Consider the following 129955-nt stretch of genomic DNA (forward strand, 5'->3'; position numbering starts at 1 on the left):
GGGCGCGGCCAATGGGCGCGCGGGGCGGGGCGGGGCTCCGGAGGACACGCCCACCCCGTGAGCGCAGGGCCAATGGGAGGGCGGGGCGGGGCCGGGCGGGGCGGGGCCAGGGCGCCGAGTAACAGATGCGGGCGGGGGGGGCACGTGGAGCGCGGGGGGGACGCGGGACCACCGGGACCGGCCGGACAGAGGGACAGGGGGACAGGGGGACAGGCAGCCCCGCGGGGACTGACAGGCGGACAGGGCACAGCCAGCCCCGGGAGGCGACAGGGGACATCCAGCCCTGGGCGGGACAGACAGACGGACGGACGAGGGACAGCCAGCTCTGGGAGGGGACAGGAGACAGACAGTCCCGGGGGGACAGACGGACAGCGGACAGTCAGCCCGGGGCGGGACAGACGGACAGGCGACAGCCAGCTCCGTGGGGGACGGCGGACAGAGGGCAGCTAGCCTCGGAGGGCACAGACAGACGGACAGGGGACAGCCAGTCCCAGGGAGGGACAGGAGGACAAGGACGGGCAGCTGGGGTCTTGGACAGGCAGTCGGGAGGACACGGGAACGGAGCCCAGCGCACGGACAGACGGACAAGGTGACGAGGGGGACGCTCACGCCCAGCGCCCCATCCCCGGAGCGGGGCTGCGCGGAGCCTCCCGCTGCGGCTCCTCCGCCCGGCCGCGCACCGGGAGCCCGGCGGGGCGGCTCGGCGGCTGCTCCGCCGCCTTCCCCGGCCGGGGATGCAGCCCGGAGCCGCGGGCAGCCGGCGATCGAGACTCCGGGACACGGCGGCCCGACACCCACCCGGGGCCGCGAGTCCCCGAAGGTAACGGGGGGACCGGGCAGGGGAGGAGCAGGTTGGAGAGAGGGGGGCTCCGGTGGCTGCGGGAGGGTTTATTCCCAGGGTTTTATTCCCAAGGGGCCTGGAGAGGGGGATCCCGCCGCAGGGATGTGTGGAGCCACTTGTGGTGACACGTTTGGCGGCGACAGGACGGTGACGACGCGACCTCTCCCTTTCTCCAGGGATTTGAAGCTGGGCCAAGCGATGGAAATGTCATTGTCGCGGCTCGGGGGCCCGGAGAAGTGAGTGGCTGGGACGCCGGGGCACTGGGCTCTGCTCTGCAGCCGGACACCAGGACGGTCCCGAAAAAACAGCACAGCCCTGGGCAGAGCCGGCTGCAAGTGGGGTTTGTCACAGACTGCAAGGGCACAGGGGGGCCAGGAGTCTTCCCACCACTCTCTTGGGGCTTGGGACATCAGCCTCTCGACCAGACTCTGGCACCCATCTGAGCCTGATGAGGAGCTGGGGCTGCGTGTGAACCTATGCAGACCAGGAAGAAATACATTTTCCTGACTTTCCTTGCCTCTTGGCTCCTGCTTTTCCTCTTTGGAGGGGACCAGCTGCGCCGTTTCTCTTTCTTTTCCGGGAAGAAAGCCGAAGCCCGGAGGAACTGGCCCCGCTGGACAGATCGGTCCCTCCTCAAAAGCTTTGCGGACGCCGAGGAGCTGCCGAGGGATGGGGATCCTTCCCTGCTGTCCCCCTGGGAGCGGCGGGCGGCGTGGCTGAGCGTCTACAAGAGCAGCAGATGCCGGATGGAAACCTGCTTCGACTTCTCCAGGTGCGAGAAGCACGGCTTCAAAGTGTTCACCTACCCCCAGGAGCGGGGCCAGCCCATCTCGGAGACCTATGGCAAAATCCTCAGCTCCATCGAGCGCTCCCGCTACCACACGGCGAACCCCGAGGAAGCCTGTCTGTTCATCCTCAGCATCGACACGCTGGACCGCGACCACCTCTCGGGCCAGTACGTCCAGAACGTGGATGAGAAAATCCGCAGCTTCCCGCTCTGGAATGGCGGCCGGAACCACCTCATCTTCAACCTCTACTCGGGCACCTGGCCCGACTACGCCGGCGACCTGGGCTTCGACATCGGCCAGGCCATCCTGGCCAAAGCCAGCTTCGACACCGAGAGCTTCCGGCCCGGCTTCGACATCTCCATCCCTCTCTTCTCCAAGGACCACCCGCAGCGTGGCGGGGACAGGGGGTGGTTGTACCAGGACTCGGTGCCCCCCAAAAAGAAATACCTGTTGGTGTTCAAGGGCAAGCGGTACCTGACCGGCATCGGCTCCGGCACCCGCAACGCGCTGCACCACATCCACAACGGGAAGGACATCATCTCCCTCACCACCTGCAAGCACGGCAAGGACTGGGAGAAGCACAAGGACACGCGCTGTGACAAGGATAACATCGACTATGAAAGGTGAGTCAGAGATGGGGCGGGAAAGGAGGGTCTGGGGCGGCGGGACACCCCACAAGTGTTCCTGCCTGTCTGCGGGGTGCAGCCGTGGCCGTCTGTGGTGGCTGGACCTCCAGAGAGGGGAGTTTTGGGCTCTCCTGAAATGGATGAGGGTTTCATTGCACGGTGAGGAGCGAGGCGCTGACTGCTCAGGGCTTTCCTGCTCTGTATTAAAGTTGGAGTAATCTGGCGAGGGCGGCTCTTATCTGCAATCGCTGCCACTGCCTCTAATACGATTTCCCTTTTTCCGAACGCTGATGAATGACGCTTTTCTTCTCCCCCCTCCCGCTCTCCCCCAACATAAACGTTTTTCTTGGAGATGAGCCCGAAACATCCCCCCCTGACTGGCTCCACTGAAAATCCCACAAAAGTGGCGGGTCTGTGGGCGTCCCAGTGTGGGTAGCCCTGAGCTTAATTGGTGGTGGTGGGTGGGGCTCCCCTTGTGTCCCCCATCACAAATGGGCACGGTTGCAGCAGCGTGTGATGGACACACTGGTGGAAAAATTGGGGGGACAAAGTTCTGTGAGTTTGGGGGTTCCATGCTGCAGGGACACACACCAGCTCCTCACCTCCCCATCCCGTTACTTGGGACCCATCACCAGCTGCCCAGTCCAGGGCTGGTAAACACAGACCCCATCCCACAGACAATGGGCAGGTCCCCATCCCACTGCCTGGGGACATCCCCCGGACACCCGGCTGGAGAGCAGATGGGGAGAGGCCACGTTGGGCATCATCCTCAAAGCGTCTTAGGAGGTGCCGGGAGGTAAAAGTGGAACTGGGGTGCTGGCACTGGGATTAGCCGGGGCTTTGGGATGGGTCAGGCACCACATGGCCCTGTCTGGAGGGTGCCACCAGCCCAGCAGGGTCAGCACTTGCAGCAAACGTCTTTTTGGGATGGCGTTGGCAGGACAGGGGGCCCAGGGTCAGCCCCACCCTGTGCCAAGGGGCAGCGGGATGAGAACTGCCCCCACCCGCCCACCCAGGTAATCCCCTAATGCTGTTTGCAAATACAGGGAGATTTACACCTCTCCCAGGACGGCTTTGGGCAGCGGATCGATGGGGAACACGTGGCACAGGGCAGCGTGCTCCTGTGTGACCCTGAGCCATCCTGCTCATCCCTGTGGGACACCGGGCAATAAAACACCATCATCTCCATCAGAGCCAGATCTGCCCGACCTCCTGCAGGGATCGATGCCCTCCTGCCCCGGGAGATGTTCCCAGACTTGGACAGGGGACAGGCCAGCGGAGAGGGGACGAAGTGAGACCCCAACCCCGTTCACCCGGTGTGTTGGTGCTGTCGCGGTGGCGGCAGCTCGGGGAGCAGAGGGAGGCCTTGCAGGGGGTTCCATCACCCTCCTCATGCCCGAGGGGCTGCCCCAAACAATCCGGTTCTGTGCTGGGATAAAGGGCGGCTTGTGGCAGCGCTGCGGAGCGGCCGTGCTGCCCCGCGTCCGGAGCAGCCAGAGCGGGCTGGGAGAGGCTCCGTGGAGCCGCCGGTGCCGGTGGCACCGTGCCTGCCCGGAGCCGCGGAGGGGCCGGGCGAAGGGAGCGCGGGCGGGCGCCCGTCCCGGCTCCTGACAAAACAAGGAAGCCCTGACGGCGATTGCCCGGAAACCGCAGCGCGTCAGGAGCGAAGTATTTCCATCGGGAGGCTTCGGCCCCGCAGCCCGGCCGGCGCCAGCCTCCCCACGGCTCCGCGGCTGAGGCGAGGGGAAGCTGCCCCCGGGACGCGTCCCGCTGCCCAGCCAGCCCCGGCAGGGTTCGGGGTCCCCGAGGAACGGTGGCAGCAGGGTCTGGCCGCGGGGATGTGGCTGTCGCTGCTGTGGTTTCATGAGAGGGGTCTGGGCACTGTCACCCCTCCCGTTGCCCGGCCAGGAGTTTGGGTGTTAACGAGTCAAGGGTTTTGGCATCCTTTGGAGACATTGGGGAGGTTCATCCAGAGGCGGATTTTATTGTAAAACTCTGTGCCTTGGCATCGGGGCTGATTTCCCACATTCCAGAGTGCTCCAGCACCCACGGAGGTGACATCCTCAATTCCCAGCCTGGCATCAGCACCACGTTCCCACCTCAGGGACACCCTTCCTCCTGGGGACCAACACATTTCAAGGGCGCTTTTTGGCCTCCCACCCACCCGGCTGAACCATGCGAGTCCCCCCGAGCCCATCCAGGCCCGGCTGCCCCTCCCCGCGGGCAGGAACAGACAGGGTCTGTCCCGACCTAAAGTCAATATTGGATTTTCCGGCGCGGCCGCAGGGACCCGGCAGCGGCCGAGCCTCTCCCCAGCGCGGCACAGAAGGGGCTTTGACAGCCCCACGGGCGAGCCCGGCCGGGGGCCCGCGCTGTCGGCACCCATTGATTCCTCCCCCGAACGCTGCCAGGGCAGGCAGGGCTGGTCCTGCCCAGCAAGTCTGGGCACGGCACAGGAGTCGCTGCAGTTTCGGGCTCGGGGGCGCGGGTGGTGGCCTTGCGTGGGGTGTCATTGCTGGAGGGTGGGAGGAGCTGGGTCGTGCCTTCTTTAAGGGGTGCCCGGGTACATCCCTTCATCACCCAGGAGATCTCTGCTCCCACAAAACCAGGGATGTTCAAAGCCAAACTCAGTCCAAACCGATCCTAACGCTGCTCTGGGCTGGCTCCACACCCGCCAGGCGCCAGCAGCATCCCCCAGATGTTCACAAGGGGGAGGGGGCCATGCCTGACCCCCACCCCATCTCCCACCCCAGGTTTGACTACCAGGAGCTGCTGCACAACTCCACCTTCTGCATCGTGCCCCGGGGCAGGCGCTTGGGCTCCTTCCGCTTCCTCGAGGCTCTGCAGGTACAGGGTGGGCAGGGGGACAGGGGACCCCCTCACTGGGGTCCGGGGGCTCTGTCCCAGCCTGTGGCGTCCCTCCACAGGCCGCCTGCATCCCGGTGCTGCTGAGTGATGGCTGGGAGCTGCCCTTTGCCGAGGTCATTGACTGGGGCAAAGCTGCTGTCGTGGGCAGTGAGAGGCTCCTGCTGCAGGTACCACGTCCAGATCCTGCCCCACACCAGGAACAAGACCCCCAATCCTAATGCCAGTGGAGCCCCCAGCCAAGTCTGGGGGTGAACCCCTCACAGCGAGCCTGGCAGTCCTCCTGGGGGCAGATCCAGCCTGGAATGGGGGTCCCGTTCCAGCTGCAGCCCTGGGCCACTGTTCACCTCGGGGGGAAGGTGGGGAGCATCCTTCCAGACACAAACCCTTGGGAATCCTGGGCCCGATCCTGCTCCAGGGAGAGGAGGTGAAGCACCACAGGGGGATGGTGGCACCACATCCTTGGGCAGGGGCCGTCCCTTGGGACAGCTGGGATAGTTGGAGGTGGCAGAGGCAAGGAGCCCTGCTGGGGGGCAGCTGAGTGAGGACCCCTCTGCTCCACCCCACACAGATCCCCTCTGCCGTGCGCTGCATCCACCCCGAGCGCGTGCTGGCTTTCCAGCAGCAGACCCAGTTCCTGTGGGATGCCTACTTCTCCTCCGTGGACAAGATCGTGCACACCACGCTGGAGGTGAGCCCCCCACCCCGAGCCCCCCTCCCCAGCTGCCAGGGTCACCGCCGGGGTGCTGGGAGCATCACTCGGGCCTCTGGCAGATCATCAAGGACCGGCTGTCTCCACACCGCTCCCGCTCCCGCTTCCTCTGGAACGCGCTGCCCGGGGGGCTCCTGGTCCTGCCTGACTTCTCCACCCACCTCGGGGATTTTCCCTTCTACTACCTGCAGCACGGTAGGATCCTGCCTGTCCCGGCTGAGCACGGCAGGCTCGGGGCGTGCCACAACCCTTGTCCTTTCCCACCCTCTTTTCAGGCTACAGCCCCTCCAAGAAGTTCACAGCTTTCATCCGGGCGGCCTCGCAAGCAGGATCCCTGTCCCAGCCCATCCTCAGGCTCATCCAAGCCGTCTCAGGATCCCAGTACTGTGCCCAGGTGGGAGGAGCTGAGTCCCGCGTCACTCAGGGCAGCTCCCAGGGATCCAGCGGGATAAATGGGGCCGAGCCCTGTGGATCAGGAAGGGGATGGGTGGGTTTAAGGATGAGAGGAGGTGGCTGACAGTGGAGTCAGTGGAGTGGGCAGAGCTGTGTCCCCAGCCCTTCGGGGTGGAGGTGGGACCACCTGGGGGTTTATCCTGGTCCACACTGCCATGAGATGGTTTTGGGATGGTCTGGGCTAGAGCAGGGAACCCAGAAAACCCCTCCGGACACACCTGTCCTCCCTCTTGCAGATCGTGGTGCTCTGGAGCTGCGAGAAGCCACCACCCCCGAGCGGGAAATGGCCCCAGACCACGGTGCCTCTGACCATCATCCAGGGCAGGAGGCAGGTGAGAGGGGCAGGCAGGGAGCTGGGGCACGGGCAGGGAGCCAGAGCAGCCACCCACGGCACAGCCCAACCTGTCTGTCCTCCCTGCATAGCTCAGCGACCGCTTCTTCCCCTTCGAGGCCATCCAGACGGACGCGGTGCTGAGCCTGGACGAGGACACCAGCCTCTCCACCAGCGAGGTGAGGCCATGCTCCCGGGTTCCTCGGGTGCTCAGTGGTCACCACAAGGCTGTCCCCATGTCCTGAATCCTCCAGGGGCAGCGGTGATCCTCTCCCGCAGCTCCCCGCGGGCGGTGACACCGCAGTGGGTGACACCGCAGAGGGTGACACCGCAGTGGGTGACACCGTGCCCATCCTGTGCCAGGTGGACTTTGCCTTCTTGGTGTGGCGCAGCTTCCCTGAGCGCATCGTGGGCTTCCCCACGCAGAGCCACTTCTGGGACCCCGAGCAGGGGCGTTGGGGCTACACCTCCAGATGGACCAACGAGCTCTCCATCGTCCTCACCGCTGCCGCCTTCTACCACCGGTACCCAGCCGGGGCGGGGCTGGTGGGGCCGGGGGGCTCAGCCACATCCTGCCCCTCACCCTGCTCTCCCCCCAGGTACTACCACAGCCTCTTCACCGAGTACCTGCCCGCGGGGCTGCGGGAGCTGGTGGACGGGCTGGCCGCCTGCGAGGACATCCTGATGAACGTCCTGGTGGCCGCTGTCACCAAGCTGCCACCCATCAAGGTGACCCAGCGGAAGCAGCACAAGGAGCTGGTGGCCCAGCAGGCAGAGTGCAGGGATGGGGCTGCGGGGACCCCCCCGCCCGGGCAGCGGAGCCCCTCAGCCCCGCACTCTGCTCCTGCCGAGGTGAGGGGCACGGCCGGCAGCCGGCGTTTCTCCCAGCGGCAGGACTGCCTCAACCAGTTGGCCGACTGGTTTGGCTACATGCCCCTGGTGTCCTCCCAGCTGCGCCTCGACCCCGTCCTCTTCAAGGACCAGGTCTCCGTCCTGCGCAAGAAATACCCAAGCTTGGAGAAGCCGTGAGGCTGCCGGGGTCGGGGCCGGCTCCGGGTGCCCCGTTCCCGGGGCACAGAGCCCTGCGGGAGCAGGCGGCCGCTGCTGACGGGGTTTTACTCGTTATTGGGTTTTACCAGTGCAATAAAGGAGGGTGGAGCGGTAGGATCCGGATGGTGGCTGTGGGATGTAGGGGGAGCACAGGGAGCACCAGCTTTTGGGTGCTCCAACACTTCTGCCATCGGCACGCTGGGAATAACCCGGGCAGGCTCCCCCAGCCCTGCGGGGAGGGCGAGTCCTTCACCTTCCCGAGGGCAAACAGAGCAGCGATAAGAGGTGTGTGTGACCTCCCTCCCTCGCTCCAGCTGGGTCCCCTGCAGTCCCTGGGCAGCCCAGCACCCCCTTGCCTCGCAGCGCTCCCCGCAGAAGGGAAGAGGGGTGTTTCAGCTGCCTTTCCTCCCAGCTGAATAGAAATAGGGAATATTAGGTGGTTGGCCTCCAACAGCCACTCTCAGGCTGCCACAGCCCCGGGTCTGCCCTTGGCTCCTGCAGATAGCGGAGATAACACCCAGACCCAACATCCCCCCACACACCCCGTGTGCTCTGCTTTATTTCCCACACATAAAAAGTCCCCCCGGGACGCGAGGGCGGGAGTCAGTCGCGGGGGGGCTGGCATTCCCGGCAGTCCCGCATCTCCTCGGAGTAGCTCTCCACCTGGATGGTGGTGGTGTGGAAGCGGAAGGCGCCCTGCAGCCGGGAGCTGGCCTCCTCCAGCACCTCCTGCGCGCTGGCAGCCGCGTCTGCGAGGAGAGAATTTGGGGATGTCGGGGTGCGGGGGAGCCCCGACCCTCCCCAACCAACATTGCACACTCACTGATGGCGATGTGCACCGAGAGCAGCGGCTGCGCCGCCGTCAGCGCCCAGATGTGGAGGCTGTGCACGGCCTCCACGCCCCGCACCGCCAGCAGCGTCTCCCGCACCGCGTTGAAATCCATCCCTTTGGGGGTCCCTGCGGAGGCAGAGCCGCGGGAGCTGCAGGGACAGGGCCCACGGCACCCACGGGTGACCCCGTGGCCCAGTCCCCCTCCCCGGTGGGTCCCTACCCTCCATGAGGACGAGGAGGACGTCGCGGAGGATGGTCAGCGTCGTCCCCAGCACCAGCGCGGAGAAGAGGAAGGTGCAGATGGGATCCACGTACTTGTACTCAGGCTGGAGGGGGTGGGAGGGGGTGAGGCCCCTCCAGCACCATCACCTCACCCCAAATCCCCATCGGGACCGGTAGGGCGGGCACACAGTCCTCTCTGTCTCCCTGTGCCTGGCCACGGCTGTCTGGAGCTGCTGTCCCCGTGTCCCCAGCACCTCCTTTGCCCCCAGCACCCCCTTTGCCCGCGGTACCACCCAGACCTTGAAGAAGATGATGTAGGAGGCGATGAGGACGCCGACGCTCTGCAGCAGGTCCCCCACGACGTGGACGAAGGCGGCGCGGACGCTGGCGTTGGGCTGCTCGCCGGCTGCCCCGTGGCTGTGCCCGTGCCCTGTCTGGTGCAGAGCCACCCCCATCCTGCGGGCAGGGCACTGGTGACACCCCAGGGGCCACCAGGCTCAGGGAGGGGACACCCTGGGAGGGCGAGAGCCACGTGGCCGTACGTACACGAGGTTGACGGCCACGGCGCAGGCGGAGGTGATGAGCATGACCCCACCCTCGATGTCGTAGTCCCCCGAGAGCAGGCGCTGGGCCCCCAGGTAGACCAGGACCCCTGTGACCACCCAGATGGAGAGCACGGAGAGCAGGGCCCCCAGGATCTCTGTGGAGAGACCCCACCCCACACTGCTGCCTCACTGCCGGGCCATTCTGAGCACCATTCCCGGCTCCCCGGCAGTGTTGGGACAGTGAGGACACCTGGCGCTCATTCCCAGGGATGCTCCTTGCACAGGGCTGGCAGCGCCTCTGCCTTGCCCTGCTCATGGTGCCAGGACTTTGCCAGAGCTCCCCGGGTCCCTCAGGGCACCCCAGAGCACCTGGTCCCCACGGGGAGGGCACCCCAGGGTGCTCCGATGGCATCCCCGGGCCGGTGCCACCGCGTTACCTGCCCGGTGCCACCCGAAGTTCATGGTTTTGGTGGGGGGACGTGAGGACACCCAGAGCGCAAAGAGGCTGATCATGATGCTGGCAAAGTCCGTCAGGAGGTGGGCAGCGTCCGTCAGGATGGCCAGACTGTGCGCCAGGTACCCGCCTGCGGACACAGGACATTGGGGGACATCGGGGGGCCTGCCCCGAGCTGGGCACAGATCAGCTCACCCCGCGCCACAGTGGGGTCCCACTGGGTGTTTTGAGCCACAGAAAGCCAACAGGGAGCTCTGGCCGCACCCACAGCAGGGAATCAGGACAAGAGGGGCTCTGGGCAGCCACTCGGGGTGACCCCACAGGGACCACCCCACTGGACCCTGCACCCAGCACTCACCCACGGCTTCCCCCACCATGAAGAAGAGGCAGATGCCAGCGGCCAGGTAGAGCTTCCTGCGCGCCCGCTGCTGCTGGCCGGGGTGGCCGTCGGCCCCCCGCGTGTGGCAGTGCTGGCCACGCCGCGTCCCCAGCTCCAGGGCGGGCGCCTGTCCCTGCACCGAGCTGTGCCCGTCCTTTTGCGCAGCCCCCACATAGAACCTGCCGGGCAAAGGGGTGGCTGGGGCTGGACTTTGGGGAGCGGGTTGGACCCTGAATGCTCCCCCCAGCCCCTTCCCCGGCCAGACCCCACTCGGGAGCCCCACGGCAAAGAGGGGACACGACATCCGCACCCCCCCGGGCACCCCCGTACCCGCCTGCGCCCTCGCTCAGGAGGTGCCGTTTCTCGTCGCCGGCTGCCATCCTCCTCCGGGTCGGGAGGTCGGCGTGGTGACCCCGGCGTGTGGCCGGCGCTGGTGGCAGCCGGTGGCCTCGGCTCGTGTGAAGAGCCGGGATTCGTGTGCAAATCCCGGCTGGAGGAGGGACGGCCAAGCCGGCTGCAAAGCGCCCGCGGAGCCTGCCCCGGGCTGGGCCCCCTCGCCCGCCACTCGGGGGGCTGCTGGTGTGGGGGGATTGCTCTGGGACCCCCCCATAGCGTCCCCAGGAGCTGCACACCCGGGCATGGCTGCAGCCCCCGCGGCAGAGGGGACGGAACATCCCAGTGTCCCCTCCAAAGGCACACGGTGACCGCCCCCCTCCCCGCCTTGGGGAGCCCTCGGAACCCCCCAGTTTAGATCCAGCCATGGGATGGATAAGCCTGGAGCCCGACCACCCTTCCACAGCCGGGACTCCTGCCCCCCGCCCTGGGTGAGCGGCGTTAATTGCCCTGGGGCTAATTGCGCTTGTGGCTCAGCTCTGGGTGCTGCCTCAGTTTCCCCCTTGGCCCCCGCTGAGCCGGACTTGTGTTTTTTGCAGGAGAAAAGCGTTTACGGGGTATTTTTGCATTTAGGATGTATTTTTTGCATTTATGGTGTGTTTTTGCATCCAAGGTGTATTTTTGAGCTCAGTCCGCAGCAAATCAGCAGCTCGATGCCAAGACCATCCCCATTTCGGGGGCTGGCCCAGCCTGGAGCATCCTCAGCCCCTCTGTGACACATCCCCAACCCCGAGCGGGCTCTGGACAGGGCATCCCCCCACCAGGAGACAAATCCTGCCCGGTGCCGACCTGTTACATCCCGGGCAGGCGGCCAGGAGTGGCTGCCAGCACTGCCAGAGGTGCTAATGAGGCTGGAAATTAAGAGTTGGACCGACCGGACTCTTGGACCGGCGCTGGCAGGGACACCGGTGATGGCACCAGCCTGGCAACCCCACTCTCACCCCCGTGCCCACCGCGGGGCTGGAAAGCCGAGAGCGAGAGGCGAGGAAGAAATAACCACTCAAAGCACCGGTTTTCTTTACAAAATACACAAATTTCAAATCCGTGACAATTATATACAAAACAAGGGAATTACAAAACGTGCGGAATTGTCCTATTTGCACCCGTATAGAAAAGTGTCCTGTGCTGGAGCAGGCGCCGGCTCGCCAGGCTGCCGGTCCCTGCCGTGTGTCCCCCCCATCCCAAATCCGTCGCCGGACATCCTGTGCCCGGGGGCGTTTCTCCCGCGCCGGCAACGTTGCTGTGGCTACAGGGAAGCTGCCGAGGGAGAGGATGGGGTGATCAAGGAGGGTCTAAGCCCGCAAAGCTCCCCCACGGGTGCTTGAGGGTCCTGGGGAGGTGGGTTCAGCCCTGCCCCTTACCCATCACTGTCCTCTCGGGCGCTGAGGTCTCTTCCACCTCTTCTTCCTCCCCATCAAAGTACTCCTCATCTTCCTCTGCTGCAACCAAGCGGCCAAAGGTCACCAGGAGCCACCAGGAACAGCAAATGGTGTCACCAGGTGGGTGGGAGTCGGTAAAGGGGCATTGGGGGCTGAATTACCGGGGTCGAAGTCCAAGGCATGGACGGCCTCGGTGAGGTGGTCCAGGCTCACGGAGAAGGCATCCATGCTCTCATATCCCTGCTCGATCTTGTCCAGGCGACCACCCTTGGAGGCCTCCACGATCCTGGGCAGGGAGAGCATGGATGTGTGTGTCCCTGTCCCCTCGCTGAGCGGGGGGAGCCTGGGGCACCAGGGCAGGGGGTCAGGGCATCCCCCCACTCGCCAAATCCTGCCCGTGGGGCTTGGATCATGGAGATTTCCCCAGTCTGAGCACTTACGTTTTGATGAGCTGCTTGGCATTCTGTGGAGAGGGAGAAGGGGAAGGAGGAGATGAGTGAAGCCGCACACAGTGTGACCCCCATGGGGGGTACCAGCGGGGAGGGGGAAGGTTTGGGGGTCTCACCATGAGGAAGGCGGCCCCTCCGGTCTCCTCGGCTGCCTGGATGGCTGTCTCCACCAGCCGGCTGGACTTCTCCAGCTGCTCCTTGTACTGGCAGATGAGGCTCTGGATGAAGGCGGTCTTGTCCGCCTGCTCCTGGGAGATGCGCTGCAGCAGCTCCGCCTTCTTCTCCTCCAGCAGCGCTGCCAGGGCGTCAAAGCGAGCACAGAGCTCCCGCTTGGCCGCCTCGCTGTTCTCCTGCGGGGACAAGGAACAAGGGATGCCACCTCTGTGTCCCTCCAGCACCTGCAACATCCCAAGGGCTTCCCATCTCCATGGGCTCTGCCCCACTCCCGGCCATCCCCCGCTAAGGTTTCACCCCCGGGTTTTTGTGGGGCTCCTTTTCCTCCTTTCCTCACCTCGGTGCTCTGGCAGGAGTCCTCCAGCTGGGAGATGATAGTCTGGATCCGGTCATTCCCCGCCACGAGCATGGAGATGCAGTTGTTCAGCTCAGTCTGGTGAGGGACAGATGGAAGAAATTTTAACTCCTGTGGAGAGGAGAACTTCTCCCATCCCAACGCAGGGACAGGCTGGGCATTGCTTGTCCCCAGCTCTGCTCCCCCACACCCCTCACCAGCCACAGCTGCTCTAAATATAGTCTGTCTCCTGGGCGAAGTCACCCGGGGGCTATTAATACCCCGTGAGCCAGTCCCGCTGTTATTTGTGACTGTCCTGGCTCAGCACATGGCCCCGGCCCAGCCGTGTCCCCCGCAGCCCCCCCGGGTCCCCCCCACGGCACCTTCTGTCCCTGGAAGACGGTTTGCAGCGGGGCCACCTCGCAGTCCTTGTGGGCACCGAACACTTTGCACATGGAGCAGGTGGGGACCTCGCAGGTGACGCAGTAGATGTTGATCCGCTCGTCCTCGTGCTCCTTGCACATGGGGTGCTCCCCCTTTTTCAGTGGCCTGCTGGAGAGGGTGGCATGGCCACGGTGATGTCCCTGTCACGGTGACATCCCCACCAGGGCGATGTCCCCGCTGCAGGGACACCCCTGCCACGATGGTGTCCCCACTGCGGCATCACCCCCAGCGTGGTGACACCCCCACTGATGCTGCACAGTCACCCCAAAATCAGGTCCCCAGGAAAGAGGCCAGATCCTGGCATAACCCCACAATTGCTCCTTGGGGAACCACCAACCTCTGTGCCTGTGTAAACCCCAGTAGGTCCCCGTTTAAACCACCGTGGTGCTGGGCATGGCAGCGGGTGGCGCTGGGGACGGGGGGGCTGCGGTCCAGAGGCGCTGCACCAGTGCCTAATTTTAGCCTCGTGCTGCCCGGATTTATCGTCACCCATCGTGTGACCGGGGTGGGGGCACCCAGAAACCCCCGGGGGGTCCCAGACGGGGGCTGCAGCTCCGTTGTCCCATCGACAGCAAGGAGGGACATGGGCACAAGCCAACCCTCTGAAGCAGGGACAGGGCTGGGCCCCCCGGACCCCCCGGCAGCCGCGGACACCTGCCACGTGCCATCGTCCCCGTCCCCATGGCTCTCACACAATATTTACAGTGGTTCAGGGAATTTGGCCGGGGCCACTGCTCTGTCTTGAGAGCCTCTGACCCCTCTGTCTCCCCCCAGCTCCATCCTTGTACCCACTGGGGCCCCCCCAAACTGTCCCTCTGCCCCTTATCAGCCTCAGTGCCTGTTGTCACGAGCAGAGCCTGGATTTGTTCCCCACACCTCTTATCTCCCACCGATTGTTCCAGCAAGAGCTTTTGGGGAGCAGCAGGACGTGCCCAGTTGCCACCACCCCCCCAGGGATCCGCCATCCCCCTGGGACAGCCAGAGGCACAAACTGCTCTGGACAGGAGGGAGAATTGGGTTGGGGGAGGAAGTTTTGGGCCCGGGGAGGAAGTTTTGAGTCACAGGAGGAAGATTTTGGCTGAGGGAGGAAGGTTTGAGTCAGGAAAAGATTTGAATCAGGGATCATTGAGCTAGCAGGAAGACCCCCAGGTGTAATCTCCTGGGGTCTCAGTGCTGGAGCTGGGGCACGGGAGGGGCGGCATCCCCACATCCCCATGTCCCCATATCCCCCTGTCCCCCCCAGCCCCGGCTGCCCGTGCCCACCTGGAGCACTCCTGCTTGTAGATGTCGATGATGTTCTCCACCAGCAGGTTCCTCTGCAGCCCGTAGACGCCGTGGCGGTCCAGCAGCACCTCGTGGCGGCACGAGGGGCACCGGAACCGGCCCCCCGAAATCAAACTGCCCCGGCTCTGCCAGTACGGGTTGGCGGCCTGGGAGGGGAAGACGAACATCAGGGGGTCCCTCAGTATCCCCACAAACATCCCAGTGCCCCCCAGCCCGGGCGTGGGGACGGAATGGGCGCGGGGACCCCGACTCACCTGGAAGACGTCGTTGGCGCACTTGCGGCAAAGGTTGTGCTGGCAGGGCAGGATCACCACGGGCTTGCTGAACATCTCCAGGCAGATGGGACAGATGAGCTGCTTCTCCAGGCTCTCCATGGGGCTGCCATCCTGCAGGATGCCGGCTTGGAAATCCATGGGCTCGTCGGGGCTCTCCTCTCACCGCTCTCGCTGCCAGCACCCCTCGCCCCGCTATTTATAAGGCGCTCGCTGGTCATGAGGATCTCAATCCCGACGCGGTGTCGGGTGTCCGGGGACAGCACCTGTCACACGGTGGACAGCCATCGGGAAGGGCCAGTAAACAAGATGGGCACAGCTTGTCCAGGAGGCCCTGCCCGCCCGTGCCGTGGACATGCCTAAACCGGAGCTGTGGGGTAAACAGGGCCACGCGCTGCCCCGTGGCCAAATGGCTGCACGCCCTGGGAGCAGCACAGCCTGGGGCTGGACCCCAAAACAGCATCAGAATGGGGACAAGGAGGGGCAAAAACCAGCCCCGTGGTCATTAGGACATTGCGATGGTTCCAGAAATCAGGCAGAGCTGGGCCAGCCACAGCAGGGGGTGGCTTATCCAGAGTTTGTCCTTTTCCCCACCCAAAATATGACCAGTTCTGGGGTGCAAACACACCTCGCCAGTGGCTCCCTGTGTGCTTGGAGGGGAGAGGCAGCTCTGGGGAGACGCAGCCCCCATCCCTGTCACAGGCAACAGAGTGCCCCCTCCCCAGGCAGGGGCTGGGGGTTCCTCTGTGTCCCCAAACACAGCGGGGGCTGCTCAGGCTGTTCCCCACACCGGTGTCACAGCCATGACCCAGCTGGCTCCGCTGCTGGGGTTCAAAACCTGACCCAGAAACACATGAGGGGGCAGAGGGTGAGCACAGCCCTCGCTGAAAACAGCCCCGGACACGATGCCCAGCCGGCTGGCCAAGGGTCAGTGCTGGCCAGAGGGAGAGCTGTCAGCACGGGCAGCTGCACCGCGAGGGTAACTCTACCCTTGCCACAGATGGGTCACGGCGGGGGGACAGGGTGGGGCCTGCTGCAGTGACCACAGCGACTGCGGGCAGGAGGGGGGCAGGGTGTGTGGGCACACAGGTGTAGGTGTGCAGGGATGCAGGGATGCAGGGGTCGGTGCATACAGGTGCATGGATACACGTGTGCGTGGATGCACAGGCACACGGTGTCGGGGTGCACTGACCCCCTCCTCTCCCCAGGCCTCCCCCCACAGCTGTTTCGGGGCTCCTTCCGCCCTGGCTCACGTGTGGAGCGAGTGACTGAGCCGGGACCTGCCAAGCACATCTTGCAAAATTGTTCCTGTTCTGGCCCCTGCGGCTCTGCCAGGCGCTGGCAGGGGAACAGGGCTGGCTGGGCACCGGGGAGGGCAGCGCAGGGGTCGGACACTGACCGGACCCAGACACGACCTGGCCCTGCCCAGGGTGACATTGATTAATTAATTGCTTCTGGACTCGATTAAGGGGATTCACAGGAATGGAGGGGTTGTAATGCCCTAAGCAGCTTTCCGAACCCACAAGGGGCTCATTGGCCCCTAATTGGCTTGGGACAGCTTAGGCAGGACCCAGGACACTAATCACCCCCGGGATCCTTCCCAATTAACCCTGGAGAGCCCACTCTCCAGGGAATGAATCTCCCTCTCCTTGGTCTTTGCAGGGCCCTGAGCAGTGGGTGGCCCTGGCTTCTCCCAAAATGTCCCTGAGAGCTTTGCAATGGTTGAGGAGACAGCAGGACCTGTGACAGGAGCCCTGTGCCCCCAGCTCCTGGACACGGGGGGCACTTCCAGCCCTGCAGCCTGGCGAGGAAAGGTGGCCATGGCACAGGACAGGGAACAGAGAGGGGCGGCAGCTCTTGTGTCACCGTCACACAAAGCTAGAGCACAACCAAGGGTGCGAGGGGCTGTAGTGATTTTTTTCTGGCCACCAAGCAATAAATCATAGAGTCCCGGAACCGTTTGTTTTGGAAGGACCTTAAAGCCCATCCCAACCCACCCCTGCCATGGGCAGCGACACCTTCCCCTATCCCAGGCTGCTCCAGCCTGGCCTTGGGCACTTCCAGGGACCCAGGGGCAGCCACAGCTTCTCCAGCCAACCTACGCCAGGGCCTCCTCGCCCTCGCAGGGAACAATTCCTTCCTAATTAACAACCAGAAATTTAGGCAATTAATTAATTGATCGATTGATGAATACCATTAAGCGCCCACCGCGCTCGCCCCGCCCCGCCGCCTCAGCTGACCAATCACAGGGCGCTGCGCCGGGGGCGTGGCCTCGCGGTGGGCGTGGCCGCGGCCGAGGGAGGCGGGCGGGCGGAGCGCAGCCCTAAGATGGCGGCCGGGCGGCGGCGGCGGCGGCGTTGAGGTAACGCGGCTTCTCCCGGCCCGGGGGCGGCCTCGCATTGCCCCCGGCGGGTTGTAGCGGGCCGGGATCCGCTCTGCAGGTTGGGGGGGCCCGGTGCGCACTGCGGCGGGCAGGGCCCAGCGGGCTGGCATCGTCTCCCCCGTCTGGGGCGAGCGGTGCGCCGGTGCTTCCCGTCACAACCGCAGGTGGGGGCCCGGTGCGGCCGCCCCGAGTAGGAGGGGGGCATTTGTATTATCTCTGTTATCTCTATTATTTATACATTTGTATTGTTCCATAATTGCCGCCGTTAAGGAGGCGGGCGGCGCTTCCCGGGCCCGCGGGAGCGAGCGGCGGCCCCGGCCCGGTGTCCGCTCGGCTGGGCCCGGCCCCGGGGCTCCCGCAGCGCCCGGGCAGCACCGCGGGCCGGGGCAGGGCCGGGGCAGGGCCGGGGGCGGCCCCGGGGCTCCCGCAGCACCGCGGGCCGGGGCAGGGCCGGGGGCGGCCCCGGGGCTCGGCGCGGTGACACGGCCGCGGGGACAGCCGGCCCCCGGCACGGGGGGACGTTCCGTGCCCGCTTGGAACCCGGTGTGCCCGTGTTTGAGTAACGCAGCGCAGTGTTTTCCTCCGGAGTTGTTCGGCCGCTGGTGAAATTACAGATCCTGCCCTTGTTGGCGCATCGGATCTCAATGTTCAGGCTCTGATCTGAAGTTGCGGCCCCGCTACATGTGCAGCCTCGGCCCATCCCGTGAGTGGATTCTCCTGGTAACGCGTTTCTCACACACGTCACATCTTGGTTCAAAACCTTACTGCAAATGTGTATCACACAGCTTTGCTGAAAGGTTGAAATATCTCTGTAGCATTGCCTGAGACTGATGATACCTTTTTTCTCTCTCTTTTTCTTTTTTTTTCTTTTTTTTTTTCTTAAAAAAAAAAAAATTGCCTAAAGCAGTGGAAATACTTGAAAGCTTCCTACTAATAACAGGCGTTTGTTTCAATGTGGCCCTTATTGCCTGGTTTACTGACATAAAGAAAATTACCTTTATCACTGGCTGTCTTAAAGCTATTGTAGTTCTGATCTACCAGTGTGATTTTATTTATTTATTTATTTACTTTTGGTTTTGCGTTTCATTCTGTTTGACCAGTGATCCTTGGCTAGCCAGGCTTTTTTTTTTTTTTTTTAATTTATTCCTGTCTCTAGTCAGTGTCCCGTTTTGGTTTGGTTGTGTGAAGGTGGTGCTGGTGTTTGGTTTGTAATCTTGTAGGGCAGCGTGCAGGGAGGGTCATAAATCTGCAGCAGGGTTTGGTGGCTTTTTTTTTTTTTTGTGTGTGTGTGTGTGTGTCTCTCTTTCTCTCTCTGTTTTACTTTCAGAGCAATAACTTAACTTTTGTCCTTGCTCTGCTGAGCAAAAGTGAAAGTTAGATGCTGGTTGCAAACTTCTGCAATCAGTTACCCTTTTTAACCTTTCATAGCTGTAGATTCCTCGTGCGGAGGAGACTTGGTGAAAAATCAGTCACCTCAAAAAAATAAACCGGGAGCGATTGAAGCTTTCTCTTCTCTGAGCAAAACAGCTTAATTATAACAGAAACATTTGCTCCTGCAGTCACCTCCACAAAAGGCAGTTAATTAAAATCTGTCACTGCCCAACCAGGGGCTTCAACTGGAACCTCCTGTGCTCTCCAGGCTGGATGGGGAGCATGACACCCTCCTGTTATTCCTGCAGATGCTCACGGAAGACACTGAGGGAGAGGAGCAGGAGCGTTCTCGATAGTCCTGTCTCGGCACGATACCAGTCTAGGTTTGAATTGTTGCCACCTTGAACGCACTGGGCTGTATTTGAAATTTTAATGAAAAGATGTAATTTCGCTTCCACCTGGCCCGTGGCAACAGGTGCAGGTTTATGGAGCAGCTTCTGGAATGTTCTAGCACTCAACCCCCATTAATGGCGGGGTCTGGGCAGGCCCAGCGCTGCCACGCCAGCCCCTAGAGGGGAAAATACAGCCCGGTTCCTGTGCCTAAGTTTTAGTTCTGTGGGTTTTTCCCCCTTCCCCAGAACCTTTGCTCTTGAAGATGGTGAGTAGCCAGCCTAAGTACGATCTAATTCGGGAGGTTGGTCGTGGCAGTTATGGTGTGGTGTACGAAGCGGTCGTCAGGAGGACCTGTGCCCGCGTGGCCGTGAAAAAGATCCGGTGCCACGCTCCGGAGAACGTGGAACTGGCTCTGCGCGAGTTCTGGGCCCTTAGCAGTATCAAGAGCCAGCACCCCAACGTCATTCACCTGGAGGAGTGCATCTTGCAGAAAGATGACATGGTGCAGAAGATGTCCCATGGCTCCAGCTCCTCCCTTTATTTACAGGTACACGAAGCCGAGGGAACGGGGTGGAAGGAATCGGTAACGATGCGGAGCTGGGGGGAAGGAGGTGGGGCAGCCAGGGTCGTGGTTTTGAGGTGTGCTCAGATAGGTGAGGGGATTGTTGGCATTGCTGGCACCCAGAATTTAATAGAGGTCTTTAAAAAAACTGAACAATCACCTGGATCTTGGGACTTGGAGCCGTGCTGCTCTAAAAGGCTCCAGAATTTGTATTTCATGCAAATCTGCTTTGATAATTTGCGGAAGCCCCACAGGTGAAGCCCAGGGGAGGTGCAGGCTGTGGAGTTCTTGGCAGCAGCCCTGCTGCAGGTTAAAGAGCACTCCTGTCCTGGGATAGAGCTTGGAGGAAATCCATCCTGGGTGTCCTTGGAAGAGGAAGTCACGGTCTTGATTTGTAGGAAGCCAACACTTAAAATTCTTTCAGAAACAAGAAGCAATTGGTAGCACATCATGAGCTGTTGCTTTTTTTCATAAATAACTATTAGGCTCTTCAAAGAGGGGTGAAGGTATGATAAATAAGGGAATAAATATCAGTCTGAAAGCATCCTTTAAGTTTGAAGATGTGTATTTTTGAAGAATAAGTAGCTCTGGGAAGACACTGAAAGATAATCTAATTAATTCCCTTGTCAAGAAGCAGCCCCAAGTATAAATCACCCCTTGGCAGAAATTTGTGTCCCTGGTTTAAAAAGCCAGCAGCCTGCTCAGTGTTTGCTGTGTTATCCCTAGTCAGCTCTCATCATTTCAGTTTTCATTGTCATTCCTGCTGTCTGCTGTGGGCCTTTTGTTGGTGAGCAGCCCTGCAGATCCCGTTGTGCCGGGTGCTGTCCGAGCCTGAGAACCAGGATCCTTGGCTTTGCCAGCTCCCTGTGGCTTGGGAGCCGTTCCTGACTTGTTTTCATGCAGGGATTAGGTTAAAATTATACTGGCCAGCTCATGGGGGAGAAGTCAGTGCCTTACCTTCCTGGTTTTAGTGGAGCTGCCAGGGATTGCTTCCAACTTGAGGGCAGATGTGCAGGGAGGAGCTTTGAAAGCCCCAGGGTGGAATTGTAAGGTGGGGGAAGAGCTTCCAGGTCACCCCCAGCGCTGGTTTGGATGGTGGTGCTGGAGAGCAGCTGGCACAGGGACCTGGCCCTGGCCAGGCACAAACACCACAGATGGTTGTGCTGCTCCAGAGGGAAGAGCAAAGGGCAGAGCTGAGCTGACTGGCAGGGTCACTTTCTGGTAGCCTGGGCTAAACTAAGGACAATCAGACACCCCTTGGCTCGGCCTCGCCTCTCCCAGGTGATGTCACAGAGCTGAGCTGCTGCTCTGTGTGAGGAGACTGAGGAAGGGCTGTCACCCTCTCCTGGGGCAGATTCTTAGTGCCAGCTGAACCAAATCTGTGGAGTTTGAGTCCTGAGTTAGCTTTGTCTGCTGGTGCTTTGCCACTGTCACAGATGTAGGGGGTGGATTTTGTTGTCTTAACTCACACAGCATCTGCAAGTTCAGCTCCCGTGACTCCATGGAGGGCAGAGCTGCGTTGGTGCCCTGTTGGCAGAGGAGACTCCCTGCTCTCCTGAGATACCTTAATCTCACTGTTCCTGACTACAAACCCTAAATAAGACATTTTTTAGCTCTAAAATAGATTTACTGTTTAAATTGGTCTGGGAAGATAGCTGTGAAGTACTACCATTTCTTTTCTTGAAAAGGTCCCTTTTTAAAAGCACTTCAAAATGCCTCTCTGAGTATTAACACACACCACAATTTTTGAAAGCCAGATCGATTTAGTATCCACTGGTTTACTACTAACAGAAATAATTGCAGGACTTTGCTTGCAGAGCTGCCTCAGAGGAGCTGAAGAGGCAAATGCAGTTGTGTAAACAGGATTGTGTGTAAACAGGATTAGTAAAAGTGATTGCAGGTTTTACTTTGCTTTCTGTGTGAAGCAGCTGTAAGAACTGGCTGCTCAGCTTGTGTTCCTGAAAATGCCATGCGGATAATGATGGTGGGAAGGGTGTTCCGTGCTCAGCTGTGCCTGTAGATCAGTGTTCTCCTGAGCTCAGGGGTCCTGTGTTAACTTGCTGGAATTCGTTAATGTGTCAGGAATGGAGAACAGGCTTTAAAAATCTCTCACGGATAAATACAGCTGCGTGGAGTTACTTGTGAGACTTTGTTTATCCCGAAAAGCTGTTGGCAAAGTGGGTGGGACAGGCTTTGTCAGGGTGGGACACTGTCCAGCTGGGACAGATGGGAGGGCAATGGCCACTGGGTATCTTTAAAAATTCTGTTATCAGGGTCGAGCTCCGCTTCTGGGCAGGAGCCTGAGCTTGATATGCTCCACACAAGTGAAGATAAGGAGGCTGGCAAATACATTGTGATTTTTTTTTTTTTTTCTTTTCCATAAAAACATTTGCATAATGTTTACTTTTCCCCGTTGCAATATCTTGCTCTCTGGATTGTTGAGAGGAGGATCAAACAATCCTAGAATGGTTTGGGTTGGAAGGGATCTTAAGCCCCATCTCATTCCCGTGGGCAGGGACACCTTCCACTATCCCAGGTTGCTCCAACCTGGCCTCGGACACTTCCAGGGGTTCAGGGGCAGCCACAGCTTCTCTGGGTAGCCTGTGCCAGGGCCTCAGCAGCCCCACAGGGAAGAAATCCGTCTGTATAATTAACCCAAATTTCCCCTCTCCGTGAAGATCCTGATTTCATTCATTTTTCCATCATATCCTTTCATTCTCATGTTCATCAGGTAGTTACGACATTTCTTTTCCCCTGTTGCAGCTTGTAGAAACCTCATTAAAAGGAGAAATAGCCTTTGACCCCAAAAGTGCTTATTACCTGTGGTTTGTGATGGATTTCTGTGATGGAGGAGACATGAACGAGTACCTGCTGTCCCGAAAGCCCAACCGCAAGACCAACACCAGCTTCATGCTGCAGCTCAGCAGCGCCCTGGCCTTCCTGCACAAAAACCAGATCATCCATCGGGACCTCAAGCCCGACAACATCCTCATCTCCCAGAGCAGGGTGGACGCCAGCGACCCGGAGCCCACCCTGAAGGTGGCGGATTTTGGGCTGAGCAAGGTGTGCTCGGCCTCCGGGCAGAACCCCGAGGAGCCGGTCAATGTCAATAAATGCTTCCTGTCCACTGCCTGCGGCACCGACTTCTACATGGCCCCCGAGGTGTGGGAGGGACACTACACGGCCAAGGCAGACATCTTCGCCCTGGGCATCATCATCTGGGCCATGCTGGAGAGGATCACCTTCATAGACACCGAGACCAAGAAGGAGCTGCTGGGCAGTTACGTGAAGCAGGGCACGGCCATCGTGCCCGTGGGCGAGGCGCTGCTGGAGAACCCCAAGATGGAGCTGCTCATCCCCGTGAAGAAGAAGTCCATGAACGCCCGGATGAAGCAGCTGATCAAGGAGATGCTGGCGGCCAACCCGCAGGACCGGCCCGACGCCTTCGAGCTGGAGCTGAGACTGGTCAACATCGCCTTCAAGGACAGCAGCTGGGACACGTGAAGGGGCTCGGCGGGAGCTGCCTGGCAGGCAGAGCCTGAGCTCACCTGCAGGGGGTGGTTTTCACCTCGCTGGAGTTTCCCGACAGGAATGTTGAGTTGGCCGTGGTGTAAAATCCCGGAGTGAGACGTGAGGGTGTTCCTTGGTGTGCACTGGCAGGGGGATGTTGAAAGAGCCAACACTACTTGATTTCCAGCACTCTGTCATGGAGTGTCTCATACATTCCAGTTTCCTATGTCAGTATTAGGAACTCTCATGGAAAAAAAAAAAAGAAAAAGAAAAAGGTTTGCATGCTGGCAGTGCAAATCTTGAGGCTTTGTAATGTAATCTGTGTATATATTTATGTACATGAGTGACTGGGAGCGTGTGGCACTTAAATTATTTGCTGTGGGTCTGGATGACTGGGGTCTGCTAGAAAACTGGGTGAGGAAGGTGGGTGAGAAACACTCCTTCTTCCCCAGGCCTGAATGACTTTATTATTTATTTTTGTTATCTGATTTCAGAGACTTGACTTTGTAAACAAAAAAAAGCAATGCAAGGGGATCAGCTGCTTTTGAAGTGCTAACGTGGCTGATCTTAGCACTCAGAGCTTAATGAGCTCATCACCGAGGGAGTCAAATTAAAAATGTACAGTCAGGTGCTGGCAGGGGGCTGGGTCATTGATCATTTGATTTTGCTTTTATTTATCGATTAATCTGCCTTTTCTCAACATGCTTTCTGCTCTGGTGTCTATAATCCAATAGCACCTTGAGGATTTATCACAGCAGAGTTCTGTGCCCTCAGCTGATGGAAACATGGATGAGGGAATCCCAGCAGCATGTTCTTAAAACCCTTCAAAATGCAGTGGCAGCACAGTTTTCCCACTAACTGGATCCTGCTGATAATCCTGGCCATGGCCTTTTCCTCTCTGGCACTGCCCCTGATCCAGTGGGGATGAGGGGACAGAGGTGGCTCTGTCCCGTGGCTCACACCTGGTGTCAGAGCTGGGAGAAGGCTCAGTGACAGGTATGTGAAGGGTGGCAGCCTGGGTTGATTTTTTTTTTATTTATTTATTTCTCCTCCTTTTAAAGAAGTGATCTTTATTTGAAAGCACAGATGGGAGGATGGGGAGCTTTGGAGCAGCTGGAGGCTGCTTATCCCCAGCTCTTGTTGCACAGAGCAGATTGAGGCTGGGAGAGGTTTTGCTGAGGCCACCTGACTCTGCAGGGCTGACAGAAGCTCTTTGTACCAGCACAACACTTTGTTCTTTTGGGTGCAGGACTGACCTTTTCCGTGCAGTTTGACCTGTTGGAACAAGCAGAGTTAAAATTGCCTTTAAAGCTGCAGGAAAGGCCAGTTTTCTTAATAAATTCAATTTAATTTTTTTACTCCACCCAAATCTTACTTGAAAATGGCTGCAAGTATTTCCATGTATAATTTTCTTTTGAATACTGTTCCCTCTTGGTGCTTGGGGAGCAGTTCTGGGCACTCAGTGTTTATTCTTTGAGTGTGAATAAACAAAATACCATTTTTTTGGTTTGTTTTTCCAAAAGCAGAAAAGATTCTGATTCCACCCAGCTGCTGAGGCTTTACAGGCCACAGGTGGTTCTTACCTGGTGCTGTGTGAGCTGCCTTAGTTTGTAATTCTTGTTATTTTCTTTCACTTCATCGTTTTAGGGAGTGATCCTCAGACAAACACACTTCACTTCTGTGCCAGCTCTGCCTCCCAGTTCTCACATCTCAGCAGGGTCACTGGATGAGTAAAGTTTGAAGGGGGGTTTATAATTCACCTTAAACTTGAGAGCTTTTTAAAAATAAGGGGGTGAGCATCCCCTTCTCTTAGCCAGCCAGAAGTCACAACCAGGGTGTGAACCTCCTGCAGAGTAACACTGCTCCCCTCTGAGGTGCTTTGTGACTCACCCGATTCCCCTCTGCAGGGTTCCACTGCCTGCAGGGCAGAAATGAGGGAATGGCACAGGGAAGTTTTGGGGTTTTTGACTCCCAAAGTGTTTCTTTGCACTGATTGCCACTTTATAGGTCGGGGGAGCCTGAAATCCCCCTCATGGTGCTTATCCTCGCTGTTGGGTGACACTGGTAGTCCTCGAGTTCTGTGTTCTCTTTGATTTTTATTGTCTGAGGTCTTTGTTTTGAGAAAACGAATCAAGTTTGTTGTAGCAGCTGCGGGGTCGTTCACCAGCGTGACACGAAGTCAAGACACTTTCCAGCACTTGGGAAAGATTTTTTTTTCCGTGTTTTTCTTTAAAAACTGTAAAATATATTTTATGGAGAATTTATAATGAGGAAAATTATTGTGTAATTTATTAAGTTCATGACTGTTTTTGAAATAAAATCTTGAATTTCAATGAAGTTTTAGGACTTTTTATGGGGAAGTGCTTTCGGTCAGTGCAGTGTCAGTGCTGCCCTCCAGCATCCTGCTGCTCCCACATGCCCTGAGAAACCTCAGGAATAAAGGTGAGGAAACTTCATTACTTATCCATGACAGGCAAGTGTAGGCCTCATTTGCATGTTTTAATTAGCAGTGCTCTGGACAGAGGGTTCTGCAGACTGGAAATGCTGTAAATGAGCTTCTCTTGGAATTTACCCACAACAAACCCGAGCCCAGTGCTCTCCCCTGTGCCTGCACCTGTGGATTCCTGGTGCCAGGAGTGGGCAGATTCCCACCTGGCAGAAGCCTTGTGCTTAAGTCAATGCAGTTTGGATTTAGATTCATTTTTTTTGGGGGGGTTAAGAATAAAGACCTTTAGTAAAGGAGAAAGTCCCACTTTTGGTTTAGTTCTAAGAGTGGTGATTTTAAATACAGACACAAGCTGAATTCCTTCCCCACAAAATGAAAAACAAACCATATATATATATAACCCATATATATATATATAAACTATATATATAATATATACTGTACTTTAAATATATTTAGCCCAGAGGGAGGGCAGGGAACTCTGCAGGGAAATGCCCTGGTGCAGAAATTAGATATAATTGAGCCCCATCTGGGCTGGGAGAACCCGAGCTCGGCTCTGCTTCCCTCGATCTGCAGAGTGCAGAGGCTTCAGGCTGCAGCTTGCCCGTTCCTGGGCTGGGGTTGGGAGCTCGCCTTGTTGGCATTTTTGCTTTGTTTTGGTTCAAGCAGACTTTCCCTCGGCACAACCCGCGGCGTGCTGGCAGCTGGGGCTTTGGGGGGAGATAAATCCCGCTCCAGGGAGCCCCAGCCTCCGCCTCACCCCTTGGAAAGGCCCTCCCTGCACGGAAACAACTTCCCCCCCACCCCACAGGCTCAGGTGGCCTTTGGACTGCGGGTGGCACAAACAGCCCCTGCTCTGTGTGGCTTTTCCCTTTGCTCCACCTCTTCCCCCGCACCGCGCCCTGTGAATCCTCCCGGGGGACAGCGGTGGTTCCGTGCTTCGGATCCTTCCTGGCGATTTGGGGATGGGAGGGTTTGGCCCAGGGAGAACTGGGAGCATCTGAACACCAACTCCAGGGGGTGGTGCTGGCCAGGGCTGCTCGGTTCCCCCTTTGGTTGGAGGGGCCGGTTCTGCAATTTCTGTGCTTCAGCACAAGAAAGGCAGAGGGACGTGCCTGGAATGCCACAAACCAGCCAGAGTGTTTGAGGGACACGGGGCAGGTGGGAATACCAGACTGAGCTGCTGCAGATGCTGTTGAGGAGCTCTGGAAGTGTTTTGGGGGAATCTGAAACCCCATTTTTAGGAGCAGGGTGATGTCAAGTGACCTGAGGATGGGCCAGGCAGCACCGCTGGAAGAGGAGCCTGGGCCATGTTCTTGCTCATTTCAGAGGCCCCTTTACTCTCAGGTTTGGGGTGGAACCAGATGCAGCAGTGGTGGGTTCAGCCCACCATCCTGACCCTGGGCTTGCTTCCCTCTGTCCTGGTAGCTCATTCCATCTCTGTCTTCCCTGGCTGTCCCTGTGGTCCCAGCACTGCCCAGCCCTCGCCTGCCATGGGGTTTGGAGCCCTTTTGAGGGGTTGGAACATCCACGGGAGCCTCTCCTGGGCCCGGCTGCTCCAGTTCCGACTCGCACCAACACGTGGGTGCCTGCCTCGGATTAGCTGCTGGTTTCACATTTATTCATGCCCGTTTGAACCCTTGATATTTTTAAACTTGTCTAACAAGCCTTCCACCCCTGCCCTCTCCTGAAGGAAAGCCTGAGCCCTCTCTGGCTCCTCCCCGGGCGGTGGCATTTGCATGGATCTAGGGCCCGAGGAGCTGCTGTGGGCTGTGAAAGTGAACCAGCCAGTAGAGACAGCTGGCCGGGCCACCAGGCGCTGCATTCCCAGCTGCACCCAAGTGAGTTTTGAAATTATGTTTTGAAAGGAGAAACGCATCTGGAAAGAGCTCAGCAGGACACGGTGGCTTCTGGTCACCTGGAGCGGTCGGAGCAGCGCTGGGAGCAGGGTTGGTTCATCAGGAGAGGAAAATGCTGTGGAAGGAGGATCTGTGCTCTGGGACTCGTGGCCTTTGGCGACCTTCTCAGCCTTTTCTCACCCTGGAAGTTTCCACAGCTGGCCCCAGCTGTGGCTGGGTTTCACCTGGGGTTGTTTTGCTTGCCCAGCTCTGTGCTCCCTTCCAGCCACATGGAAGAGCAGAGAGAGCTCTGAGTAACCTTAAATAAAACCAATGGACTTGAGCATCCACATGACTCCAAAAAGCCCCCCGGTGCATCCACAGGAGGCTGAAAATGGGGTAAATGCCTTCCTAGAAGTCACAGGGACAAAACCCTCATCACCAGGAAAAGCAGGAGCTGCCTGGGAGTTTGATGCCAGGAAGAGCCCCTCAAATCATCCCTTTTTTTAATCCCAAAGGGAATCTGCCTTATCCAAATATTCCAGTTCAACAGCAAGTGCTGGCAGGTGCTTCAAGGAGGGTGACCACTCGGGGACAGGCATTTGGGAAGAGCATCCCATAGGGACAGGCCGCATCCGCCAGGGAAAGGTGACTTCAAGGCCGCTCTTACTCACTTGTGGCCACAACAGCTTCCAGGATTCCAGCTTGGAAAATAAAACACTTCCTAATGAACAGTGACTCATGTTGCCTGGAGTTAAAATTAAGGTCCATGAGGGAATCCAGGGGCAGATACCAGAGCTGCCACGGGTTTCTCCATCACTTAGCCTGATCCTATTCCCTGTTTTCCACTGGATATTCTCCAGTGCTGCCGCATCCTGCACACAGAGCCCAAGTGTTGCCTGCTTTGCTCCTCTCCAGGTTTATTAGAATAAAAGAGGTGGTTTGCCCCTTCCTTGCTTTCACTGGGGATTTTTTCCAGTGCCTGCAGAGCTTGAACAAGGCCTGGCCCCTCTCATCCTGCCCAGCTTCCATTTTAGCCCCCGTTTTCGTCAGCACAGGAATCCTGGCCCCAGCCCCTTCCTGGTCCTGCTGCCATGGCTGGGAAGGTGCTGGATGCAGCCCCAGCCCCGTTCCCGGCACTGGCTCCGGAGCAGCCGCTCCTCAGGAAGGAACTGGGGTGGGGACAGAAGTGCTCGGGGACAGGTCCCCTCTCATCCCGAGATCTGGGGCCGAATGCCGTGGCTTTGTCCCCACTGGAGCCTCCCCAGTGCCTGTGACCAGCCTGGGCCGGGCTGTGCCCCAGCTCTCCATCCAAACTGGCTGCCAGAGGGGTGCAGGGAGCTGGTGGCTCCCCAGGGAGCCCTGGGGGCTTTCTCTGGCCCCGCTCCGAGGGTCTGGGAGCCCAGCTCGGGGTGCAGCAGGTCCTTCCCCCCCTGCTCCAGTGCCACGTTCGCAGCCCCCCGGGCTGGAGCTGGGGATGGAGGGGGCCGGGATTGTCCCTGTGGGAGCACTCGGTCCTCGGGGAAGGGAAGAGGGCAGCGGTAAAAATAACCTCTGGGCCAGCTCCAGCCCATTGTGGCTTCCTGCGATTTACAGCCCTTCCCGGGGGGAAGAGGCAGGCACCGGCCATCTCGGGGCTGGCTTTGACCCTTTCGCCGCCACCGGAGAAGGTGCCAGAAGGACCTTTCCTGCCTGGGCAGGATCCCGGGGAAGGGGATTGTGGTGGGCTCCTGCTCCTGAGCGGCCCCCAGCACCCTGGGGTGGGCGTGGAAGGAGAAGCTGCTGGAGTGGACATGGTTTCCCTGCCCCACTGCTGACCCGCCGTGTGCAGGGGGACGGAGAGACTCGGAGGCAAAAATCTCTGCTGCAGATCCCGAAATCCCGGCCGGGTTCCCGTAAGGAGGCGGAGGGAGGGGGGGAGCTGGCAGAGGTGAGCTGGAGCGGCAGGAGGAGGGGGGTGAATGCTGGGCAGGGCCTGGGGCAGGGCTGGGAAGGGGGGTCAGCAGGGGGTGGGCTCCTGCCGGCCGGGCTGAGCTGGGCTGGCAGGGGTTAATGGGCTGGCTCTTCCTCTTCCTCTTCCTCATCCTCTATATGAGGCTGCTGCCGGCTCTGGGCTCAGCTTGCCGCGGCAGCCAGAGGGGCAGGAGCTGCGTGAGACTGGAGCATCCCATCCCTGCATCCCATCCCTGCATCCCTGCGTGGGCTCAGGTGAGCGAGAGCATCCCCCACCTGCCTGGCACAGGTCCTGGCACAGGTCCTGGCCCTGGGGAGGGTGAGAGCTCAGCGGCACGGGCAGTCCCAGCCTGGGCACCTCGTGCTCATCCCTCGGGGCACAGGGCCAGACACCGCGTGCCTCAGTTTCCCCGTGTGTACTCCGGGGTGGGTGCAGTGTGGAGCCCGTGGGCTGCGTGTGGAGCTGCGTGTCAGAGGGTTCTGGGGGCTGTTTGCTCCCGTGAGCTCTGCTCTGCCCGGCTCCGTGTCCCTGCTGTCACCCAGGGCTGGTGATGGAGTGGCTCTTCAGGGCCGTTCAGGCCTTTTCTGCACAGTGGGACCATCCGCTTCGGGCATCTACAGCCCCAGCTCCAGACTCCTTCCCCCACCGCCGGATTCACACACGGGCGCTGGCGTGAGCTGAGCAAGGGCCAGAGCACCCCAGGGCTGCTGAAACCCCCTTGTTCTGTGCCCTCACACACGGAGAAAGGGAGAATCTTCCCTCCCAGCCCAGCCTGGCTGTGCGGGGCACGGCTCGGGGACCCCCAAACACCCCCAGCCGTGGGGCAGCTTGCCAGCTCTCCTGAGCGCAGCTTTGTTCTGCCGCTCGGGAAGACGAGGCGGCGGCCGGCTCCGGTATTTTTTCCTGTTGGAAGCCGCTCCAGGGATGCGGGTGAAGCCGGCGGATGCTCGGCGCTTCTCCCTTCCTGCCCGGGGGCTGTTCCTGCCTGGGCTGGCAGGACTCGCTGCCTGTGTGGCATTTGAGGGGACCCTCAGCTCTGCTTCGGCCCCATCCTCCTCCTCACCGCCGCACCCTCGGGGCTCACCCTGACTCTCCTCTCTCCTCCCAGGGCTGAATCCAGGCGCCGAGCGAAGCTTCAGGAGCCTCCCCAGCTGCCACACCGGACCTGCCCGGCCGCTCCGAGGGGAACAGAGCGATCAGCAGCGCCGTTCCGGGGCGATGGTGCCCTTGGGCAGCCCCAGCCTCGCCGTCTGCGCCTCCGGCAACCTGCGCCTCATGGCCCCCGGCCGCGGCTCCCCCCTGGCCTGGCTGAACCGGAGCCCCGAGTGCCCGCAGGGGCCGGGGGGCAGCGGGGGCCGCAGACCCAGCGCCGTGGAGCGGCTGGAGGCCGACAAGGCCAAGTACGTCAAGTCCCAGCAGGTGATCAACAGGCGGCAGGAGCCGGCGCTGCGGGGCTCGCCCCGGCTGTCCCCCCACGGCCGGCGCCTGCTCGCCCGCCAGCAGTGCAGCGAGCTGTGTCCGGGCTCGGAGCTGGGCCGGGAGGGGCCGCGGAAGCTGCCGTGCCCGCAGTCCCCCGTGTCGCGCCGCAGCGGCAGCCGGCGCCTGCTGAGACCCGACTCGCTCATCATCTACCGGCAGAAACGGGACTGCCTGGCCGGGGACAAGGAGAACACCAAGGGCTCGGGGCTGGTGCGGCGCCTCTTCCAGGGACCCCTCAGAGACAAACCCCCCAGCTCGCCCCCCGCCAGGGCGCTGGGCGAGGGACCGCCGGCCCCCCAGAGCCCCGAGACCCCCATGCTGTGGGCGCCGGCGGAGAAGGAGGAGGCGCGGACGCCGGGAGGCAGCAGCGGCGGTGACGGCGGTGGCACCTTCCCCGTGCCCGGCAGCCCCGCGGCGCAGCCCCCCGGAGCCCCCGGGAAGGAGCCGCTGGCTCTGCGAGTGTCGCTGCCGCTCTCGGAGCAGGAGCGCTTCTTCAACTACTGCGGGCTGGACCGGGCGCTGGTGGAGCTGCTGGGCCGGGAGCGCTTCGGGCCGGCGGGCTGGGACAACGCCTCGGCCCGGCCCCCCGGCTCCTGCGAGTCCGAGCCCGGGCGGGCCTCGGGGTGCAGCGAGGGGGACGCGGGGCCGGGCGAGGAGGAGCCGGACGTCCGGCTGGGCTCCGCCGTGTCGGTGGTGGAGCGCAACGCCCGTGTCATCAAGTGGCTCTACGGCTGCCAGAGAGCCTGGGCGGCTGCCAAGGAGTCCACGGTCTGAGCGGGGACGGCCTGGCCGCGACGAGGACACCCGTGTGGCTCCCGCTGGCTGGACGTGGCCCCTCGCCCTCGCTGGATGTGGCCCACGGGCTGGTGGCACCCATGGCGGTGGGGATGCTGCAGGCAGGGAGAACCACCATGTCCACAGGCTGAGTGTGGTGAGGGCACCCGAGGGGAGGGTGAGGAAGGGACACCCCCGGGTGAGTCTCTCCATGGCCTCAGGGCCGCAGGACGCTGTCTCCCCGCTGTCCCCCATCATCTCCATCCTCCCTGCCCAGGAGGGTGGGATGGGCCTGCAGCCCCCACTGACCACCCGTGTCCTGCTCCAGCTGCAGCCTGGGGGGTGGGCAGAGCCCGAGTCCCCTGTCGTGGGCAGTGCCCACCCCACAGCCCCCTCCTCCCCAGAACAGGGGCTGCTGGGGCCAGAGCAGCCCTCAATAAATCTGTTTGGGTTTTTTTTCTAGCCTGGCAGTGTGTGCAGCTCTGGGGGGGATGCTCCCCCTCCCCACCTTCGGGGTTGTGCTGCTTCAGGGGCCCTGGGGCTGTTGCGGGGGGGTGAGGGCAAGGAAAGCACCAGGCAGAGCTCAGGGAAAAGGGGCACCCTCGGGGTCTTTAGTGCAGATATGACACCCAAACCCACGGCAGAGCCCTCGGGCACGGGCAGGGCGCTGCCCACCAGCAGTGGGGGGCCGCAAGTAACTGCTGGAGAGTCTGGCTGGTGCATCCTCCTCTAGTTGCCCTTGGGGGCGTTTTTATTCCGGATTTCGGCCAGCTTGCCAGCCAGGAAGCCCCAGTGGAAGGCCCCTTCCTCTGGCTCCCGCAGGTCGCTGCCATCGTCACCCGGCGGCTCCCCAGGGCTCTCATCCGGCTCCGGGGGCGGCACCTTCTTGTCCGGCCCCGACGCCTGCTGCCACTTGGTAGCAAAGAGATCCCAAAATCCAGGTGCCTTCTCAGTGTGGGGCATCTCGGACGGCTCAGTGGCCAGCGGGCTGGGGAGAGAGTGGGGACGGAGATGTCGCTGCAGGGACTTTCTCCCCAAGCCCCACGATGCCCCCCCCCCATGCCGGCACGGGTGCAGGCCGGGTAGGGGGATGCCGGTGATGGGGTGGGGGCTGTGGGGGCTCGGCAGTTCCCAAGGGTTGGATCCGGGTTCTGGGGTCCCCCCCAGCGATCTGCAACTTACTGGTCTGGGCAGGGCTCCGGGCTGAGCAGCTGGTGCTCGTCCTCGCGGGTGAAGAGGGATGAAAGCGTCCGCCAGCCCCGGGCACCCACCCCCTGCACCTGCGGGAGGCAGCGCCGGGGTCACCGGGGACCTCCGGCTCCACGTGCCCCCCCTGCCCCCGCGCCCCCCAGCCCCCTCCTCACCTTCCTCGCCAGCTGGGACACGGGGCTGGCTCCCTCCTCCATCAGCGCAGGGGGCTCGGCCGTCTCCATCAGCTCGGGGGGGTCTCCCTGCAACGAAGCCCCCGGTGAGGGCAGGGGTGCAGGCAGGGGGAGGGCAGCGAGGTTGGCCACCCTCTTTTGGGGACCCCCCGCCCTACCTCGTCCTGCAGGGCCCCGTCCGGCCGCGGCCCCCCCAGGGTCTGCAGCACTTTGGCCTTGTAGAGCCGCCAGAAGCCCTGGGCCATGGCGAGGGGCTCAGCGGGGCCGGAGCCGGCGGGAGCCGCGGGCAGCGGGGCAAGGGGGGGGGGCCGAATGGGCGACCCGGCGATCCGGTGGCTTCATTAAAGTTTCAGCGGCCACTTGCACCGCACAAAAGGAATCTGAGCCCGGGCTGAGCCGGGGGCAGCGCGGGGGCGGCCGCTCTGGTCACCCCCAAAACCCATCCTGACCCCCCCGCCCCAGCCCCCGGTGCCCCTCGCCCACTTGGGACCCCCAGGGCAGGAACACCCCCGCCCACGGTGCAGAGGAGGCGCTGGAGCTCCGCGCTCCCCCCGCCGCGTGTCCCCATCTATAATTGATCACGGGCGAAACACGATCAGCGCCGGGACGCGGCGCTGAGCCCTGCCCGGCTCATCACAGCGGTGACCGGGGCAGCACGGGGGGCACGGGGGCACGGGGGGAGCGCGGCGGCAGCGCGGGGACGGCGGCAGCGGGGCTGGGGGAGCCCGGGGGACGCGGCCGTGCCCGGGGAGCGCTCCCGGTACCGGGGACACCGGGGGGCGGGGGGCGTGGCCTGTGGGCGGGGGCGTGGCCTGCGGGCGGGGGGCGTGGCTCCGCGCTGTGGGCGTGGCCGCGGCCTCGCTCTCGCGGTTTGTGGGCGGGGCCCGCAGTCCCCGCGCCTGCGCAGTGCGGCCCCGGCGCGGCGTGCGGCCGCCATGTCCCCGCGGAGCGGCCGCCGCACCGGAGCGCACCGGGCGCACTCGCTCGCCCGGCAGCTGAAGACGAAGCGGCGCCGGCGCGACCTGGACGAGATCCACGCGGACCTGAAGCCCGAGAACGCCGCGCGGCTGCTGCGGCAGGAGATCGACCCCGACCTGCCGGGCTGCGCCCAGTTCTACTGCCTGCACTGCGCGTGCGTGCGGCGGGGGGCTCCGGGGGGCTGCGGAGGGGGAGCTCCAGCCTTGGGGTGGGCTTGTCCTGGTCCTGGGGGGGGGGTCCGTGGTTCCCGGCGGAGGTGGGGGACTTGTCCTGGTCCCTGAGGTTCCTGGCCGCTGGCATGGGGTTATCCTGATGCTGGGGGTCAGTGGCCTCTGGGAGAGGGGTGCTCAGGTCCTGGGGGGTCTCTGCCCCCCTGGGGGGCTTGCCCTGGTCCCAGGGGTAGTCCCTGGCTCCTCGCGAGGGGGACTCCAACCCCTGGGGGAGTATCTTGTCCTGGTCTCGGGAGGGACCCTGGCCCTTGTGGAGAGCTTGTCCGGGTTTCAGGGTGAGCTCTGGCCCGTGGAGGGTTGTGGTGGGACCCTGTCCCCTGGGTAGGACCCCCCCCAGCTCTGCTTCAGTCTTGAGGTCCCCCTCACCCCCATCCTTTCATACCCCAGGCGCTACTTCGTGGACCTGAACAGCATGAAGGAGCACTTCAGATCCAAGGTGCACAAGAAGAGGTAAGAGGGGGCAGCCCCCCAAATTCTCTGGGGTGAGGGGGGTGGCAGGGGCAGTTGTGGGCTGGTCCTGCTCAGAGGAGCAGGTGGAAGCTTCGTCCCCTCTGTGCCCCCCAGGCTGAAGCAGCTGCGGGAGGCTCCGTACACGCAGGAGGAGGCCGAGCGTGCTGCCGGGATGGGCTCCTACATCCCCCCAAAGAAGGTGGAGGTGCAGACCCAGCCCCTCGAGGAGGTCACGGAGATGGAGACATCCGGCTGAGCGCAGGGACGGGGGACTGAGAGGCTGAGTGGCTCTGTAAGGACGTCTTTGTCCTCAGTTTTGTGAAAAAACGTCCCAGGACAGCCCGCCAGCAAAAACCACCCTGCTCCTCCCACAGCCCCCCTGGCCAGGGCACTAATGAGGAGAAGGAGCCAGCAAGACCCTGGGTGCCCTCACCGAGTGTCCTTCTTCTCCAGAAAGGGACAAGCTGCTTGTTCTCTGAGTGCTGGCAGGACTGTACACTTGTCTCTCTGCTTTTGGAGCAGTTTTAGGTCTCTGTCCTTGGGTCAGAGGTTATCCAGTGACGCACCCATTAAAATATGTCAACTAACAGTGTGGCGGCATTGAATGTGAGGGTGACGGTCCCCCAAGGGGTGGGGGGACACCTCAGGGTTGTGCTCTTCCCCATCACCCAAAGGTATCCGTGCCAAGAGCCTCATCCCAGAGCTCTTGCCTGGCAGGGTGCTAAAAGTCCCTCTGCCCTCCTGGCAGGGAGTTCCCAGGCAGCTTTTTTTGGGGGAATATGAGCTTGAGTGACCTCTTCATCAAGCACTTGGGTTTGCAGTGAGCAGCTGGTTTGGGCCTTGAGAGGCCAGTGCTAGTGTCCCCTTGGTGAGGACACTTTGAGGCTCCTGTCCCCAGAAACTCAACTGCAAGTGATTTCATGTTCCTGGAGGGCTGGGGCTTTGTGGCGTGATCAGCCTCCCTGCCTGGCGTCTGCCAGGGCTGGTGCCCCTTAAGGGGACATTGTGTGACAATGCCACCAAATTCCTGCGGAGCAGGTGTCCTCGATGCATCCCCTCCTGCCACACTGGGGACTGGGAATGCGCTGGGAACAGATGACAGAGCAGCGACACAGCTGTGCTGGGTAGGGAAGGGTTTATTTCCACGCAGCCTGCCCGGATTTGTCCCCCGGCCCGGGGCCATGGGGAGCTGCGGCTCCGCGGGGGGGCCGGGAAAGCTGCAGCCGCCAATCCCAGCGCCATCCCAGCGCCATCCCAGCGGGATGCGCCTGCCCGGGGGACGCGTCACCGGCCCCGTGTTCCCCCTGCCCCATTACCTAATGGCGCTGGCCTCATTCCAGTGGGGCTGCAGCCACAGCACATTCCCACGGGGACAGGGGGGCTCCGTGGCCACCGCTGGGGTCCCCTGGCCCCTCTGCTTCCCTGGGGACAGAGCTCCCGGCTCTGCCGTCCCTCTGTCTGTCCGTCCAGCCTCTGATCCGGTGGTTGGTCCCGATGTCTCCCCGTGGCTCGGGCAGGGGCTCAGCTCCGGAGCTGGAAGCGGCTCCTCCGTTCTCCATCCCGGCTGCCCAAGGCAGGGACAGGCAGGGACATCCCCCATCCCCATCCCCGCATCCCTCGCATGCCCAGGCGTGGCGGGAAGGGCTGGATGTGGCGCAGGTCAGCTGGAAAGTGGCCGCAGCTGCAGCTCCGCTCGGGCGGGGGCCAGCGGGTGGAGGGGGACCCCAACACCCCCCCGGGGACCGTCCCCACAGCCCCGCCAGCCCCCTGCTCACGGCTCCGGGGGGGCCTTGGCGGGGTCAGCCATTCTCCGGGCGCTGTACAGCGACAGGCAGAGTCCGGCGGCCGCCAGCAGCAGGGCCAGGGGGGTCAGCAGCCGCCCCCCCGGCTCAGCCCCACGTCCTGCTGCCAGCTGCATCTGTGGGGACACACAGGAGAGCAGAGGGGAGCGTTGGGGTACCCCCAAAGCCCGCGGTGACAGGGGCCTGGGGCCATGAATGTCCCCATCGCACTGGGTGGTGGAAGGGTGATGGGGGCAGCTTTGTGCCCCTCTGGGCATCTCAGGGGGGGTTTTAGGGTGCCCCATGCAGCACTTGTGGGGCTCCATCGGCAGCATCGTTGCTGCTACCGTGGAGCTGGGATACAGCCGGGAATGGCTCCCGCGGCCAGCAGGCCTGGTGGGCAGTGTGGACAGGATCCCGGGGGTCCCCATGGGCTCCCCCAACCCTGCTCGCCCCTTACCTGGAGCAGACGGAAGTACCCCGGGGTCAGGCGTCGGGGGCGGATGATCATGGCGTGATGGGGAGCAGCGGGATCGGGCCCCGTGGGGCGGCAGCAGCGGGGCTGGGACCCCCCGAGCCCCCGAGCACGGCGAGGGGCTCCGTGTCTGTCGGCGGCCCCGCGGCCCCTCGGGCAGGGCGCAGCACCGGGCGGGCGCGGAGCAGCAGCTGTCAGCCGCGATCAGCGCACGCTGCTCCCCGGAGCGGACACGCCGGGCGGGGGGGGCCAACGCCAGCTCAGGGTGGATTTGGGGAGGCTGAAGGGCTGGGCTCAACTATGGGCAAGTCCCTCCGCAGGCCTGTATGGGGCTGCCTCAGTTTTCCCCCCTGCGAAGGGGTGTGAGTTATGCTTTGGGCGGGGGTGACACCCCAAAAACTCGAGGGCTGAGCAGGGGCTTCCCTCAGGCTCTTCTGGGCTCTTTGTGGCCAAACTTTGCACCCACGGGGCACCTGGGGGTCTCCCACTGGTGCCACAAGTGCTGCCGGGCCTCAGCCCTCGCTGCGGGCAGCGTTTTGGGGGTGACACCGGCTGTCGTTTCCCGGGGCTTCCAGCGGCCGTGTGTCACCGTCCCGGCTGTGACTCACTGCGGCCTCGCCCCATGGATCGTCCTGGGCCGTCCTGGGCAGGCGGCCGCGGCGCTGAGCGGCACCCGGGCGCACCAATGGGGCTGCGGCTGCCGGCGCAGGTGGGACCGCGCCCGGCGCAGGTGAGAGCCGCGCCCGCCGCCGTTCCGGCCCCGCCGCCGCTCCGGCCCCGCCGCCATGGAGCCCGTGCGCTCCTGGGGCCCCGCGCAGGCGGCCGCCTGGCTCCGAGGTAAGACCCTGGCTGCCCCCCGGGCTCTGGGATGGCGTGTCCCCAGCTTGGGGACGTGTGGCTGCGCTGGTGTGGCTGGGGGTGACAGTACTTCCCGTCCCTCATCTCCTCCCTGGGAGGGGCATCCCCTGGATGGCAGGGGGGTGGAGGGGGGTCTGGCCGTCCCCAGCGTTTAGGTTGAGGCTGGGTGAACTCGTTGCATGGAGAGGACTCTCCCATCAGCCAGGGGTCACCCCTAGGGTCACCCGGCCAGGAGTCAGAGGGACATTGGCAGGGGGGACTGATCTGTGGCAGGGCTGGACACAGCGGTGCAGGGGTACCCCTTCGAGGCCTGGGGGCTATCGGGGCCTGACCTGCTGGGGCTGGACGCGGGGGTCCTGGAGTCACTGGGCGTGTGGCGCTTGGGCCACCAGGAGCTGCTGCTGGAGGCCGTGGAGCAGCTCCGTAACCTGGTGAGTGCTGGCATCCCGGGGGCTGTGGGATCCCAGGGAGGAAGGGGGGAGCAGGGGGACATGGGGGTTCCCTGGGCTGACAGAGGAAGATGTGGGATCACCCTGGGCTGTGTGGAAGGGGGCAGATGGGGACACAGGGGCACCCTGGACTCAGTGGAGGGGGGTTTTGAGGGGACCCTAAGCTGGACACAGGGAAGGACAGGGGGGCACCGTGGGCTGGGTGACAGTGGGGATGTGGAGGCACCCTGGAGACTGCCCCTCCCATCCATCCCCTGGCATCCCTGTCCCCCCCAGGACACAGGGCTGGTGAGCACCAGCCTGCGGACACTGACAGAGAGGCTGCAGGAGCTGGCACAGGGCATCCAGAGCCTGGTGCAGGAGGGACTGTCAGCAGGGGATGCCCCCCAGCCGCCCTCCCTCACCCTCCTGGCCCAAGTCATCGACCTGGTCGGGGCTGCCAAGGAACTCTTCTCCTGGCTCAACAGGTCTGGGGTGGGTGAGGGCACCCCTGGGTGCTGGGTGCCCCCCACTCGGGGGGCTGAGTTCTGTCTTCCCCCAGGTACCTCTTCTCCACCCTCAATGACTTTTCAGCCAGCCGGGACATCATCCTGCTCTGTGCCCAGCTGGCAGAGATGCTGCATGCGGTGAGTGCCCAGGGCTGGCTGCTCTCCTGACCCCCAAAGCTCTGCCGGCTGGAGGTGGGGGGAAAAGCTGGAGTGAGGGGAGATGGGATGCAGGGGGGTTCGCCCAGCTGGGATGGAGCCATCCCTTCATGCTCATTCCCACGTCTCGTCCCCTAGGACCTTCCGGCGGCTGAGAGGAACAGTGGGATCCTGCAGATTGTGAGTGCTGGGTGAGGAGGGGGTGGCAGGCCCGGGGGGCTGCCAGGGCTCCCCTCACCCCCCGCTGTCGCCCGCAGTGCCAGCACATCGTGGGCATCTGCGAGAGCATCGTGGGCTGCAGCCCCCCGGCGCTGCTGGACCGCAGGGCTGTACTGCAGTGCGTGGGGCTGGAGCTGCCCCCCGGCCCGCAGGGCAGCCCCCCGATGTCCCCCAGCACCCCAACGCTGCCCCTTGGCCTGTGGCAGCACCCCCTAACATCCCCTGACACGCCAACGCTGCCCCCCAGCCCATGGAGCAGCCCCCCAGGATCCCCTGGCACCCCAACACCGCCTTCTGATCTTCTGGGGAGCCCCCAGCCACTCCTCACCGCCCGACTGGTGAGTCCGCTCCACCCCAATGCCCCCTCTGCCTCGGGACGCCCCAGCCTCCTGCTCAAACCCCCATCTGGGCCCCCCCAGGGCTTTGAGATCACCTCCACCAGCTCCTGCCTGCACTTCGTGTCTGCGACCACCTCGGAGGTGAGTGAGGGGCTGCCCCTCCCTGTCTGTTACCCCCTGTCCCTCAGTCACCCTGTGGGGAATATCCCGCATCCATGGGATCCCGTGAACCTCTTAGGGCCCTATTCTGCCCTCCCCTGACCCAGAGCATGGGGGGCTGCCTGTGGCTGAGCCCATGCAACTCATGCCATGAGTGAGCACAGTCTGGGCATGGGGCAGCCCCCTCTTCACCCCAACCCCACCAGCAGCTCTGGCAGCTGCTGTGCAAAGTCGGGTTAATGGTTAACCCCCCTGGTTCTTCCTGTCCGGGAGAGTTCCTGAGTGGGATTAGCTTGGGAGGGAGGGAGAGAACCCAGGACTGGGCACCCCACTGTCCCCTTGCCTCTGCCCAGGCCCTGGCTGCCCATGGGGACCACATCCTGCCCGGAGATGAGATCGTGCAGGTCAACGAGCAGGTTGTGGTGAGTCAGGGGGATGGGGGCTCGAGGGTGCTGCTGGAACTGGCAGGGAGGACATGGACAGGGAGCTGCAGGGCTGGGGAGTACTGGGGCTGAGATAGGGAGGATTTGGGGGGATGCAGGAGTTATGACCAGCAAAAAGCAGGAGCCATGGCTGGGAAAGGTCTGAGGGACACGGAAGCCATTGCCAGGAGGATTTGGGGGATGTGGGATCTGTGGCTGGGGTGGGTTTGGGGGATGAAGCGTCCATGGGGCCGGGGCAGTAGCCCACAGCTCACCCAGGATGTGCAGGTGGGTTGGACACCCGTCAGCCTGGCAAGGAAGCTGCTGGAGAAGGGGAACACGGTGACTCTGGTGCTGAAGAAGATCCCCCTCGACCTGCCCGGCTCACCCCCCTCTCCCAGGCAGCAGGTGAGTGAGTGATCCCAGCGCTCCCAGTCCAGCCCAAGTGCCGCACTGGGCTGAGCTGGGAACCAGGCAGAGATGCTCAGAGCCAGGCATCTCCCATCACACTGGAGATCCCTAAAGCTTTGGGGTCCATGGTGGGGTGGGCCTGGCGCTGACACTCCATCCACAGCCCCCGGGAGCATTTTTGGATGCTGCAGATTCCCCTGGCACCAGGAGCGGTGAGAGCCCAGGCAGCCTCGTGTCCTTGACCTCCAGGTGAGCCCCATCCTGACACCCCAACACCCCCAATCTGGCCAGCAAGGAGATGTTTGGGTGCAGCCAGGGCCCTTTCCCTGCCCTTTTTTAGGGGGAGAGGTGCCAGCAGTGCAGCAGCTGCCTGTGAGCAGCCTGGGAAGCTGCCAGGAGTCTTAAGGAATGAAAAAACAGGGGTTTTGTAATTAATTCACTTGGTAATGTTTCAGTGGGGTTGGAACTATATTTAGACATGACCCTTCTCCTCTCCCGGAATGGAAAGGCGTGCGGAGAGCCAGCAGCAGCACGGGCAGCAGCCGAGCTGGGGAGGCCAGTGGGACTGAGCTGGAGCTCTGCCACCACGTCCCCTCCAGCCCCATTCCCAGGGCAGGGAGAGCCGTGGGTGCCCCAGCCAGAGGTTGAACAGCGCTCGGGGAGGTTTGGGGCTCAGAGGTCCCGTTTTTCTCCCAGCGTTGAGGTCGACTTGGACTCGGGACCAGACTCTGCCCCGGATCCGGTCACTGACGAGGAGGAGGAAGAGGTCGAGCCAGATCTGAGGCTGCCCGGGGCAGCTGTGGAGGAGCTGCCGGGACTGTCTGGACGGGGTAGGATGGGAGCAGAGGGTCCGGGGATGGAGCAGTTCCCCCCAGGCTATGAGGCTGAAGCCCTGCTCGCTGTTCACAGGTGCTGCAGAGGAGGAGGTGTGGGACAGTGGCAGCCCCCTGGGAACCCCCCTGGACACCCCCCTGGGCACCCCCCCGGGCACCCCTGCTGCCACCGGACCCTGTGCCACAGAGCTGAGCCCCGGGGCAGCCCCCGCCACGGGGACTGGGGGAGCAGAGCCCAGCCAGCTCCCTGGGGAGGTGAGAGCTGGGGAGGACACGCTGAGGGGTGTCAGAGGCTCCCCTCTGAGCCCCTGCTGTGGGTGTGCAATTTAGGTGTCCCTACAGGCTATGGTGCTGCTGGGGGGGCTCAGCAAACGCTGCCCCGCCCTCGCCTCCTGCACTGTCGCTAAAATCTCATCTCTGTCTCCCTGCCCAGGACAGCCCCCGCACAGGACGTAGACCAAAAGGTGAGCAGGACCCTGCCAGGCTGGGCTGAACAGGGCTCTGCTCGCCCTTCCCTCCCCTGACACCCCCAACGCTGTGGTGGCAGGAGTGGCGACCCGGCTGAGCCGCCGGCGGGTCTCGTGCCGGGACCTGGGCCAGGTGGACTGCGATGGGTGGCTCCTCAAGAAGAAGGACCACGTGGGCTTCATGGCCCAGAAGTGGAAGCGGTGCTGGTTTGTGCTCAAGGGCCACACGCTCTACTGGTACAACCACCCCAACGTGAGTGGGGGCACTGGGTGTGCCCACCCCCGGCCTGGGCAGCCGGGATGTTCGGGGTGGTGCCGGACACGGCTGTCCCTGTTCCCTCAGGATGAGAGGGCTGCAGGACTCATCAACGTGGCCACCTACAACCTGGAGAGCACGAGGGAGCAGAAGAAGAAATAGTGAGTGGGGTCTGTCTGATTTTCACCCCCAGCTGGTGGTGGAAGAGGGGGGATGCTGTCCCAAGGGCACGTGCTGATGAGTCCTGCTGGGAACCACCTGCATGTCCCTACGGGGCTGGTGAGGTCCCCGCAGGGCTGTCACCTTGTAGTACTCTGCCCATACTCTGAGCAAGGCCTACACTGTGTTACTGGTGTTATCTGGGATGAGGCTGAGGACCAGAGCATCTCCCATGGCAGGAAAAAGCCCAGATCCCTGGGCTGGCTTGGAGTGGGGGAGCTGCAGTGCTGGGGAGGAGGGGAGCGGCTTGAGGCTGGCCCTGTGTCACCAGAGCAGCACAGGCAGCCACCCCCTTGTCCTCAGCGTGTTCCAGCTGTGCCACCAGACATACAAGCCCTTTGTCTTCGCTGCTGAAACCTTAGCTGACCTGAGCATGTGAGTAATGGAACCAATGGTCAGCACTGGCCCTGCCATCCTGGGCTGGCCAGGACCCTCCTCCCCCTGTCTGTCCATCCTTTCCCTCCCCAGGTGGGTCAGTCGCCTCGTAACAGCCAAAACAAAGTACACGTTAGCCCACCAGGCAGTCCCAGACAAGGAAGAAGGTAATGGGGCCATCCTGGGGTGGGAGATGGGGTCGGTGGGAGATGGGGACGCTGCAGGGGGTCCTGATGGGGCAGCAGTGCCTGGTGCCACAGCCCTGGTGTGGGACCGCTGGGAGCTTAGCCCGTGATTTGGGGGAATGTGAGAGGGGGCCCCAATGATTCTCAGCCCTGGGAAGGAATTTTTGTCTTTTCCCATGGCCTCCAGACTGCTACAGTGAGACAGAAGCTGAGGACCCCGATGATGAGTCCCCCAGGCATGGATCCGACTCGGTGAGTGGTCCTGGGGGACATCCCGGGGACAGAGGGACAGAGGTTCCTTGTCTCACCTCCTGCCCCGTCTCTCCATCAGCCAAGGAAGAGGCTGCAGAACACCCCAGAGAAGGCGCAGCTCTCCCCAGCCAGCAGCGCAGCCAGCAGCCCCCAGGGCAGCCCCCGGCCCTGCTCCCCCACGGGTAGGTGCTGGGGGGGAGCCATGACCCCCTGTCACCTTGTGTCCCTCCCGTTTGCCTGGGGGTGTGCCGGGGGGTAACTCGAGTTGGGGCGTGTTTGAGTGGGAGGAAGAGAGCCTGCAGGAAAGATGGAGAAGGGATATTTTTTGAGGGCACGGAGAGACAGGGCAAGGGGGAAAGGATTTAGACTAAAAAGAGTAGGTTTAGACTGGATGTTAGAAGGATGGTCTTCCCTATGTGAGTGGTGAGGCCCTGGCACAGGGTGCCCAGAGCAGCTGTGGCTGCCCCATCCCTGGAAGTGCCCAAGGCCGGGTTGGATGGGGCTTGGAGCAACTTGGGACAGTGGAAGGTGTCCTTGTCCATGACAGGGGGTGGAGCAAGATGATCTTTAAGCTCCTTTCCAATCCTAACCACTCCGTGATCCCCTGCCTTCAGGGCAGGGTCATGCACAGGGGAGCCCTGCTGGGTCTTGGGGCTGCCCTTCTGCTCCAGTGACCCCTGTCCTTGCTCAGACCCGGCTGGGGAGGATCTGGAGAGCCTGATGCAGTGCCTGAGGCAGGGAGGGGTGTCCCTCATCGGGCAGCGGCGCTTCCTGACGCAGGAGCAGTGCCGAAAGTCCTTCCTGCGGCGCAACAAGAACCCCCACATCAACGAGAGGGTGCACGCGGTGCGGGCCCTGCAGAGCACGCTCAAGGTGGGACCCCGCAGCCCCCTGAACCCTACAAATGTCCCCTGCCCACGCGTGGCCCCCCCAAAACGTGCCCTTGCTCCGGGCAGGCGAAGCTGGCGGAGCTGCAGGCCCTGGAGCAGCTGCTGGGAGAGGCCGCGCTCACCTCGGACACGTTCAGGCGCTGGAAGGAGGAGCACCAGGAGCTGTACCAGGAGCTGCGGGAGGGCTGGGCAGGGCGGCAGCGTCAGGGCCACGACCAGGGGGATGCTGGGGACCAGCACGGCCCCCACGAAGAGGCAGCTGAACCCTGACATCCTGCCAGGACCTGGCGTGGACCGGTGCCGACAGGACCTGGAAAGCAGTGGGTGCTCTGTGCTGGGGGGGCCTGGAGACGTTCTGGAAGGTTCAGCCCCCAGCAGGGCCCTCCCGCAGGGGAAGTGGCTTCTGTGAGAGTCTTAATTTTTCCCAGTTCGTCTTGCCCTCGCTGCAGGTTGGCAAGGGGGGGGATTTTCCCGGGGAATGTGCCCCCGCTGTGGTGCTGCCAGCTGGCCCGGCCACGGGCTCTTCTGCTGTAAATAAATGCGTTGACAGGGGCTGGTCGTGCCGTGGTTTTCCTTGGCGCTGAAATCATCAAATCATGGAATTGTTTAGGCTGGAAAATACCTCCAAGATCATCGAGTCCAGCTGTAACCCAAGCACTGCGGTGTTCACCGCTAACCCTCGTCCCCAAGTGCCACATCCACGTGTTTTTGAACACTCCGAGGGATGGTGACTCAACTACCGCCCTGGGCAGCCTGTGCCAGTGCTTGACCACCTTTTCCACGAAGAAATTCCTCCTGACGTCCAACCTCAACCTCCCCCGGTGCAACTTGAGGCCGCTTCCCCTCGTCCTGTTGCTCCTCCCGTCAGGGAGTTGCGGAGAGCGGGAACCTCCCCCTGACCCCCCTTTCCTCCAGGCTGAGCTCCCTCAGCGCCCGCCCTACGGGTGCCGCCCGCGGCCACTCTTCCCCCGCCAGCACCCGCCGCTCCCCCGCACGGCGCCGCGGGGGCGGGGACGGCGTTCGGGTGAGCCAATGAGCGATGGGCATGGGCGGGGACAAGGCGTGCGATTGGCTGCGATGACGGAAAGCCACGCCCCCTTTTGCCCCGCCCTCCCGCCGGCGGAGGTAACGGTCGCGGCGCGCGGGGGTGGCGGGAGACGCGCGGCGGCCGCAGGTGAGGGACGGACCCCGACCCCAGCCCCGACCCCAGCCCCAGCCAACACCCACACGGTACCGGCACCGCCATCACCGCACCGGGACCGCCACCGGGCACCGGCAGCACCACTGCCACACCGGCACCGCACCCCGCGCCCTCAGAGACCGCACCCCCCAGCCCTTCAGGGACCGCTCTCTCAGCTCCTTATGGCCTTCCTCCCCCAGCCCCTCGGGGACCGGCTTCCTCTCCTCTTCAGGACCGGGGAACCGACCGACACCCCCTCCCCCGCCTTTTTTGGATCAGGTCGTGATGGACGGAGCCCCCAGACCCTCAGGGACCGGCCCCCCAGGGTCTGTCCCCCCACCCTACCCTTAGGGACCTCCAGCCCTTCAGAAATTTACCTAAAATTAGGTATATCTACCTAAATTAACTATACCTAAATTAACCATAATATGCACTACATTTATCTAGAAGTGTTTTATTTCTTTGCTGAGTGAAATGCTGTTTCTGATTCATTATCCTATCGTATTCCCAGTGCCTCTTCTATGTTGTAAAATCTGCGTATATGAATGTTTTCTAGGAATTACTGTTTTCTCTGAACTCTTCGAATCAGTTTAACAAAAATATGTAAGAGCTGCCGATTGAGGATTGAGTATGGGTTTGTAGACGCCTTGAATTTCTGCTGTGTAGATGTAAATTGCACTTGCATTTTCAAAGACAGGAAAGTCTGAAGCACTCAGAGAAATGGATAAATTAACCCAAAACTCTGGACAGATAAAGCTTGCTATTCATGGAACAGCAAGGCTGATTTTTGAAGGACTTTTTTCCTCATGTAGTTGCTCAGTGACCTCTACAGAGGGCAGAAATGATCTGGTTGAGAGTTAAGACTTTTAAAGAGAAATTTTTAGTCTCTGTAGACGCAAATTCAGTGTGTAGGAACCGTGGTGACAGGTGCTCTATAAATACCTGCCATGGGGTAACAGCTAAAAGGTGCTGCTGAGTACCTGGAGAATGGTGCAAACAGGAATTCTGTTTTCTCAGGCATTAAAAAAACCTACAAGGCTTTGTTTGTTTGGTTTGGTTTTTTTTTAAGTATTACCTCTGTTGCTACAGAGAAAAAAAAACAGGTATTTTTGTGAGGAGAAGCTAATTAAATACTAAATGCTGTGTTGCTCTGATGAGTAGCTGATGTGTGTGTACCCTTTGCTTGGTTAGTGGGAACAGGGTGGGGGATTATACTCACTGAAAATAAGGTTTTTATTCATTTATCCAATAATCTAGATAGATAAGATGGCTGCTGCTGAGAAAGATCCAGACCTGAGGCTCCTGCAGAACAATCCATCGGGTAAGGACAGTCCTTTCTCCAAAGCCCTGCTGCTGTCGGATCCTGTTTCAGTTTCTCTGAGGAGACACGTGGCCCTCAGAAGATTCTCTACCAGAAGCTTTTTGTTCACAAAAGTCTTACTCCTGAAAAAGCATGCAAGGGTAGAGAATCATTTGATAAGGAATTTCTCCCTCAAGTTGATAGCTGGTGAATCTGGGAGAGTTCTTTAGAGTTAATGCAGAAATACCTCTTTAACTTGCCCAGTTTTGTCGTGCTGCCGCTGCTCCTTTTAGTCAGAGCACCAGCTGGGTGTAACATGACCAAACTGATCAATGGGAATATAATTTACAACTTCTGCATTCTGACTTCCTTACCAAGATTGTTTTTCAGTCTCCTGTTGATATTATTTGACTTCCCTGTGCTTCCTGCCATTTCCTTTTGCAAAAGGTATTTTTTTAACAGGAACACGGGGAGTGAAGCAAGGATCAGTTTGGGTTTTGGAAGCACTGGTAATTACACATGGCTTAATTAGGTCTATTAAAAGGCTCTTTGTTGGCTAAAGCATAAATATCCCTGTTTTTTCCCTCCAGACCCCAGCACCTATCAGAAGAGCAAGTTCTTGGAGACTGACTGGAAGACACCGATGCTGTCCGTGAAGTCGCAGAGCCGCGTCAGCCGCTGTCCGAGCGCGGCCGAGAGCAGGGATGGGGGCATTGGCACCTCCTGCTCGGACAGCACCGAAGGTGATGGGCACCACTGGGTCAGAATGTAAAACCTGGAGGGCACAACCTGTCATAATGTCTGGAGACTGTTTCAAATCCAGGTGTCTGGAATGTAACCAAGTGAGGAAGGGACTGGCTGTTTCTCTGAGCTTGGTTATTGTCTCACTGCTGCGGTTTTAACTGACTAAGAACCACCAAGTCACCAAGGTGGCTTTTATTCACCAACAAATGATTTATCAGCAAGTCTGTTGTGTGAATTTTTTCAGGTTTTTTTTAAGAAATAATTTATAGGTGCCTTTGTGCAGAAGTGTTTGGCTCTGCAGTGTTAGAGCTGAGATCTCTGCAGCCTGGCCCTCAGCTGTGGCACGCTCTGTGGAATTTCCTGTCCCAGCAATCCTTTCCACCTGTATTTTCATCTTCATTGATTCTTTTTTCGGCGATGAGGACATTTGTGGTGTTCCTTAAAGCTCTTCACACATCCATGTGTTTCAGGGAGCCTTTGGAATGAGCTGCCAATCTCAGTAATGTGCCAGTGAAATGGAGGCTTTAGCAAGCCTGGCTGTTGGAAGCATTGCTAGAAATATTACGTGAGCACATGTTTAAGTGTTCCATCAGGCCTCTCTCAGGGTAGTAAAACACCCCTTTGGCAGGTGGGGGTGGGGGAGATGATTTCCCTTTGGGAAATGGCCCTTCTGAGCACTGGTGATGTCACAGCCTTGTTTGTAAGAGCCGAGGGTGACCTGCAGCCCTGGCTGCTGCTGAGGCACGCTGAGCTCAGTACATTAGTCAGAAATGTCATTGTGAGGACCCTCAGCACACTCAAGGAACTGATTGCAGAACCCACACGTGACGTGCTGGCCAGGGAACTCGGGTTCCTGACAGTGACACCAGGGGTTAAATTTAGGGGCTGTAAAATGAAATGGAGCTGCCTCCTCTTTGCCAAGGTGAACGTGCTCGCTGCTGCCCGGTAGCATGGTGTTCTCTGGAGTCCCCAGGCACAGCCAAGCAGGGGCTCGGAGATTTTCTGCCCTCACTGCTCATTTTTGATGAAAGGGTCGAATGCCTTTATTGTGACAGCTCTGTAGTGTGATTTCAGTCTTTGCAGAGTCTGATATGGGTTGTATTCAAATTGCAGTGTTTATTCGTTGTTGTAGCAATTCTTAGAGGGTGCAAACAGGTGGGAGGGTGACTTGTTGGAGCATCATGTGGGGATGGGCCTTTGGCCAGAGCCCTGAGGAAATCAAGTATGTGTTCCTGGGAGAAACCTGGAATTACTGCGACACAGAACGTATCAGGACAAGGAGTGGGAACGGGAACTTCGCTGTTTGCCTTTCTCAGCCCTTGCTGTTGCTGTATTGAAATCTGAGAGTTGCTAAGAATAACCCCGAGTTCCCTGCAGCCAGGTTTGGTGTCCTGCTGGCAGGACAGGAGCTCTGTCTCACTTCCTGTGGCAATAGGTGAGAGCCATTGCTCCAGCTCTAGGACAGGCTCTTGCTCTTGTCCTGGAGGAGCTGGAAGGTCAGATCCTCGGGGTCAGCGATGTTGGAGCCTCATCATGGGCTCAGGGAAGGCTCCTGTTAGCTCTGCTCACGCTTCGGAGTCGCTGAGCTGTGGGACGAGCAGAGCAGGATCACGGGCTCAGTGTTCAGCTCAGTAAGTTTCAGCCTTTTTATTCAGTATCAAGGACTTGATTTCTAAACCTAGAGAAAGATAACATTATTGATTCAAGATTATACTAGAGTAGCTTAAAAACAAGGATTAAAAATATGGATTAAACTTGGATTCTTCCTGTCGTGGTAGGAAAAGGCCAGCAGGTTCCTGAAACTTGTAGTGAGGGGGAACACAGGTGTGCCTGGGTCATGCTGCTGCTGCTTAGGAGGACATGTTCAGTGGGAAAGGAACTGGTTTTAAAAGTATTTTGGAAAGCTCACTGCAGGATTGTGTTTTCAGGACTGTAATTAGAGTATCACTCTTCTTGTTCCCTAGACTTTTGCAATTCCAGTAGCGGTTCCTCATTCCATCCCATCAAAACCCAGGTGACCATTCCAACAGCCCACGTTATGCCTTCCACGCTGGGTGCCTCACCCTCCAAGCTGTGCTCTGCAGGGGACCAGGGCTGTTCCCAGAGCTCTCCAAAGCCTGCTGTGCCAGGCTCTGCCCCTGACCGCCCAGGGCTCGCGAGGAACGGGGACTTTAACGCCGGGAAGTCCTCTCAGGTGCCACCCAGGGACCTCCTGCGTCTCTACGGGGCTTCGGGGCAAAATGGCTGTGAGCACTCCTGGCCTCCTGCTGCTGATCACACGAGGACAGAGGACACCTGGAAGTTTGAGACTCCTACCATCGAGCACACCCTCAACCAGTCTGTCTTCCTGGACAGTCTGTGCACTGACCCTCTGCACAGGTGCCAGAAGTTCAACCCAAGCTCTGAGGCAGGGAAGGACCATTATAAGGTGCTGCCAGAGAGCAAACAGACACTGGGGGCCAACGGAGCCTGCGAGCCCCGGGACGGGACATGGCCCAGCGGGAGCAGGCTGATGCCAGCGGGACTCCAGGCCAACAGCTTCTTTCCAAAACCTGTAGTAACTCCCCCATCCCGAGCGTGGCTGCAGGAAGGCTGCACACTGCACCCCCACCAGGGAGTCTGCGAGCTCAGTGCCTGGAAGCAGCAGCTGGACAAAGTGCGGCTGCAGGTGGAGCAGATGCAGGTAGGCAGCTGCCGTGGGACTGCGTGAATTTGAAACCCTTCCTGTCTCTGTAGTCGGGAGTCATTGTCCCAGATGTAGGAAGCAAGGGGGAAAATGTCTCATGCTTCTCCCTGAGTGACACCAGAAGTCTCCTAATGGTCTGTTTTTACAGCTTGTGGTGTCACAGGTATCGTTTGACGCGCTGCGTGTGCAGAGCAGCCCTGGATTATGTTACAGTGCTGCACCATCTGCCAGATCGAGAGCTGAAATGCCCTGTCTGATAGAAACTGTGAAGAAAAAGCATACCAAGAGGTTTTAAACAGTAACTAGAATAGCTTTGTTCTGTATCTAGGGTTAAGAAAGACTTTTTTTGAAAAAATGCATGAAACTGCAGTTTATTAGGTGGAAAGGGTTTGTTTACCACCTCCCATCAGCTGTACCCTAATGGAGACAAACTGTTTCCAGCGAGCTAGCACAGTGATCTAAAATTATTTGTTAATCTCCAGTTGTGCTTGGGCAAAGTTTCTTGTTCTTGGACATCAACAGAGACTGAAATAGCCGTGCCCTGGCATGCAGATGAGCACACAGTGTGCAAAATAGCTCCAGCAGTGTTGCAATTACCCCTGTGGGGCACAGACCTCTCCCTCCTTGCTTTGTCTCCTCTTGCAGTTACAAAACGGAGGCACCTGCCCCCATTCCTCGATGTATTCCCCATCCCTGCCTACACCTGACCCAGCTCAGTGGATCAATATCCTGAACTCCAACGAAAACCTGCTCAAGGAGAAAGAGCTCCTCATTGACAGGTGAGGCTTTGGTACTGATGTGTGGTTTAAAGACTCCAGTGCATTTCCATTTGGAAAGGAAAAGTTTGGAAAGTACCAAGGAAAGCTCGTTTCTCAGAGTCTCTTTTTCCCAATTGATCTTGTTCTGTTGCAAAGAACAATATAAGGACCTTAGAGAACAACCTGAACTCTTCTCTCCTTGAAATTAGGATGATGATCCTGAAGGGCTTAAATAAATTCATTTTAGTTATGGTTTTCTGTGCTTTATAAGGGATAAAGATTTCTGTTCACGTCATGATTATCTGGAATGTCAAAACTACTGCCTCTTTTGCTTAAGGGCTTTCTGGGAGCTCTTTGAGACCTTTATTTTAAATTTGGGTTTTGTGAGTTTGGGCTGGCAAACAACATTTCTCTTAGATAAGGCCAGTGGTCCACTTACTTTTTTGAAAAAGTAAGTCCTAATGAAAAGTACCTTCAGCATTTGGACTTTTTCTTCCTTATTTTGAGCCATCTTCTGTCTGTTCATTTCATTCCTAAGCTCCAGAGCCAAGCTGGATCCTCCAAAACATGCGAGGCTTGTGTGGTTTATCTGTAATCATTGTTGGGGGAAAGGTTTTGCAGGGAGGGGAGGGAAGAAAATTTAATAACAGTTGTAAAAAAGTCTAAATGTTTACCTTTCAGATGATTTCTCTGCAGGTGAGCTCTGAGTTGCAGAATTCTGCTTCTTCTTTGCTAGTCTCTGTGTGGAGCAGCAGTCGTGGTGGCACTGTTTGTGTTGTGCTGCTCTCTATGTTTGAGAACAGTGAATTGCCTCTTCTGTTACAGACAAAGGCAGCACATTTCCCAGCTGGAGCAGAAGGTCCGGGAGAGTGAACTGCAGGTTCACAGTGCCCTGCTGGGCTGCCCAGCATCCTATGGAGATGTCTACATGCTGAGGATGCAGGTACAGCAGGTGTCAGTGAGAAATAAGTGTTGACTCCAATGGGCCCTGCCACTCCTGCTGAGGTGTTTGCTGAGCAGGACTGTGCAGAGTCAAATTATCCCTTGTGTGGAGTTACCATCACCTCTGTGCCCCCTGAGATTTCCAGCCCTGAGGTCATTTGGTTGGATTAAAGCTGGGCTGGTGATGCAAACACCTGGCAGCACTGGCAGGTGCTATTTCAGAGCGTGTCAGATGGGATGAGGACACAGCCCTGGGACTGCCGAGGGCCAGTTTGTAACTCCCCAAATTCAGGGGCTGTCTCTGCCTGCAGGAGCTGCAGCGGGAGAACAGCTTCCTCCGAGCACAGTTCACAGAGAAGACCGAGTCCCTCAGTAAGGAGAACATCGAGCTGGAGAGGAAACTGGCTGCTGCAGAGGTGGATGTGAAGCTGGTCCGGGAGTCGCTGAAGGAAACGGTGCAGAAACATGCAGAGGAGTTAAAGAAGCAGGAAGAAAGGGTATGATCCTGATGCTCTAGAGAGGGGAAGGTGTGTTTTCTTTGTCAGTGTAGTGCTGAGGTGAAACTTTTCTGTAATTGCAGGTGTTCTCTCATCTACTTGTAGACTATGGGTTACAAGCAAAAGCCTTTCCTCCTGCAGTTAGAAGCATTTCAGTACCTCTTCTTTTGACCAAAAAAAGTCTGTCTTTAGCTAAATGAGCAGAAATGAGTTAAGGTGATCTTGTATTTTGGTGTTGTGTGGTGTGCAAAAAGCTAAATGAGTGGGCTTACAGAAGACTGAAGAATAGATGAAAAATTATATAAACTAAACCTGTCTGTAACTGTCCCTGCAGGTAAAGGGAAGAGACAAACACATTAATAACCTTAAAAAGAAATGCCAGAAGGAATCTGAACAAAACAAAGAGAGACAGCAGAGAATCGAGACCCTGGAACGATACCTGGCTGATCTTCCAACCCTTGAGGACCACCAGAAACAGAGTCAGAAGGTAAAACTTCCCCTGAGTTGCAGTGGCAGCTCTTCACATACTTGCTCAGGTGACTTTTCTATGGTTACAATTACTCCCCTTTTGTTGCAGCTGAAGGAATCTGAACTGAAGACTACTGCCCTGCAGGAAACAGTGCTGGCACTGGAAACAGAGCTTGGAGACGTCCAGGCTGCTTTCAGGGAGCAAGAGCTGCAGCTGGAAACCCAAAAACACAAGGAGATGGAGCTTCTGTCCACTGTGTGCAGGTAGGAATCAGGAATCGGCTTCATCTTGGCACTGCAGGAATTGCTGCACAAGAAAGGTGATGCACAGTTTGTGGGCTGGGATGCAAACAGGACAACACTGGCATCTGATATGAAATTAATTGCACTCCTCCTGTTGTTTCCCTCCTTAAAGTAAGGGAGACACCGTAAATAAAGCTGTGTTCTGCTAATTGCAGCTTGCAGGACAAGTTGCAGCAGTATGCGAAGAATGCAGAGAGAGGACCCCCTGCCCAGGATGGGGAGAGGCAGAAAATGGAACATGACTCTCTGAAGAAAGAGTGTGATTGCCTCAGGAAGGTAAGGGGCTGTCCCAGCTGGGAATCCCACATTTTTCCTTCCACTGAGTCACACCAGGCACTCGGATGAAATCAGGCACTTTTACAGACACAATTGCACTGAAGCAGCAGTTCTGGAATTCCAGACTGCAGGGTTCTAAAAGCTCTTCTTGATGTCATAACCACACACTTCTCCAGTAATGCTGGGGAGAAGTTGCAGAATGCAGAAGAGGGGAGAGGGAAACCACAGGAATAGAATGTCTGTGGTCTGTTTTTAGCTGATAAATCTAATGGTGCCTTTTAGCCAAGTCCACTTGTAAGAGCATCTGTGATTAGAGCAGTAAATGGACAGGAAAGAGGAGAGAGGATGCTGTCCTACAGAAGGAGAATTCCTGGTGGCATTACTGGATCTGTGTGGCCAGTTCTGATGCCGCTGCTTTTGATTCCAGATGGTGGACAAAAAGCAGAAGAAGATGGAGCAGTTATCCTTGCAAGTCAAGGTGAGAGGTGATGGGGAGGGACCCAGGACTTGAGAATATGCTGTGAAGTGAGTTAAGACTTACTGTGTTCCCATGTTCTGTTCCAGAACCTGGAAGAACAGGTGGCCCAGGAAGAGGGGACAAGCCAAGCTCTGAAAGAAGAGGCGATGAGAAGGGAAAATGCTCTGCAGCAGCTCCGGGCTGCTGTGAAAGAGGTCAGGGGATGTTCGGAGTGCCTGAGCAGCACTGTATGAACAATGGATTGTCTTTTAGCAAGGCCCTGAATTCAGTCAGCAGCTCAATCTCTCCTGTTTCCTGCTAGTCAGTTGTCCTGTCAGGGCTGTGAAAGGAGCTATGGCCTGCTGGAAAGCAGGAGAAAGCAGCTTGTGCCTCGGGAACTTCACGGGGATGGGGTGGAGGAGGCCGAGCTTGCCAGCTGAGGGCAGCAGAACAGGAGTCCAGGCACAGCCTTGGCTGAGGGGCCGGGCAGAGCCCAAGCACAGCGGCAGCCCTCGAGGCGAGGGATGGCCAGTGCTGGCGTGCACAACCTCCTGGAAGCTTTTGTTGCACAGGGACAGTGCAGTTTCACGGGGCAATTCCCGTTTGATCCAGTCCCCGTGTGGGAGTGACATTCGCTCCTCCAGCCACGGCCTGGAGGGCCGGATGCAAACCAGCCCCTGCCCTCAGTGCTCCCACCATGGAGCAGTTGCAGTGAGTGTGGCAGTGGTGCCCCGAGTGCCCACTAACGTGCCGTGTCCGTGTGTCCAGCTGTCCGTGCAGAACCAGGACCTGATCGAGAAGAATCTGACGCTGCAGGAGCGGCTCCGGCAGGCCCAGCTGACGGCCCAGGCCCTGCCTGCTGACACAGCCCGCCTGGCCCAGGAGCTGCACAGGGAGCTGGCCAGCTGCCTGCAGGATTTACAGTCTGTCTACAGCATTGTCACCCAGAGGGCTCAGGGCAAGGACCCCAACCTCTCTCTGCTCCTGGGCATTCACTGTAAGTACAGAGCGATGGCAGCACAAACCCTTCCACTCCTGTGCTGTGGCAGAATCAAGTAACTCACTCAGAGCATGGAAAGTTCTCTTTCTGGGCTTCTGAACGCTCTTTCTGTGGTTGGCTTGCTTCAAAGGTGCATGTTGTAATAACTGAATGTTAAGTAGAACCTCTTTTGCAAATGTGAGTTGGTTTTTCTGGCTGACTTGCAAATGTTTGTGATCCTTGGTGAGAACTGCATGTGAGGAAACTCCCTTCTCTGACCCCACAGCTGTGCAGTACCCTGTGAAGGAGAAGGATGATTTGCTGAGCCCTGATGGACTGGCCAAGAAACTGGTGGAGGTAAAACAGCTTCACAAAGAGGTGGAGGACTTGAGGACTGCAATATCTGACAGATACGCTCAGGACATGGGAGACAACTGCATCACCCAGTAAAGAACTCCCAAAGTAAGACAGGAAATGAAGACTTGAAACTCTCAGGAGTCTTATGCTCCTACAACACTAAACCTATTCAGCACTTTACCATCCCTCTGCTCGGGTACAGGACGTGTGACTTTATCTGATCTGTGGGGAATCAGGGGGTTTGTTGCCAGAAGTGTTCAGCTGCTGACTGGCTAACTGGGATAATTCAGGGCTTCGGTGTCAGGCTTCGCAGTAGCTTTGATCTTGTGGAATGTGTTTTATGCTGTGTTTGCTGGAGCTGGTGTAGTCTCTGATGCTGGGAGATGAATTCTGGCTTGCCTTCCAGGCATGTCAAATGCTGAACATGCAACTGTGACAGTTAAAATCATGGCTAAAAGGAAATGTACGCCCTGGTCTTGCTGATAAACCTCCCTGTGCAGGTCCTGTGGGACCAGAGGATTATCAGAGTGTTTGTGGGATACCTGGATTCCATGGGCAGGCAGGTGTGCCACTTACACTGCTGGCATTTACATCGAGGTGCTGCTGCCTTGGATTGATGGAGCAGGACCTGCTCTCCTCAGGTAAATGCAACCAGTGTCTTTCAGTAGCCAGCATGAGTTGAGGAATAAAGCAACACTAAAAGACTCTGGAAACGCTCCCCCTGGGCACTGTTACTCCAGAAGCCTTAAGCCTTTTGTCCCCCTGAAATAGCACTGGGAGTGGGTGTGATTCAGACTGCAGAGGAAGTGGATTGATGCTGAAGTGCCTTAATGAGCTGGAAGAACCCTCTGCTCCCACACTGCTCTGTGCCTAATGCCTCCACTGGCAGGTGAGGAGCTTCTCTTCCTTCTCGCAGCCTTTTCAGAGCCATCACAAACAATCCTGGGGAGCCCCAAGTGTCTGTGGCCCCTGCCAGAGCCTCCAAGAGCCCCTGTGCCCCTGGGGACCCACCTCTGCTTTACTGGGAGAAAGCCATACTGGTCCCAATGTGGAGGGGGTGGCACAGGGAGCTCTTCCTGCAAGGCAGTGGCCACTTGGGCTTTGTCATAGCCCTGTCCCTCCTTCCCCGCTCCTCTGCAAGTCACGGGATTTCTAAATAAATCATTGTGGGATCAGTTTCACTGTACCACAACCCTCCTTAACCCCAGTGACAGCTTTACAGTACCGAGTCCAAGGGTGGGACTTTGGTTTTCAGCTTGAGTTAAGAGCAAGATGCCAAGTTATGACAGGGAAGGATCCTGCTGACCCTTGTGTTGTTTGGCTGCTCTTGGCTGACGTTGGGGCTGTGAGCCCTGGGTTTGGCAGAAATGCTTTTGTTATTCCTTTGTGTTAAATTTTAAGACCAAATCTGTTCTGTTCTCGGTGTTTGGCCACCATGGGTGATGGTGGCAGGGAATTGGTTGGTTTGTCCCACGTGGGGAGCAGGCAGCAGCGTGTGCCTGGCAGTGTCTGTCTGTCTGTCCTGCTCTCCCTGGCTGTTCTGTTCCTGGCTGTGTCTGTCCCCCGGCTGCTGGTGCCGTGTACTGAGCAAAACACATTTCCAGGGCTATTTCTGAAGCTGCTTGTCCTGACTGCCCGGAGCTCTGCTGGCTCCTGCAGGTTCTTAGGGGGTTTGGGCACCATCTCCTTCTCCCCTTTGCTTTGGGGGTGCACGATCTCGTTCCCATGTGCTGTGAGGGGACAGGTTTGCCCTCTGCCCCTGCAGAGGTGATTCTGCGATGAGATTGTTGTGGCTGAAACCACCTCAGCTGCTGCCTGGCTCTGTCCCAGCAGCTGGGCTGCCCAGATCCTGTGTTCCCCTCCCTGGGGACATGTCCCCTCCTCATCCTCCTGCACAGCTGAGCCCCTCTGGCCAGGAGGGTGATCCCACGTGCTGTTTGCTGCTGGTGCAGGGGAGATCTCGGGCTCTTTGTTACAGAACACCCCAGGCCAGGGGGACAGGACAGCGTTCCCTCCCTGTCCCCCCTTCCTCGTGCCACTCACGTCCTCCCCCGGTCCCCCGTGTTGGGCCCGGTCCCGCCGGGCTCAGTGTCTTTGTACCAGCCTCCGTCTCACCGCTTGTTTGTATCAAGTATTTGGAGTATCAAATAAAGCTGCTCTGACCCACTCGTGCGAGGCCGTCCTGGGTGGGGAGAGAGGAGCTCGGGGGCGGATGCCGGTGGCTCCCCCGTGCCCGGCAGGGGCGGTTACTGGTTGCCCGGTGGGAGCGGTGCCGGTGCCGGTGCCGGTGGCTGCCCGGTGCTGTCGGGGCGGTGTCCCGGGGCCGGCCCCGCCGAGGCCGCATGCCCGGGCCCGCCGGTGCCATTGGCCCCCGCAGTCACATGCCGGGCGGTGCCGGGGCTCCCGCTCCTCCTCCATCCCTCCGTCCCTCCCTCCCGCCGAGCCCCGCCGAGCCTCCCCTCCCTCCCTCCGCCGGGCTGAGCGCTGGGAGCGGCCGCGATCGCACCATGAGCACCCTCAAGGTCTACAGCACCTCGGTGACCGGCTCCCGGGAGGTGAGCGGCGGCGGGGCCCGGGCTGCGGCGGGCAGGGCTGGGGGCACCGGGCCCCTCTTCCCGGGGGTGGGCGTCTCTCTTCCGTGCAGCAGCGAAGCCCCCCTCCCCCGCCCCGTCCTCGGTGTCCCCTCCCCTGCTCGCGCTGTACCGTCCCCATCTTTCCCCGAACCCACCCCCTCCGTGCTGGGTGTCCCCCCGCGCGGGCGGGGTCCGCACCGTGGGCACTGTGCTGAGCCTGGCTGGCACGCTGGGTGTGTGCCCACCCTTGGGGCTCCTCTCCATCTCCCCATAACCTGCCTTTCCCACCCGGGTTCCAGATCAAATCTCAACAGAGCGAAGTAACCCGAATCCTTGATGGGAAGAACATCAAGTACGAGCTGGTGGATATCTCCCAGGACAACGCTCTCCGGGAGGAGATGAGGGCAAAGGCAGGCAACCCCAAAGCCATCCCACCCCAGATCGTCAACGGAGACCAGTACTGCGGGGTGAGGCTCGTGCTCCGCGCCGGGGTTGGCACGCAGGGGTTGGGTGGTGGGCGATGTCCTGTCCCTTGGGTTTGCTCAAATGTTCAAGACGCCTTGTAAGTTATTTCTCGTGAGCTGCAGGGACCAGGTGCTGCCAGGGTCCACGGCCGTTTGGCTTGGGAAAAAGGGGACCCGGGCAGGGGGCTCTGGGTGGCAGTGGGGCTGTGCCCGCTTTGCCCTGTCATCCTTGGCACAAGCAGCTGGTGCCAGCTCTGTGAACCAGTGCGGGCTCAGGGACCCTCCTGCCTGTGGGCGACTGCGTGGCGTTTCCCTGCAGGATTACGAGCTCTTCGTGGAAGCGGTGGAGCAAAACACTCTGCAGGAGTTCCTGAAGTTGGCCTGAGCCCTGCTTACCCTCCCATCCTGGACTCTACCTGCATTCCTGAGCGCCCTCATCTCCGACCACCTTCACCTCCGGGTTGTCAGCGCTGTCCTGGCACCGCACTTGTATCCCAGCACAGGGAAAAACCCATGACCAAAACTCCTCATTGCAGCTGCCTCCGACTCCCTCCTGCTGAACCCCGAATCATCTCAGAGGGATCCAAAGAAAGTGTGACGCTCGCTGCGCTTGGCCTGTGGGCAGAGCTGGGCCTGGCTCACGGCAGCTTCCAGTGCCTCTGTAAACAGCAAAGCCTCCGGGGCCGTGCGAGGTGCACCCAGCCCTCAGCCCCCTTCCTGTGCCTCGGGAGGGAAGGGCTTAGGGCTGCACGGTACCTCCCGTGTCTCCCAGTTGCTGTTAAAATTGTAAATTCTGCTGCCTCACTTCCTTCTTTTTCTCCCTTTTTCTCCCTTCTTCATCTCAACTGCAGAGATTATGGCAACTAAGTAAAGTTGGGTGGGGTTTTTTTGTTTGTCTTAATTTAATGCAAAAATACTGCACAGAATTGGGGGTCTGAGTGCCCACCACAGTGGAGCTGGGGGCAAAGGCTGCCTGGGGGATGGATGGGGCTGGAAGTGGGATCTGTGTTGCTCCAGCCACCCTCCGCCCTGACCAGGGCTCCCTTGTGAGCATTAATGGCTCAGGGCTGCCTCAGAACAGCTGATGCTCCAGCTGTCCAATCTTTCCTCTTTGAGTTGGCTTTTTTGCAATCCTGGACCAAGTGCATTTTGTTTTCCTGCCAAAAAGCAAGTTTATAACCAGTGTTGTCTTCCGAGATGCTATTAAATGTTACTGTACCTTTCATGTTGCTACTCTTGCATTTCTTTTAAATTCGGTTTTATTTTGGCTACAGGTTAAACATCACCCTACCTAAGGATTGTGAGTCATTTCCAGCTGAGAGAAGCTGAGTGGGTTGTACGTGCTGCTGCAGCCTGACACAAAGATCTTAGCACCTTAGATTGCTGCTGCTAATCAAAGGCTCACAGGACGTGTCTGAATGTCCTACAGCGCAGTAGTGACAGGTACCAGAGCATTCCTCTCCTCTGCGTGGTGACAGTGGCAGCCCGGGGCAGGGACAGCCTCAGCCAGACGTGGGAGTGAAAAACAAACCCCTGGCACAAAGATTGACTAGACCAGGATACAGAGAGACAGGGAAAACAGCTGGAAATTCAGCTGCTCCTGAATCTGCTACAGGTGGAAAAAGGAGGAAGCTGAGGGAGAGCTGTGTGGGTTGAGTCACTGCTCATGGGGAGCTGAGGAAGCAGCTGGTTTGCTTCCTGTGTTTGAGTTGTGCAGCTCAGAGGGGTCTGGGAAGAGCTCTGGGCACCGTGAGCTTTCACAGCAACTGTGCCTTTGAAATCTACAGGAAGCGGAAATTGCAGCTGAAAAAAAGGGTTTTATTGGGAGCCTTTAATGAGGGCTGGGTCTCTGCAAAGAGGGAACCTGCCAGAAGGCCCTGCCTCGCATGAGTGGGAGTGTTGTCAGCTGGGAGTCAAGTGAGAGCTTGTCACAGCTGGAATGGGAAGAATGTGCTGGGGAGAGGGAAAGGGAAAAGTGCAGCCCCAGCCCACGGGAGAGGGAGGAAGATGCTTTATTCAGGGTTCGGCAGAGACGCCGCGGAGGGATTACGCTCTTCTCCAATGACACGGTGTCCTGTTGCAGCATCCAAGCGCCGGCAGCAGGAGGGAGGAGGGCGGGTACCTCCAGGCAGGCTGGAGCCTGGGCCCCGCTGCAGCTGGGGGCTGTCCAAGGGAAGGAGCTGTGCACGTACAGGAAGCCCAGTAGCAGGATCTCCCGGCTGAGTCGAGTCTGGCTCAGCCCCAGCACTGCAATGGCTCAAGGCCTTCAGGTTTAGCTTCAGCAGACACCACAGAACTGAGCCTGTTTGTCCCCTGGTGTCAGTGCAGGTGAAGTCTGTCAGGAGCAGCTGTGTGTGGAAAGCAAACTGCCCCTGGCTGTGTGTCCATCCTGCTGCTCCAGAGTCCCTGAGCCCAGCTAAGCAACTGCCCAGTGCCAGGGTGAAGCTGGCAGGCTCCCCTGGGCAGGGGTCAGCCTGTGTCATCCACAGAGATGAGGAGCCAGGCCAGGAGCCCAGGTGGGAGCTGGTGGAAGTGTCCCTGTGCTGGGACCCACCTGTTTTGGGGAACAGCAGCCACTGTGAGGCAGCAGGACTGGGCCTGGCCCCCTGTGCCAAAGGGAGCGGCCAAAGGGCTGCTCTGCGCTCTTCTCCATCCCAGGTAATGGCACAGTGAAACTAAATCTGGAAAGGAAACCTCTCCCTATTTCTCAGCCAGGGCAGGTTGGGTGACGGTGAGAGGCAGCTCCCTCCCTGTGCAGAGCTCGGGGCGAGGAGCTCTTACCCTGTCTGCAGCCCCGTCCCCTCCTGTTGCTCCTGTTGGGAGGGGTCTCTCCTCTGCAGCAGCAGGGAGGCACTGGGGACCAGCCCACATTCCTGCAGGCTCCTGGAGTTGTCCGTGTACACCCTCTGGGGAAAGGTGCTGATGATCTCATATGAGTCCGAGTTTCCACCCCTAGGAAAGAACAGCACAATCTTTCCTACTCATGGGATCCCCCAAGGTTTTGCTGAGATGCTTTGACTGATCCAGCTGTGGTTATGCAAGAGCAGAAAAAAGGGCTTCCAGCCCAAACTGCAGCCAGCCAGCCACAGAGCAGCCTGTCCAGCTGCACAGCTGCAGTGGGAAGGAAGGAGGCTCGTGCATCCCACCAGCACTGAGCTCATCCTGGGCTCACACTGAGGCCAGGGCCACGGCCTGCAGCAGGAGTGGGAAGAGGGGAGAGCAAAGGGGGCCCTCAGCCATCTGGAACTGTCCCCAACAGGCTGAGTGAGCCCTTGGGCAGCATTAAATGTGCTGGGACGTAGAGCTGGCTGAGCCAAGCAAAGGCTGCAGCTCAGCTTCCAGCACCTTGGGAATGGTGGCACAAGTTGGGTGAGTGCTGGAAGGAGGCAAAGGCAGCGATGGGCCTGGATCTGATGGCAGTTTGGGAGGACAGAGGAAGTTTATCTCTGCTGCTGTGTGGCAAAGGTGGGTATGAAATGCTCTGAGCTTCTCAGAACCCTGGCACTGCTGCCTGGAGAGCTTCAGGTGGGCAGAGCGCTGGGGCTGTGACCCAGCTCAGGCCGATGTTTGAAGCCCCAGGACCTCAAGAACCCTTTCCTGGGGCCCTACAGAGCCAGGCAAGGAGGGGAGGGAGTCCTGGACTACCTGACGTGGGCGAGGTGCTGGTGCAGGTCCCCGATGGTGTCTGTGAGCAGCATCTTCACCTCGTACGTCTGCTCCCCGCTCTCGGATCTGATGCGCAGAGTGCAGAAATCAGGGGCAGCAGCTTTAGGCCCCTCAGCTGGCTTCACCCTGGGGATCACAAATCCCTGTCAGCCCAGGAGTGAGCTCCACTCAATGGGCAGAGCCTCCGTGACAGGAGGAGTTTCATGTTTGGGAATGTCCTTGAGGTCAACGAGGCCCTGTCTGACCATGGGCAACCAGACCAACCCACTGCCCAAACTGCTGCTTTGCTTTCTCAGCCTGAAGATGCCTTGAAGAGGGTTGTGGACCTTTTTTAGCTTTCTCATTTTAAACCAGTGCTGCCTGGTAAGTACTTCGCCCTACTTCTTTGATTAAAAATAATCTGCTTGGGGTTTTTTTCATTAGTTATTTGGGTCTTGCCTTGCCAGAGACTGAGTGGAAAAGCGCTGTTAGTGAGACCTCCCACCTGGGCATGAGATTCTCCCATTTAATATGACTGCAAAAAGCTCCTTCAATGGTTTTAAACTCTTAGGCCTTGGCTTGCTGTCAGAAAAACTTTCACATAAACTAGTGACATTTTGAACAACAGAAGCTTTTTGTTAGAAATGTAAAATATGGCATGTTTGCCATGAAAAATTCAGTGGTTTTCCCAAAAGACCAAACTTGGCCTTTTTTCTAACTATTTCTAAGATCTAAAAGGGGAAAGTCCATTTACCTCCTCAACTGAACCCCCTGAACTAAACCTGCAGTGATGAAGCAGGAAGAAGAGGAGATCCTGACAGGGCAGGGGTGAGGGGCTGTACCTGTACCTCTCCAGGGCAGCCAGCCCAGGTGTTTCCACCAGGATTTCTTTGCTGCTCCGCTGCCCATCAGAGCCCTGCAACCAAAGCAGGTGAGTGTCAGCACTGCAGGGAGAGCAGCCAGTGCCGGCACAGCCCCAAGGCAGGTGCCAAGTGCCACGTGTGCTCTGGTGGAGCCTCTCTGGGAGGTTACACAGAGCTGGGAGAGGCCCAAGGTGGGGATGCTGGTGCTGTGCAGGGAGCGGAGTCCAGGGAATCGCCCCTGGTCTCCTGCTGGGGGGGTCTGGGGAGGTCACTGGTACCTGTGGCACTGCTCCAGCCACGCCTCGGGCACTGCCCACTCTCCCTCTGTGCTTCATGGGCTTGGAAAGCTCGTTGGGAAACTGCTCCAAGGAGGCTTTGGGACCTATCAGAGCAGAGAGGAGATATGTCCGTGTGTGACCTTTGTGACAAACATTTTGCTCCCAGAAGAGGCTGATTTGGTGAAAGGGGAGAGCTCAGCAGCCGACAGGGAGAGCTCTCAGCACCCCAGCGAGGCCGAGAGCGGCTCTCGGGTTCCTCCCTTGAAGCTGTCCCACTTTCTGCCCCACTGATTGTTTGATTGTCAACATCAACAGTGAGAACAGAGCAGCCTGTTCAGTGCACAGCTGGGATGCACAGCAGGCAGCTCTGCTGTGAAAAACTGGGACTATCACCATTTTTACAGACTTGGACATTTTTCACCTTGTGAGGGTGTATTTGTAGGCGTCCATTCCTTTCTGCTGGGACAATTATTTTTTACTGCTTGGTTAAAGGGAATATTTAGCTTTAGCCTTGAGGTGACTGAGCACAGTTGAATGTAACCAGGCAGCTGTTTCTCATGGGTGATACATGTGGTGGGTTATTTAGTGAGGCACCCACAAGCCCACTGATTTCTGTCTCTCTGTTTGACTTCCCAGCCCCGTCAGATATTGCTTACACAGACTGCAAGTGTCTAGGAGCAAAATGAGGAATCTGTGGCCTTTGATGTCCCATATTCTTTTGTGAAAGTCTGAAGGGAAACTGTCCCATTTTTCAGTACAGTTACGGTTCATTTGGCTTGAAGATATCTACATTTTTGGAATGAGCTTGTAGGAGAAAGGAGCAGTGTTTGCCAGCAACTCTCCCAGGCCTGCAGGGCTCCCTCAGCATCCTTTGATGTGGTGAAGGTGGAAGGAGCTTGGCCTTTCAGAAAGGCACAGGGCAGATGTGTTTGGAAACCTGCTGAATTTCTATTCTTTTATTACCTGTCATGTCTCATCCTTTAGGAGGATTAGTGCTGAGAGGACCCTCTGTGTGCTGCTGCTGGCTTCCAGCTCCTGAGGCAGCACCAGGCCCTGACCCAGAAGTGTTGCTTTCCTTGCTGAGACCTTCACATTCCCCTCCTACCACCTGCGCTGCCCTGGTAAGGTTTAAAAATCCTCCTCCTCAAGCACGAGCTGCATTTTTGAGGCAGGTTTGGGATTTTACCTGGGATCTCGGAGGTTTCCTGCACTTTGTTGGATTCTGAAGTACCGACCACCTGGCCAAGGCCAGGAAAACTCCCTGGAAGGTCTTGCTTCTGAAACACCACGTTCCTCCTGTCGGTGACCTGTAAGCAAATCTGACTGTTGCACAATCTCCTCTTGCTGCATCAGAGCCCAATTAACCACAGTAATGACAACCAGCAGTTGTACACCCCAAGTGAAACCAATGATGCAGAGGTTATAGGGAACCTCAGTCCCCAGAGCTTTGCACAATCCCCCTTCCATGTGACTTTCTAACTTCCACAGCTCCCAGCTTGCTCCAGCTGGCCTGACCTTGTCCTGTTCATGCAGCTGTGTCCTGGTTTCTTTGTGGCAGAGGGAAGGTCCAGCCTCTGGTTGTGCCTGCTGACGTTTCAGGTGCACTCCAAGACCTAGATTTGAATCCTCTGAGGCTCTCTGCCCGCAAATGTGGCTTTGGCTCTTTGCTATTTCTGAGAAATCAAAAACTGGGGCCAAAGAGAACCTCAGGTGGCCAAATCCACTTAAACTGTGGCAAAATAAACTCTCATGACATGCTCTTTGAAAGCCACTTGTTCAATCTGTTTAAAAGCTTTTCCAGGGGAACTATTTGAGAACTTCATTTCCCCTCCTTTTCATGACACAGCTCTTAATTTCCTGCATGTGCTGCTTCTCTTACAGAGCCTGCTGTGCTCTTAGAAGCCTTGTTTCAAGCCAGGTTCACTGAGACACAGAAACCCTTGAACCTTGATGCTGAAACACTTCCTGTAACGGCTGCTGCAGGTGCCTTCCCTGCCTCCCTTTTCCCCAGACACACCTGCACAGCACCACAAACTTCAACCTCCCCTTGCTGTGGGCACCATCCAGCAGATTGATGAAAGAAAACCTGAGCTGTCTTGGGAAGCAAGAGAGCAATTTCTCCCCCAAAGCTGCGTGTGGCACTGACCTGCAAGGGGACGCCGTCGGGGTAGCGCGGCTGCAGCTCTGAGGGGAAATAACCATCCATGATATCCTGCAGGCATTGCTGAAACAACAGCAGAGCTCGTGGTCACACCTCAGACTTTCTGTTTAGCTCAGGACTGATCTTTCTGCTGGGATGCTCCCGTTTGTGGTGTTGTGACCGTGCAGAAAGGTCTGCATCAAAGACACAGAATCTCCGTCTCTAAAAATTACTGCACACAGACACACGAGGCTTTAAAGGCACTGTGGGGATGCAGGTGTGGAGCTGGGCTCCTTTTTAGGACTGAGATGAGCTCAGAAGCCCTATCCCCTTTCTTGGGGCTTAGTGAGTGCTGGCAGGATGACTCTGATTCCTCTCCAGCCCTTCCCATACCTGTGTGGAGGGATGCTGGTAGGGCCGGAAGGCTCCACTGCCCACGACGATCCCATTTCGGTACAGGGTGAGAGGGAGGGGCTCTGGCCGCCTCAGCCGAGCCCCCCGGGGCGTGTGCTCAATCTGAGAACTGCCCTCTCCGACCAGGGAGTTCAAATCCTTAATGTTCTCCAAGATTAAATCGAAATCAATCTGGTGTTCGCAAACAACGGCCTCACCTGTGGCAGAGGGATCGGAGTTACGGGGGAAGGGGTGGTGGCCGAGCAGATTTGTCTGTATGAATCTGAGCTGTGTTTGAGCCCTGACATTTCTATGCTTTGCCTTTCACACACTTACAGAATGCAGTGCAGGCTTTTGCTGTGGCACAGCTCTGCCAGGTCCACACGGGCGTGTGCCAAACCACAGGGGCAGGGCAGAGGAGGCAGCACCGCGGCTGCAAACTCGGAGCAGGGGCGGCTCGTGGAGCCCACGCTGGGCTCCTGGGCTTGTTTATCCTCTCAGAAGTGTTGTGCTGTCCCTGTGCTGTGCATGACGAGGAGCTGCACGAGTTGGATTAACCAGATTGGATCAATGGATCAGGGCACAGGTGCTGAAGTGGTGCCAGGGTAAACAGAGGCAGCTGCCTGCACCAGGGCAGGGACTCTGCAAGGATGTTTGTCTGGGTGTTTGAGGGTGGCAGGGTGAAGCAGTAAAAGGGTTGTGACAGGGCAGAGGAATGAAGTCAGAAGAGGAAACGAGAGAGAAAAGATCTAAGCTGAGTTAAAGTCCTTGGTCGTTCTCCTTTTTTAAGAGTTGCTAAAGGACAATGTAGAAATACCCTTGAAAAGGGTCAGTGAGCTGAAACCAAAACTGTTTCTGCTGATCTCCCTCTGTGTCTCCCCTCCTGCATCTAAGGGAAGGTCTAGTCTAATATTTGCATGGTGGTGAGGAAGCAGCATTGGCTCTACAGCCCAAATAATTTTCTTTTTTTTCCTCTGTTTCCACTCCCTGGGGAGCCACTGCCAAACCTGCCTGGACCCCAGACAGCAGAGTCAGGTCTCAATTAAAGCCTTCACGTGGTGGCTGGGAGGAAAGGCAAACAATACTCCCTGATAGAGCCAGACTCTGTGGGTAAGTTACTACAGCTCCTGTGCACACAAAGCACCTGATTCCGTTTTCCACCCACTCTATGTCAATGTCATTAGAGCAGCCAAGCCTCAAATGTGCAGGGTTTGTGAATTCTGCAGGAAACAGCTGCTGTGAGGTCTCCTCCTGGAGGGCTGAACCATCAGGTTCTCTCCTCTTTGCCCAGTAAGGGTGTACAAAATACAGGTATATAAAATTAAACCTTCTGCTGAGCTCCTGTTGGATTGCTCCACGTCTGTGCCCCTGAGATGGATTGATGTGAAGATCTTGGCAGAGGATCTCAAATTCTGAAGACCCAGATCCTGAGGTTTTGGTGCTTATCTACCCTCCCTTCTCTGAGTGTGCAGTGAGAGCTGGGATAGCAGCTTCAGCCAAGAGTGCTGGTGCTTTACCCGGCTTCCAGAGGTTCCCTGCTGGCAGCTCCTCTTCATCCTGGAGTGATTCTGTATCTTCCAGCTGGTCCCGTGTCTCTCCAACCCAAATCAGACCATAGTCATTCAGGAACCGCTGGAAGAGGAAAGTCAGGCCAGTGTTGGTACCAGAGCTTCAGAAAACTGGAAATGGGAGCCTGAGAGTGGTCAGTTGTGGCTGTGAGAGGCAGAGAGGGAGGTGGAAGAGGTTTGTCCTGGGGCTCCTTGGCCCTGGCAGACAGACAGACAGACTCTGACAGGGCAGTGACAGCAGCTCCATCAGTAGCAGGAGAAAGGGAGGAGGAAAGATTTGTAGTGACAGAGGAACCTCCCAAGACTGCAGGAGCTGAGCATCTCCACAGCCCTTCATTCACAGAATGAAGCCTGCAGGAGGCACAGATGTCTGTGTGTCAAAAACCTCCGCCTGCCCTTTTGCTCTCATCCAACTTGCTCCTTATTTCCAGAGGTGAAGGGTTGTGATGATCAAAGGGGCAGCTTGAAAAAGGCCAAACTGGGACTGCAGTGATCTCAAACCAAAGCAGCAGCTGGCTCAGGGCACGTAGAGCAGGTGCCTCACCTCCATCTCCCAGACCTGGCTCTGCAGCTGAAGACACCTCATTTCCAGTTCTTCTGTGGTGGGGGAGCCAGGAGCACCTGTAAGAGAAGACCTGATGTTTCTATGTATATCCTCAAAGAAGGGCTGTGCTCAGTGAACTCAAACCCATGGGACACAGGGGCTGAAGGCGACAATTCACCCTGCAGTGGTTTGGCAACAATGCTGGCAGACTAAAAGATAGTTGTGAACAACCCTGGGGAAGTTTTGTGCTGGGGGAGCTGATGTGAGCGGTGCTGCTGGCAATCATACAGTGGAAATCACTTGGCTCCCTCTGTCTCAAGGAGCCCAAAATGAGCAGGTGTCCACTAAAGCTGGATCCTGAGATGTTGGCTGGATGGCAGCGCAACGCTGGAGGAGGTACAAACCACATGTTTGTGGTTTGACAGACAGAGTTTGTTTTGTGCTCAGGAAACAGAGAACTCACCCCAGCTCAGCACAGACAAGGCAGTTCAGCCACTGCAGGAAACGTGTGTGGGCTCCAGCTGGGGCTGGAAAGCTGCTGGATTCCAGGGAACTGGATAGGGGAAAAGACCTTCAGTGACTCACTGGAAGCTGGGTTCAATTTAGAGTTAGGCTGGACCTGGAATCCTGTGGGAGACTCCAAGTAGGTTTTTGGTTTCTCTCAGCTGCTTTCCTGCCTGTTTGAACTCTGCAGTATTTACTGCTCTTCGGTTTTCTGACTATCCTTGGGTGTCTGTGGTTGGCTTTACACTCATGGAAACTTAGAAACCCATAGAAAATAGGTCAGGAAATGATGTTTTGCACCGCACCAGAGGAACAGATACAAGTCAAAGTGCAGATCTGCTTCGGGAAATAGTCCCTGTGTGTAGCTGCGACCTCTCACCAAGGAGGCTTCTGGGTTTTGGAGCCGAGGACAGCTCAGAGAAGTCTCCAAGCCTGCTCTGTTACCCTGCCCAGAGCTCTGGAGCTCTCGTTCAAAGGTGAACGATTTTTACCTTCTCCTCTCTGAAGAGTCTTTATCTCCTCCTCGAGTTCAGCAATCCTCCCGTCCTTCAGGGGCAGAACAAATAATGACTTGGGTCAGCTCCTGGGCCTCAGCACCTCCAGGCACAGTTTGCACAATTAGTCCTGGCTGGGGCAATTAGCGAGGCTGGTGCAGGTCCTCTCACCCCACACAGAGACAGGCTAAAGGGTCACCAGGGCTGAATCACCTCACAAATACCTTAATTAGACCCAAATGAGGGGTGGGATAAATAGAGAACTCCAGGAATAGGTGACCCATCTCCCAGTCCTGCTCAGACCTGCAGGGAGGGGCTGATCTAGAAACCAGACCAGCATCTCTGCAGCCACTTCTTAAAAAACAACCAGCCCCAAACAAAAAAAAGGTATTTATTCTGGGCTTTTAAAGGGTATTTATTCTATTCAGTGAATGCAGAGAGGGCTGCTCCAGGATGACTTTGCTGTATGAGCAGTCGCTGTTTCAGAAAACAAAAGGGGGAATGCACCACCACAGGAGGCAAAAAAAAAAAAGAAGAAGAAGAAGAAGCCAAAGAGCTGCTGCTCTGAGTGCCAGGGTGCTGAGAGTCCCTGCTGCAAGACGTCACAGCAAGGACTGTCCCCTCTGCCACCCCAAGGCCTGATCCCACTGCTCTATTGCTTTGCAAAGGGCTGGTTTTGGTAATTAACAGCAGGCCACAGATGAACTTTGGAGCCCACACGAGGTCTGAGAGGTGGGACTCCCGTGGCAGGACACAGAGCAGGCTCAGTGAGAGGCTGACTTTTACCTTCAGCCGCATTTCTTGTGCCTGTTTCTCTATTTTCTGTTCCAACAGAGAGATTTTTTCCATCAGAGAGGATGTGAGCTCCGTGTCAGCGTGAGCTGCACCTGAAAGCACAAAGAGCTGTGAGCAGGACTGGGGTGCACAGGGGACCCCACACCAGAATTCCTGCTCTGCCACAGCAGGGAGGACTTTTTGGGTAGAAACCCCTTGGCTCCTGGTGTCACCAACTCGTTGTGTGTGTGAGAGGGCAGCCACAGGAACGGGTCTGGCCTGGGGTGTCACTGAAAAACTGATGGCCCAGAAACCCCTCATCACTAAGGGATTTTACCCTCCATATTCTTTTCCAGTGTTGTCCCCTCGAGCAGGAGTGGAGGGTGCCTTGCAGGGATTCCTTGTCCTAGGAGACAGCCTGGCATCCTCTGAGAAAGGAAAACAGGTCAGTGTTTGGACACAGGTTCTCCAAAAGCAGGTAAAGAAATATCACAGTTGTGCTGAGGGAAAGAGAGGGCAGGGGAGAGCAGGTCAATCCCGTCAGTATTCCCAAATTTCTGAGCATGTGTGGGTGCTCCTCAGGAGTCAGGACCATGGGAAGGTACAATCCCAGCAGCTGGACGAGTGAGCACGAAGTGGAGCTTGCAGAAAGAGCCCGTGACACTTGCACAGAGAGGAAGAAAGTGGTAAAATCAAGTCATTTTAATGAAAAAAAAGCACAGTGCTCTGCAATTAACATAAGCAGCAAACTTCACTGGGACTGAAATGGGAGGTTTTGTTCTGAAATTGAGTGGGGAGGATGTGACCTTAAAGGGAACTGTAAAAATAGGTGGTGTTCTAGGGCTGAGGATGTGGAAATGTCTTGTTACTTATCTGGTTTTGGACAACTGTAGGGGAGAGAGAGATACATCTATTGTGTAGAAGGGTAAGAACAGTGAAGGTAATCACCTGGGACAGCTCTGCCCTTTGAGGAAAAATAAGAGGGGATAACACATGAAATAAAGCACAGCTTCATTAACTTGGGGTGCGTTTGCTTGGTGGATTAACCTTCTAAACAGAATTGAAAAAGCTGTCCAAAAAACCCCAAACTGTACATTTTTGTGGTCAGCCCATCCTTCCAGTCCATACAGCCTTGTTTTCCGGGCAGAATGTCTGTTGGAAGGATGGAGGGCAAAAAAGGGGCCCAAAATAACGGGGATAACCCGGGGGCCGGTGAAGGGGGCCTGGCAGGGGTGGCAGCTCTGGGGCACTCGGGGTGTGTTGGGGGGACCCTCTTGGGGGGATCCCCGGATCTGGGGAGGGGGTGCGAACCTGGGGGGGGGTCCCCGCCCTCCCCAAGCCCTCACTCACCCCCCTGCCACCATCTTGTTTACGGGCGGTTGCCACGGCGACGCGGGGGGCGTTGCGATTGGTCCGGCGCGGGTCACGTGGTGGGCACGGTAGTGCCGGGAACTACAATTCCCAGCGTGCACCGCAGGCGCTGTCCCGGGACCGGGACCGGGACCAGGACCAGGACCAGGACCAGGAGTGGGTCCCACGTTTCTCCTCAGCCGCTCTCCGCACGCCCTCTGCCTCCGCTCATACACACCCGCCGGGCCTGAGGCACCCCGTGGCCTGCAGCTCCTCCCGATTCCCTCGCCTGCCTCCTCGCTCTCTGTTTTCTCACCTGGGCACTGCTCTTGGCCTCGCTGATGCCCTGAGCTCCACCCAGCGCTTCCCACTATCCCAAGAGCCTTCCCTGGGTGTCCCCCCGTCCCGCCTGCTGCCTGTGCTCTCTCCAGGGAGCTCGGCCTCGCCAGGTGGGGATGAGCAGGACAGGCCGATTATCCCCTCGGTTTTGCCTCCTTGGATGGGGCGTTCACAGAACCACAGACTGGTTTGGGCTCAGGGGACCCCAAAGCTCATCTCATTCCCACCCCCCTGCCATGGCAGGGACACCTTCCACTATCCCAGGTTGCTCCAAACCCTGGCCAACCTGGCCTTGGACACTTCCAGGGGTGTTGGCTGTGCTCGAGAGACTTTCTGTTTCAACTTGACTGAAGAGCAAAACCGAGCTAAATTTGGTGAAACTTTTCTGCAGAAAAAGCTCTGGGTGGAAGCTGACAGAGAGCTCACCGTGATGTGCTTCGCCAGCACAAACCCAGACAGCAGGTGTGTGTTCTCAGCCAGTGACTTTGTTCATTTCAAGCCGTCTCAAAATAACCAGATCCTTTTTGTTTCCTGCTGCTGCAGTTGAGCGGGTGAGGGAGCTCAGACATCCGCTGTGAGGAGATGGGGGAATTGTGAGGAATTCCACTGTGAGGAGATGGACTTGGGGGGCTAAAGGAAGCATTTCCCTGATCTGTACCTGGATCTGTAACTGAAATCCCACCTGGAGTTGTAGGGAAAGAGGTTTGTTCCTTCCCACCTTGGCTGCAATTTGCAAGCCCTCCCAGTGATCCAGGGAGGGTTTCAGCCGCTCTTAGTCCTTGGTGGGTGTGAGGACAGAGTCCCCAGGGGGAAGCAGAGCCTGAGGGGTTTCAGCCTTTCCTTGAACCTTTTTTTTGGGCATGCTCTGTTGCTTCTTTTTACATACTCGCAAAAAAATCCCCACTCTAGTCCTTTTTACCTGTTTCTCCACTGCTTCCAGCCACGTTTATCATCCTGTGTTCACACCTTTACATCCTTCTATCTTATTTTGCCAGATAGTCTTTAAGCTCTATTCAGCAACTCCAGCAGAACTGAACATTTCTATATTCTGTTATTTGTCGCTGTCATGCCACGGAACAGGGAGCAGGAGCTGCTCTTGTGCCAGGGGGTGTAGAGAAACATCTCCAGGGCCTGGAGATCCCCACACCACGCCTGGCACCTTTTCCCTCACAGCACAGGCAGCAGATGCGACTTCCCCAAACCGCCCTGGGTGCCGGAGGCTTTTGGGGAAGGGAGGTGTGATTGGTGCGCCGGTGCCACCGCCGCACTTAAAGGCTCGGAGCAGACGAGGAAGCGTCACGGGAAGTGCCACGGCACCTGCAGAGCCCCGGCCATGCCGCCCCTCCAGCGCGCCCGCCTGCTCCCGCTCCTCGCCCTGCTCGTGCTCTGCCTGGTAAGGACAGGGCCCTGTCCAGCCAGCTCTGCCCGTGGGAGGGGAGGGTTCGGCCAGCGGGAGGGTTTCTGCTTTCAGCTGAAAACCCCAGCGCTTGGTTTTCTCTTTGACTTTTAACTGCTGTGATCTTACCAAGAGCTTTGTGCTGTGGTCTGGGAGGTCTGAACGCTTCCATGTGGTGCTTTTTGAAAGTGTTTCTTTAGCTTAAGAGTGCCACTCGCATCTGTAACCCTCACGCTGAGCTCTCCGGACCATCTTCCAGCCTCTCCTTTGCCTGCTGGCTGCAGCCCGTGCCTGCACCGGGGATGCTGAGCGTGGCTGACCGGAGGGGCTGGGTGGACACGCGTCTGTGGTTTCCTCTCACCTCTCCCCAGTGGATGATATTTTCCATCCTGCTAGGGGGCTTGGTCCGAGAGCCGTGCTGAGGGATGTGCCAACTCTCCTGCGTGGGGAGGGATGAACCCACCGGCACTTTTGGGGAGCACGATGCTTTTTGGGGCAGCTTTTGGGATGATTTTTTTTCCCCCTACCACATGCTGGTAACGGGGCCACATCTGTCTGTGCTTATTTCACTCGTGAAGTTCCACACACTGGCTCCGCAGGGTGCATTTTCACTTTGGGATTCCCCCTCTGTAAACCAGCCAAAAAGGACAAGAGTGTGGCGAAAGAGCAGAGCAGAGTTTTGGGCTCCATTCCTGGTCCTTTCCCAGGGGTCCCTCCTCCCCCTGCCCCTCACTTCCAGCACGGGTGTTTCACGGACCCCGCATCTTCTTCCACTGCAGGGCCGTGGCCCGTCACCTTCTCACCACTTCCTCGCAGCAGCCGGAGGAGCAGAGACCGCTCCCCGGCTTCCACTTCCCCCCCCATCTTCTGAAAGTCCCCGCTTAGAAGCAGGGTAGCGACTCCAGGGAGAGCTCACTTCCCTCCCTGCGCTGGGACAAGCCCAAAGCCACGAGTCTGGGTGTGCAGGGGAACCTGCCAGGGGCCAGGAGGCTGTCTGTCCTGCCTGCGGCGGGGCGGTGTGGCCACTGCACTGCCCCCGGCTCCTTTGGCCCCCGACTCCTTTGGCCCGCAGGACCATGGGGCGAGAGGGCCCTCAGGGCTTTCACCCCCGTGCTGCTGTTGGGAGGGATGTCTGACGCTCCTTTTCTTCTCCAGTCCCTCGGCCAGGCGAGCGATGAGGCGTCTCCTCCGAAAGACGGTGTCGCGAGCAACGCCACGGCCAGCGCCAGCCTGAGCCCGCCGTGCGCCAGCCCGCCGCTGCTCTCCATCGCCCTGGGGCTGCTCGCAGCGCTGCTCCTGCCCCTGCGCTGAGCGGGACGGCTCCGGCGCCCCCCGGAGCCCCCGACAGCACCCTCCCCAGGATGGCATCCCCCGCCCCGGCAGCGCCGCGGCACCGCTCCCGCTCCTGCCGCCCTCCGCTCGCCTCGTCCCCCCGGCCCCGGAGTGAGCCCCCGGCCTTGGGGAGACGGGCAATAAACGTGCTGGTGCCGAGACCTCGGGCTCGTCGCCGCGTCGGGGCCGTTCGGTACAGGGGCTGATGGGGGGGGGGGGGTGGGGGCGCAGCACCGACCCCTTACCCGGGGCTGGAGGGGCCGGGTGGGGCGCAGGGCCGGGACCCCCGAGCGGCCCCATAGCGGTCCCGAGCGGCCCCATAGCGGCCCCATAGCGGCCCCATAGCGGGCCCCATAGCGGCCCCGAGCGGCCCCATAGCGGCCCCATAGCGGCCCCGAGCGGCCCCCGAGCGGCCCCCGAGCGGCCCCATAGCGGGCCCCAGAGCGGCCCCCGAGCGGCCCCATAGCGGCCCCATAGCGGCCCCGAGCGGCCCCCGAGCGGCCCCCGAGCGGCCCCATAGCGGGCCCCAGAGCGGCCCCTGAGCGGCCCCATAGCGGTCCCGAGCGGCCCCATAGCGGCCCCATAGCGGCCCCGAGCGGCCCCGAGCGCCTCCCGAGCGGCCCCGAGCGCCTTCCGAGCGGCCCCGAGCGCCTCCCGAGCGCCTCCCGAGCGCCTCCCGAGCGGCCGCGGGTTCGGGCGGGGCATCGCGCGCAGCCCCCGCGCAGCCCCCGCGCAGCCCCGGCCAATCCCGCGGCAGGGGCTGCTGCTTCTCGCCAATCCGCCGCCGCCAGCTCCCGCCGCCAGCCAATCACAGCCCGGCGGCGGTTATATAAGACCGTGAGACGGCCCGTAAGCTTTCCCCTCAGGCGCGGTGGCGGTTGCGGCCGAGGCTGGCCGGCGTTGGGGGCTCCGGGAGGGTGCGGGGATTTCACTTTCTGCAGTGTCCCCTTCTGCTGCGCTGATCCTAACCTTTGAGCCCCTCGTGTGGCTGCCTGTTCTCCTGCCCAAACGGGTCTTGGGGCAATGGGAGACGCGTGAAAGATGGGCGTTTGGTTGTGGCTGTTGCTGGGAGCCGCGCAGTCCCCAGCCGGCTGGGGATGCCTGGGGTCGGCTGGCGCAGCCCAGGCTGTCACCGCTGCTCCCTGCGAGGGTGGCGAGTGGTCGCTGACCCCATGCAGTGACTCCCCAGACCGGGCTCATGCTGGCAGCCGTGTCCTCTCCCCAGCAGCGAGGACAGAGGCGCTTGTTGTCTCCGTTTCTCGCCCCGTGTCCCCCTGGCTCTGAGTCACATCCCCGGGGAGCTCCTGCTCTCGACCCAGGTGGGCAAAACCTCTTTCCCAGTGGTGGGAGATGGGTGACCTGAGCCGTGGTGCAGCCCTGCATCAGGGACAGTGAACGCTGCTGACCCAGAGCTCAGCCCGGGGTGCCACGACAGGGACCAAGGCCATGGGCTGGGGTCCCCCTGAGATGGAGCTGGAGCTGGTGGGGTCCCGCAGCCCCCGCTGCTCCCGAGCCTGTGCCTCCCACCTCAAACGCCGTGGCCACGGAGCTGCCGGTGCCCGTGGGCACTAGAGGGCACTGGGATCCCATCCTGGCAGCAGGATCGGGCCTGGGGCTGGCAGGGGACACTGCCGGGCTGTGACAAGGACACCAACCACCCAGGCAGAGCTGGTCCAGACAAGCAGGGCTGTATCTTACACACGTACATAAATACAGTTCGGGGGGAAGAAATGGTTGTGGGGAGGGGCTCTGCTGTTCTCCAAAGGGTCCCATGCCGGTCGTGTCCGTGGGATCCTTCATGGACCATGTTCAGGGCTCCCCAGGAGGGAGGTGGGGTGGTCCCCCCGTGATGGAGAGGTTGATGGGCATCCTTCACACCAGCAGCTGGGGTGGAGAGGTGCTTGGGGTGCAGTGTGGGCGGGGTCTGAGGCCTCCTGCCCCAGTGTGGGGGTGTTGGCAGGGTGTCCCCATCCTGCCCCGTGGCACCTCTGCCCCTCACAGCACCTGGATGTCCCAGATCTGCGTGGGTCGTTCATCAGCCATTTCCCAAATGATGGCGTGGTCCCGGTCGTAGGTTCGGCCGCCTGCAGAGCGAGGGGAAGGTTTGGGGAGGGCAAACCCTGCTCCTGATGGTGATGAAGGGCTGGGTGTCCCACATCACAGCCAGACACCCCATTTTTGGGCATCTCTGGGAAAGCAGCCCCTGCACAGGGCCAAGGCCTCACCCTTGACGTCAAGGATCATGTCCTCGAACATCTGGCTGTGGATCCGTCCCCGAGAATCGACGCTCCAGGTCTGGCGTGGCATCCGGCTCTCGGACCACAGCACGGCCTTCGCGCCCCTCCCAGCCGGCCCGATGACCTGCAGGCTCATGTTGGGGGCCACCTGCAAGGGACACAGAGGGAGGGATTTCCCTGTAAATGCAGCTGCTTCTTGTGGTGGAATGTGGGATGAGCAGGAAAACCCCTCAGTGAGAGGTGGGGGTGAGGAGGGTGACAAAAACTCCGCAGGGAAGGCAGGATGGCTTCATGTCTCCAGGGGAGACTTGGGGGCGAGAATCACCAGATCTTTGGGGACAAGGCTGGGATCAGAGGCTGGGAAAAGCTGTTATAAATCCTGGAAGATGGCTGTGGGGTGGGGAGTGCCCAGCAGGAGTCCTGCCAGGGGCTGCCCCGGTCCCCTCGGCGGCGCTGGCTGTCACACCTGAGCCCTGACCTGGTTTTTGATCAGCCCGTCCTCGTAGTACCAGACGGAGTTGCTCTGCTCGCCCAGGCTGGAGACCACCACACGCCCTGCCTTCATGTCCTCCACGTCGTCGGGGACCGAGAGGAAGAGCTCCAGCTCCCTGCTCCTGATGCGGAAATAGATCCGTCTCTGCAATGAGAAAAACCTGGTGTTTGCACCCAAAAAGCCCCGCTGCCTGCACCTCCAGCACCTCACCCAGGTGGGGCTCTGGGAAGGGACAATCCTGGACCCCTGGGAGCTTCTCCCCATTGTCCTCCCCTCAGGAAATCCCCACGTCTCCCCAGGGCGATGGCTGCGACCGTGACCTGTCCCTCGTAGCTGGCACGGGCACGGCTCCCCACGCTGGGATGCCGTGGATTTTACAAGGCAGTTGCCCACAGGGAGCGTTTCGCCACAAAGGAGGCCACTCCCAGGGTGGGGGACAGGAATCCGGGCTGACAGTGCCGAGCTGGTGGCACCTTTCCTGTGTCAGAGCTATCAGCTGCTGCTCTCCAGCTCCCCCAGCCCACCCAGAGCGGGCTGCCAGCTCTATCTCCGTGTGAGCCTTGTGCCCCGGGGTTTTGGGGTTCACCCCACCGGGTGGCAGTGCCCTGTCCCCTCCCAAAGGTGACACTCACCTGGCGGATGGGGTAGAGGGACCCCACGTGCTGGAGCCCACTGTAGGTCAGCCAGTTGGTGATCTCGGTGCAGTCCAGCAGCCACTGCCGCCCTCGGAAGTCACCGTGCTCACACAGCACCCAGCTGTGGGGACAGGGTGGCGTGGGACAGGTCACCCCCGGGGGCAGGGGACACCCACCGGGTGCCGGGGGACCAGGGCTCACTTACATCCCGCCTTTGACCCGCACCGACAGCACGTGGTTGTTGAAACCCTCTGCCTGGAGACTCCGCACTTCGGAGTTCAGCTCGATCTCCTTCCCCTCGAAACACTCCAGCCCATGCAGGAAGATGGAGGGCTCCGAGAAAAACTGCGGGGTTGGGGGCAGAGACGGGGGCAGGAGTGAGGGCTCCAGGGATGGGGAGCCAGAACTGGGGGTGCCCGTGAGAGGGGAAAAACGTTCTGGGAGGGGTACTGCTAAGGAAGGGAAGGGAAAAGGGAGCTCACCAGTGGAACCTTCTTCAAGGAGCGGATGGCAGTGGAGCAGAGGCAGCCCATGGCGCTGAGTGTGGGGTACTCGCCCTCGGACAGCACGTGCTGCTCCCCTGCAAAGTCCTGCCCGTCGAACAGGATCCAGCTGGTGGGGAGGAGCATTCCCAGGCTGACAGAGCCATCACAGCAGGTATCCATCCCTCCTGTGACCCACAGCACCCCCGTTCTGCCCACCCTCCGGTGCTGCCCAGGGTGTTGTCCCCGTCCCCATCCCCAGGACGCCCTACCTGCCCCCACGGACTCTGCAGGAGCGTGGGATGAAGGCTTTGGGCAGGGCCTCCTGGTCCTCCTCAAAGGCAACGTGATCCCCCAAGAAGTCAGGCTCTGTGAAAAGCAGGATCTGGGGAGGGGGAGCAGAGGAGATTGGTGAGGGGGGCAAAGCATCACCACACCCCCACAAGGGGCTGTGTCCCCAGGGGGTCACATCCCCCTCCCCAGCCACCACCCCTGACCTTGGAGACGAAGTGGAGGTTGTGTTCCCTGACCTGGAAGCGAACAGAGCGGGGCTCTGGGTGTCCAGCTGTGACACCCACCAGCCCCGGGGGGTCCCATGAGGAAGGGGTGTCCCCTCACCTGCAGGATGGGCTGTGCCGAGGCGATGTGACAGTCGGTGGCCCCCCAGTCCTCGCAGTTGCGGTACACCCCCTTCTCCAGGATGTACTGCTCGCCGGAGTAGTTGGGGCCCTCGTAGGCCACCCACCTGCAGGGAGAAGGTGGGTTCTGGCTCATTTCCCCCCCAGCCACCCCCCGGGCCCCCCTGCCCCGTCCCCATGCTCACACGCCGCTCAGCACGTGGATGGACTGGGTGACAGTGCCGTAGCCGGCCAGCTGCGTGTCGGGGAGCGCCTCGCTCAGCTCCACGCTCGGGCCCTCCTCGAAGTCCATGGCCTCAAAAAGGACCAGTGCTGGGTCGGAGAAATCCTGTGGGGAGAAGGAGCCCCCGCCCAGCCCCGTGGTCTGTCAGGGGAAGGGGCTGAGGGCTGGGCACACACACAGCCGGGCTCCTGCCTGGCCTCGCGCACCCCGGGGAGGGTGGGAGCAGCTCCCAAACCTCTAGTTGGATGAGTTTGGGGGATCTCAGGCCATACCCAGCTGCCTGACAGAGGCAGGGAAAGCTCCCTTTGGGGGGTGAGGATGCGATGGGGGTGCCTGGCTCTCTCTGCCCACGCTAAGTCCATTCCCAAGCGATTCCCATTCCTGCCCTCACCGTCCGGATCAGCCGTAGGGACACCAGCTCCTCGCTGTAGCCGCCCCACTGCCTCCAGTCCTGGTACTCCCCTTCCTCCAGCAGGTACTGGTGGCCACGGAAACCTTCCTTCTCGTAGCCAACCCAGCTGTGGCACAGGCAGATACGGGCAGTGAGACTCCAGAGGATTTCCACGTGCTGGGGCACGGGGACGCCATCCACACCCTCACTCCCAAGCGACCCACAGCCATTCCACAGCCCTTCCCAGGGGTGACCATCACCTTCTCAGCCTGCTCCTGCCAGGATGCCAGCCCTGCCCTTCCCGTGCCACTCACCAGCCACCCAGGACACGCAGGGAGCCCACGGTGGGCAGCGCTGGCTCGGGCAGGCGCTTCAGGTCATAGATGTCTCTGCTGATGGTGAAGCTGCGGCCCTGGAAAGCTGCGGCCTCGTAGATCAGCACCTGGGGACACGGCGGGGTGAGAAAGGGGACAAGGTGGGGTGAGAATGGTCCCAAGGCCATCCCAGCCCGTGATTCCTGGGAGCTGTCCTAGCACTCACCTGTGGCTCACCGGGTCTCTCCACAACGGGGCAGCCCTGGAAGGAGAAGGAGCCCCAGTGAGGCTGTGGTGGCAGGAGGGGACATTGCAGGGACACCTGCTTCCCTCCTTTAAAGCCTGAGCTGGGGTTTGGGTCTGTCTTTAAGAAGCTCTTTTGAAGCTTTCCCTCACCCCTAACCCACAGCAACACTTTGCAGAGCCACACTTGGCCTGTTTCCACACCAGCATCTCACTGATGGTGAGCAGGAGCTGCTGGAACATGCTCCCCCCTGGATACAGCCCCAGCACCCCTGGAACCACACACCAGGAACCAGCACTCACCAGCCTGATGGGATGCATGGAGCAGATGGACGGGTCCTTTGCTCCCCAAGCCTTTAAATTGGGATACCCGCCCGGCTCCAGAACGTAGGGATCGTCGTCGAAGAAAGGCTTGGAGTAAACCAGCCAGCTGCAGAAGAGGGGGAAGGCATCACACCCTGCTCCAACCCGTGCTGGAGCCCCCCCGGCAGCCCCCCCAGCCGCAGGGTCCCGCTCACAGGCCCGAGTGGACGATGATGGAGGCGGCAGCCAGCGCCTGTCCCCGCGTGCGGGTGTCCTCGGCCGAGCCGGTGAACCTGAGCCGGGCGCCCTCGCCGTTCTCCTCGGCAAACAGGCTGATCTCGGGGGTCCGGTAATCCTGGGGGAACAGCGGCGTTCCGGGGGTGCGGCACCTCTGCTGGGAGGGCGCTGGGAGGCTCCGGGGGGGTCCCTGCACTCACCCGCACCACCCTCTTGAAGGAGCCGATGCGGAAGGCGCGGCTCCCGCGGGGCTGCCCGTTCTCCCCGCTCTCCCCGTACGCCGTCCAGGGGTTGTCGATCTCCACGTCCCCCTCGGCCAGGACGCACTTGCGCCCGCGGAACCGCGGCTTCTCGTACATCACCCACCTGGGAGCGGGGTGGGGGCAAAACGGGGGGGAAATCCAGCTTTACCCGCAGCTCCGCGGGTGCCCTCGAGGCAAGGAGTGGGTGGGGACGTCCTGCCACCGCCGCGATGCTGCGTCCGCGGTAATTAGCACCGGCAGCACTGGTCACTCCTGAGCCCCGGGCTGCGAGCCGGCCCAGCCGAGCCCTCCCTCTGTGTCCCGCGTGTCCTCGCCCCGCCACTGTCCCTACCCGCCTCGGATGACTCGGATGGAGATGGTGTGTGAGAGCTCCCAGGACGTGGCGTCGGGGACGTCGCCCCAGATCTCCCGTTTCTGCCCCGCGAAGCCGGCATCGGAGTAGAGGATGATCTGGGAAGGGGTGACAGGGCGGGGAGGTGCTGCCGCACCGCGCCGTGCCCCGCCCAGCCCGCCCAGCCCGGCCCCACCGCCCTCCCTGTACCTTGCCAGGTCTTGTGTTGATCTTCTCCAAGCCCTCCTTGTCCTCCTGCCGTGAAGAGCCGAGGGGACGGGCGGGTGAGGAGCACGGAGGGACATGCGCTGCACCAGCCATCTCCCCGCAGCCCAAGAGAGCCGCAGCCTCGCGTCTGGCGTCTGCCCGGCCCTCCCACCGCCCCGAGCAGCCACACCTCGAGCGTTCCTGCACTGCTGGGGATCAGCCTCCCGCCTGCCCCCGACCCTCCTGTCACCCGCCCGGCACCCTCCCAGCAGCCGTGGTGGCACCCTCCCATCATTTGACCTCGGATCCACCCATCCCGGTATCCTCCCATCGCCCATCCCAGTATCCTCTCATCACCTATCCCAGTAACCTCCCATGACCTGTCCCAGTGCCCTCCCATCGCTTATCCCAGTACGTGCACTTTCACCCCATGGCCTCTCTGATGGGAAGCACAAGCCGTATGCTGGGAACAGGGAAAGATGCTCCAGGGTTCCATCCCCACCCGCTTCCCACACTCCCGGGAAAGGAGAGCATTTCCCTGGGCACCGTGTTGGATTCACTCACCAGGACATCGTCGGGACACAGGGTCATGGTGCTCTCTGGCTCCTCGGTGACAGAAGGGACAGAGCCAGAACTCAGGGCTTCCAGCATGGCCATCTCGGGGCCAGAATGGCCACCAGGGCCCAGCCCATTGTGGTCCCCGAGGGAGGGTGAGCCCGTGCCCCCGTTGCTGTCGGGCAGCTCGAGCAGGGCGGCGCTGGGGGACACGAAGCGGCTGTAGAGCACACTGTTGTCCAGGCGGGAGTAGGGCTTGCCCTCATCAGCTCCAGCTGCACGCTGCTCCAAAAAGTGGGAGAGCAGTGCCACGCCCTTGAGGACGTTCCCTCGGAAGAGCACGCTCCGCTCGGCCGGGCCCCCGGCTGCCAGTTTGGCTTTTCCATCTGCTCCCAGTGTCCCCAGGAGTGAGCCCCCCTCCACCCACCCATCGCCCACCACGCTGTCCTTGGGCCCCCCACGGAGGGTCCCTGCAGCCGCCCGCTCCTCGGGGCTCAGGTAGGGGTTCTCGATCTCCTCCTCTTCCTCGGGGGTCTCCGAGGGCCGCCCCGCCGGGCCCCGCGCCAGCAGCTCCCGCAGGGCCTCGGGCAGGGACACGGGGGCGCGGGGGGCCACACGGTCCTCGTGGATGGGGGGCAGAGCTGCACAGCGGCCCAGCGCCGACGGCCGGGGCTGCCGCGGGGCCTTGGGTGCCTTCCGCATCTCCGAGGGCTCCATGTTGCGCAGTGTGTCCACAAAGATCTCCATGTCCACCAGCAGCTCGGGGTCCTCCTCGGTCGCTTCTGGGAGGCTCTCAGCTGGGGGGTCAGGGGCTGGGGGCTCGGTGGGGGGCTCTGGGATGTTCTCAGGCTCTTGGGCTCTGCCCTGGGGGTTTCCCATCGTCTCATCCCCCTCCAACTCAATCTCAGCCTTTGCTGATGCTGGTGTTTCGGGTGAAGGCTCTGGAGCATCGCTCACCTCTGAGGAGGGTTTTTCGGGGGTGCTGCCAGCTCCTGGGGGGCTCTCTGTCCTCGGTGCCGTGGCTGAAGTGGTGCCATCCACGTCTGCCACGCTTCCCTCACCTGTGCCAGCCGGATCAGCCTGGCCAGCGGCGCCTGCCGAGGGACACTGCGGGGAGCTGGTCAGACTGGTTTGTGGGTCCCCGGGCCTGTCGGCTCCCGGAGTTGTGTTCACCAGCGTGGGTTCGGCTTGTGGTGAGTCCTTCTCCTCGGGGGATCCCTCGGCCAGGGGCCCAGCGGCCTCTGTGGTGGCCGGCAAGCTCTCCCTGCCCGCTGCGGCCACAGCAGAGCCGCTGCCGTCCTGCCTGGGGCTGTCCCGCTGTGGCGAGGCCGTGGTGGCCCCGGCAGTGTCGTGTGTCCCGTTTGGGGCTTCCCGTCCCTCCGCCGGCCGCGGCTCAGGCCCGGCCGCGTCCCTGCCCGTCCGCAGCACGGTGACCTGCCTGGTCCTGGGCAGGGCCGGGACGCAGCCGGGCTTGGCGGCGCACGGGGCACCGGGACCGTCCCCGGGAGCCCCCGCGGGACGCTCGGCGGGGCGGGTGGGCAGGAGGGTGCCGTGCACGTAGCTCTCCCTGTGCACGGGCACCTCGCGGGGGGCACTCGCCAGCGCGGGGGTGCCGTCACCGCCGGGCCCCCCCTTGCCCCGCTCGTCCTGGCGCCGGGGCCTCTGCGCCGGGGAATAGACCTGCGAGAAGATGGGGCCGTGCGCCGTGAAGTCCTTGAGGAGGCTGACGGAGGACGAGTGCTCGCGGTGGGTCGGGGTGGTGGGGCTGGAGCCCGTCTTCTCCACGATCTCCCTCTCCCAGGCCTGCAGCAGGAGGGACACGCGGGAGGGGCTCCCGTCCCGGCCCCGCGCGCTCCCGGTGCTCTCCAGGCGCCGCGACACCAGCGAGACCTTCTGGAAGCGGGACCGGCCCTCGGGAGCACCCGCGGCTCCCTGCTTCATGCTGAGCTCCGCGCTGGAGATGAAGCCCCTGCTCTTGGAGTGCCGGAACGGCGGATCCATGCCGGGGGCCGGGCAGGGAATGCCGTGGTCCCGTAACTCCCCGACCTGCCGGGCTCAGCCCCTGCGGCCGCCACGCTGGGGCTGGCAGAGCTGCAGGGAGAGAAGGAGCCTCTGGGAGAGCTGAGAACAACCACCCCGCTCTTTGGGGGAACAGCCCTGGCCCCCAAACCAGGCCCTCAAACCCCACAGACCTCCCTCTGATCCTGCGGGACGATATGGGGGGATCCCGTGAGCACAGGAGGTGGCTTTGGGGCTTCTTGTGGAGCTCACGCCATCCACCCCGGCACGTGCGGGGGGCACCGTGGGCCCCTCTGCCTGCCCGTGCCAGGCAGGCAGGGACGATGTGAGCTCTGCCACACGGCCTGGTGGGCTGTGGCAGAGCCCGGCAGGGCACAGGTGAGCCTGGCGGGGCACAGGTGAGTGTGCAGGATGCGGCCGGGCCGGGCCGTGCCCCGAGCTGTGGGATGAGTCAGGCGGGCAGCAGGGCTGCGCCGAGTCAGCGAATGCAGCAAACAAACAAGCCCAGAAAACAACAGGGAAGCTGCTCCGTGGGGGAAAGGGCCTGGCTGGGATCGGGACCAGGGCTGGGGCAGCCGCGGGGTGCGCAGGAGGAGGCGGAGACCTGAGCAGCATCATCCCTTGGCCCTTCCCTGTGGCTGTGTGGCAAAGGTGGGATGGCTCCATCCACCTCTGTAGCCTCACCGGCACAGGGAAACGAGCTGGGATGGTCACCCAGCACTCACCCCCTGATCCGAGATGGTCCCCAGCACCCAGCTCCACGTCCCTGGTGTTGGGTGCTGCAGGGTGGGCATCGCTGTGTTCCTCGGGGCTCAGGGCAGGAGACGGGGACACCTGTGCCACCTCGGCTCCGAGGGATGCCAGCGGAGGCGTCCCTGTGCTGTGGCCACATGCCTGCCCCAGAAGGGTTTTATTGCTGGGCTGGGGAAGCAGCTGACGCAGCAGGCGCTGGGGAGGGAGCTGGAAGTGCACCCACATCCCAGCATCTCCCAATTAGGAGCTGTTCGGTGTCACCACCCAGCTATGGGGACAATGGCAGGGATGGGGATTTGGGGTCAGCCCGAGGACAGGCTGAGATTGAGGTCCCCATCCAGGGATGGGGACACCTCCTTGCACAAGTTCCAGGCTGCTTTCCCTGGGGGACACCTCGGGAGAGGACCTCACCCTGCACCAGCCAGGTGGGATGAATCCAGGCACTGGATGGTTGGGTTTTCCCAGTCCCTGAGGGCATCAGGGGGCCGGGGGCAGGCAGGGAAGTGCCGGGTACAGGCAGCTGCCTGCCCCTTCTGCCAGCCCGCCACGCGCCCTCCAGATCCTGCTCTCCCCGGCCCAGCAGGTCTTTCCAGAACAGATAGGAAGAGTTTGTGTCATTTTTCCGGAAGGCAATGAGACCTTGTCTGGGACAGCCAGCGCTGCTCGAGGCTGGGATCAGCCTGGGTGGGGCTGTGTAGCCACATGGGCAAATCCACAGCTGGATCCCCAGGGCCACAGCTGGATCCCCAGGGTCATGGCATTCACCAGTGGAAGAGGGATGGATGCAGTGGCCATGCCCATGGCTCCAGGACAGCCCTGGGACAGGGATGCTGACTCCGTGCAGCACCGGGCTGCTGGGGGGAGGGGGGAGCTGCTGACTCAGCATCCTGCCTCTCACCTGGAGCTGGATTTCCAAAGATCTCCAGGTCTGTCTTTCCCATCCCATCCCATCCCATCCCATCCCATCCCATCCCATCCCATCCCATCCCATCCCATCCCATCCCTGCAGCTGGATCCAGCCCCTGGTGCCACCCTGGGCCCCACAGGACCTGGGAAAGGAGATCACCCAGAGCCCTGCTCTGCCCCAGCGCCCCATTTTCTGCTAAAATAATTCCCACTGCAGCAATGGGTGAAGGATATGAGGACATGAGGACACGAGGATGCAAGGACAAGAGGACAAGACCCTGCAGCTCCCTGTTTGCTGCTGCCAGCCATCCCCGCCTGCCCGGACATGCCAAGCTGGATCCAGCGGTGTTGCCACACTGGGGCTCTAATTAATCCCCCTTGACCAGGCCAAGCCAAGCCAATCCACTGACCTCGTTTGCTGCCTCCCGTCACCCCAAAGGGTCTCCCAGCACCCAAGTCAAAGGCACGAGGTGCTGTTTAATATTCAGGAGAGACAGAGGGGCCGAGGGCAGCAGCTGCGGCTGCCTTTGAGCCGGTGACCACGGATTAAGCTGAGCCTCCGGCCACGTTGGGCTGAGCTCTGTCACCGCGGGGTGAGAGCGGACCTGCCGCCTTCAGGAAAATCAGGGATCTGGGCTGGGTGGCTGCTGCAGGTTCATGGGGAGGGCAAGGGAGCCACCGTCCCCCCTCGCTGCCGCTGCCTCCCCCCGCTGAGCCGTGTCGTGGGCAGCCACGTGCCTGGCATGGAGGGGGACAGGGGTGACAGGGGAGCCCCACTGTCCCCTCAGCCCGGGTCGTGAGGCAACCAGACATGGAGGACCCCAGTTCACTCCGGCACCTCGTGGGATGCACTTTGGTGTCGGGAGTGGGATTACAACCCCAGCAGTCCCCCAAATTCAGGGACTGAAGGTGAGAGGGTCAGAGCTGGGCTCAGCCCCCACCTCCCGGCCCCATCCCCCCTCCCTGGCCAGTGCTGATCCTGGGGGAGCAGGGACCCCTCCCAGCACCTGCCAAGGCTGGGCGCGGGTCCAAGCACCGGGCAGCCCGCGTGGGTGGCAGCGGGACCGGAGCACCGGTGCCCTCCTCCCCCAGCACCACGGAACCCCCTCCCTGCCAGCACCCCCGCCAGCCGGGCCGGCCCGGGCAGCGCCCTGTGCCCGGGGGCCCCGCCCTGCACCTCCGTGTACCTGCCGGCCGAGGGTCCCGCCGGGGCCAGCGGGGTCTGTGCCGTGCCGTGCCGCGCCGTGCCGCGCCGTGCCGTGCCGAGCGGGCTCGCGGTGCTGCTCTCTGCACACCACGCAGCTGGGCGGACCGGCAGAGTCACCCTGAGCACCCAGCCCTGAGCACCCAGCCCTGGCGCAGCGCAGGTTTGGCATTCCTCAGGTGCTGACAGCCGGGGAGCCGGTCAGGCTGGTTCCAGCACCCAACTCCCCCGTTTCCTCCGACTCAGCAGCGCCGGGAGGGAGCCCAGCCGGCCTGGGTGGCTCTGGGCCCCCCGGACCTCTATGCCACCACCCACCCGAGTGAAGGGCGATGGTAACCTCGGAGGGGACATCAGGGACCACTTTTGTCACCGCACCTCCAGCCAGCACGATGCCCCCACCATGGGCCGGGCCGTGCGGCTGGCAGGGTCCCAGCTAGGTGTGGTGAGGGGCTGCGGGTCCCCAGGGCTGTGATTGCCCCCGGGTTAATCATCTCCCTGGGGGTCCCACGCGGAGCCCCCGGCTCTGCAGCACGTTCCCGAGAGGCCCCGAGTGCGGGGAGGTCTCCCAGGTCTCAGAGGGCTGGGGCTCTCGGAGGGCTTCACACGGGCTTGGGGATGGAGTGGAGGTCACAATAGCCCTTGGGCACCGCGGGAGACTTGACCCCGGGGCACAGGGCCCTGTCCCGGCAGGGCTGGGAGCGGGGCAGGACCAGCACCCACCCCTTATCCTCGCCCTGCCCTCCCGCTCCGCCCCAGCCCGCGGGAGCCCGCTGCGGTGCCAGCCTCACCCCGGGGCCACCACTCCCGGCTGCTGGCCCAGCCCAGGAGCCTCCCCGGCCACCGCCAGCCCGGCGCAGGTGGCCACAGTTCAGCTCCGGCTGGGGCGCCCGGAGCCACCCAGCTCTAGGTGACACCGCTCACGTGCCTCAACTGAGGCAGAGCCGAGCTCTCTCTGCCGGATTTTGGCAGGTCCCTGGTACCCTCCTGTGCCCTTCGCCGGGACCCCAAGGGTGGCTGAGCACCCACGCGGGGACCGACTGCTGGTCCTTGTGGCTCGGGCACAGGAGCGGGATCTGGCCCCCGCATCCCTCCAGCGCCGTGGGCTCGCAGGAGGGGCAGAGATGGGGTCCTGGCAGCCCCGGCCGGGCCGCGGCGTGTTGGGGGAGTGTCGCTGTGTGTGCACGCGTGGGTTCAGCGCGAACACGCGTGTGCCAGCGTGCGGACGTGCCGAGCCAGCCGAGCCAGCCGGCTGCGGCTCTGCGGGCAGCGGGAGCTCCCTGCACAGCCCCCCGCACCGCCGGCGCTGGCCGAGGAGGGCTTGGTCAGAGCTGGAGATGTTCCTCCCCGCAGCAAACTAGTTCCCCAGGCACTGGAGAAACTGGAGGGACAGCGGGGCGAGCCTGGGCTTTGAGTCACTGTGTGCGAAGGGAGGGACACGGAACGGGGCGCGCTGGGGACGGGCGGGGACCCGCTCAGCCGCAGCTCCCGGGAGGGAGACGGGGCCGGAGGGAGCCCCACAGCACCCCGAGTCCTCCCGGGGCTGCAGGGGGCCCCGCTGGCATCCTCCGTGCAGGCAGGGGGAAATGAGAAGGTAAGAGTGGAAAAGGAAAAGGACACCCCCATGAGCCGTAGCCCCTCCCCTGGGGGAACACTGGGTGCCTGTACCCCGTTCCCAGCGGGGCCTGGAGGGCTCTGCTCTGGCCACATCTGCGGTGAGTTTCCAGGTCTCAGCACCGGGGCGGGGGCTGAGCCGGGGCAGCAGTTGCTGGTGGTTGGAGGTAATGAAGCGATGGGCTCCGGCCGTATCAGCCAGCTCAGCTCCCTTGGGATCACCCTGACCAGGACTTTGAAGGGGGCTCTCCAGCATCCCAAGAAAGATGAAAACCCTGTTTGCCAAACCACCAGTGAGAGGAGGAAGATGCAGGACAGGCCGGTGCTTTGGGAGGTGAGATTCAGCTGCTGGAGGAGAGACTCTGCCTTTCTTCATATTCTGCTGTGCCCTCCTGGCTCCCCCAAAACAATTTTCTCCTCCACTGCCTGGGTTTTTGCCGGGGGGAGTGAGGTTTGAACAGGAGTGGGGGGATTTGAGGGGCAAGGGCAGAGTTGTGAGCTCTGGTCTGTGGGATCTGCAGCCTCCGAGGAATATCCTTCAGCTATCGATTCCCCTTTATCAGGGAGCAGGAATATGTATGGGCTGAAATCCTGATCAATCCCCGCTCTGCAGCCGATCAATCAGCTGCTGCCCCAGGGCTTTTGTCAAAGGGAGCTGCCGAATTTGGGCACAACCCATCACTCCAGGCTGGGGGACAGGACTGTCTCCACCCACCTTTACCCCCTCCTGCCTTATGGGAGGGCAGGAAGCCGGGCAAGCCTGGCCCCAGGCAGCACCCTACAGGGCACCCCACAGGAACACTCCTCACCCTTCCCTTGCCGGGTGCCAATGCCCCGGGGAGCCCCATTTGGGATGGAGCAGGATGGCCGCGTTCCATCCCCAGAGCTGTGGGGCACCCCCAGGCAGAAAGAAGCCCCAGGGGAGTATTTTTGGAGTGTTGGGAAGGTGCTGCCTGGTTAGGGCACCCTTGGGAAGCGCGCTTGTGCCGGTGTCCCCCCAGCCCCGCATTCCCAGCACTGGGAGCATCCCTCAATCCCGGCTGGGCTTGCTGGAGGCACGGGGCGAGTGGGGGGTGTGGGGGGCCAGGGAGGGGGAGGAGCAGCTCCGTGGCCTCCTTTATTGATTGCTTCATAGCCAAAGGTCAGCAGTGAGTGTGCAAGAGTGGGGAGGAGGGAGCTGGGGTGTGAGGGGCTCGCTGCCAGCACTGGGGCTGTGCCACGGGGGGCAAGTGCCAGCCTTAGGCAGGGCAGGGTGGAGTGCCCAGCATGGGCTCCCATTGCACAGGCACCCGCTGCTCCACCTCGTGCCTCAGTTTCCCCACCAGCTGATGCTCTGGCAGGACTGGGCAGTGGCCACCAGCGTCCTGGGCTAGGTGGGTGTGGAAGGAGGCATTGGGGGCTGGAGGGAAGGGTCTGTACCCACAGGAGGGGGGTGGAGGTGGGCTCGGGGAGGGTTGGAGGAGGTTTGTGTATCTGTGTGCAGACAGGAGGGCTGTGCCTGTGGGATGGGCAGGGAAAGGGATCAGTTTTCCTTGGCGGGAGCTTGGAGGCTGCTTTTGAGCTGCTCAGTGGTGACAGTGACAGCGCTGGGAGGTGGCGCTGGAGCCCAGCTCCGGTAACATCATTTTGCATGGCTCTTCAGCCCCCAGGACCCTGGAGGGATTTGCAGCACCATGGGGACACCGGTCCCCATCTCTGCCAGCGCTGTGACCCACGTGCCTGGGCACTGCACGTCCCCAGGGCTCATCCTGCCGGGTCAGGGCCTGGATGGAGCCCCGGGGCAGCCCCGTGGGTCCGGCCCAGGGACAGCAGTGCTGGCACTGGGCTCACAGAGCTCCTGCCCTGGCCCCGGCCATGCCGAGGGGGAAGATTTACAGGCTGTCAGAGCCGGGGCCAGAGGTCAGCAGGGGTCAGAAAGTCCATTTCAGTGAGGTCAGTGTCCACTTCTTTCAATCTAATGAAGCCATTATTTGTGAAAGCGGCCGCTTTGCCGGCTATTCCCTTGAAGCCGAGCAGGGCACAGCAACCGGCTCTGAAAGAACAGGAAGGAGTCCCCTTCCCTTTCGCATTTGCCATTCAACAGGCCCCGAAAACAAATACACCACACACAGAAATATGACACAGGGCCGGCGCTGCTGCAGGGCTGTGACACCGGCGCTGGGGAAAGGACGGGATGGACAGGGATGATGCCTGGAAGTGCCGTGATCGGGGATGCGGCTGCGTCACATGGACGGAAAGTCACTGAGGATGGGCAGAAATCGGGGGGTGCTCAGGAAGTTGCTGCTGCCTTTAAATAGTTACAGGAAAATGCCTCTAGGGCCACTGGTCACTCCTGTCCATCAGGAAGGGGCTGGAGGGGGAAGCTGGTGCAGCGTGTGGATTATTTTCTGAGGGATTCGTTGTGGAGAAAGCAGGAGCTCATTCCTCACCACGTCCTTCCCTCATGCCCTCACACCTCTGCATGGGAGTGGAACGTGCAGGCTGCGCCCTCCCCTAATCCCGAGTGAAATGGGGAAAACTGGGAAAGAGATGGGATGGAAGCAGGGATGAGCTGAGAGGGCTGGACCCATATGGAGGGGGCTCCCATAGGTCTGGGGTTATTTTCTCCCCTCTCACCCCAGTTATCCTACAACCGAGAGGAAAACGAGGATAAATATGCAACCCTTGCAGCCAGGAGAGGGGGCCAGACGCATCCCTGCTCCCACAGCCACTGGGATGATCCGGGATCCCCACCCGAGCCGGCTGTGAGTGCCAGCAGAGAGAGCGGGAGTGTGAACATGGACACGCACTGTGGTTTCCTTCTTGCCAAGAAGGCCACCAGCCCCGTCCCCTCCACCAGCCCCGTCCCCTCCACCAGCCCTGTCCTGAACTGGGAGTTCTGCGGCTGCCAGTGCCTGGTCGGGGATGGGAGTGGGGATCCCACAGGAAACCCTGGCCAGACCCTTTCCTCCTTCTGCTGCAGATGAGGTGCTGCCCCTTGGCTTTGGGGAATCGACTCAGGAGCGACGAGAGACCAGCTGAGTTTCCTCCCCAGCCCGGTTCAGACCCGTTAGGACCGGTGTGAAGCTGAGGTGACACCCTGTGACACCATGTGTGGGTGAGTCGTGGCACCTCCCACTCCACCCGTGTGCCTTGGGACGCGGATTGACCCGCACCACGGGACCTGACACGGTCTTGGCGGGCTGGGGAGCTCCCGGCAGCTCACCGTGGGGTGTCATGGCAGAGAAAAACCATTCTCGACCTCTTCCTCCCCCTCCCTTGCCGTCCGTCAGTGGGAGTCCAGCGGGGCTGCTCGGCTCTGTGGGGAAGGGGCAACGAGGAGCCCCCGGGTGTGGGGCAGAGGGAGAAGGAGGAAGAGCAGGAGGAGGAGGAGGAAGGGCCCCCGCCAGGACCCTGGACAGGGCCGCGGGTTCAGCACCACGGCCAGCGGCAGCGGCCCCGGGGCGGCGGAGCCCTCGCGCGGGGATTCCCCACGCGGGATTTCACCGCCGGCACCGGCCCGGCCCGGGGGTCCCCCCGCGGGCGACACCGCGGTCCCCGCCGTGCCCGGTGACCGCGCAGTGCCCTCCCGAGGCTCCGCTCGGTGCCACCACGCGGGACTCGCCCCGCGTGGGGCGGCCGCGGCGGGCGCAGGCTCCATCCCCCAGCCCCGGCTCTCCCTCGGCGGGGGCACCGCCGGCTCGCCCCGGTTCGGGGGCACCGCCGGCTCGCCCCGGTTCGGGGGCGGCGCGGGGGGACCCCCGGGCACAGCCCGGGAGGGGCGGCGGGCGGCGCTGTGCCCCCGCGGCCGGGGCATTGTCCGCCGCCGGAAATGGAGCCGCTGGTCACTCGCCCTTTGTCCCCGCCCGGCCCGGGGGGCGACGGGCCCCCGACACCGCCCCGGCACCGCTCCCCGCCGCCGGTGCCGCCGGGACGGGGGGAAGCGCGGCCACGGGAGTTGCGCATCCCGGGGGTCGCACCGTCCCGGGGTGCGCGCCCCACTCGCGGGACACGGGATGGGGCTGGGGGCGCAGGAAGACCCCGGTGCCCCGGAAAGCCGCCCCCTCTTCGGTGCCGCAGCCCGGCCGGTGCCGGTTCCCCCGTCCCACCGGGTCGCGGCTCGCAGGTGGCTCCACTCGTGGGGAGGGGGCGCGGAGAAACGACGTGGAAACTCCCCCCGATGTTCGGGGGTCCCACCTCCAGCCCCCCCTCCCCGGGTGTCACCTCTTCCCTTGACAGGTGGCCTCGCCCCTAAGTGCCCTACAGCCCCCCCTCTGCAAATCCCTCCCGGAATGTGTCGCTATTACCGGGGGGGTTAATTAGGATCACGTGGGGACGGGATGGCGGAGCAGGGCCCGGCGCCCCCCGGCCCCGCGGGTGGGTCCTGGGGGGGGGGCGGGGGCTGCTATTGTCTGCGAGAATTTGGGAGCCTTTGAAAAAACCCTCCCGCTCCCTCCCACCCCTATTGTTGGAGTGAAGATGGAGTCAAACCTCTCCCGGCTCTCTCCCGGCGGGGTCTAAGCTGGGTTTTTTGTTGGTTTTTTTTTTTTTCCTCCTTTTTTTTTTTTTTTTTTTTCCTTTTTTTTGGCTGGCCTGATACCCTCAAAGCTGGCCGAGGAGGAGGAGGGAGGAGGCGGTAACAGCCACAACTCGGAATTTGCAAGCGAGTGTCGGGATGGGGTCTGTTTCCAACCAGCAGTTTGCAGGTTAAGTTATATTATTGTCGCAGCCCGCCTCGGCTCCGCGATTATTAATAACGACGGCAGAGCCCGGCTGGGGGGCGCAGGGACCCCCCCGACCCCGGCCCACCCAGTCCCGCTGCGCCCCGGCAGCGCGGCCGGGCCCGGCGGGCCCCTCTGCCCCGCGCAGCGCTGGGGGGCTCGCAGGGGGGGATTTATCATTTTTTTTTCATCCCCCCTCCAGCCCCAGGATGACCCCAGAAGTTTGGGGCCGGTGGCGGCTGCTGGGGGTGTTTGGGAGCGGGGGGGGACGGTGCAAGGGGGGATACTGACGGCAGGGGAGTTTCTCCAGCATGGCTTGCTGGGGGCAGGGGGGTTTCGGGTTGGTATTTTGGGGGCGTTTTCCCACCCCTTTTTTATTATTATTTTTGTTTTAATATTTTGATTTTAGAAAAATAATTTGGCTATTTTTTGTTGTTGTTGCTTGTTTGGTCTTTTTGTGTGTGTGTCTGGGATTTTTAAAATTTTTTTTCGTTTTTAACGTTTTTGACGGAGAAACGGATTTAGGGCTCCCACTCCACGGGTCGTGCTGGCAGGAGCCCCCTTCGTTTCCTGGGGTGATCCCCATGCACACGTGGAGGCAGAGCTCACCTCTCTGTCGGTTTTTTGGGGGGGTTGGGGATTTTTTTGGCATTTTCCAGCCTGGGCACCCCAGCAGGATTTGCAGTTCCTGCTGCGGGCTGCCTGGCTGGGTGCGGGGCGGCTGGGCCGGGGGGGACCCGCGGCTCCCCCAGCCCTGCGGCTCAGCGGCTCCGTGGGTCTCTCGCCAGGTGCGAAGCCGGGCGAGGAGCCGGCCGGAGACTCGCCCAAGGCCGAGAACGAGTCCCAGCCCCTGCACGGCTCCGGCATCTGTAAGTGGTTCAATGTCCGCATGGGCTTCGGCTTCCTCTCCATGACCGCCAAGGGCGGCGCGACCCTGGACTCCCCCGTCGATGTCTTCGTGCACCAGGTACGGGGCCGGACCCCGCGTGGGGTCCCGGGGAGGGGACGGGGGTGCACCCTCCGGAGGATGCGGGGCGGGATGGGGACCCCTCCGCCGCCTCCACGCGCGGCCGTGGCTTCCCCCGGCCCAGCCCGGCGTCCGGCCGGGGTTCCGGGGCGGGTGGAAGGGCGGGCACCGCCGCAGCCGGGGCTCCTCTCCGGGGACCGGCCCTGTAAGCTGATCCCGAGCGATTTCATTTTCCCGTCGTTGTTCCCTGAGGAGCCCCTCGGGGCCGGTCCAGGGGAGCAGGTGCCCGCGGGGCCGGGCGGGATGCGCCGCAGCGGGGACGCCGCTGACCGCGCGGAGGGACGCGGGGAAGGGGCGGCTTTACCCCGGGAGCCGCTCCCGGGAGCCCCGAGCCTGGCAGGGATGCGGGACTGGGAGTTCTCCCGTTGGAGCTCATCCCGGGACTGGGCATCTCTGCGATTGTCCCAGTCGCGGGTGGCACAAAGGCGTCGGATTTGTGTCCCTACGGATCCTGTGTGGTAGTGACAGTCCCGTGTCCGGATTTGACCTTGCTGAGCGGGGAAGCTCCACGCGTGTCGGGGACCCTGCACAGAGGGAAGCCATGGATTAGGGGCTGAAGTTGCTTGAACGCCCCGGATCTCGGGGGAGGATCTGCCGGGAGACCCCCCCGGGGGGCTGGGGAAGGGGTTTGGAGATGGTGCCCGAAGCGGGGCCAGCGCTGGGAGGGGATGTGGGGCTCAGCGCCGGCTCGCGTGGGCAGGGGGCTGTGTGGTGTCCCTCACCTCGGGACAGCGGCTGCCGTGGGGGTGGGGAGCAGAGTGACCAAGAGCCAAGGGAGCACGGGTGTTTTCAGAGCAAACACTGCGGGATTTTGCGTGCACGATTGAGAGCAGCATCGTGGTGCTGGCTCTGGGGAGTCCGGGACCAGCTGCCTTCAGTGGCTGCTGCTCTTCGTTGGCCCGAATCCCCCCAAACTGGGTCCATCCTGTGGGCTGGGGGTGCAGGACTGAGCCCCTGGGGTGTGAGGAGCTCCTGGAGCGGTGGCTCCCGGGGGTCGCTCACTCCCTGCCCACGAGTGGATGCTCCAGGCAGGTCTGGCAACCCGGCAAGCAAATGATGGCCAGGGGAGATGCACATCCCTTCTCCCTTGGCTGTGGCGTGGGCAAAGTGCCTTGGTAGGAGCTGCTATCCGAGGCCAGGACACAGCCGGTTTTGGAGTCAAGGGCTCCAAATCAGCCGGGGAAAACAGATCCTGGTGCTCTCCAGAGAGCAAATGGGCCTTTGCATCTCAATGTAGCACAGCGGGACCCAGCGCTCCTGGGGAGAACCTCCCGCCCTTCTCCTGGGGGTTTATTGCCCCCAGACGGTCTGGTTTCCTGATTGCTCTTACATTCCTGCAGGAAAAGAGAATTAGCTGGACTGTCTCTGTCGGGAGCATCCCACTGCTCGGAGAGACCCACAGCGTCCCAGTGCCCCCCAGTTCCTAAGGCCGGGGGAGCCGTGGGATCCCGTGGGTTCCCAGGGATGGTGGCATTTGGGAAATACAGGGAACTCTGGAGAAAAGTGGCTTATTTTGGGTAGCAGAGGGGGTGTGGGGGGTTCCCCTGCTGCAGCAAAGGGCTTTGCACCACCAGAATCTTTGGGCTGATGGAGAATCCTTCTCCTCCGGGTCGGCTTTTGCCTCCTGCTCCGCTCGCTGGTGGCACAAAGTCTCTGCTCTCCTGCAGAAACAGCCGGACGTGCTCCCGGTGTCTCTCCCGCTGCGGAGCATCCCGGCAGTGGCCTCTCCTTGGAGAGGGACCAACTCAAGCTCCCACCGCGGCCTCGCTGCTTTTGGGTGGCTTGCAGGGAATCGGGTCCTTGTCCCGCTGCTGTCCCCTCCCGGCATCCGGCTGCTTCCCAAGAGCCCGTGTCGGCTCCGCTCCCCGGGGAGGGAGTCAGGGCTGCGAGGGCAAAAGCCACCAAAGCCGTGGGGGCAAAGCTCAGGGCTCGGGGTGCCCTGCCCAGCACCCAGCGCCCCAAACCAGCCTTTGGGGCTTAACACTCCAGAGCCCCTCAAAACCCGCTCCTTCCCCTCTTCATTTACATATGTGAATGATGACCCACAGGAAGTAATTGTGGGAGAAAGAAGGGAATTGGCCTCTTTAGATCTATTAAATCACTTTATTACAGGAACCAGGTCTGAATGGCCCCTCTCTGCAGGGAGCGCGTCTCCATCTCCCTCTGCCTTTATCTGATCACAAAGAGATTAAAATCTCGGCAGGACAGGAGACTAACAGGGCTCCTTGGGGCTGCCTTTCCCTCGCATTGTGAGCTAAAAATGAGGCATTTGGGTTCAAATGCCTCCCCTGGACACTGGAGATGGATTCATTTGGGGGCTATGAGGAGACAGGAGGGATGAAGCGGAGAGGAGCAGAGCAGATCGTCCCGGGGAGGTGAAGGGCTGAGCAGCACCCCTGAGGAACCAGGGATCCTGAGGTGGCAGAAATTGGGCTGGTGATGGTGAAGACCCCAAAGCTGCAGTGGTCCCTTGGGATGTGGCTCCCGGGCTCTGAGCATCACTTACAGGAGTGTGGAGCTGCCTGGGAAGGCAACATGGAAAGAGGGAAAGGAGAAAATCAAGGCTCGGTGCCACTGGTTGGAGCTGGAGGAACAGCGTAGACCAGCAGGGGCTGGGATTTGGGGTTGGGGCCTGGCTGAGAACAGAGGGGAAGAGGATGTCCAGTGCCTGGAAATCCTTGCTCTCCACAGCTTGGCTCTGCCTTTCCAAGCGTTTCTCCAAGCCAGGAAGGTCTAAATCCCCGATAAATGCAGTTGTTTTTTTCTTCCTTCGCATGATTTTAGCAAGAAATTCTGCTGGGCTCCGCGGGTACCCTGTGGTTGCTGTGGCCTCAGTGGTTGGTCACTGGTGCTTTGGCGACTTGGTCCTGGCGTGTCCTTGCAGGGACTTAAAGCCGTGCCCGTGGTTAGACCTGCTGGGGCTGCGATGTGGCACTCCCGCCTTCCCGAGTGCCCAGGGCAGTGTGGGACTTGTTGGGCACATCCCAGCACGGGAGGGGCTTCTGTCCCCTGTGATGCCCTGGGTGCGGCCGTCCCCGGGAGCCTCGTGGGGGTCGGGGCTGGCGGAGCAGCTCCATCCCCGCTCGGGCGGGCAGGGGATGGGATGAACGGGATGGAAGTGGCCGTTTGGATACGGGCTTTGGCTGAGCCGACCTGGGCTGTCACCCACCTGTGCCACCCCGTGCATGCGGCCAGGATAATAAAAATAATCGTCCACGTGAGCGTGACGTGAGGTGCTTTAAAAAAATCGTGTTTGGAGCCAGCTCCATCCCTGAGTGCGCAGGAGAGAGAGGCACAAGGGAGTTTCTCTGTCAGGGAGCTGGATCCAGCCTTTCCCTGCTGCCTTCGCCCTGTGCTGGGGTGTGGGGCAGGGTCCGAGCAGGGGGTTTGGGTTGTGCAGAGCTGGGGGGCAGCGAGGGGAGGGGGGAACCGGCTCGGAGCAGCTGTTTGGGTCAGTGGGTTGGACCCGTGATGCTCCTGGAGGGACACGGGTAATACCTCGCTTTTCCTGCTTCCCCATGTGCAGCGCTCCCGTGTTTGCTGTGCAGGACCAGGGCCACCCCCAGCGCCGCGTGGGCACCCCGGGGCCCCGGCGTGGGCGGCTGCGGGACGGGGAGCACCAGAGCTGCACATCCCTGGGGAAGAGATCACGGAATCACAGATCAGTTCGGGTTGGAAGGGACCTTTAAAAGGTCATTTTGTCCAACCTCCCTGCAACGAGCAGGGAACTCCCACAGGGATCCCCTGGGGTAGAAATGCTCGTTGGAATCTCTGATTTTTTAGGGGGGAGAGGGGTAGCAGCAATTTCTTCGGTTTTGTTTGTCTTGTGGGGTTTTTTAAATAACCGCTGGAATGAAATTGTATTGCGCCGCTTGTGCGCCGCGTCCTGATGGGAAATAGTGAAAGAGAGTGGCTTTATTCCACCCCTGAAACTCCCTCAAGACGCTCACACACACAAAAAAAGCCTCCTGTCTCTGTCTAAAGATTAACTGATGGCCGCAGGCACATCCCTTCCCCCAGCTCCCCCTCCCTGCCCCAGGGAGAGAAAACACCCTGGAATGGTCTCCTAGATAATATGGCCCAAATGAATGGGATTGCTCCCGGGATGGAGTGGGGAAGGAGCAGGGGAGGGCCGGGATGGAGCCACTGCCTTGGCGAGCCCCTGTCCCTGCCGCCCCCAGTTCCAGCTCCGACGTCTCCTTTTCCCTTATTCCCTTACTCCTAAGAATAAGCGGAATGGAGCTGAAATCACCGTCGGAAGACGCGCGGCTGCTCCCGGCCGTGTTCCTGCTTTAAGACGGGGGCACAAAATTAATACGCAGCCACTGATCCCAATTAGCTGCCCCTGGGAAGTGCAGGAGGGTTTTGGTGGGGAAAAATACAACCAAAGGAGCTAAAAGGATTTAGGACAGGAAACTGATGGATTAAAGTGGGGTAGATGCCTTTTTTTTTTCCCCTCGGAATTGGTATATAGAGTTTAATTTTACTGACTCGTGGTGGAAAACTAAGAGCAAACATCACTTTGGCAGGAAAATATCTTTATTTTGATTTTAGTTGAAATCGGGAGAGGTCCTTAGGGATATTGCCCCAGATGACGGTGAGGGAGCCAGTGGAAAGCCTTGGTAATGTTTTGTTAAATCCCCTGTGCTCTCCCCGAGGGCTCCACAGGCATCGCCCTCCTTATCTCTGCACCAACCCCCCGGGGCTGAGGCAGGGCTCAGACGTACCCCTGGCACAGCTTGGCACTGCCACCGGTGCTCCTGCAGCCGCCCTTATCCCAGCACCCCAGCCCGGCTTGTTTTCCAAGGATTTCAGTTTAAAGGGCGCTGGAGAGCCGAGGTGCAGCGGCCGCTCCGCCCCAGGCCCCGCTGGACACAAAGATGGTTTGATTGAGTGGCCGGAGCTGGCTGGGAATAAACGTCCCCTTGTGTCGCGCTGGGGAGGCCGCGGGGACAATGGTGACCCCGGGGCCGGCCGAGCCCCTCCGGAGCCCGGCGGGGCGGGGGCGAGCCGGAGCCCGGCAGTTTGGGGGGCAGCGGTGGGGTTTGGGGCGCCCCACGGTGCCATCCCTTCGGGACGGGAAACGGGTCCAAATGTGGGATCTGTGATGAGGGATTTGCTGGGTGTGAGGAAGAGGAGAGATGAAGGCACCCGTGTGCCGGGGGGACACCCAGTGCCGGGGGGGTGGGCAGCGCTCACGTGCTGCGTCTTTGTCTGCCGTAAATAACCGGGGATGCGGGATGGGAGGGGAAGGGAGGGCGGAGAAGCGGAGAGGTGCCCGCCGTGATGCCCGGGGGGCCCGCTGGGGGAAGCTCTGCTCCGTCCCCTGTCCCGCCGGTTCACTCTGGGCACAAGGAAATCCTCGCGTTAGGCTACGCTTCTTTTGGGATGGCGGTGCTTTGTGACCCCGAGCCAGGGCCACCCCACACCCCCCATCCCAAAACCATCTCCCCCAAGACTGACCCCTCGGCTCCCCCAAGGGACCCAGAGCCCAAACCCCAGCACCCAGCGGGCGAGCCCCAGTTCTCCCGCAGCGGGCGAGCTGGGCACAGGGCTGATGTGTGGAGGGGCTGGAGGGGGTCAGAGGGCCCGCGGCCATGCCGGCCACCCTTCCTCCCCCCGCCGGGGCCTGGAACTCCTGGAATTTGGGCAGCGGGAGCGAGGCCGCCGCCGGCCCTTTGTTCTCGCTGGCCGGTGGCTCCCGGCTCTGGCCCTCCCCTGCGCTCCCCCTCATCCCCAGCATCCCCGGCTCGCTCCAATCCCCCCCTTCCTCTCTTTATTTTTGGGGGGGGGGGTGTGGGTGTGCGGAGGCCTGGGAAGGCTCTGGCTTTGTGTGTGGTGTGGGACAGGGGCTCTGGGCCCCTTCCTTTCAGATGCAGGAGGTATGCAGCTAATTCAATGGGCTGCAGTTTGATTACCTATCTGATAACAGAGGAATGCCAGCAATGTGTGTGTTTTGGGAAGGGGGCAGGGGGATGCGCAGGGACCACCAGCCACTCTGCAGCTCACATCAAAAGGCTGCGGTGGGGGGGGGGGGAGAGCTGGGGCGCCCCAGCCTCTGTCCCCCCCCCTTCCCTGGGGAGAGGGCGTTTCCTTTGGCCTTTTGGCGGAGGGGGCTGGGGGGGTGCTTGTCATCCTCACCCGCTCCTGGAAAACAAATCGCTTCCCCGTCATGTTGTGGCAGCTTCTGCCCCATCCCTCCTCTTCCTCGAAGTGGGGGTGACGGTGGTCAGAGCTGGACTCTGGCAGTCGGGTGGGGGTGCCCAAGGTGTGGCTGGGCTGGGGGGGCCCAGCCCGTGCGTTGGGGTCCCCCCTGGCACGGCTCAGCTTCATCCCGAAGCTCCAGGCTGAGTGCCTGGGAGTTTTCATCCCCTCAGTGTAAACACAGCTGGGCCAGCTGGGGCTGTAAACGTCCTGAGAGGAGCCACGGGAGGTGGTTGGCCTCGTCCCCTGTGCCAGAGAGTGATGCTCAGCCCCTCCTTACCCCCTAAACCCTGTGGCTGCTGTGGGAGTGGGGTAAATTCCCCATCCGTGGTAGCTCCCGTTGCCCAAATCACCCCACAGACTGGGGATGGGGCAGGGTGGGTGGCTGAGCCGAGGTGTTGAGGCACCTCTGGGATGTGCTGGTGCTTTGGGCACAGAGCTCCTGCGTGGGGGATGCTCAGCACGGGGCGAGCTGGGTCGGTGTTGGGGAGCAGTGTTGGGTCACGGTGGGGGTTTGCCAGGGGCAGGTGGTGCTGGGACTGCCCTGGGTGGGCAGAGGTGGCTGTGAGACTCTGTCACGTCCGTGTTGTCATTTGGGACCTCAGAGCTAAGGGTCTGGCTCTCCCTTTAGGCAGCAGGAGCAGGTCAGAGAGGAAATAAGGATCCCATGTGGCCCACTCTGGATCCCATCCAGCAGGGAAGGGGATCCAGTGCATGGGGGTGACTTGGCCCAGCACATGGGGTCTGTCCCACCCTGAGCTGGACCCCCAGACACAGAAAGGGAGGGGAAAAAGCAGCAGAAAAAGGGTCTCAAGGGTTGTTCCTTGAGCTCTGCTGTGTTGCCACTTCTCTCATGTGCCCACGGACACATGGATGCCCTGCAAGACCCTGCCAGGAAAAATTCACTCCTATAACCCAACAACTCCATTTTTTCCCTCTCTGCTTTTACACGGGGTGTTTCCTCGCAGGTCCTGGTGAGGTTTGGGGTGAAGATGGGAGCAGACCATGGCTGCCTGTCCTGTACAGCGTTCACACGGAGGCTCGGTGCGGGAAGAATGGGAGAACACGGCCCACGTGATGGGAACTCTCCGGGCCATGAATGGGGGAGATGCTCCATTCATAAATGCAGGGTCCTGCTGCAGCCGCGCAGGCGTTGGGAATCCCCAGCCGGCTGGAGCTGCTCCTCCCTCTGCCAGCAAATTCCCCTGAACTCATTGCTCGTGCTCGTTTTGGCTCCGCTAGCCGAGCTGCGGCAAAGCCGAGCTGGAACTGCTGCCCGGGATGCAGCCGCCCTCGGGCAGAGCAGGCAGGGATGCTCACGGCACAGGGGGCTAAGGACTGCCCGCTGCATCACCCAGCTCTGCTGTCCAGGGGTTTGTTCTGCTAAAACGGACAGAGCCCCTGAAAGTGGAGTGGGTTTTCCTGTCATCTCACAACCCCACTCCCCAGCCTGGATTTTTCTTGGCTCCCCTAGTTTGATCGTGTGGTGATAACTGATGCAGTGTTCCTGGAAGGAATGGGAGAAGCTCCCAGCAGTGATAATCCTGTGCCAAATGGCTGCTTAATTAATTACTGCAGGCAGTTAAAGGGCTTGAACTGAGGTGAGCTGCAGTGGGGGGGCCGGCTTCCAGCCTCCTGGCCTTCTGCAGGTCCTGCCACGAGCTGGGTTCATGTGAGTGTGCAAAGCCTCGAGATCCTTTTGTATTTAAAAAAAAAGCAAAAAAAAGGGACAGGCAGAGGGGACATTGGCAGCTCTTGTGCCATGGGAGGGGTTTGTGGGGTGCCTGGAGAACATCCCAGCTCTGCTGACCCCCGTCCTCTCCCTGTGCCCCCCCCAGAGCAAGCTCCACATGGAGGGTTTCCGCAGCCTGAAGGAGGGCGAAGCTGTCGAGTTCACCTTCAAGAAATCATCCAAAGGTTTGGAGTCCATCCGGGTGACCGGCCCCGGGGGCGTCTTCTGCATCGGCAGCGAGAGGAGGCCCAAAGGGAAGAGCCTCCAGAAGCGCAGATCGAAAGGAGACCGGTAAGGGCTGAGCCAGGGCTGCTCCGGGGCAGGGGCTGAGCCCTGTGGGCACCAGGGGCTGCCCGGGCACCCCGGGGATGGGCACGGGTCCGGTGGGATGGGCAGTGACCCTTCCTCTGGGAAAGCAGCTTCCTGCGGCGGTTAATGAGTGGCAGATGCAGCTCAGTGGGGAAAGGGCAGGGAAGCAGCAGGGAAGGGGCAGAGGTCAGGGACACCCCGGGCGGCCGCTCCCCTCGCTCGGGGAGCCGTGCTGGGCTGGGGTAATTTTCTCCAAGAGAAACCCTTCCTTGTGGGAAGGAAATAGCCGGACGTCCTGACAGCGTCTCCCACGGTGAGATGGGAGCCCAGGGCAAGTTTCTGGCCAGCCCTTCATGTCCCCTCTCCTCTCCCATCCTCTCCATCCTGTCTGCCTGGGGATGCCTCATCCCAGTTTTCCCAGTGGATACTGTCCACCCCACTCAGCTGTTCTCATAAACAGGTTTTTAGATTAATCAGAAAGGAATTGTGAAGGAAGAGGAAAGAGAAAAAGGTTGTGGCCGTCCTACATGGGTGCAGGATTTAAAACGGACACGAGGCAGCTCCCTCTGCCCGCACTGCTGCCGTGTGAAGGTGGCACCCATGGGACGGGTGCTGGAAGGCACAGCCCTGTGAGAAGCCACGCTGGGGGCTGTCCCCACATGATGACAGCTGGGGATATGAGTTGTTCCTTTCCCCTTTCCTGTGGCAGTGTAACCCCGGGAGCGGGGTCTGGAGACACAGGAGCCAGGGCACTGATGGAGCCAGAGGAGCAGGAACCCCCAAGATCCCGATTTTGTCCCCAGTGTGCGGCTTCAGTGCAGGGGTTTGCTGCCATCTCCTGGGTACCAGCAGCACCACTGAGCCCCACCTGGCCGTGCTGGAGCTGGGGCTCTGCAGGGACCAACCCCGGGGCCACCACCCACCCCAAAAGCTGAGTCCAGCTCTGTCTATGAAGCCAGATAGCTCCCAGGCATGGTCACAGCATCCTCCCACCTCATTTCATTTCTCCTCCCCTCACACAGGTGCTACAACTGCGGCGGGCTGGACCACCACGCCAAGGAGTGCAAGCTCCCGCCGCAGCCCAAGAAGTGCCACTTCTGCCAGAGCATCAGCCACATGGTCGCCAACTGCCCAGCGAAAGCACAGCAGTCCCCCAGCTCTCAGGGAAAGCCCGCCTACTTCCGAGAGGAGGAGGACATGCACAGCTCGGCCCTCCTCCCCGAAACCCGGGAATGATGGTGGGTGGCAGGGAGAGGGGGGCTTCCACCGGGGTGAGAAGGCTTTGGCAAGGCAAGGGGCAGCCGTGGGGCTCGGAGGAGGGAGGGCAGGGGAAGGACTGGGGAGGGCAGGTGGCAGTGCTGGCAGCGGGGACCCGGTGTCCCTGCACAGACCTTTCCCCCCAGTCCCAGGCTGGGAAAAGCCCTGTTATTATCAGGATGGCTTGTTCCAAAACCAGGGGAAGGCAGCACCCAACACACCTCTTCCCGCTAAAAAACCTGAACATATTTGATTAATCTTTATTCTTTTCCTAAGTTAAGCCAGGCAGCCATGGCTTGGGGAGGAGGAACAGAGGGGCAACATCCCAGGGAGGAGCTCCAGGCTCCGGCACAGCTTGGATGAGCTGCAGGGGACCTGCTCCTGTGCCTGCCCTGGGAGGGGGGCTGAGGGAAAGGCTGCCTGGGGAGCATCAGGGAGATGTCCGTGGGCCGGTCCCGTGGGTCCCTCTGCTCCTCATGGCTTCTCACTTTCAGGAAGGTGTGAGGATTTAGTTTTTCCGCAGTTGCTGACAGCAGCAGAGCCCGGATTTGGGCTCAGTCTGGGAGGAAATGGGTCATCTCTCAGGGCTGGACTAACACCGCCCATTTGTGGGATGTGAGCTGCAGCCTGGGGGAGAGCAAGTCACAAGAAAAACACTTTTTTTCCCTTAATCCTTCCCAAGTGCCAGCCCAGAGAGCACAAGGTGTTTCATGCAGCCAGCTCTTCCCCTCTCAGGCTTCTCCTGGCATCCAGAACGTGGAGCTGGGGAAACACCTCTGATCCTCCTGCCCATGCCACGCTGCAGAACCCGCTGGCTCTGGGGCTGAGCCTCTCCAGGGACAGGGGACAAGGCTGTCCCGGGTCAGTGGCTGCTGTCTCCCCTCCCCACAGCCCTTCCCAAGTCTTGCCTTTATTTATTGGCCCCGGTGGATCCCTCTTCTCCCGGGGGAGCCCCCCGGCCATGCCGAAGCCAAGGCCAAGTGAAAGCTGCACTAGGACGTGCGTGAATGACGTATCTTTGGGTTTGTTTGTCGTCTTTGTTTTGGGGTTGTTGTTCTTTTTTTTTTTTTTTTTTTTTTTTAATATAAATATTCTGGTTTTGTATTTTTGTATATTTTAATCTTTAAGAAAAGAAAAGAAAAAAAAAAAAAGGAGAGAAAGGACATAATTCCTGCAACTTATTCTCAGGTATTCGAGCAATCTCAGGGATAAAATGCCTCTGTAGCCCAGTGCTGGACAGAGAGGAGGGTTTTTTCTAACAGCACAAAGAAATGATGAAGTTTGTATTGGAAGTGTAGATCTACCTCACTGGATGTTTGCTAGGTGGGCTGACGTGTTGTCGAGCTTTTCAAATGTGTTTTTGGTATGTTTGGGATTTGTTTTCTTTTTAACTGTATTTTAATGGTCTCTTTCCCTTCCCCATGCACTGATGGAGGCATTTGGGTCTGTGGATCCGTGTGTGGGGATGGAGAAGCCAGGCAGTGCCATGGGCAGGGAACAGCTGCTAGAGCCCATGTTGGCTCCCCAACTCCTGATTTTCTCCCAGCCTGGTGGCTTTTGAGGACTGTCCTCTGTTTCTCTCTCCTGTTTACTCTCACACGTCCCCTCCCCACCATCCTGATGGGAACACTCCAGTCCTCCCCGTGCCCGAGTCCTGCTGCCCACGGGCTGGGATGTCACACAGGCTCCCAGCAGGCGGGTGCCGTGTGGCTGGGGGTCAGGATGGGGGTCCCAGGCCCATTAAAGGGGGACATAGGAAGAGCAGACAGTGACCAGGGGGTGTTGGGAGACAGGGTTACCCTCAGTCCCTGCCCTTCCTCAGCCTTGAGCTCAGGGCTGGCTGTCCATCACCTCCCGGGATGAGGGACCTGGTTCCAAGTCCAAGGGAGGTGCAACTGCTCCATCTTTTTCTTCTTCCCAGCTTCCCTCAAATGCTGACTCACCACGGCTGGGGGAAAGTCTGGATCCCAGGTTTTGGGGTACAAACACTCCTCTTTGCAGCCCAGGGGGTGGCTGGAGCCTTCCCAGGGAGGGCGTCTGGCCATGCTGGCGCCCGGCCGTGGGCGCAGTTTCTGCTGGTTTTTAGTAGCAATAGGTTTAGATGTGGGGCAGGGCCAGATCAGACGGGAGCACCGACTCCATCCCCAGGGATGGGGGACTCTGGGGGGCTCGCTGAGGCTGCTGGAGCCTGGCAACCCCCGGCACGTGGGCATTGAGGGGGATGGAGAGCAGCCCCCAGCTGCTCCCCGCCCTGCTCCAGTAGTTTATGGTGAGGTGGTGGTCTCTTCTTGGGAGAGGGGGGAAGGACTTTCAGTTCTTGACTAGCAACGGGGTCTGTACAAAACTGCTTCAGGAAAACAGCTTTAGTCTGACGGGGTAAATGCAATAGAGCCTTCGGGGGGGCTCTTGGCCTCCCCCCGGCACCTCGGCTGTGCCAGGGAAACTGCTGCCCCCTCATCCCTGCCTCTGCCCCCTCATCCCTGTCTGCCCCCTCATCCCTGTCTGCCCCCTCATCCCTGCCTCTGCCCCCTCATCCCTGTCTGCCCCCTCATCCCTGCCTCTGCCCCCTCATCCCTGTCTGCCCCCTCATCCCTGTCTGCCCCCTCATCCCTGTGTCTGCCCCTCATCCCTGTGTCTGCCCCTCATCCCTGTCTGCCCCCTCATCCCTGTGTCTGCCCCCTCATCCCTGCCTCTGCCCCCTCATCCCTGTCTGTTCCCTCATCCCTGCCTCTGCCCCCTCATCCCTGCCTCTGTTCCCTCATCCCTGCCTCTGCCCCCTCATCCCTGCCTCTGTTCCCTCATCCCTTCCTCTGCCCCCTCATCCCTTCCTCTGCCCCCTCATCCCTGTCTCTGCCCCCTCATCCCTGCCTCTGTTCCCTCATCCCTGCCTCTGCCCCCTCATCCCTGTCTCTGCCCCCTCATCCCTGCCTCTGTTCCCTCATCCCTTCCTCTGCCCCCTCATCCCTGCCTCTGTCCTCAAGGATCGTGTAGGACCTTTCCTCCCCGCTCCCACTTTAATGTTTTGGTGATTTCTCTGCTAGATGTCTAGTGTGTGTAAATACCTCTGTAAATCTTTCCACTTTCTCTCAGTATTCTCCTTGATTATTGTTTACAAATATAAGAGGAAAAAAAAAAGAAAAAAAGGAAAAAAAAATAAAATACCCAAAGCATCTAATAGGTTACGGACCAGGGAGATGAACCTGCTCTCCCACACAGAGCTGCCAGGTGGGAGCTCTGTAACCATCCCCATCCTGGGCTAAAGCAAATAGGGAATCGCTCAGGTCTCCCCCGGGGTGCTGGGATCTAAGAAAACAGGGATTTTTATCTATGGTGGGAAGCCACACTGGAGGAGACGGGATTGATTCGCGTCTCCTTGCGTTTGCCATTGTGGTTCTTCCCTTATCTTGACAATAATTAACTAAATTGCTGCATCATCGCCCACCCTGCCCACGGGCACTATGCATGAGGGGACAGTCGCGGGAGGATGGGGCACACTCAGGGTCCTGCTGTGACACGGGGGTGTTTGAATGTATGAGAAATAAAACAAAGATGTCCCTCACGAGGGGGTGTCTGCCCTGGGGCGAAAGCCTTGAGTCCCAAAAATATCTACGAGGAGACGGAAGAATGTAATCCATGTTTACTGCTAGCAACCAAAGCGTTCGTGTCAAACCCGTGAAGTTTTATGAAGTGGGTGGGAGGGAGGGGGTAAGTGGGGTGGCTGTGTGTGTTTGGGGGGCTCAGGGCAACCCCTGAGCGAGTTGCTCACACTTCCCAAAGACATTTCCTGCTGGAGTCCCTGCAGCGAGATCCTCAGTTGCTGTTGCTGCAGGTTTTCCCCGCTCTGTTCATTTTATTTTTGTTTTTGTACCAACTATGTAAAATGTGGGTTTTTTTTCTTTTCTGGAAAAAAAAAATTAATAAAGACCATGGGCAATGGCTGCTGGTGATGTTCTCTGTGTGGCTACTTTTATTTTTCTCCCCTGGGGTTGAGGAGCCCAGACCCCAAATGGGGGTACCAGGGCCGGGGGGTTGTGCTGGGACCCACATCCCACCTCTCCCTGCAGCCCCCCAAAAGTGCCCCAGCCCTGTCACAGAACCACAGCCCGGTTTGGGTGGAAGGGGCATTACAGCCCGTCCCATCCCACCCCTGCCACGGGCAGGGACACCTTCCACTGTCCCAGGCTGCTCCAAACCCCAGTGTCCAACCTGGCCTTGGGCACTGCCAGGGATCCAGGGGCAGCCACAGCTGCTCTGGGTATCACCACCCTCACAAAGGGAGAATTTCTTTCCAAAATCCCATCTATCCCTGCCCTCTGGCAGTGGGAAGCCATTCCCTGTGTCCTGTCCCTCCATGCCTGCCCCAAGTCCCTCTCCAGCTCTCCTGGAGCCCCTTTAAGCACTGGAAAGGGCTCTGAGGTCTCCCTGGAGCCTTCTCCTCAGGAGAGCAGCCCCAGCTCTCCCAGCCCGGCTCCAGCCCTCACAGCACCCCCTGCCCACCTCACAACGCCCCCCAAAAGCGCCCCCTCCCCTCAAGCGCCCCCCTGCCCGCCTCACAAGGGCCCGCCCATTGCCCGCCCTCAGCGCCCCCGCTCACCGTCACAGCGCCCGTCCCTCACAGCGACAACCCCGCCATCATCTCCCCCTCCCCTCACAGAGACAACCCCGCCAGCATCTCCCCCTCCCCTCACAGCCACAACCCCGCCATCATCCCCCCTCCCCTCACAGCCACAACCCCGCCATCATCTCCCCCTGCCCTCACAGCCACAACCCCGCCATCATCTCCCCCTCCCCTCACAGCCACAACCCCGCCAGCATCTCCCCCTCCCCTCACAGCCACAACCCCGCCATCATCTCCCCCTCCCCTCACAGCCACAACCCCGCCATCATCTCCCCCTCCCCTCACAGTGACAACCGCGCCATCATCTCCCCCTGCCCTCACAGCCACAACCCTGCCAGCATCTCCCCCTCCCCTCACAGCCACAACCCCGCCATCATCTCCCCCTCCCCTCACAGCCACAACCCCGCCATCATCTCCCCCTCCCCTCACAGAGACAACCCCGCCATCATCTCCCCCTGCCCTCACAGCCACAACCCCGCCATCATCCCCCCTCCCCTCACGGCGCCCCCCCCCGCCTCCCCCTGCGCAGGCGCAGCCCCGCCCCAGCCCCGCCCCGCCGTCGCGCGCCCCCCGCCGTCGGCGCCGCCGTGTGACGTAAGCGGAAGGGCACGTCACCCTCCGGCGGAGGCTGAGGCGGCGCCGCCGGCGCAGGTACCGGGCACCGGGAGGGACCGGGGGGAGAACCGGGGCTTACCGGGCACCGCGGGGAGCGCCGGGCCACGCCTCGCGGCGGGGGCGTTGCGGGCGGGGAGTGTCTCCTTCCGCCGTGTCTCTCCCGCCGGCGGCCGCGTCCCTGCTTCACGGGGCCGGTGGAGGCCTAAGGGACGCCCCGTCCCCACCGTGAGCGTCCCGCCGGGGAGCGCCCGGGGGGCTGCCGGGAGCTGAGTCGCCCGCAGGGTCTGGGTGTGCGTCCCGCTGTCCGCCGGCTCTGCTCGCTGCCGGGGGCGGGAGCGGCGTCCCGGGACTTGGAGCCTCCCGGCTGCGCCGCCCGGCCCGGGGAGCGAGGCACGGCCCTCCCGTGCTCTGCCCCGGCCTTACAACCCTCTGTGAAGGTCGTTCTGTGGGATGACTGTGTAAAATGGCGCGTGAAAGGTGGATTGCCCCTAGCTGAGCGTTAGCAGCCGGCGGTGGCGTTGGATGGTCTCAGCCCGAGCCGTGCAAGGGCAGCTTTAAGAGCTTCAGGAGCAGCCCGAGGTTCAGCAGTTCCTTGCCTTCATGTTTTGTGGCTGCAGCTGCGGGCAGGGATCCCTTCCTGAGGGAAGAGGCGGAGAAAGCCCGCACGGAAATCGAACTCATCGCTGTAACTCAGTCTGCTGCTGCCCCTGGCTGTGGGGCGAATTCCAGGTGGTTGGATCTGGATTGTTTGTGCTGCTGCCACCCGCGAGTGGCGCCCAAATCGCGGGTGTGTACCAACCCACCAGTCCTCCGGGCTGAAGGACTCAGGGGTGGTTTTCCCTGCACCAGCTGGTGCAGAATCCACTCTGATGACACAGCTGGAACATTCCAGAGCCCGTTTCTCAGTTTCCCCACTGCCTGCTTATCAAAGGACTCACGCAGACAATGTAAAGGGCTCCAGAGCAGCAAGTCAGAGCTGATGTTTCCAAGGTGGTTTGTTTGCTTTGCGCTCAATCAATCCTATTTAACCCCTTTATTTTCATCTTCCCTTTGGTAAAGGAAAGGAGCTCTCAGTGAAACATGTCGTGGATCAGAGAGGGCGAGCTGACCATCATAGAGAGGTTCTGTGCCAACATCATTAAGGTAAGGGGTGGATTTGGGTGGATTTTGCGGTGAAGAGCTGGCAGGTTCTTCAGGGTGGAACTGTCCCTGTGGCTGCAGCGCTCTGAGAAGGGAGCATTGTTGGCAAGGGTACATTTAGTGCTGGCACTGGATGTACATCCCTGAACAGCATCCCAGGCTGGGAGATTACTTAGGCTTAGCCTTGCAAATGAGCAAGGCTGCAGGCAGTGCTTGCCAATAAGGATTTGTGCCCTTGCTGATGGGAAGGAGGGAGAGAAGAGAGATCCTCACACTGGGAGTTTAAGAAATGAAACTGAGTACTGGAACAAAAACTCACCAGTTCCAGGAAAATTCTCTCCTTGCTCAGGCTTGAGACTGGTGCTGCTGCCCTTCTCGCTGTCAGGCCCAGTGAGGTCAGTGGAAAGGAACACTCCTCTTTGTGGAGGGAAGTCTTATGACCTTTTTTTTTGTTTCCACTGAAGTTAATTGTGTCTGTGAAAAGGCCCTTGAGCTGTGAAATAAAAAATGCAGCATAAACGTGCATGTGCCCTCCTCCACGGCTGCAGCTGTGTCAGCACTGAGCTCCTGAGAACTGCAGCTCTCTGTCATCAAAGAAATGGGGAGGCCAAAGCTGCTTTTCAGTTCAGGCAGTTCATCACTGACCTTTTTCTTTGGGGACCCTAAACTGGGGTAGACAAAGAGGAAATGAGCTCTGTGCTCGTTCCAGCTGCAGGTTTCCTGCTGCTGGGAGATACCACTGCACTCCTGGGAACACGCAGTGCTGCTGGGGACAGTGGGGCTGAGCTCTCTGTGCTGGAGATGCCTGTTCACTTGCTGGTCTCCTGTGTTTCTCCCTGTTTTCCAGGCAGGTCCAATGCCCAAGCACGTTGCCTTCATCATGGATGGCAATCGCCGGTACGCCCAGAAGTGTCACGTGGAGAGACAGCAGGGACATTCCCAGGGCTTTGATAAGCTGGCACAGGTGGGGAGGATGTTTTCTGCCTTGGTGTGGTGGGAGATTGAGCTGTGTTTGCTGCTGGACTGGTGTCTTGTGTTCCTTCACTGGAGCCAGGCCTGTGCTTGGAGCTGGTGTTCATCATCAGGATTCACAGCTTCAGCTCCTCCCTCTCTGTGTTACCTTGCAGAGTCATTCTGTTCAGCTGTTCTTCCCCCTGTTTAACACTCTAAATATCTACCTCACAGATCTCAAAGCTTTTACTTCTGTGAAACAGTTTGGCTTTCTTTGAAAAGGTTTTGAAAGGTACAGTATTATATAATTTACAATGTTATCTACAAGAGGTGCTTTTCCTGGCTGGACTAGTCCCCTGTGATGGATTCTCATCCTCAGGTAGTGATATTTTCCTCCTGTTTTTTAAAATGAATCTGGAATTCACATCTAGGGGTTTCATATTTTTGATGGTCGTCCTTGGCATCGTGGGAAACCACAGGAAGGTTTTACAGTGGAGAAGTTGTGTCTTGCTGGCCTGATGGTTACATTTTGTCTTCTTGCAGACACTGCGGTGGTGCTTGAATCTGGGCATTCGGGAGGTGACAGTTTATGCCTTCAGCATTGAGAACTTCAAACGCTCCAAGGAGGAGGTGGATGGGCTCATGGACCTGGCCAGACAGAAGTTCAGCCGCCTCCTGGAGGAACAGTAAGAGACCCCATGTCTGTGACCCACAGGGTGGAACTGGAGCAGGACACGATGGATTGCAGGGATGTTACAAGTTGTGAAAATGGGTTAAGGGAGGAGAGCCTTCCCCACCTCCAGTGAGAGATTTGTCTGGAGGGGCTGTGCCTGCCTGGGTGGGATGTAGAGCTCTTTGCATGCACAGTCCCCCTGCACACCAGATTTGTGTCAGCTGTCCCATCCAAACCGTGGGGACGGACAGCTTTCAGATGAACACAGCACAATCAGAAACCAAGAGTGCCAGATGTTGTTTTCATGCAATATCAAAGCTTTGTCTTAATTTTTGATTAGTTAGAGGTGCCCAGAGCCTGTGGTTGTGTTCTAAGCTTCCATAGGTAGGGAGGCCTAATCCGTGATCATTTCCTAGTCCTTCGGTTACGTCTTGTGTGGGGAATGATCAGTTTCCCTTTATGGGATGGTTTGGGATGATCAAATCTCAGCCCGTTTTGCACACCTGAGAAACATTTGGTGGTTTTGCCTTTCTCCAGTTCTCAGTTTTGCTGAAGCTGTGGGTGGATGTTGGCACTTGTGCAGTAGAAACTGATGTGTTTTCTGTGGTCCCCACTCTGGTTGGGTGCAGGGAGAACCTGAAGAAGCATGGGGTGTGCATCCGTGTCCTCGGGGACCTGCCTCTCCTGCCTGTGGATATCCAGGAGCTGATTGCCCAAGCTGTGCTGGCAACCAGGAACTACAACAAGTGAGTGACACTCAGTTTAAATAGCTGATACCTCACATCTTCCTCCTCTTCCTGAGGGCTGGGACTTGGCAGACATGCTACACCTCTTTTTTTCTTCTTGCTCCTACAAGCACACATCACTGTAATCTGCTGGCCCTTCCCAGGACGAGCCTTTCACATCTTTTCCTCTTTGCAGGTGCTTTCTGAATGTCTGCTTTGCATACACATCGAGACATGAAATCAGCAATGCTGTCAGGGAGATGGCCTGGGGGGTGGAACAAGGACTGCTGGAACCCAGGTAGCTCTTGGCTTTCTGTGTGAGGCTTTTGGGTGAATCCTGCCTGTCTTACCACTCACACTCCTTGAGAAATCTCTCAGAAGCCAAGTGGCTTTTAAATAGATCTCATTAAACCAGTGTGACTGGAACAAATGACTTAAAGTTACTATGCAATGTTTGGCTTTTATTATTTCAGTTACCATGGTGATAGATACATAACCAAGACAGAAAAGAAATTAGGTCTGTGTCTTAAGTTAGTTTAAATGTGAAGGCAGATTTTATGCCACAACAATTGGCTGCTTGGCTGACAGTCTTAGCTATGAGGTCAAACAACAGATGAATCATGAATGCTGCACTGTTCCTCCACCCTGAAGGAGAAGGAATAGTTACACTCTGCTCCCTGCTCCAGATGGAAGCCCTCACAGTCTGCTTCCACCACTGTGTTATGTTTCAAAGAGCATGGAGTGGGATGCTCTGGGGGCTGAAATAGCATTTGGAGTAGCCTGTGGAGCAGACAGCAGTGTCTGTCAGAAGCAAGCTGATGACTGGCTGTGGTTCAGCTCCACCACCCAGTTTTAATCTGCAACCCTGGGTTTACATAAAACCCCTTATTTCTGATTTGTGCCACACCCATCAGGTCAGGAAAAGGGGCTAATAAACTGTGTCTGTCTTTTAGTGACGTGTCTGAGTCGCTGCTGGATAAGTGTCTGTACACCAACAACTCCCCCGACCCAGACCTGCTGATAAGAACCTCTGGAGAGGTTCGCCTCAGTGATTTCTTGCTCTGGCAGGTAAAATCTCTGTTCTCCCTTGGGGTATTCCATCTTTACCTCTGAGGGTGCTGAGGGTTCCACTGGCTCCAGGTGCAAGCGGATGTGGGGGCTCTGAAACTCCTTCTGCCAGGGGTTAGGTAACTTCCTGGATGGACTGAGTGCTGGGCACCTCTGAGGAATCTGTTCCTTGCAGTTCTGTGATTGCCTAAAATCATGAATTCTCATCCTTTTGCTCCTCACCTTTAGATAATTACTTGTTTGTAGAGAACTTTTGAGTGGAACTGCTTCACTTGAAGTTCACATGTTTTACAGGTACAGTTTGAAGCCAAAACCCAACTGCCTTTAGGCAACCACATCAAATGCTCCCATTACAAATTATTTAATTGGCAAGTTCTCAGAAGTTGTCTGGCCTGAGCTGTGGTTACCTACCAAGGCATGCCCTTTCTTCCCCCTGTTTTTGGGCACACCTATACCCTGGTTAGGTGTCGATGCTATGAAATAACACTTTGATTGCTCCTCTCGATGGCAGAGTCCTGTTAAGTGTTACATTGTTTTAGCAGTCATCATAGAAACACATTTACCTGAAGCTTTTGGGGAACTTGGTGGCAAAAATAGGTTTTAACTTGAAAGCTGTCATCATCCAGCTCAAGGATATCTTCAGTGCACCACAGCTCTTGGCTTCATTAAGCAGTTTAAATGCCATGAGTGGGCAGTAAGGAATATCATGAGATGTCATTTGAAGAATGGCTTAAATGTCATGTCCTGATCCTCAGTTCAACTGTTATTCCCTTAGCCTTTGGTACTCTAGTGTTGCTATTTTAGGTTTTTTATAAATCTGTGATGCTTAAGCTATTAAAAATACTTCTCTGAAGACCAACACAGCATTAGAAAGAATTCTGCTGATGCCTTTGGAGTAGTGGATGACTGGTGTCCCAACATTAAAAACTAATTAGAAGGACTGTACATTGTGCAATTTCAGACTCTCCTGGCTGGTATTTACGTCACTTTAAGTAGAATCTGATAACACAGCCTAGGTAAAACCTCTGTGGGGAAACTGGCATCGTTTGCCCAACAGAACTGCATCTTAATGACTTTCTCCCTTGCTCAATGATTAAATTGTTGGTGATCTTGCTTTCTGCAGACATCCCATTCATGCCTGGTTTTTCAATCAGTCTTGTGGCCAGAATATTCCTTTTGGAACTTGTGTGAGGCTATCCTTCAGTTCCAGATGAACTACAGTGCTTTACAGGTAAGGGAGCCTTGGGGAGACGGAAAGCCCAACCCCATGTGTTACCTGCACAGCAGCTGGAGATCAGGTGAGAGGCTGCAAAGTGGGAGCAGGAATTGTTAGTTAAGATCTTGTTTCAGTAGCAGCTCATGTGTTGCTTCTCCTGTACCCCTGTGGCTTGTTACAACATCTTGGTGTGTGGCCAGACTCCTCTACTTCCAGCAAGACCCAAAATATCCAAAGTCAGCACTGTCTCTGTTACTCATTCCTCATTCCACCCGCTGGAGCATCTGTCCCAGAACTCACACACCAAGTGAACACTCCTGCTTTGCCACAGGGTGAAATCTGCCAGTTTAACTCCAACACTTCATCAGTGCTGTAAGCAGATGCTGAGTTCACGCTGGAACAAGCAGGGAGTACTCACATGCTCTTCCTCTAACTCCACCACTGTTTTTAGGGTTGTAACAAGTGTATTTAGAGTTTCCTTTCTGGGTGCTGAAATGAGGCTGCCTGAGCTGTGAGTCTGTGGACAAGTGTCCTCTTTCTGGTGGGTCCAGATGTACTCGCTGAAGGCATTGTTCCTATTGCTCATTGACATTGTTCCTCTCCTTTTAGATCTGTTGTTGTGAGCTCTCCCTGACCTGGTTCTGATAAAGCTAGCCAATTCAGGAGTGAGTTAGTAATTTGGCTATTTTTAAGCAAAACAAGTGTGGGAGCTGGAGCTCTTGATGGAGAAATGTGGGGGGCAGCAGCTTGTGACACAGAGACAGCAGTGACTGGCAGACCTCAGTGTGGCAGCTCTTACCCTCTGCCACATCTGGCTGCTGAATGTGTCTGTTCCTTAATTATTTGGGTCCTCTTTTTAAAGACAGGTATTACATTGCCCTTTTCTACCTTCAGGGACCTTGCTCACCCCTGAGAGTTGTCAAAGAGATTATAGCCAGTTGTGGTTCTGGCTGAATTTAATCAGGTGCAGCCAGTCTGGCAGCATCCAAACTCTCCACGTCCTTAACGTCTTTTGTTCCTATTTCTGGCCCAAGTTTGCCCTTTTCCTACCAGAAATTCATTGTATTAGTACATCTAATGGCAGTTCACCTTCTGCATGAAGAGGGAAGCAAAAAAGGGAGTAGTGTTTGTCATTGCCATGAGCTTGGCCTCTGTCTGGAACAGTAAGGTCACTGTTCTGACTTTGGTCCTGGTGCTGGTTTCTGACAGGCAACAAATGCAGCTTCTGTTCCCAGCTATTCTCATCTTTTCTGAGTTCTGGTTGGTGGCTGGATGTGTTCATGCCATGCTATTATTAAGGTTTCTCATTGTCCAGATTTGTTCTCTGGTCAGTTTTCTCCCTGTAAGAGCCACTTGGCAGTGTCTAAGGCTGCCCTTTTTTGCAGGGAACCCTCACAGTTGTGCAAAGGAAGGACTTTCCCCTCAGAGGAACTGAGATTTAGGAGCTGGGTCTTTTTAAATTTAAAATAGGTAGTCCCAGGATCAGTTAGACCCTGCTTTTGGTACTTGGTAGATCTTGGGGAAGGGATGCAGGTGTTGGCTGGCCAGCCTGCAGTGGTCAGATTGAGTCTTTTCTGGGCAATAAACAGAATTGCACTTTGAGGGTGGAAGTCTTCTGCTCAACGGGCTGATGATCCTTGCAGTTCAAGTCAGCCCTGGAGTGCATCCATTCAGTGGGTTTGCTGTGGCTGGGGATATATCTGCTCTCATTCCCAGCACAACAAAAGCTAATTTCCAGAGCCAGAGCTGCCTTGGGCTCAGGGAAACTGTGGGGATGAGTGTGAGTCAGGCTCTCGTTAGACTAATTATTTCTTCTTGCTTGTTTGAAAGACCAGTGTGTGTGTGTGAGTCTATGTCACAGTGGCCAGTTTTATAGTTTTTAAAAATAGAAGCTTAATATTCCTGCCTGCTGATGTGTTTTTGCTGTTGGAAGCTGCAGCCCAAGACACATACAATAAAGAGAAATCTTAAAGTGATGTTCTACAACAAAATATTTCAAATACTTGAAGGGTAGGCAAGGATGGCTCCTGCCTTTGCCTTTCTCCTGCTGTGTTTCAAGCCAGTACACTGTTAGATCACAGAAATTTGGGAATGCTGAGCTTATTCCTGCTTTTGTTTTGAAGCTGATTAGCTCAATACTGGACTATCTCAAAGAATTGCCCTATAAGTCATGGCTTGGAATCCCCTAAAACCTTTCAGTAGCCAGGGGAATAGGATCAAAAATGCTGTGATAACACTGGTGAGGATAACTGTGCATAGAGTCTGGGGTTCAGAAGTTCCCTTGTAGCTGTTCCTCTCTGAGGGTTTTCCCACAATCTGTCCTGACTTTTATCTGTTTTAACTAGGAGTTAATGCTCTGAGCAGAGTCATGTCTTGGAGGGAAGGCCCAGAAGGACATCCCTGTATTTTTTATAACCAGTCAAGCAGGCTGCCTCAAAGTGGAAGAGGCAGACCCAGTGTCAGTGAACCTGCAGATCGATGGCTGGCAGAGGCTGTTGGTGCTACCCCCTGTACCACAGGTGAGCTGGGAGGCCTGGTGAGGTGCTAACACTCGCTGCTTTTCACTCCAGAAGGCCAGAGACTCCTACATGGAGGAGAGGAGGCGACAGCAGATGGAGAGGGACCAGGCTTACGTGACCAAGAAGCTGCAGCAGGAAGGGTGCGCGTCCCAGGGAGACTCGCGGCGCCGGCGGACTCTGCTGCAAAAATGCACGGCCCTGCGGGAGGAGAGGATCCAGGGCTTCCTGCAGGCGCTGGAGCACAAGAGAGCAGACTTCTTTGAGAGATTGTGTACGGTGTCTGCATGACACAGGTGCTGGGCTCTGGGAAAGTTCAGAGGGAGCAGCTGCTGCCCGGAGGGATTGGCTCGGTGGGGTCCCGCCGTGGGCATCCAGGGCTGCTCCAAGGCTGCATCCAGGTCCTGCTGGCCCTGCCCGGGGCAGGGATGGGTACTGTGAGCTCTCCCTGTCTGTGATGCTGCTGAGGAAGGTGGTGCCGTCCTGTGTCGCCTCCCTGCCCCGGTGACAGATACCTGCATCCTGCTGGTCTCTGCTGCTCAGTCCTTGACAGGCCAGGTGTTCCGGTGACAAGAAGTTAACTGCGATGAGCCTCCTCCCGTTCTCTGATTCCTCCTGAACTGGCCCAGCCAAACCAGTTCAGTCCTGTTAAATCAGTCTGGGCTCGGATTGTTTCCGTGGCTTTGCAGTAGGGAATCTTCTGTTGAGATTTCCTCTGCTGTCCCATCAAGGGAGCCTTGCTTTCTGCAGGGAGAGGATTATCCCTGGTGTCAGGGACATTCCCCACTGCCTGCTCGGTAAGAGCATCTTGTCTTTTCCCCACCTGACTCTGCTGGGTTGGATGTATCCACTCTTGGTTTCCAGAGAGCTAAAGGAAGGGTTTCCAGCCCTGCTGTAAAGAAAAAAAGATGCTCCAAAAGCTTCAGCAAGTTCTGAGATCTCTCCTGAGCAGTGTATGTGGGGAAAACCCAGATGCAGAAGGTGCTGGTGTTGGACCAGACTGACCTTGGGAAAGGCTCTGAGCAGGCAGGGAAAAAGGATGGGTTGGGAATGAACCTTCTGTCTTAGAAAGGGAAGGAAATTGGCTAAATCCAGGTGATGGCTACCATGTGTCAAACCCTCTGAGGGAGTTCCAGGGAATGAGGGTGGGCTTAATTCAGGAATACTGTAGCCAAAACCAACCTCTGACCCCAGCCAAAATGGTTCAAAAGGGCTGTTTGGCTGATTTTAATGGGAGTGGCCAGTGCAGCTGTGGAGTATTATTTATTCTCAGTTTTCCATTGGCAGGGAGAGGGACAAGCTGATTTCTAAGATTGTTTCCATCTCTTTATTTCTCCTGGCTTCCGTCCCCATGATCAAAAAACCTGAAAATGTGTTGATTTTTTGCTCCTGATGCACACACAGGTGTGGCAGTACCAGCTGTTGCTGGGTTTGAAGTGTTTCTTTTTACCTCCAGGTGAAAACCACAAAATGCAGATTTAAAAGACTTGTAAGTGCTGCACACTGAGCACTTGGCCTGTGATTGTGAAGTGTGTAGTAAAACTGGGAATAAAGTATATTCATACCAAAGTTATTTAAAAAATAACCTGAATGTTTAAAAGTATGTAGAGCTGTTTATTTCAAGGTGTGATGAAGTTGGAATCCAGGTTTAATATAATAATATTTAACCTGTGACAGACTCCTCATGTGATTCCTGTTAGCCTGGGAATGATTTGAAGGTTGTTTTTACAGTGTAGTGTGAGCAGTTTGCTGATACCCTAAAGCCTGGCTGAGTGAAGCTGCGTGCAGCTACCACCTCTTGTGTAAGTAGCAAAGAGAATTTGGATAAAAATGTGCTGAGATGATGGGAGCTGTTGATTTAAAACTTCTTTTGCTGTATTTTATTTTCTCCACATTTCAGGAAACTCTGGAAACAGTGTACTCTCCACGGGATGGAAACTCTCCAGTCTGCTTTGCTAGGCTGATGGGGAGACTCTTTTACTCAAAAAATGTATTTTTACCTTAAAAAAGAAAAGGTTTTCCATTGTGTTATGACTTTACAGGTGACCAAAGCCACAGTGGTGGCTTTCCACAAAGTACTGGTCCTGTTGCAGGTGAGGTAAGTGAGGCTCTGGTTTATAAAAGGCTTGTATGGAAAGTTCTAATCCATTTTATAAAAAGGCATCACTGGAGTAGGGGAGGAGGAAGAATCCTTCAAGCAGTGGCAAAAGGTTCCTGTTACCTGACTCTGTACATTTCACCTGCCTCAGTTATTCTAGTAAATACAATTCCAGTTATTTCCAGTTATCTGGGCAAACTCAAGAGTCTCAGGAACGCATCTTTCTGGTGCATCTGTGGGAATAGAGCCACAGGCTTCTGTCATTGAGAACTGAACTGCCATCATTCATGTTTATGCAGTGAAGATAGGAAAAATCAGCACGGCTGGAAAAATGTGCAGCTGAGGTCTGAAAAAGCCTGAGCGTTCACCTGGGCAGGGAAAGGGGGAAAGGTTGTTCCTCGGGGTGTTTTTCTGAATGAGGTTCAGCTGAAAAGTGGTGATGAAGATCTTTAGTTGGATTTGTAGCACATGGGCTGTGGCTGTGCCAGGTGTGAGGAATGTCCCCTCTTGGAAGGAGCCCAACTTCCCGACTCACTTGGCACGAGCAGCAGGCACCTGTGCGAATTGATTTAACGTCATTTTATTGCTTTTTAACATTTTTCTCTCTTCTTCCAGCGCCGTCGCCTCCTTCTTCGGATACAACTCTCCGCATCTCCCATGTTTTTACAGAAAAAAGGGCTCTCGGTGGTTCCCCCGGGAGCCCCTCCCGGCGCGGGGGCCCCGCGGGGCCGGAGGTGCTGAACGAACAGCTCCGCTCACCTGCGCGCGGGATGGCGGCGGGGCGCGGGCTGGGGGTGTCCCCCTTTCCCCCGAGCCGCCCTTTGCATCCCAAATTTTCACCTTTTCCCCCCATTTTTATTTTGCCGCCCCCCCCCTCCCCTCACACCCCCGTGGGTTTCCCGCGCGCGCGCACGGAGGGGGGGGGGGGGGTGTGAATTGCGCGCGCGCCGCCCCCTCCGCGCGCCCCCTCCCAAACCCATCCCCTCCCCTCCCTCCCCGCCTTGGCCCCACCCCACGTGACCCCCGCGGGCCAATGGGCGCGCGGGGCGGCGGGGATCCGGCTGGAACCGGTTGGGCCGCGTCCGGCTCTATATAAAACTTTATAAACACCCGATTCCAATTAGTGGGGTCGGGACCAGCGCAGCCCGCCGGGTGCAGCCCCGCGCACCGCTCCCCGCACCGCGCCCGCAGCCCCCCGCGCCCAGCGCGCCCGGCTCCCCCACCCCCGCCTCCCTCCCTCCGCCCGCTCCCTCCGCCCCCTCACGCCGCCCAGCGCGCTCCGCTCTCCTTCACACATATACACACACTCGCACACACGGAGCCATGCCGAAGAGAAAGGTACGTGGAGCTGCCGCCCCCCCACTCCCGGTGTCCTCTCGCCCCTTACGGTGTCCTTTCCCCCCCCTCCCCCGCACCGAGCCGCCTGTGGGGGGGCGGGACTACGCGTTCCCCCCCCCCCGCTTTCGGGGCGGTAACGGAGGAGCGAGGCCTCACCGGGGGTGGGGGCGGCGCGGGGCCCGTTACCGGCGAGGGCCGGGGGGGCCGGGGGTGCGGGAGGGGCCGGCGGTCCCCGCCGGTCCGAACCGGTTGGTTTTGGCGGGAGGTCGGTGTGAGGGGAGGGGGGAGGGGAGCGCCGGTGTGGGGCGGGAAAGGGCGGGAAGCGGCGGCAGAGCTTTGCCGCCAAAACGGCGGGGGCGGGAGGGGGGGGCCGCCCTGAGGGGGCCGCGGCGCCCCCGCACAAACCCCGCACACAGCCCGGGGAGGCGGCGGCGCCCGCCCCGCCTGGGCCGCGTCGGTGTGGGGTTGTGCCCCGGCATCCCCCGCCCCGGCCCCGCGGGGAGGGGCCGGTACCCGCCGGCGGTGGGATGGGGATGTTCCCCTTCGGATTTGGGGGGGGGGTGGGGGGTTAAAATAGCGGCTGGTGACTGAGGGTCGTCCCCATCACTCGTCCCTACAACGTGTGTCCATGTCCCCAGGCTGAAGGAGAGACCAAGGGCGATAAGGCCAAAGTTAAGGATGAGGTAAGAAGTTCAGTGTTTTGAGAAAGTTGGATCATCAAGTGTTTCCGCTGGAAGCTGAGGTTTAACGTCATCAGAATAACTGGGGAGTAGGGGGGAGGGTTGGTCTCAATTGATTCTGGCTTTTCAAAGTCTTAACTGTGCTTTAACCATGAGAAATCTACTTCTAACTGTATAAAATCTACTTAACTATCATTAGCTGTTAGTAATTTCAATGGCGTAGCCTCCTGTTTCTTGAGAACACAGAAAAAGGGAACTGCCGCCTAAATTTCTAAAAGCTAAAGACCTATAAACATAATTTCTGGGGGTTTACTACTTTGGGAAGAGAGCTATTTTGTGCGATTTTGAGAGTTTGTATTCCACGTCATTTCAATAGAACCATTTTCCTTTTCCAACAGCCACAGCGGAGATCAGCGAGGTTATCTGCAGTGAGTATCCTCTTGCTGAGCAGAGATGTCACAACACTTGGTGGTTTTACACATGACCACTGGGTGTGTAAGTACGTGTCAGAGCTGGAGGTGCTTTGGAGACACCAGTTGTCAGTAGAAAATAAGTTCCTGCCTTAAGCACCTGCCCCATTATGTGGTGCTATGGGAGTGGTAAAATAATTGACAAGCCAAATAACTGCTGCAGTTTCAAATGGTTTTGTTTGCTTTCTTGAAACTAAGCTATTTGGCCTGAATGTTTAAAAAAAAAAAAAAAAGTTTGTTTCTCTGGAGCAGGACTTGTCACAAGGGCCTACAGTGCCAGGACAAGTGGGAATGGCTTCCCAGTGCCAGAGGGCAGGGCTGGATGGGGTCTTGGGCAGGAATTGTTCCCTGGGAGGGTGGGCAGGCCCTGGCACAGGGTGCCCAGAGCAGCTGGGGCTGCCCCTGGATCCCTGGAAGTGTCCAAGGCCAGGTTGGATGGGGCTTGGAGCAGCCCGGAACAGTGGGAGGTGTCCCTGCCCATGGCAGGGGTGGCACTGGATGGGCTTTAATGTCCTTCCAACCCAGGCCATTTCATGAGTGTCTAACACAGTTTTTCTCTCCCTTGCAGAAGCCTGCTCCTCCAAAGCCAGAGCCCAAACCTAAAAAAGCAGCTCCAAAGGTGAGTTGGGTCAGGGGCTGTTTAGAGAGGTGAATGGGGGATGAGGTTTGGCATTGCCTGGCAATAATAACAACTGATGAACCTTTGATTAACAGCTGTGTAGCGAGGAAATGGAGCTGCATCGTCGCTGCATAAAGCTGAACTGAACACTTGCAGATTTTACAGAATTTGCATAAAAAATACCGAAGTGAAGACTCTTCACGCTTGCTGTCAATCCCTTAAACAAACAAACATTGGTGTGCTGTGTTCTTTTGGGGCCAGCAGGCAGCCGTGGTGTTCCCCACCCTCGCTCTGGGGCTGTGGCTCGTGTCTGGCTGCTGGGAGCTGACGGCAAATGTTGTCTTGCATTTACAGAAGAGCGAGAAGGTGCCCAAGGGGAAGAAGGGAAAAGCTGATGCTGGCAAGGAGGGAAACAACCCCGCAGAAAACGGAGATGCCAAAACAGACCAGGTATCCCAGCAGCCTGTCTTGTACCAGGATTGATTCCTTTCCCTCTCGCACTGGGACACGTCTTGGCTTGTGGCAACGACGAGTGTTGCTTATGACACTGAACACAGGTGTGGGGGATGTTGGTAAAGAGTTTAAGTTGCCTGTTGCCAGGGGATGTTGCCACATGCAGTTACTGTTCTTCTGAAAAGTTCCCAAAGCAACTTGTAAGTTGTATTTTATGGTGCCACAAATGCTAGATTTAATTTTATTAAAAATCAGGGCTGTGCAGCCCAGAGAGGATCTGTTCTGTTCAGGGTTTTGGCTATTTAGAAAAACAAGTGTCCATTTTTTTTAATGTGTTGACTTGTTCCCCTTTCTCTTTTCAGGCACAGAAAGCTGAAGGTGCTGGTGAAGCCAAGTAAAACGTGTGAATTTTTGATAACTGTGTACTTCTGGTGACTGTACAGTTTGAAATACTATTTTTTATCAAGTTTTATAACAATGCAGAATTTTGGTTTACTTTTTTTTAAGCTATGTTGTTAGCACACAGACCGCTTCGTTGTTGTGTTCTGGGGGGTGGGGGGCAATGGGGACAAATGTCATTTAGTCTATTTCTCAAAACCTAAATTTTAATAAGAAAAGCTTTTGCCAGTCCCCCAGTTTTTGGAAGAAGGGCTCTTCCTGAAGGGAGGAGGAAGGGATTCCCCCATGCTGCGTGTCAGTTATGTGCAAGTGAACATCAAAGCTCCCAAGGTGCTGCTGCCTACTCCAAATCCCAATGCCATCAGTTCTCCTTTGGTGTCTCCCTGTTTACCCAGAGCCCGTCGCTCCAAACCACGGCAAAACTGGCATTTTGGGACACACCACGCTCAGTCCGCTGTCGGATGATCCCGATTTCTGGTGTCCAATCTGGGATGTACTGGCTCAAAAATGAGCTGCACTTCCTCTTTTCTATTGTGGATCCTCAGATACAGAAACCTGCCTTTAAATGTTATTTCCCTCTCACAGTCAGGGTTGGTTCGTGCAGAGTTGTCAAACAACGCGCGGATGTGAACGTGTCCACCCTCACTCTAAACTTTGCCCTCTACAAGCGCGAGCTGCAGATTCTTACGGTTTTTATCAACTTCTCCATTTCAGTAGTCCACAAAGGGAGGGGAGTTTGACAATTGTTGTAAAATGTTGCAGATTGTAGCCCATGTCCTGCCTAAATTACCATGATTGTTCATGAAAAGTACCTTTAATAAAGCTGGATACGGTTTGGCTTGGACTGTTCTTAATGCTCTCTAATTCCTCTTGCCTTTAGTTCATCTCGTTTGAGAACTTTTGCTGTGTGCATGTCCGTGTTTGTGTTTTCATTCAGATAATTAATTGTCATAATTCACACCTGAAAAGCAAGATTTCCTTACGTAAAAGCAGGGTTTCCTTGCCTAAAAGCTGGATCACTGCAGGGTGTTTTTAAAGCCTTGGCTTACTTGGAGGCTGAAAATGGAACATGTACATGAATCTACTGAGATAAATTATTTTCTAAAATGTAGCACTGTACAAAACAGGGAGGAATACAGAGATCTTGCTGCAGAGAAAAGTAAATTCTGGTGAGCTTTTCTCGGGAGTGAAACCAGAACTGGCTCCATAAAACTGATGATGTGTTACATATCTGCACTTAAACTTGAATATTGTTGCTCCTGCTAATCTAATCCAGACCTGGCTGTGGTAGTGACTAAGCAGGAGATGAAATTTTTTTTTGAGTAAAAATGCACCATTTTTACAGTTGCTACTTAGAGCAGAGCCAAACCCAAACCCCCCTGTGTAAACGTCTCCTTCAGTGACTGTCAGATGGAATATTTTTTCCATCTCTGCTTGGCCTTCCCTGGGATTTCAGTGTCTGTTTGTGATTAAGTTCAGTGACCTGTTTCAACCTGTGCTGATTTCAGAGGGAATCCAGTGAAAACGAACAGGGCAGAGTTTCCCATGCAGAAGTTTCCGAGGTCGGGAGAGCTGGAGGTGTTCTGGAGCGGCTGCACGCACAGAAGGCAGTTTGGGATGTACCCCTAGGAGCTGCTCCACCATGTGTTCCCATAGCTGGTATGTCTAACAGAAAAGAAATAATGATGAATTATCCTGTTTAATAATCTTCAATAAACCCCACCCAGAAACAGCCACCAAACCTCCTGAGCGCTCACTGCGGTGGCCGAGCAGTGGGATGTGGCTGCAGAAGGGAAAATAAGTCTTTTAAAATCAGGAAGTTTGAAATAGCCTACCTTGCTTTTGTAGGGTCTTACCTTGCTGGGCATCTGCAAATGAACAAGTCCTTCCAAAGGAATTGGGTTTGAAGGGGTTGCCAGCGGCCAGGTTGCCAGTTGGAATGTTCTGGTGTTCCCTGTGTCCATCACTGTGGCTTGGCAACCTCTTCACCTCCAGTCATTAGACAAAGTGCTGCTAATGAAGGGGAATCTCAGGGTTGCTCTTTGTTGAAGTTACTCCTTAACTTCTCTGTCTTTGCACCCCCAGCAGCCTGTGCTGACCTGTGTGGTTCCTTGCAGGGTGTTTTCTCCAGCCAAGCAGGAAAAGAGGGATTTTAAGTGGTGTCTGCCACCTGAATTCCTCTGAAAGCAATGGGTATTTTCAGTGCTGAGATTCCCTGACTTGCTCCATCTGAGGTTATTGGCCTGTTGAGCTTGACTCGACACGCAGGGCTCATCTATTTCTCCTTAAGCAAATCGAGGGTGAGGGATGCTGAAGCCAGTAAATCCAACTAATTAGTTGTGTAAATTAAAGCTGGGGAGCAGGCGCTGAGCTGCAGCCCGTGCCTGGTTCGTGGTTAGAGGCACCACGAATCTGCATCACCGCCTGCCAGAATGCCTGAAGCTGAACAGATATTTTTCTGCTAAATTGTAATCATTTTACACGGAAAATTGTCTCTTGTGTGTCTGTCGGGAATGGGGTTGGTGCTGCCACGTGCAGTTAACAGACTGGTCTGTCGGGTGGGCTCCGCAGCAGCAGGGGTTTTGTCCTGCTGGAGCTTTGGGAAACATCCAGGATCCAGAGAGTCACCACTGGCAACAGAAAGGCAAATGAGTTCAGTGTCAAATTGTAAAGCAAAGTCTGGACTCCCCCCAAGGAAGCGACACTTAAACTGAGCAGAAGTTAATGTGAGCAAGTTGCCAGCCAGTGGTCACTTCCCAATATCCTACAGAACCACCTTTCCCCCCAGCTGTGATTTTACATTAAATTTAAATTGGATTGGACTAAAAAAACCCGTGAGAACAGGTGAACTGGATCATGTCAGGAGGACTCCCCAGGTCCCTGCTCCTCCCTGTACAGTGCCCTAGGATTAAAAATTTTGAGTTTTGGAATAATTTCCCCCTGCAGCAGTTTTCCTTTTGCCTTCACAGAGCTCAGTTCTATTTGGAAAAAGCGACAGTATCCTTCTCCCATCCCTGAGCCCTGCCACGGGTGGGATGAACAGGAACAAGGAAGGAAAATGGACTGATTTCAGTGAGTTGCATCCAGTGGATATTGAATTGCAGGATCATTCGTGTCAGAAGAATCACACAGCTTGATGGCACAGGGATTTCATTGTCCCTAAATCATCCCAGATATGGTAATACCATACCCGGGGACTAATATTGCTGACTATAATTCCTGAGAAATGGCACCTTATCCTGCAGTTGGTGGAGATGAAATGGAGCTCGAGTTAAACTCACAATTTACAGAGTGAGCCCATCGTTTGCAAGGGATGGGAAGAAGATGGCACAGGGGGAGCTGTGGTTGAGTAAAGTTGATTGAGGCTAATAAAGAGCTTTAGTATGTTGGCTTTAGAAGCTTTCTGATGTGAAAGACTGGGCTTTTTAAAGACCCTTTATTGAAAACTGTCAATTTTTGTGGCGTTATAACCATCTCCTTACAAAGGAGCCAGAAAATCTGTGGTGTGGCAGAAGAAACGGGTAGAACATTTCAGGGGAAACTCCCTAAATGGGAGACCTTTTAAAATGCATTAAAGCCTCCAATCAAAAACATTCAGTTGCCTTAGGTACAACAAACCAGCCTGGAGAAAGTGCTTGGAGAACGCAGAAGGAACAGCCCCACGGTGGCTGCAGGTCCCCCAGGTGTGGAGTTGGTACCACAACTCTGCATTTTGGTGAACACATAATCCCCAAATGAAATTTCTACTTTTCCCCTTCTAAACAGATTTGATAGTTAATTTATTCTCACTCGGTTGTCCCACTGAGGTTACTTTTGGGTTTTGAACAAATTTCCCTGCAGGCAGCAGCTCTCCCCTGCTCTTGAGTTTGTTGGTTGCTGTGCTGAGGTGGGTGTATGTGGCAGTCTCCTCCTGGAGAGGAGTTACTATTAGATTACTATTAGTCTGGTTCCTCTAGACTGCTATTTTAGCATTGCCCAGACAGATTTTGTTTGCTTTTATTCTAATGAGGTGGTATCTTGGTGCTTCTTGATGGAATTCAGTCTTACCTCAGCACAAGAGCTGAACGTTCCTGTATTAGGGGTTCTGAGTTTAGCCCGAGGACAGATTGTAAACTTGGGCAATTAAATTAGATTTTCTCATAATTTCCTTCTTACTGGAGATAATAGCAGGGGTTGTTCCTGTGCTGTGGGTGTTTGGTGGATGGGTTTTGTTGGCCTGCAGCCTGGTTGGAGGTGCCGAGGTTTCCCTGCCTTACCATGATCCAATTAACTTCCATGCTGCCAAGCCCCACAGAGGAAAATTCCATTGATACTGAATTAATTGCTCTTGCAAAAAAATATCCATTATTTCAGAAGCAAGCTGGATCTGAGGCCCGTTGGCCGGGGAAGGCTGGATTTGGCAACCTCCCGGTGTCTCCTTGCCACAGCCCGGTGGACGCAGGGATTTGTGCGGGGCTGTTAAGCTCAATTAACGCGCTGTGATTAACAGCCTGTTCCTTCCCTTCGCCACACGGTGGTACCAGGAAACACGGAATGGGGCTGGGAGGCCAACAAGTGGCAGGTAACGTCCAAAAGCAGCTCGGCGAACATGGGGAGACTGGAGCCCGGGTTATCACAGTCTAATGAGTGTTACCTGCTTCCAGAAAGCAGCAGCGCTGCTCCAGCAACCTCCATCCTCTGCCGGCTTCGGAGATCAGTGTCAGACAAACTCCACTCACCCAAGCAGTGTGAGCCCTCTCTGAGCCTCTCTTTCCAGTTGTTATGTTTTTACTCGAAATCCAGACTGAGTGCTCAATTCCTCATCAGTTTACAGGCGTAGCTGACACTGCAAAGGAATTTATCCATGTTATATCAAGCCTTTGAACTTAGGCTTCCCGTATTCTATTTTAAGACTCAGTGGACCATTCCTTTTCCTCCTCAGGCCATTATTGCAGCTGCTGTGGCACATGTCCTGAACGTTTGAGCCTAAAACTAGAGCTGCCACTCTCCATCTCATCTGTCTTCAGCCTGGGAAGGGATACTTTATCCTAAACCCAGATTTAAATAGGTAGCTTATAAGCCTGGTCTCTTTTAGGCTTGTTGGCACAAACTACTTGTGTCAGACTTGCTGAATCTTCAGCCTGAGATCACAGAACAAATGGTGATGTTCAAAGAAATAATACTTTAGTTATTGAAAAGTTTCCTGTGCTTTTTGCATAATTTCATTTTGCTTTTGTATTCCAGTATTTGAGTGTGTGTGCTTTTTCTCTGCAAGCCAAATCTAGGAAACTGAATTGTAAATTCTGTGCCAACCTCCTTAAAAGTCTAACCAGAGTGATTTTTCTGGTGCTGTAAAACCCTGGGCTCACTTTGCCAGCCAGCAGCTTTTACCTGCATTGCTTTAAAGGCTCCCAGAATGATATCCTGTAACCTGTATTGTGCTGAAGCGATGCCACCAGTTGCTGGTTTTCCTTCATTCCCAAAAGCCTTAGTCGTTAGGGTTATCTCCTTCTAGCACATGCTTTCCATGTTTATCTTTTCCAAGGAGCGGTGTTGAAAGCTGGAAAGGAAGCGGCTGCTTCCCAGAGCTGGCGAGATTGCAGGGAAAGCACTTGACACCCTCATGACACTTCCTTGAAATGGATGCAAAACGGAAAGATGAGCTCCTGGTAAGCCAAACTCATTCCTCTTGTTCAGTGCTCAGTGCCTGCTTGGGGCAGGGATTTATGAATTTATTGGGGTGGGGATTTATTGGATAAAGTGGGCAAAACACCACCCAGAATTACTGGGGAAAAGCAGAAGGCAGAGATTTCCAGTCACAGGTGTAAATGCTGTGGCATGAAGGTGTAGCAAACATTGAAACCGAATGTTTCAGGGACATCTGAGTGTGCTGAAAAACACGTAGGTTTTATTCACGTGTCTCCATTGAACAGGCCCTGTCACCAAGCCCTGGTAGTTCTAGATAACAAACCTACAGTGATTGTTCTGTGATCAGGGAAATGAGCAGACCAGGGCTCCCACCCATTTGCAGGGAATTGTTGGGAGTTTGGCTTAGTGATTAACTTAGTGAGTGAACAATTTCCGTCAACAAAGCAGGGATGAGCCAGCCTTCAGCTTATGGGTTGTGTTTAGGGAGGAAAGGCCAGGTTGGACGGGGCTTGGAGCCCTGGGATAGTGGAAGGTGACCCTGCCCATGGCAGGGGGTGGAGTGAGATGAGCTTTAAGGTCCCTCCCAACCCAGACCTGGGATTCTATGCAATTCTGGGATTCTATGAAAACCATAGGCTGGTTTAGCCCAGACTGGGAATGCCAATAAACCCTTTCCTCCTGCCCCTGGAGGAGGTCACACTGGCAGCCTCCACTGCTGGGACTGACGTGTGCTGGCTCCAGCGACGTGATATCCTATCCTGTGAGCCTGCCCTGTACACAGGAGCAGATTGTTCACGATAAACCTCCCCAATGTCACCCCAAGGTCCTTGTCACATGCTGCGTGCCCGGAACTGGGTCTGAGCATTCCCAGCCCCTGTGCACCGGAGCGCTGAGGAGTGCAACGGTTTCGTTTTTAAACTCAGATTTGTTGGGTTCCTGCCCGGCGTGAAGAAACGGTGTCTGAGCAGGTGGTGTTGCACAAGCAGACAGAGGTGAGGACAGAACTGCGCCTTCCTTGTGCTGCTGAGCAGCTCCCCAGCAGTTCCCATGCTCCGCTGCCTTGCGTAATTCCCTGTGCAGTGCGGGGCTCTCCTCACCAGAGGGAATCTTCCCACAGCACCACCTCTCCCACTCACGGGTTCTGCAGGCTTTTGGCATTCAGTCACAGTCCCCCCCATCTTACACTGGGAGGAAAAATCCCTTCATTTTCCCCCTGTCTGGTGCAGGAGAATGAGGGGTAACACACACTGGTGGTGTGTGGGCTGGTTTGCCCTGTTCTTGAGCTGTTTTGCTTTCCATCCTAACCCTTTCACTTCACTGAAAAATTAATTTCTAAGACCATAGTGCTGATATTTAAACCCATCTGGTTTTGTCTGAATAGTGATGATATTTAAAGCCATGCCTGTATCTTCCAAAAGCTTCTGCTGGTGATCCTGTAGAAGGGACATTTATCTGGTCGTAATTGACTCCCATATTAACTTCCAACTGGCAAACAGCTGCCAAAAACTGTTTTCCATGTCTGTTGATCAATAGTCCCTTTCAACAAGTATCTGGTGTTGCAGAGTGTTAACAGCTAATAGCACTATGATTCTTATCCTATTTTAAGGGCTGTAGCATATCTCAGAGTCCTTATATCTGATAGAAGACTTTTGAGTTAAATAATGTTACATCAGATGTTATTTATTATCCATTTCCGACACACTGACCCTTTTCCCACCCTATCTTGTGCTGGGCCACCACCACAGGACATTTATCTCCAACATTATGTCAGTGGCTGCTTAGGTTGAGGGGGGAAATGATTCTGTGCAGACTGTAAATAGAAAAATGAGATGGCAGGTCTGGCCAGGAATTTCTGACACCAGGTTGGGAGAAGAGGGTGAAAGGAGTTGTTGCCTGCCATGCAAGTCTCAGTTTTGCTGTCATTGAAGTCAGTAACAAATCCAAACCACCTTCCAAGGCTGGAGCTGTTTAAGCTGCCCGCTGCCTCTGTCCAAATCTTTCTTGGCATGAAGTAACATCCACTGAAGCTTTTATCTACCCATTGGGTGACAAAACACTTG

At 58.5% G+C, this 129955-nt stretch overlaps 15 protein-coding genes across 28 annotated transcripts; 10 read left to right on the plus strand and 5 right to left on the minus strand.

The window, feature by feature from the left end:
- Positions 1–218: 218 nt before the first annotated feature.
- Positions 219–7783, plus strand: EXTL1 (exostosin like glycosyltransferase 1). Its single transcript, XM_069036172.1, has 11 exons — positions 219–820; positions 1018–2252; positions 5009–5102; positions 5183–5290; positions 5692–5811; positions 5895–6027; positions 6108–6226; positions 6522–6617; positions 6709–6795; positions 6980–7140; positions 7216–7783. The coding sequence occupies exons 2-11, from the start codon at positions 1318–1320 to the stop codon at positions 7643–7645; spliced, it is 2283 nt and encodes a 760-aa protein (XP_068892273.1). The 5' UTR covers positions 219–820; positions 1018–1317; the 3' UTR covers positions 7646–7783.
- Positions 7784–8226: 443 nt separating this feature from the next.
- SLC30A2 (solute carrier family 30 member 2) lies at positions 8227–10497 on the minus strand. The gene is made up of 8 exons (XM_069036033.1): positions 10429–10497; positions 10078–10277; positions 9703–9849; positions 9267–9420; positions 9020–9176; positions 8719–8824; positions 8490–8624; positions 8227–8415 (listed from the first exon to the last, which is right to left on the minus strand). Exons 1-8 carry the CDS (start codon positions 10476–10478, stop codon positions 8270–8272), a joined length of 1095 nt encoding a protein of 364 aa, XP_068892134.1. The 5' UTR covers positions 10479–10497; the 3' UTR covers positions 8227–8269.
- Positions 10498–11037: 540 nt separating this feature from the next.
- TRIM63 (tripartite motif containing 63) lies at positions 11038–15013 on the minus strand. 3 transcript variants are annotated; one of them, XM_069036178.1, is made up of 9 exons: positions 14810–15013; positions 14535–14701; positions 13211–13376; positions 12831–12926; positions 12436–12669; positions 12311–12333; positions 12032–12156; positions 11853–11930; positions 11038–11748 (listed from the first exon to the last, which is right to left on the minus strand). In XM_069036178.1, exons 1-9 carry the CDS (start codon positions 14966–14968, stop codon positions 11738–11740), a joined length of 1059 nt encoding a protein of 352 aa, XP_068892279.1. In that variant the 5' UTR covers positions 14969–15013; the 3' UTR covers positions 11038–11737. The 3 variants fall into 3 exon arrangements, with proteins under 3 accessions (XP_068892279.1, XP_068892280.1, XP_068892278.1); XM_069036179.1 differs by having other exon boundaries at positions 11853–11927; positions 13211–13379; XM_069036177.1 differs by having other exon boundaries at positions 13211–13379.
- Positions 15014–17110: 2097 nt separating this feature from the next.
- Positions 17111–25379, plus strand: PDIK1L (PDLIM1 interacting kinase 1 like). Of its 3 annotated transcripts, none has more exons than XM_069035711.1 (3): positions 17111–17189; positions 18118–19521; positions 22300–25379. In XM_069035711.1, exons 2-3 carry the CDS (start codon positions 19237–19239, stop codon positions 23038–23040), a joined length of 1026 nt encoding a protein of 341 aa, XP_068891812.1. In that variant the 5' UTR covers positions 17111–17189; positions 18118–19236; the 3' UTR covers positions 23041–25379. The 3 variants fall into 3 exon arrangements, with proteins under 3 accessions (XP_068891812.1, XP_068891814.1, XP_068891813.1); XM_069035713.1 differs by having other exon boundaries at positions 17114–17189; positions 19220–19521; XM_069035712.1 differs by having other exon boundaries at positions 17137–17189; positions 18115–19521.
- Positions 25380–29438: 4059 nt separating this feature from the next.
- On the plus strand, positions 29439–31999 carry FAM110D (family with sequence similarity 110 member D). Its single transcript, XM_069035952.1, has 2 exons — positions 29439–29538; positions 30393–31999. The coding sequence occupies exon 2, from the start codon at positions 30503–30505 to the stop codon at positions 31535–31537; it is 1035 nt and encodes a 344-aa protein (XP_068892053.1). The 5' UTR covers positions 29439–29538; positions 30393–30502; the 3' UTR covers positions 31538–31999.
- Positions 32000–32234: 235 nt separating this feature from the next.
- Positions 32235–33268, minus strand: C23H1orf232 (chromosome 23 C1orf232 homolog). Its single transcript, XM_068994436.1, has 4 exons — positions 33078–33268; positions 32902–32988; positions 32720–32817; positions 32235–32525 (listed from the first exon to the last, which is right to left on the minus strand). Exons 1-4 carry the CDS (start codon positions 33162–33164, stop codon positions 32267–32269), a joined length of 531 nt encoding a protein of 176 aa, XP_068850537.1. The 5' UTR covers positions 33165–33268; the 3' UTR covers positions 32235–32266.
- A 542-nt stretch (positions 33269–33810) lies between these two features.
- On the plus strand, positions 33811–35166 carry ZNF593 (zinc finger protein 593). Its single transcript, XM_069035951.1, has 3 exons — positions 33811–34051; positions 34515–34577; positions 34692–35166. Exons 1-3 carry the CDS (start codon positions 33855–33857, stop codon positions 34831–34833), a joined length of 402 nt encoding a protein of 133 aa, XP_068892052.1. The 5' UTR covers positions 33811–33854; the 3' UTR covers positions 34834–35166.
- Positions 35167–37610: 2444 nt separating this feature from the next.
- Positions 37611–44626, plus strand: CNKSR1 (connector enhancer of kinase suppressor of Ras 1). Of its 4 annotated transcripts, XM_069036169.1 has the most exons (21): positions 37611–37670; positions 37965–38122; positions 38417–38607; positions 38682–38766; positions 38923–38964; positions 39042–39341; positions 39423–39482; positions 39854–39922; positions 40211–40330; positions 40497–40582; positions 41030–41163; positions 41243–41421; positions 41600–41630; positions 41714–41886; positions 41977–42050; positions 42412–42483; positions 42577–42650; positions 42856–42920; positions 43000–43102; positions 43612–43793; positions 43877–44626. In XM_069036169.1, the coding sequence occupies exons 1-21, from the start codon at positions 37619–37621 to the stop codon at positions 44078–44080; spliced, it is 2454 nt and encodes an 817-aa protein (XP_068892270.1). In that variant the 5' UTR covers positions 37611–37618; the 3' UTR covers positions 44081–44626. The 4 variants fall into 4 exon arrangements, with proteins under 4 accessions (XP_068892270.1, XP_068892267.1, XP_068892271.1 ...); XM_069036166.1 differs by having other exon boundaries at positions 39042–39482; XM_069036170.1 differs by lacking the exons at positions 37611–37670; positions 38417–38607 and having other exon boundaries at positions 37785–38122.
- Positions 44627–44912: 286 nt separating this feature from the next.
- Positions 44913–55470, plus strand: CEP85 (centrosomal protein 85). Of its 3 annotated transcripts, none has more exons than XM_069035867.1 (14): positions 44913–44984; positions 46248–46311; positions 46881–47033; positions 48999–49717; positions 50366–50499; positions 51304–51421; positions 51732–51917; positions 52252–52404; positions 52495–52649; positions 52844–52964; positions 53392–53442; positions 53529–53636; positions 54190–54418; positions 54687–55470. In XM_069035867.1, the coding sequence occupies exons 2-14, from the start codon at positions 46257–46259 to the stop codon at positions 54848–54850; spliced, it is 2346 nt and encodes a 781-aa protein (XP_068891968.1). In that variant the 5' UTR covers positions 44913–44984; positions 46248–46256; the 3' UTR covers positions 54851–55470. The 3 variants fall into 3 exon arrangements, with proteins under 3 accessions (XP_068891968.1, XP_068891969.1, XP_068891970.1); XM_069035868.1 differs by lacking the exon at positions 44913–44984 and adding an exon at positions 45060–45377; XM_069035869.1 differs by lacking the exons at positions 44913–44984; positions 46248–46311; positions 46881–47033 and adding an exon at positions 47059–48665.
- A 1614-nt stretch (positions 55471–57084) lies between these two features.
- On the plus strand, positions 57085–59017 carry SH3BGRL3 (SH3 domain binding glutamate rich protein like 3). Its single transcript, XM_069035870.1, has 3 exons — positions 57085–57312; positions 57630–57797; positions 58114–59017. Exons 1-3 carry the CDS (start codon positions 57100–57102, stop codon positions 58177–58179), a joined length of 447 nt encoding a protein of 148 aa, XP_068891971.1. The 5' UTR covers positions 57085–57099; the 3' UTR covers positions 58180–59017.
- Positions 59018–60515: 1498 nt separating this feature from the next.
- UBXN11 (UBX domain protein 11) lies at positions 60516–69437 on the minus strand. Its single transcript, XM_069036032.1, has 12 exons — positions 69335–69437; positions 69010–69110; positions 68221–68275; positions 67226–67302; positions 66631–66745; positions 65114–65331; positions 64727–64804; positions 63767–63887; positions 62581–62684; positions 62282–62355; positions 61440–61586; positions 60516–60746 (listed from the first exon to the last, which is right to left on the minus strand). Exons 1-12 carry the CDS (start codon positions 69420–69422, stop codon positions 60572–60574), a joined length of 1353 nt encoding a protein of 450 aa, XP_068892133.1. The 5' UTR covers positions 69423–69437; the 3' UTR covers positions 60516–60571.
- Positions 69438–75409: 5972 nt separating this feature from the next.
- On the minus strand, positions 75410–82967 carry CRYBG2 (crystallin beta-gamma domain containing 2). Its single transcript, XM_068994396.1, has 19 exons — positions 80976–82967; positions 80415–80459; positions 80205–80323; positions 79811–79976; positions 79589–79728; positions 79374–79500; positions 79054–79089; positions 78828–78955; positions 78514–78640; positions 78085–78227; positions 77880–78006; positions 77759–77791; positions 77534–77646; positions 77262–77391; positions 76985–77124; positions 76777–76900; positions 76130–76288; positions 75640–75799; positions 75410–75498 (listed from the first exon to the last, which is right to left on the minus strand). Exons 1-19 carry the CDS (start codon positions 82965–82967, stop codon positions 75410–75412), a joined length of 4098 nt encoding a protein of 1365 aa, XP_068850497.1.
- A 9146-nt stretch (positions 82968–92113) lies between these two features.
- LIN28A (lin-28 homolog A) lies at positions 92114–102667 on the plus strand. Its single transcript, XM_069036161.1, has 4 exons — positions 92114–92144; positions 92948–93126; positions 101229–101413; positions 102454–102667. Exons 1-4 carry the CDS (start codon positions 92114–92116, stop codon positions 102665–102667), a joined length of 609 nt encoding a protein of 202 aa, XP_068892262.1.
- Positions 102668–107880: 5213 nt separating this feature from the next.
- On the plus strand, positions 107881–119269 carry DHDDS (dehydrodolichyl diphosphate synthase subunit). Of its 5 annotated transcripts, none has more exons than XR_011156294.1 (10): positions 107881–107957; positions 108981–109064; positions 109909–110025; positions 110556–110698; positions 111315–111431; positions 111607–111708; positions 112364–112478; positions 113602–113709; positions 116265–118308; positions 118924–119269. XR_011156294.1 is itself a non-coding variant. In XM_069035889.1 (9 exons), the coding sequence occupies exons 2-9, from the start codon at positions 109002–109004 to the stop codon at positions 116499–116501; spliced, it is 1002 nt and encodes a 333-aa protein (XP_068891990.1). In that variant the 5' UTR covers positions 107881–107957; positions 108981–109001; the 3' UTR covers positions 116502–119269. The 5 variants fall into 5 exon arrangements, 2 of the variants coding, with proteins under 2 accessions (XP_068891990.1, XP_068891991.1); XR_011156293.1 differs by having other exon boundaries at positions 116265–118012; positions 118111–119269; XR_011156295.1 differs by having other exon boundaries at positions 116265–118012.
- Positions 119270–119545: 276 nt separating this feature from the next.
- Positions 119546–123116, plus strand: HMGN2 (high mobility group nucleosomal binding domain 2). Its single transcript, XM_069035891.1, has 6 exons — positions 119546–119646; positions 120285–120329; positions 120725–120754; positions 121365–121415; positions 121770–121865; positions 122231–123116. Exons 1-6 carry the CDS (start codon positions 119632–119634, stop codon positions 122264–122266), a joined length of 273 nt encoding a protein of 90 aa, XP_068891992.1. The 5' UTR covers positions 119546–119631; the 3' UTR covers positions 122267–123116.
- The last annotated feature ends 6839 nt before the right edge of the window (positions 123117–129955 follow it).

The sequence above is a fragment of the Aphelocoma coerulescens genome, chromosome 23, assembly GCF_041296385.1.
Source record: "Aphelocoma coerulescens isolate FSJ_1873_10779 chromosome 23, UR_Acoe_1.0, whole genome shotgun sequence".
Taxonomy (NCBI): Eukaryota; Metazoa; Chordata; class Aves; order Passeriformes; family Corvidae; genus Aphelocoma; species Aphelocoma coerulescens.

Excerpts from the sequence above, each read along its gene's own strand:
- EXTL1 (XM_069036172.1), top strand. The coding sequence starts at position 1,318 with ATGCAGACCAGGAAGAAATACATTTTCCTGACTTTCCTTGCCTCTTGG. Across the intron at positions 5,812-5,894 it reads TCGTGCACACCACGCTGGAG|ATCATCAAGGACCGGCTGTC; the intron begins GTGAGCCCCCCA and ends GGCCTCTGGCAG. Across the intron at positions 6,796-6,979 it reads CCAGCCTCTCCACCAGCGAG|GTGGACTTTGCCTTCTTGGT; the intron begins GTGAGGCCATGC and ends ATCCTGTGCCAG.
- SLC30A2 (XM_069036033.1), bottom strand. The coding sequence starts at position 10,478 with ATGGCAGCCGGCGACGAGAAACGGCACCTCCTGAGCGAGGGCGCAGGC. Across the intron at positions 9,850-10,077 it reads CATGGTGGGGGAAGCCGTGG|GCGGGTACCTGGCGCACAGT; the intron begins GTGAGTGCTGGG and ends CTGTGTCCGCAG. Across the intron at positions 8,625-8,718 it reads CCTCCTCGTCCTCATGGAGG|GGACCCCCAAAGGGATGGAT; the intron begins GTAGGGACCCAC and ends CTGCCTCCGCAG.
- TRIM63 (XM_069036177.1), bottom strand. The coding sequence starts at position 14,968 with ATGGATTTCCAAGCCGGCATCCTGCAGGATGGCAGCCCCATGGAGAGC. Across the intron at positions 13,380-14,534 it reads TACAAGCAGGAGTGCTCCAG|CAGGCCACTGAAAAAGGGGG; the intron begins GTGGGCACGGGC and ends CACCCTCTCCAG. Across the intron at positions 12,334-12,435 it reads GAGGGGCCGCCTTCCTCATG|AATGCCAAGCAGCTCATCAA; the intron begins GTGAGACCCCCA and ends CCCTCTCCACAG.
- PDIK1L (XM_069035711.1), top strand. The coding sequence starts at position 19,237 with ATGGTGAGTAGCCAGCCTAAGTACGATCTAATTCGGGAGGTTGGTCGT. Across the intron at positions 19,522-22,299 it reads GCTCCTCCCTTTATTTACAG|CTTGTAGAAACCTCATTAAA; the intron begins GTACACGAAGCC and ends CCCCTGTTGCAG.
- FAM110D (XM_069035952.1), top strand. The coding sequence starts at position 30,503 with ATGGTGCCCTTGGGCAGCCCCAGCCTCGCCGTCTGCGCCTCCGGCAAC.
- C23H1orf232 (XM_068994436.1), bottom strand. The coding sequence starts at position 33,164 with ATGGCCCAGGGCTTCTGGCGGCTCTACAAGGCCAAAGTGCTGCAGACC. Across the intron at positions 32,989-33,077 it reads ACGGGGCCCTGCAGGACGAG|GGAGACCCCCCCGAGCTGAT; the intron begins GTAGGGCGGGGG and ends GCTTCGTTGCAG. Across the intron at positions 32,818-32,901 it reads TGTCCCAGCTGGCGAGGAAG|GTGCAGGGGGTGGGTGCCCG; the intron begins GTGAGGAGGGGG and ends TGCCTCCCGCAG.
- ZNF593 (XM_069035951.1), top strand. The coding sequence starts at position 33,855 with ATGTCCCCGCGGAGCGGCCGCCGCACCGGAGCGCACCGGGCGCACTCG. Across the intron at positions 34,052-34,514 it reads TTCTACTGCCTGCACTGCGC|GCGCTACTTCGTGGACCTGA; the intron begins GTGCGTGCGGCG and ends TTCATACCCCAG. Across the intron at positions 34,578-34,691 it reads TCCAAGGTGCACAAGAAGAG|GCTGAAGCAGCTGCGGGAGG; the intron begins GTAAGAGGGGGC and ends TGTGCCCCCCAG.
- CNKSR1 (XM_069036166.1), top strand. The coding sequence starts at position 37,619 with ATGGAGCCCGTGCGCTCCTGGGGCCCCGCGCAGGCGGCCGCCTGGCTC. Across the intron at positions 39,483-39,853 it reads TGTCTGCGACCACCTCGGAG|GCCCTGGCTGCCCATGGGGA; the intron begins GTGAGTGAGGGG and ends GCCTCTGCCCAG. Across the intron at positions 42,921-42,999 it reads CCAGGCATGGATCCGACTCG|CCAAGGAAGAGGCTGCAGAA; the intron begins GTGAGTGGTCCT and ends TCTCTCCATCAG.
- CEP85 (XM_069035867.1), top strand. The coding sequence starts at position 46,257 with ATGGCTGCTGCTGAGAAAGATCCAGACCTGAGGCTCCTGCAGAACAAT. Across the intron at positions 52,650-52,843 it reads CTTCTGTCCACTGTGTGCAG|CTTGCAGGACAAGTTGCAGC; the intron begins GTAGGAATCAGG and ends TGCTAATTGCAG. Across the intron at positions 54,419-54,686 it reads TCTGCTCCTGGGCATTCACT|CTGTGCAGTACCCTGTGAAG; the intron begins GTAAGTACAGAG and ends CTGACCCCACAG.
- SH3BGRL3 (XM_069035870.1), top strand. The coding sequence starts at position 57,100 with ATGCCCGGGCCCGCCGGTGCCATTGGCCCCCGCAGTCACATGCCGGGC. Across the intron at positions 57,313-57,629 it reads CGGTGACCGGCTCCCGGGAG|ATCAAATCTCAACAGAGCGA; the intron begins GTGAGCGGCGGC and ends CCCGGGTTCCAG. Across the intron at positions 57,798-58,113 it reads ACGGAGACCAGTACTGCGGG|GATTACGAGCTCTTCGTGGA; the intron begins GTGAGGCTCGTG and ends GTTTCCCTGCAG.
- UBXN11 (XM_069036032.1), bottom strand. The coding sequence starts at position 69,422 with ATGCCAGGCTGTCTCCTAGGACAAGGAATCCCTGCAAGGCACCCTCCA. Across the intron at positions 62,685-63,766 it reads GGAAACCTCCGAGATCCCAG|GTCCCAAAGCCTCCTTGGAG; the intron begins GTAAAATCCCAA and ends CTGCTCTGATAG. Across the intron at positions 60,747-61,439 it reads CAGCACCTCGCCCACGTCAG|GGGTGGAAACTCGGACTCAT; the intron begins GTAGTCCAGGAC and ends GTTCTTTCCTAG.
- CRYBG2 (XM_068994396.1), bottom strand. The coding sequence starts at position 82,967 with ATGGATCCGCCGTTCCGGCACTCCAAGAGCAGGGGCTTCATCTCCAGC. Across the intron at positions 79,729-79,810 it reads CCTTCAAGAGGGTGGTGCGG|GATTACCGGACCCCCGAGAT; the intron begins GTGAGTGCAGGG and ends CTGTTCCCCCAG. Across the intron at positions 78,641-78,827 it reads CTGCGTGTCCTGGGTGGCTG|CTGGGTTGGCTACGAGAAGG; the intron begins GTGAGTGGCACG and ends CCTGTGCCACAG.
- LIN28A (XM_069036161.1), top strand. The coding sequence starts at position 92,114 with ATGGGGTCTGTTTCCAACCAGCAGTTTGCAG. Across the intron at positions 93,127-101,228 it reads TCGATGTCTTCGTGCACCAG|AGCAAGCTCCACATGGAGGG; the intron begins GTACGGGGCCGG and ends TGCCCCCCCCAG. Across the intron at positions 101,414-102,453 it reads CGCAGATCGAAAGGAGACCG|GTGCTACAACTGCGGCGGGC; the intron begins GTAAGGGCTGAG and ends CCCCTCACACAG.
- DHDDS (XM_069035889.1), top strand. The coding sequence starts at position 109,002 with ATGTCGTGGATCAGAGAGGGCGAGCTGACCATCATAGAGAGGTTCTGT. Across the intron at positions 109,065-109,908 it reads TCTGTGCCAACATCATTAAG|GCAGGTCCAATGCCCAAGCA; the intron begins GTAAGGGGTGGA and ends CCTGTTTTCCAG. Across the intron at positions 110,699-111,314 it reads AGCCGCCTCCTGGAGGAACA|GGAGAACCTGAAGAAGCATG; the intron begins GTAAGAGACCCC and ends GGTTGGGTGCAG.
- HMGN2 (XM_069035891.1), top strand. Across the intron at positions 120,330-120,724 it reads AGGCCAAAGTTAAGGATGAG|CCACAGCGGAGATCAGCGAG; the intron begins GTAAGAAGTTCA and ends CTTTTCCAACAG. Across the intron at positions 120,755-121,364 it reads GATCAGCGAGGTTATCTGCA|AAGCCTGCTCCTCCAAAGCC; the intron begins GTGAGTATCCTC and ends TCTCCCTTGCAG.